The sequence below is a fragment of the Schistocerca serialis genome, chromosome 12 (assembly GCF_023864345.2).
Source record: "Schistocerca serialis cubense isolate TAMUIC-IGC-003099 chromosome 12, iqSchSeri2.2, whole genome shotgun sequence".
Lineage (NCBI taxonomy): Eukaryota > Metazoa > Arthropoda > Insecta > Orthoptera > Acrididae > Schistocerca > Schistocerca serialis.
The window spans coordinates 76,787,425-76,931,603 of record NC_064649.1 but is presented as its reverse complement, the minus strand read 5'-3'; the positions used below and the strand labels follow the sequence as shown (position 1 = coordinate 76,931,603).

The 144,179-nt window shown below is 44.6% G+C and overlaps 1 protein-coding gene and 2 pseudogenes across 1 annotated transcript; 1 reads left to right on the top strand and 2 right to left on the bottom strand.

Annotated features, from left to right (window-relative positions):
- Positions 1-23,073: 23,073 nt before the first annotated feature.
- On the bottom strand, positions 23,074-64,855 carry LOC126427945 (homeotic protein proboscipedia). Its single transcript, XM_050089836.1, has 8 exons — positions 64,777-64,855; positions 57,428-57,646; positions 43,827-43,845; positions 41,730-41,847; positions 33,319-33,576; positions 33,206-33,258; positions 24,726-24,984; positions 23,074-24,575 (listed from the first exon to the last, which is right to left on the bottom strand). The coding sequence occupies exons 1-8, from the start codon at positions 64,853-64,855 to the stop codon at positions 23,802-23,804; spliced, it is 1,779 nt and encodes a 592-aa protein (XP_049945793.1). The 3' UTR covers positions 23,074-23,801.
- LOC126428685 (5S ribosomal RNA) lies at positions 48,639-48,756 on the bottom strand (annotated as a pseudogene).
- On the top strand, positions 60,751-60,868 carry LOC126428490 (5S ribosomal RNA; annotated as a pseudogene).
- Positions 64,856-144,179: the final 79,324 nt, after the last annotated feature.

The following is a 144,179-nucleotide window of genomic DNA, read 5'->3' as shown; positions in this document are numbered from 1 at the left end:
CCCCTGTGGCACGCCAGAGGTTACTTTAACGTCTGTAGACGTCTCTCCATTGAGAACAACATGCTGTGTTCTATTTGATAAAAACTCTTCATACCAGCCACACAGCTGGTCTGAAATTCCGTAGGCTCTTACTTTATTTATCAGGCAACAGTGCGGAACTGTATCGAACGCCTGCCGGAAGTCAAGGAAAATAGCATCTACCTGAGAGCCTGTATCTCATATTTTCTGGGTGTCATGAACAAATAAAGCGAGTTGGGTCTCACACGATCGCTGTTTCCGGAATCCATTCACATTCTCACAGAGCACCATCCCGTGAAAGTCCTCCATGCTCCCTAATTTTAGGTTCCCGCTGGAGGTCGAACGTAAATGTGTATCCACCCTGGAGGTTGTGGTTTCATTACTCATCGAGACGAATCAGTTATGTATGAATACATGGTGTCTGTTCTTTCGGACACGTCAACATTGAACCTCCAGCAGCAATCCAAAATTAGCTAGCATGCAGACCATCGGCGGGGGCTACGGGTAGGTGGCGGTATGGAAATGTGAGTCAGCCAGGGAACATGCCGAGATAGCGCAGGCTTTCCGTGTGGCGCAGTGGTTAACACACCTGTCTACTAATCGGGAGATTCCGAGTTCGATTCCCGGTCAGGCACACATACACTCATGGCCGCTGATTCCACACAAAGTCCCGGTGCAGCTGGTAGCATTTGTCCCATCTACATCTACATCCACACTCCGCAAGCTACCCGACGGTGTGTGACGGAGGGTACCTTGAGTACCTCCATCGGTTCTCCCTTCTAATCCAGTCTCGTATTGTTCGTGGAAAGAAAGACTGTCGGTATGCCTCTGTGTGGGCTCTAATCTCTCTGATTTTATCCTCGTGGTCTCTTCGCGAGATATACATAGGAGGGAGCAATATACTGCTTGACTCCTTGGTGAAGGTATGTTCTCAAAACTTCAACAAAAGCCCGTACCGAGCTACTCAGCGTCTCTCCTGCTGTCTTCCACTGGAGTTTATCTATCATCTCCGTATCTGCGTAACGCTTTCGCGATCACTAAATGATCCTGTAACGAAGCGCGCTGCTCTACGTTGGATCTTCTCTATCTCTTCTATCAACCCTATATGGTACGGATCCCACACTGCTGAGCAGTATTCAAGCAGTGGGCGAACAAGTGTACTGTAGTCTACTACCTTTGTTTTCGGATTGCATTTCCTTAGGATTCTTCCAATGATTCTCCGTCTGCCATCTGCTTTACCGACGATCAACTTTATATGATTATTCCATTTTAAATCACTCCTAATGCCTACTCCCAGATAATTTCCAGTTGCTGACCTGCTATATTGTAGCTAAATGATAAAGGATCTTCCTTTCTATGTATCCGCAGCACATTACACTTGTCTACATTGAGATTCAATTGTCATTCCCTGCACCATGCGACAATTCGCTGCAGATCCTCCTGCATTTCAGTACAATTTTCCATTGATACAACCTGTCGATATACTACAGCGTCATTCGCAAAAGGCACACCTGAAATCACTCTTACTTCGGAAGACTTCTCTCCATTGAGAATGACATGCTCCGTTCTGTTATCTAGGACCTCTTCAATCCAATCACATAATTGGTCTGATTGTCCATACGCTCTTACTTTGTTCATTAAACTACTGTGTGAAACTATATGAAACGCCTTGTGGAAGTCAAGAAACACGGAATCTACCTGGGAACCCGTGTCTATGGCCCTCTGAGTATCGTGAACGAATAGCGCCAGCTGGGTTTCACACGATCGTCTTTTTCGAAACACATGCTGTTTCCTACAGAGTAGATTTGTAGTCTCCAGGGAAGTCATTATACTCAAACATAATACGTGTTCCAAAATTCTACAACTGATCGACGTTAGAGATATAGGTCTATAGTTCTGCAAATCTGTTCGACGTCCCTTCTTGAAAACGGGGATGACCTGTGCCCCTTTCCAATCTTTTGGAACGCTACGCTCTTCTAGAGACCTATGGTACACCAATGCAAGAAGGGGGGCAAGTTCCTTCGCGTATGTGTAAAATCCAACTGGTATCCCATCAGGTCCAGCGACCTTTCCTCTTTTGAGCGATTTTAATTTTTTCTATATCCGTCTGTCATCTATTTCGGCATCTACCATTTTGTCATCTGTGTGACAATCTAGAGAATGAACTACAGTGCAGTCTTCCTCTGTGAAACAGCTTTGGAAAAAGACATTTAGCATTTCGGCCTTTAGTCTATCATGCTCTGTTTCAGTACGGTTTTGGTCACGTTCCTTGCTCCCCCTCTCCCTTCAGTTTACACAAGTGGAAACACTGACTGGATTCCACATTCCTGTGAAACTCTGCAACCAGCATAAAGGCAGATACTACTAACAAGCAGATACAAGACATCGCAAAGAAAATTAATTCAGTGTTATCTCCATTTATAAGATTTAGAGATACCACAAAGGCAAATGCCAATTGCTGTGGATATTGAATGAGTGCAAAATAGGGCGGGTGTCACAGAAACTATCAACGGAAACTGAAATTCGCTTTACAAAGTACGATCGCGAAGTGCAGCATTATCTGTTTGCTGAGGAGACATCAACCAAGGATATCCGACCACTACGTTACGATTGCACTGTCTGCTACAGCTACAGCAAGGGTATACAATTCTCCAGCCTCTTGGCGAGCTCAGAATCTGACAAATTTCAAAATTAAAAAAAGAAATAAGCAGTTCGGTTTTTTTTTTTGTCATCAGTCTACTGACTGGTTTGATGCGGCCCGCCTCGAATTCCTTTCCTGTGCTAACCTCTTCATCTCACTTGCAACCTACGTCCTCAATTATTTGCTTGACGTATTCCAATCTCTGTCTTCCTCTACAGTTTTTGCCCTCTACAGCTCCCTCTAGTACCATGGAAGTCATTCCCTCATGTCTTAGCTGATGTCCTATCATCCTGTCCCTTCTCCTTATCAGCGTTTTCCACATATTCATTTCCTCTCCGATTCTGCGTAGAACCTCCTGATTCCTTACCTTATCAGTCCACCTAATTTTCAACATTCGTCTATAGTACCACATCTCAAATGCTTCGATTCTCTTCTGTTCCTTTTTTCCCACAGTCCATGTTTCACTACCATACAATGCTGTACTCCAGACGTACATCCTCAGAAATTTCTTCCTCAAATTAAGGCCGGTATTTGATATTAGTAGACTTCCCTTGGCCAGAAATGCCTTTTTTGCCATAGCGAGTCTGCTTTTGATGACCTCCTTGCCCCGTCCGTCATTGGTTATTTTACTGCCTATGTAGCAGAATTCCTTAACTTCATTGACTTCGTGACCATCAATTCTGATGTCAAGTTTCTCGCTGTTCTCATTTCTACTACTTCTCATTACCTTCGTCTTTCTCCGATTTACTCTCAAACCATACTGTGTACTCATTAGACTGTTCATTCCGTTCAGCAGATCATTTCGTCTTAGCAGCTAAAATTCTGATAGTATGTTTTTATCGGTGTATTCCTCCTGCATAAAAAATTTCAGGTGAGATGTCGGGTAGGACAGTTTCCATGAAAGAGTACATATGAATTACGACTCCTTTTCATAAAATTTGATCCATGAATGAACAAAGCAATGTGACTCGACTACTGTTAACGAAAGACATGGTAGTGAAATTTAAATGTGGTGTTGTTCTCATCATCGTCTCGCCATCATCGACGCGCAAGTCGCCCAGTATGGTCTTACCTGAAGTAAGACTTGTACCCAGCCATCAGAGCCACACCATCATTTCATTCCTCCTTTTTTCTTCTTCTATCACATTATCAGGCAAGTCCTCCTCCTCATAGAGGCCGTTACTGTACTCTCTACACCCATCTGCATTTAACGGTGGAATACCCATTGCACTCTTAATGTTACCACCCTTGTTTACTTCTGGCGTTCTTTTTAGATTTCTTCACAGTGAAATGTGGTTGTAAGGGAAGGAATAGAAGAAAGGATTGTGGGATAATATGGCCTTGGTAGTAAAATTGAGAGAGGTGGGAGACTAATTGTTATGCAACAAATTTCATCTAGTAATAGCGAATTGTTGAAGAATGACGAGAGAAGATGGTAAACTTGGTAAATTCCGGGAGATACGGAAAGAGTCCACTTACATTACATTATGATTGGGCAGAGATTCCGAAATCAGTTATTGGATTGTAAGGCGTACCCGGGGGCAGATATAGACTCAGATCACAATTTAGGAAGTTTGAGAGACTAGTCAGGAAGAATCAGTATCCGCAGAAGTGGGATACCGAAATTCTAAGGCATGAAGAGGTTCGCTTAAAGTCTCTGAGTTTATAAATACTGATATAGTGAATAGCTCAGTAGGTAGTTCAGTAGAAGACGAGCGGACATGGCTGAAACGGGCAATTACAGAAGCTGGGAAGTAAAGCGTAACTATTAGCAGGTAACTTCGAAGAAACCGTGGCAAACAAAAGAAATACTTCAGTTGATCGACGGAAGTATGAAGCTCAAAAATGTGCAGGAAATCCAGGAATACAGAACTACAAGTCATTTAGGAACGGAATAAATAGGAAGTGCAAAGAAGAAAAGGCGCAATGACTGCATGGAAAATATGAGAAAAGCAAGTACAACTATACAAAACTGAAAATCGATAAATAAGCCAATGGCAACTGGAGTGCAAACAGGTGAAATGAAAATTTATCTCCTTAGGCAGCTGTCTCTCTGTAAACAATAAAAATCTGAAGCATCATATACAGGGCTATTACAAATGATTGAAGCGATTTCATAAATTCACTGTAGCTCCATTCATTGACATATGATCACGACACACTACAGACACGTAGAAAAACTCATAAAGTTTTGTTCGGCTGAAGCCGCACTTCAGGATTCTGCCGCCAGAGCGCTCGAGAGCGCAGTGAGACAAAATGGCGACAGGAGCCGAGAAAGCGTATGTCGTGCTTGAAATGCACTCACATCAGTCAGTCATAACAGTGCAACGACACTTCAGGACGAAGTTCAACAAAGATCCACCAACTGCTAACTCCATTCGGCGATGGTATGCGCAGTTTAAAGCTTCTGGATGCCTCTGTAAGGGGAAATCAACGGGTCGGCCTGCAGTGAGCGAAGAAACGGTTGAACGCGTGCGGGCAAGTTTCACGCGTAGCCCGCAGAAGTCGACGAATAAAGCAAGCAGGAAGCTAAATGTACCACAGTCGACGGTTTGGAAAATCTTACGGAAAAGGCTAAAGCAGAAGCCTTACCGTTTACAATTGCTACAAGCCCTGACACCCGATGACAAAGTCAAACGCTTTGAATTTTCGGCGCGGTTGCAACAGCTCATGGAAGAGGATGCGTTCAGTGCGAAACTTGTTTTCAGTGATGAAGCAACATTTTTTCTTAATGGTGAAGTCAACAGACACAATGTGAAAATTTGGGCGGTAGAGAAACTTCACGCATTCACCAAAAGTTAACGTGTTTTGTGCAATCTCACGGTTTAAAGTTTACGGCCCCTTTTTCTTCTGCGAAAAAAACGTTACAGGACACGTGTATCTGGACATGCTGGAAAATTAGCTCATGCCACAACTGGAGACCGACAGCGCCGACTTCATCTTTCAACAGGATGGTGCTCCACCTCATTTCTTAAACAGGAGATTGAAAAACCGATGGATCGGTCGTAGTGGAGATCATGATCAGCAATTCATGTCATGGCCTCCACGCTCTCCCGACTTAACCCCATGCGATTTCTTTCTGTGGGGTTATGTGAAAGATTCAGTGTTTAAACCTCGTCTACCAAGTAACGTGCCAGAACTGCGAGCTCGCGTCAACGATGCTTTCGAACTCATTGATGGGGACATGCTGCGCCGAGTGTGGGAGAAACTTGATTATCGGCTTGATGTCTGCCGAATCACTAAAGGGGCACATATCGAACATTTGTGAATGCCTAAAAAAACTTTTTGAGTTTTTGTATGTGTGTGCAAAGCATTGTGAAAATATCTCAAATAATAAAGTTATTGTAGAGCTGTGAAATCGCTTCAATCATTTGTAATAACCCTGTATGTAATGTGTTATTAGAATTATTATGTGCGCCCTGGAACGGCCTGTACACAAGAGTAGTATGTTCGCTGTTCATTGATTAGAGAAAATAGCAACCATGTAAGCTGAATAGGTAAAGGTCACTTGGGATTATAGTAGGTCAGCTAAGGCAGGTACCTGGCTTGGACGATATGCTTCAGGTAGATGCGTTTTAGGATATGGGTCAGTGAAATTATTAACTGTGTCATTATACTTGCTGATAGTGTACTATGTACTGTTCAAAAGAATTACTGTACGTTTAAAAGAAGCCTACGCGTGCTCCAAAAATCTAACCAATATTGTATCGGAAAATTAGCTGAAGCACTGAGTTTCAGTTCAGTGGTTGTCAACAGTATAATTTCATTGTCACAACACATGAGAGTGAGAAGCACTAATATGGTAACCTTCGTAGTATGATAAACACAGGCGTTGTTCTGAATACTCTTAAGTACATTGTGTAATAAAGTAGACTTCAATGTGAAGTAACATGATCCAATCTTATCTGTCGATGACTGATCTCTTCAGTAACTAGCAAAATTTTTCCGTTAAAGTCAAAATTAACTTTCTTAACTTTCATTGCTACTGGATGTTTATGCTGTAATAAGCAAATAATCAATTTGTGGTCTTGTGGTAGCGTTGTCGCTTCCCACACGCGAGGTCCAGGGCTCGATTCGAGGCGGGGTCAGGGCTTTCTCTGCCTCCTGATGACTGGGTGTTGTGTGTCTTTCATCATCATTGACTCGCAAGTCGCCGAAGTGGCGTCAACTATAAGGACTTGCAACACGGCGGCCGAACTTCCCCGCATGGGGTCTCTCGGCCAACAATGCCATATGATCATTTCATTTCAATCAATTTTCAAGGCGTCTTGCCCAATTAATAACGTATTTCAGCTCACTAAGCTGTTTTTTTTCTTTCTTTTAAAAAAAAGAAGAAGTACACAAAATTTATGCTTCTGTCTAATTCTCGGACTCGCAACGGTCTATATTACAGCTCACTAGACACCATACGCAATAACAGTCCTTCATATATCCCACTTTAATGCGTTACTTTCTATCACTGTGTGCTGGTTTAGCATTATTTATCGCTGTGCATTTCAATATGCAAAATGCTATATGATCTTTTCAAACTGATACAGGAAAATATGACAACGCGTTACAACATTAGTTATTGAGCGCCTGTTAAGAGAGTGGAACTATTCAGGCTGCTAGTGTTGTGAAGGATGGTATGATGTTTCTTATAATATTTTATTATGAGTAACCAGTCAAAGTATTGCAATAAATTTTGGTAAATTCTATAGTAAAAAATAAAAATTAAAAAAAACTGAGAAATATATATTAAAGACTGAAAATGCTATAACCATAATTCGAATTTTCTCATATGCTTCATTATAATGTCGTATAGATTTAAGTATTGCAAGAGTTTGTAAGATGAATATAAATAAAAGTAAAACAACAAAAGATTGATTGTACATATTCGAAATAAATCAGATGAAGTAGTGGATGAATTTCGCCATTTCGCCCGCAAAATTGCTGACGATGGAAGAATACGTGAGGGTAACAAACGTACACTGGCAGCAGGAACAAAAGCGTTTCTGAAAAAGAGGAAGTTGCTAACATAGAACATAAATTTCATAGCGTATGTATGTACGTAGTGATTATATTCTACTGTGCATGCTCTAGTCACGTGATTTTGGGGCGATGTTGCTTCTGTGTGGTAATAGCGAAACTTGAATATCACACGAATTCGCCTTGTTTTATGTACGTTTCTGCACGTTTTGAGTTTTAATAACAGCTACGGTGCAGTATTATCTTTGCCACAGATGTAAATAGAAGTATGTTAAAGGAGGACCAGTTACTTCACATAGGTGTGTACAACAAATGGTTCAAATGGCTCTGAGCACTATGTGACTTAACATCTGAGGTCATCAGTCCCGTAGACTTAGAACTACTTAAACCTAACTAACCTAAGAACATCACACACATCCATGCCCGAGGCAGGATTCGAACCTGCGACCGTAGCGGTCACGCGGTTGCAGACTGTAGCGCCTAGAACCGCTCGGCCACCCCGGCCGGCTGTACAACAAATGCATCATTGTAAATGTCATATTGTTACGAGACACTTATGTGTTGAAAAATCTCGAAACACGTTATTACGAAGTCTGCTATTACAGATATAATTTCTGCAATTGTGTGGCCATGTGTTTACGAGACAAGTTGGGTGGTTGTTTTGACGGAGGAGACCAGACAGCGATGTCATCGGTCTCATCAGATTAGAGAAGGACGGGAAAGGAAGCCGTCCGTGCCCTTTCAAAGGAACCATCCCGGCATTTGCGTGGAGCGATTTAGGGAAATCACGGAAAACCTAAATCAGAATTACCGGACGCGGGATTGAACCGTCGTCCTCCCGAATGCGAGTTCAGTGTGCTAACCACTGCGCCACCTCGCTCGGTTTTACGAGACAAGTGCTAGATAAATTTGCCAGTACGTCTGAGTAAACTGCCGGCATTGTGTACATACTGGTTCTATGTTCATAAGCTTATAAGATTTATACATGGCAATCTGATTAACTTCTTCCATCCTATGCAGGTTCTCAAACCCTTGTGTCTACCTAAGTATTTCTATGCTGTGTCATTTAACGTAATTAATTAGAACACATTCGACAATATGATCTTTTCTTTTTTTGGAACTGAGACAAGGGTCGGGAGCAAAAAGGGCAGGGTTCGTCTTCCTAGGCCGGGCCTCAATGTCCCTTTCCCGCCCTTCTAGAGTCAAGGAAGGATAGGGGTTCGACAGGATCAAGAGAACTTTATCTTTCTTGGATCAAATGCATTTATTTATGAGTATACACACACACACACACACACACACACACACACACACACACACACACACACACACACACATATATATATATATATATATATATATATATATATATATATACAGGGTGATTCAAAAAGAATACCACAACTTTAAAAATGTGTATTTAATGAAAGAAACATAATATAACCTTCTGTTTTACATCATTACAAAGAGTATTTAAAAAGGTTTTTTTTCACTCAAAAACAAGTTCAGAGATGTTCAATATAGTCCCCTCCAGACACACGAGCAATATCAACCCGATACTCCAACTCGTTCCACACTCTCTGTAGCATATCAGGCGTAACAGTTTGGATAGCCGCTGTTATTTCTCATTTCAAATCATCAATGGTGGCTGGGAGAGGTGGCCGAAACACCATATCCTTAACATACCCCCATAAGAAAATATCGCAGGGGGTAAGATCAGGGGTTCTTGGAGGTCAGTGATGAAGTGCTCTGTCACGGGCTGCCTGGCGGCCGATCCATCGCCTCGGGTAGTTGACGTTCAGGTTTCATAACTAACCTTTTTCGTCGGACTCTCCATACAGTTGATTGGGGAATTTGCAGCTCTCTGCGAGTCGATTTTCCTGGGCTGCGAACAAATGCTTGCTGGATGCGTGCTACATTTTCATCACTCGTTCTCGGCCGTCCAGAACTTTTCCCTTTGCACAAACACCCATTCTCTGTAAACTGTTTATACCAACGTTTAATACACCACCTATCAGGAGATTTAACACCATGCTTTTGTTATATTTAACTGGATCCTACAACCGCCACCAGAAGCTTCTGAGTCGTGTTCGTGGGATGAATGTAAGGGGGACTCCCTCTAAATTGAAACTTCCTGGCAGATTAAAACTGTGTTCCCGACCGAGACCTTTGCCTTTCGCGGTCAAGTGCTCTACCATCTGAGCTACCGAAGCACGACTCACGCCCGGTACTCACAGCTTTACTTCTGCCAGTATCGTCTCCTACCTTCCAAACTATACAGAAGCTCTCCCGCGAACCTAGCAGAACTAGCACTCCTGAAAGAAAGGATACTGCGGAGACATGGCTTAGCCACAACTTGGGGGATGTTTCCAGAATGAGACTTTCACTCTGCAGCGGAGTGTGCGCTGATATGACACTTCCTGGCAGATTAAAACTGTGTGCCCGACCGAGACTCGAACTCGGGACCTTTGCCTTTCGCGGGCAAGTGCTCTACCATCTGAGCTACCGAAGCACGACTCAAGCCCGGTACTCACAGCTTTACTTCTGCCAGTATCTCGTCTCCTATCTTCCAAACTTTACAGAAGCTGTCATTTTCTAGTTTTCGGAATGGGCAGTAGGATCCTCGAGTAATGTGCCTAAATAATTCGTTAGCGTGTGCGGGACACTGTAAGCTGACGGAACGCCTGATGAGTCGTCGGCAGGAGGACCCAAAGACCAGACCGTTTTCGGGCGCGTCTTCATCATCATCATCTTGGACAGTTTCCAGCCACTGGCTGGGTCTGTCGGGAACACAAGCCTCTCCATCGTGTTCTGTCTTTCCACCATTCCCCCTCTTCCACCTTCGTCCAGTTCTCTCCTCTTCTCGCTACACATTCCTTCACTCCCTTCACCCATCTATCTCTTGGTCTTCCCCTGGGCCTCTTCCCCTCCAGTTCCAGATCAAACATCCTCTTTGGAATTCTTCCCTCATCCATTCTCTTCATGTGTCCATACCACTGCAGTCTTGATTTTTCTATCCTGTCCTGTACTGGTTCCTCCTTTAGTCTTTCCCTCACATACACATTTCGCAATCTGTCTCGTCTTGTTACACTCAACCTGCTCCTCTGGAACTTCATTTCACTAGCTTGTATTCTACTTTTGTCGCTTTTATGCATTACCCATGTCTCACTTCCGTATGCCAATATGGGGACAAAGTAGGTTCGGTATATAATTCCCTTGGATTTCTGTGGCACCTCCTTGCTCCAAATAAGCCCCCTAATGCATTTGAAGAACTGCCCTGCTTTTCTGCACCTTTCATTTACTTCCATTGCGTTTCCCCCCTTACTTTCAATCATGCTTCCCAGGTACTTGAAGTTCTCTACCACTTGTAGTTTTACCCCTCCACAAGTTATATCCACATTTGGCCTATTCTTCTTCCTTGTTGTGACAATTATTTCACTTTTCTTTGCAGAGAAATGCATTCCATATTGTGCTGCCGTTGCCTCCCATACATCTAACTGCTCTTGCACCTCCTTCTCGCAATTTCCCCATAACATCAGGTCATCGGCAAAAAGCACTGCTTTCATTTTATGATCTCCAATCGCATCTGATACTTGCTGTAGGATTTCATCCATAACAATAATAAACAATAAAGGTGAAAGTGCACTTCCCTGTCGCAGCCCATTTTCCAGCTTGAACCATGCAGTACGTTCCCTCCCCACTTTCACACAACTCTCACTTCTCTCATACATTTTTCTGACTTTTTGTGTTATCTCTTCATCTATCCCTTTTGCTTTCAGCACATCCCAGAGCTTGTCCCTATAGATACTGTCATACGCCTTCTCAATATCTAAAAAGGCCATGATTAAGTCCTTCCCGTACTCATAGTGCCTTTCCTGCAGTTGCCTTACCGCAAATATGAGGTCCGTTGTTGATCTTCCCGGTCTGAAACCATACTGCTCCTCTTGCAGTCTACTTTCAATACTGCTTCTTATTCTCTTCTCCAGGATCTTTTCATAGATTTTTCCACAGTGGCATAGCAGGGTGATTCCTCTGTAGTTCTCACATCTCCTTTTATCCCCTTTCTTGAAGATCGGGACTATAATTCCTTTCTTCCAATCCTCAGGAATTCTGTTCTCCTTCCACACCACCCTCAGCACTCTGTATAGCCACTGGGTTCCTACTTCTCCTGCTGCTCGTATCATATCCACTGTTACTTCGTCCCAACCTGGTGCCTTGCCCCCTTTCATCCTCTTTATGGCTTCTTCCACTTCATTCCAAGTTAGATCATCAATTTCCCCACTATTATAATCGTCTGCTGCCTTAGGCTCTCCATCGCTGTTAGTTACCCGCTTGGCGGCATTCAACAGATCTTGAAAGTACTCCTTCCAAATCTTTTTGAGCTCATGCATTTCCTCCACAACTCTTCCATTATTATCTATGATCCTCAGGCACTCGCTTCTGTCGTTCCTCTTATTTCTTACCATGGTGTAAAGTATTTTTTTGTTCCCTTCACTGTCTTCTTCTAACATTCTTGTCCATTTTTCCATCCACTTCTTCTTCTCCGCCCTTACTATGGTCTGTGCCGCTTTCTTGCTTTCCTTATATTTTACCATAGCTTCCTCTGTTCGGGTCTGGAACCATTCTCTGAAGGCTTTGTTCTTTCAAAGTACTGCCTCTTTACATATGTGGTTCCACCATGGGGTTTCCTTAATTCTCCTCTTTGTGCTAGTTCTTCCGCACACAGTCTCAGCTGCCTCAACTAGAGCCCTCTTAAAATCTCCCAATTCTTCTTCCACTGTTCTCTGATCTTCCTTTGGCAGCTTCTTCCTGATCAGTGTCTGGTACTGGGTCCTCCGTTCATCCTCTTTCAGCATCCATGTCTTCAACCTTTTCTCCTGTATGTCTGTTGCCCTCCTATCTTTTTTCTCTCTCAGGGTGGCTACCAACAACCGATGGTCACTGTCTAAGGCCTCAGACGGAATGACCTTAACATCTGTGAGGCTGCTCATCATCTGCCTATCGGGCGCGTCTTGCAAACTGTAATACAGCACCGTACCCTTCAGCCAGTTGACGGTATTCGTTCTGATAGTGGGAAAGAAAACGGTATCTGGGTGTAGGAGTTCGTCCGGCTGTCGTCGCAACAGGAGCGCCAGCAGACGTTGTACAAGATCCCAGCATCTGCCTGTCAAAGCACGTGTCAGGCGGTGCGCGTCCGAATCGACGACTGCATATTGCGGACATAATGGGTCGTCAGTGACACGGCGTGTGGCTGACTTGCCGTTCACCACCACATACCACAAGGGACGATCGTATGTGGGCAGGTATGAGATGTGGACGACTCACCGCTTATTCTATTACGCTAGTCTAAATTCGGACACCGATCGAGGTTTTTTTTAATTTTTTTATGCGTCGTGTATGGTTATACTTTTCTGATGAGATAGTGAAAAAGTGTTATAGGCATTTTACTTGTCTATAAAAACAGAAGGGTAAATAAAGATAAATTGAAAATAGTAGTGGATAAGCAGTTAATACACTTACCATATTTGCTGTAACAATTTCATTTTTCCAGATTCGTTCTTTTTTCGTGACACTTCAGCGTCGTCTACACTGTTATTAATTATAACAGAGGTTAGATAATATGAATAAGTACAATAGGAAGCGTAAAAAATATTGTCTGTACTTGTTACCCCTTTAACGAAAAACCTAACTGAAGTAGAATCTTAGCTGTGATATTGTGGCGAAAAAGCACGTACCATTGCTCTTAATATCTTTAAGCCAACTTGAGTTCCTGATATCTAACTGTTAAGTATGTAAGACATGTATATAATGTTTCACGGTGCTTCTGAAGGTGACATACCTGTGGAGCGAAGTAATAAACTCAAATACGCTAAGTGCTACACGGGTTAAATGCGACGTACTAAAACCACGTGACTTAAATGATAATTAATTGAAACCCTCAGCTGCGGACAGCTGTTCTCCAGCTTGGGTGCTGGGAAACCTGTAATAGCCGCAAGCCTTTCAGCGTATGCGTTCCTTGTTAATCCTGTGACCCACAAATGAAATTTCCTTATTTCCAAATTCAGATTTACTGAGTTTAGTTTCATACCTCCTCTATACATAGCTCTCAATACTTCATTCAGAATCTTACAGTGATTCAACAATTCTGCACTCACTACGAGGATATCATCTACATAGACCGTTTCAATTAATTATCATTTATTCTAGAGAAGCTGCACGGTCATCAATGGTATCTTTTCTTTCGAGAACAGTTACTATCTTCATATATACACTCCTGGAAATGGAAAAAAGAACACATTGACACCGGTGTGTCAGACCCACCATACTTGCTCCGGACACTGCGAGAGGGCTGTACAAGCAATGATCACACGCACGGCACAGCGGACACACCAGGAACCGCGGTGTTGGCCGTCGAATGGCGCTAGCTGCGCAGCATTTGTGCACCGCCGCCGTCAGTGTCAGCCAGTTTGCCGTGGCATACGGAGCTCCATCGCAGTCTTTAACACTGGTAGCATGCCGCGACAGCGTGGACGTGAACCGTATGTGCAGTTGACGGACTTTGAGCGAGGGCGTATAGTGGGCATGCGGGAGGCCGGGTGGACGTACCGCCGAATTGCTCAACACGTGGGGCGTGAGGTCTCCACAGTACATCGATGTTGTCGTCAGTGGTCGGCGGAAGGTGCACGTGCCCGTCGACCTGGGACCGGACCGCAGCAACGCACGGATGCACGCCAAGACCGTAGGATCCTACGTAGTGCCGTAGGGGACCGCACCGCCACTTCCCAGCAAATTAGGGACACTGTTGCTCCTGGGGTATCGGCGAGGACCATTCGCAACCGTCTCCATGAAGCTGGGCTACGGTCCCGCACACCGTTAGGCCGTCTTCAGCTCACGCCCCAACATCGTGCAGCCCGCCTCCAGTGGTGTCGCGACAGGCGTGAATGGAGGGACGAATGGAGACGTGTCGTCTTCAGCGATGAGAGTCGCTTCTGCCTTGGTGCCAATGATGGTCGTATGCGTGTTTGGCGCCGTGCAGGTGAGCGCCACAATCAGGACTGCGTACGACCGAGGCACACAGGGCCAACACCCGGCATCATGGTGTGGGGAGCGATCTTCTACACTGGCCGTACACCACTGGTGATCGTCGAGGGGACACTGAATAGTGCACGGTACATCCAAACCGTCATCGAACCCATCGTTCTACCATTCCTAGACCGGCAAGGGAACTTGCTGTTCCAACAGGACAATGCACGTCCGCATGTATACCGTGCCACCCAACGTGCTCTAGAAGGTGTAAGTGAACTACCCTGGCCAGCAAAATCTCCGGATCTGTCCCCCATTGAGCATGTTTGGGACTGGATGAAGCGGCGTCTCACGCGGTCTGCACGTCCAGCACGAACACTGGTCCAACTGAGGTGCCAGGTGGAAATGGCATGACAAGCCGTTCCACAGGACTACATCCAGCATCTCTACGATCGTCTCCATGGGAGAATAGCAGCCTGCATTGCTGCGAAAGGTGGATATACACTGTACTAGTGCCGACATTGTGCATGCTCTGTTGCCTGTGTCTATGTGCCTGTGGTTCTGTCAGTGTGATCATGTGATGTATCTGACCCCAGGAATGTGTCAATAAAGTTTCCCCTTCCTGGGACAATGAATTCACGGTGTTCTTATTTCAATTTCCAGGAGTGTAAAAGGCTACGCGGCCATTGACAGTCGTCTATGCGAATGCGCACAGGTTGCCCGAACTCTTAGTGTGCGCGAGTACTGAGTGAATAGTCAAATATCTATTAGGTACATTACTTATGCAGAGTGTGGACAGTTGGGAATGTGAGTCTCACGGGAAGCGTGCAAGGGATAAGTCCCAATAGTAGCGCTATTCATCTGTGTCCTCAGTGGCTCAGATGGATAGAGCGTCTGCCATGTAAGCAGGTGATCCCGGGTTCGAGTCCCGGTCGGGGCACGCATTTTCAGCTGTCCCCATCGAGGTATATCAACACCACCTGCCAGCAGCTGAGTGTTTCAATTAATAATCATTTGTTCTAGAGAAGCTACACGGTCATCAATGGTATCTGTTCTTTCGATAGCAGGTACTATCTTCATACACGTGGCTTGAGCTGCAGGAGAGGACGGAATTCTCGGTTTGCGCATCCGAATGCTCACTCCAAAGATATTTACACTCTGTGATACATTTAAGTGTCAGGAAGTAATTTATGAGGGAATTTGTATTCAGTGAAGCGTTATACTGAAGTTAAACTTGGACGATAAGAATTACACGCAAGAAGACAGAAGAAGCTTTTGAAATGTGGGGCTGCAGATGAGTGCTGAAGATTAGATGGGTAGTGCGAATAACTAATGTATTGGCACTGAACACAATTGGAAGGAAAAAGGTATTTTTGTGGCACAACTTGACTTAAAGAAGGGATCAGTTTACAGCATCCTGAGGCAGCAAGGAATCTTCGAGTCGGTAGTGGAGTGATACCGGTAGGGGGCTAAAAAATATATAGGAAGACCTAGGCTTGAATACAGTAATCAGGTTAATATAGATACAGTTTGCAGTAGAAGAGGAAGATGCATGAACAGGATAGACTAACACAGAGAGGTGCATCAGACCGCTCTTCAGACTGAAGACCACAACAACAACAACAACAACAACAACAACAGCTGTAAACCTTGCGTAGACTACCTAGTCTACCATAAGTAGGCGTGTAGATTACGGTACTAGCTTTCGTGAGTTAGGTCATACTGCATTACCTGTATGTTGGATGTGTTGCATACCTATCCGGCGTTACTTCATAACGATCATTTTCATTACACATGCGGTCCGTCTCTTCCTAGGTTCCCCTAAAAACCGAAAATGGTGATTGAGGATGTACTGTATAAAGTGCTTATGGAACATTTTTTTTTCTACATTATTACCCTCCTGTCTCTTATTTAAGAATAAACAGTATTTATAGCGAAATTGATACTATCAATGTTCAGGTTCTATTCGCAAATGATTGATATATAATGTGAAACAGAGGTGTGTCTAATAAAAATAAAGCAAACGATACTGATTTATAATATAGCGCTGGGAAACACGATTTCTTCAACAAAACGGTAAAATCAAAAAATTGATAAACGAAATGATACCAAACATGGCTTCACCACTTTGTCGGTCTTATTAAAACATATTTCTGTTATTCACCAACCAACTTTCGCATTCATCAAAAACAACGGGAAACTCTTGCTTTTGATAATGATGAATAACTTTCTGCTGAGTAGAAAATAATAATAGTAATTATATACATTTTTTATGTTGTGCATGTAAACTGTAATAGCATCAAAAGTAATTGCTCTGGTTACATAAAAGCGGAGAAATTATATGATCAGCCAGTTTTCATGTCTTACGAAACGCAAATTATACCCTGTAAGGATAAAAATACACAAATGAATAACACTGATGTGCAGTTCTAATTATATGCAAAAAAAGAAAAAGAAAGAAAAGCAAAGATAAGTCGACGGCTTCCATATCCTCTCTTACACATTCAGGTATGTTTCTTTCCCTTCCAGTTCTACCAATACTCCGGTAATCCCACCGTTTGCTACATAATTTATGTAGTGTACTAAAACAAACTCTAACAACAGCTTATTGTGTGACAATATGTTTCCTGATTTCTCGATCATCCTGTGCATTAGCATTGTAACCTGATATACTTACCCTGTCATCCTTATCACGTTGCACCTCATAACGAAATGGCTTTCATATTATCCTTAGAACAAGCAACGCAGTAAATTAAATTTAAAAAAATGTTTTGAGAAAGGATCAAAGATGAAACAATGAGTGAAGACCGTAAGCTAAAACTTTGTGTAATTTTATTTCTGTTACACCACAGAACGAGCGGCGTATTTTTCATTTATAGAGCTGTACATAATAATCATAAAGGAATAGTAATTATTGATTAGTAATAATAAAGTTCATTATTGTGGTATTTACATTAAACAACAAAGGAACAACAACATTAATATCAGCTAGTAATAAGCTATCGTGTAATATTAAAGAACAGATTTGTTCAATATTGCCCCTTCTTTCTTTTTTTTATTTCAATCTCCTTTAACAAAGTTTTGATTAACTCTTACAAAGTTTTCACTTGTTTCTCTTAGACGATTCTCTCCTACTTTCACCACAATGGACTGAAAAAAGCACTATACATCTAAAACGATAGTACGAGGAAAAGTTGTAGTCAGTTTTGTTGTAGCAATAAATTACACAAGAATCATTTGGGCAGGAATTCTGCAACAGTTCTCAAGCCCTTTTATTGCAAACTGTCGATCGCAGAATAGTTCCACGTAATAACATTTTTCGTTCTTTGATTCCCACATTTTATTTCGTTGCGTTTTCATTTTCTTGCTGCAAACGACGGCCCAAATCTGCGTTCGCTTATCACACGCCGTCACAGAAACTCATGTTTTGCTTTACACATCACATACACACGAGATTTCAGGCTCCTCGCTTATAAACTTTTGAAATGACTTCGTTTGCGTTTTGTAGTTTATCAGCACCAGGGAATTTCTTCCGCGGTGCATGACGGGATGGTGTCCATTATTTTAGCAAAGTCTTTTCCCTCCCTGGAGGACCGCATTACAAGCTGTTACCTTCATTATGAACTGGCGACAATGTGTCCGCTGCGCTGGCGGCGATGAATCTTGCCACTGTGTGGGCGACAGAAAGGACGGCAATTTGGCTGGGGAGAGGAAACAAAAGACACTCTCGCCACGATGGACACTTGAATACCGTACGCTATGAGTGCGGACGCGGCGACAGGGGAATTTGAGGGCCTTTCACCGACGTGATTCATGGGGCCTCCGCATCTGAACCCCACCTGGTCGAGCTTTCATTAAAATCTGCTCTCGATAACAATAGGCGTCCATCAGTGAATTTTCCGCCTTCGTACAAATAGTAAGTTGGTGTAAACTTAAGAGCACAGTAGGTGGAATACACAACTGCCGTCAACATGTTCAGATTAGGCATCGAACTATCAGTGTACCTAATTTAACTTAGAACCGGAAAAGCAGTAACTTTAAATGCATTTGGAAAAAATTGTAATTTTACAGGTCAGGTAATGCATGTGAAAGCTGTCGAACGAAATGACCATTAATTTTTTTTATTTACATTTATTTTTAGGGAAGGTGTTGAACAAAAACTACTTTTTTTTATTTAGGGAATCCCATATATTTTCGATCTGTTCATTGAAATAGTATCAGACGGTGCTAAAGAGCAAGTGCGTTGGTTTGACGTTGGAAAATGGTACACCGCTATGTGGCACCAGCGGGGCTGGATATGACATGGAAGAGTTGAAGAAAATCTTTGAAAGACAGAGAACAAGGGGAACAAACAATCCATTTGGGTGGACAAGTCGTAAAGAAAGCTCTGTTTGTTGACATTGTCAACATTCGAAGGGGCGGTCAAGCTATCTGTCGTAATATATCCTCGAAGTCTCACACAAAAAAAAAAAAGTATATATATATATATATATATATATATATATATATATATATATATATATATATACATAATTTTTTTGTTATCTTGACTTCGATTTATATATATATCCTCGAAGTCAAGATTACTTTATTGTGATTACTAGTTTCAGCTACAAAAGAGACATCTCCAGATCATAAACACCGCCTTCATTACTGTAACTGCCATAACGGCTTAACATATCGTCATAAAAATTCTGGGCGACTGTGTTGATACAGAATTTGTAGGTGGAATGACGGGAGACATGGCTCGTATACAACCAGCTATAACTAAGGTCATAAAATAAGGCATAAAGCTTAGGAACTGACATATTTAATCAATATTTGTGTCGTCTGTAGCATAAATACTGGTTAAATGTGTCAGTCAGTAAGCTTTAACGATGTGGTGTATTAGTTTTACGACCCTTCCCTCCATCTGACTGTATACGACCGATTTGTCACATTATTCCACCTATACAGTGTGTATGAATGTTATCACACTAATATTTATGACAATGTGTTAAGCTGTTATGGTAATTACACTAATCAAGATACTTAAGGATTGAACGTTACTCATGTATAGCTGCAACTAGTAGTCACAATGAAATTTGTTTGCGCTTTAGAATTCGATAATATAAAATCCTTAATACGTAGAAAAAATTGAAGAAAGTCGACTGCTTTGACTACTTAGGATCAACGGTATTCTCTGATAATTCAGATTTCACAATAGACCGTAGAGTGCAGATAAGTTGGATGAACAGGAAAAGGTCGTCAGGTGTATTGTGCAATAGATGAGCAAATCTGGAGACTAAAGGAATGGTGTATAGGTCAGTAGTGAGATGTGCTATGCTGGGTAGATCAGAGACATGATCACCAACTCACACACAGGGTAAGGCAGTGGAGGTGGCTGAAATGATGAAAGTGAAGAAAAATTTGTAGCGGCACCAGAGACAGTAGGATCAGAAGCGCGAGTGTAAGAGGCAGTGTTAAAGTGACGAAGATTTCGAAGAAAGTTCAAGAGAAGATGGACATGTTGTGGACGTGACGTGAGAAGTGACGTCACCTACATTGACAAGAGAATTGTGGAAATGTTAGTGGAACGTGACCCAGGAGGAGTAATAGCAAGAACAAGGTAGATTGAGTGGGTACCAGAGGACTTGTGAGAGAAAAGTCCAAGGAAAAGGGAAGTATGGTGCCGAAGAAAATGGATAAGTCTTTCCCAGAACGTCGACCCCACTAATTTTAGTACAAGATAATTTTCATATTATTTTGTGGGTTAAAGATGCAGATTACGGGTGTGAAACCTGCAAGTCCTGGCGGGCATGAAACGTGGGCCTTCGCAATTCGTGGGATATAGGTTTCCGTTCGAAGTTGTGATGGGAGGAAGCCTTTTACGTCGGTTCCTGAGACATCTTGCGGTTGATAACAAGACTGGAAATCCAGGTTCGCGTTTTGCCTCAGGACACAATTTAGAATTGTCAGTAGTGTTCACAGCATTTTCTTAAAAATATTTTTATTCATTTAACTGTGGCCTTGTGACAGATGAGCAAGTTGGGAAACGATGAGACGGTCGAAGTACGGAGCGAAGTTCGAATCAGTTGCTTTAGAATGTTCACTTATGAGCAAAGTGACCGGCTTAGATGTATACGAAGAAACGAAAGTTCAGTAAAAAAAAGTCATGCATCAGAATTTCACTGAGTACTTAAGTGTTGAGGGTTGGTTCACAATTAAATGAAAAGATTGGCTTTCATTGCATTTGTGCGAGAAATTGAAAGTGAGAGATTATCGAACAACATCACGAATAGCGTGGAGCAGTCATTTTATTGGTTCGGCATGCGCAGCGTTGACGGGAAAATTACACACGCCACGGAGGTAATTTCTCCCGCCGAGTGACGTAACGGGTAATAAGGGACGCTACAAGCGAAGCTCGACTTCAGTCTTGCAGCGAGATGATAGTTTTCCGTGAGAGGCAATAATTTATGGGAAATGGACTTGACTACATTTGGTTAATCCTGAACGTTAACTTGAAGGTGCGTTCTTAGTTATCTGGCGTCAGTAATATCTAGGAAAAGAATATAAGCGGTGGTTTCTGCTAGAAATATAGTGAATATCTAATTTATTTATGCTCAAGATATCAGTAAGCGTATTCTAAGTGTGTAACTGATGGTAATATGTATTCCGTAGCCTTCTTCAGAATTATAATAATTCTGAAAACGCCACGTACAACAGTATCGAGAAGTTACGCTCTATGGTAATTGCTAAAGCAGTTGTACGCTGAAAATAATTTTATAGATTCTGATTCTGGTGATATTTTACAGAATTAAAAAAAACGTTTAATGTCATGCTAAATACGGTAAGCAATATACTGATGGATGATTCTCGTTATTAAATGGTAACGCACATTCGCACGTTGTAAATAGTAATTATGTCTCCCTTGAGTAAATCATTGTAAAATGTGTTTCTAATTCTGTCTTTATTCCACGATAACTTCTATGTAATATTGGTCTTCTCCACTGTTAAGCAGTTTTCTGGAAAGCATTTAAAGTAGAGAACGTTCATGGAGGACTTGTAGCAACTGGTAGAAATGCAATACGTGAAATGGGCACTACATTGATTACAGCCCATCATGATTCTGTGAATGTGTAAAGGTATGTTCCAAAAAAAAAAAATTATTGATCATTTTCGTTGGACAACTTTGGTACAGGCGAGGTTTAGGAAATGTAATCCAATCCGCATCTACAATGTCCGTGTAACTGGTCACAAATTAGAAAGTATACGAGAAACTGATTAGCATATTGCGAAACCTTGCTTTGTCAACGCAGGGAATAGGCCGTTAAAGAATGCATGTGACGATTTTCTGGAAGAAAACTGTGCCCGCGATCAAAACTACGACGGCATAAGAAATCCAAGCAAACCTGCAGCTATCAGTGCTCAAAAGATTAATACGGCGACGTATATTCGGTTAAATGAATAATAGTTCCTAGTATACACTAATTACTTGCTCTATGTAGACGAAATCTGCGGAAGAGTTTAAGTGACTTGCGAAGTAGCTTATCAATACATTTCATGTCATGAATATTTCCTTCCCGGCACGTTCTAGAGTACTTCGCCGCGGTTCTTTACTATCCAGTACAAATGACGAATTAGAATAAAAGGACTAGCGCTGTAAGTTCCACACTGCGTAACATTTTGAGGAAAACGCGCTTCCGTCATGCCGCGAGTTGCTTTCTGACAGAAACGACGGAAAAAAAGAGAGATCCTGATTACGGTCTGCTATCTGGTCACGGAGTAGCGCCTCGGTGTTATGTTTAACTACCTACCGGAAGCGACCAATTTTAATTATACGGAAGCACAAGGTGTGGAAAACCGGAGAGATAGCGCACTATATGAAGATAATATGTCCACTTTAATACAGCGTCGATTATTAACTCTGGCAGGCCAACGAAGCAATTTGTGAGAATGGACTGCACGGTCGTATCTGCATAAACTCGAGGGAAAAAGTGAGCTGCTGCAAGAAAATCTGGCTAAGTTTGAGACGAAATGCAGCACATACAACGGATGTGTTTATACCATTAAAAAGTGGAGTCGAGACCAAATAATTACTTGGAACAGACTGTCAGCTTGAGATCCGCCCTCATTGCCATACAAATGAAAAATATTCGTAGCAAGTGTGACTCCTATATTCCTTCATTTAGGAATGTAGTTTGTGACGGAAGGCAGACACAGAAGATAAAAGTAATTTCATTCACGAACGAGACATAGAATAACTTTAACCAATAGATGGTGTTCTTCAAGTGAACAACATTTCAGATATACTCTCGCTCGACCAAAATTTCGAGATATTCCAAAAAAAATTAAGAAAAGAGAGAGAGACAGAGCTTGCCATGTGAAGCGGAAGTAAAATAGCTCTTTGGTTCTTCTCATACGTTTGCCATCTATGCCAGCAAATAAACAGCGTCCTACGATAAAATATAGCAAAGTAATTTGACAGCAAGACCAGGAGGAAGGAAACCGATTGACTAGGGACATTCTAGCTCAGTGATTAAAACCCTGTGTATCAAACTTTCATTTTGAAACACTGAAGTGGAATGGCAGTCCGGAGGTGTGTGTGTGTGTGTGTGTGTGTGTGTGTGTGTGTGTGTGTGTGCATCGGAATCTCGACGTTCAGTTCGAAAACGCTGGTCAATTTGAGGTCAGGTAAAGAACATTTGGGACTGTTGAACTTTTTGACACCTTCGCACTGATTTTAAAAGCATGCTTCACACACATTAATAATTCAACTTCATTTAGACCACATGTGAAATTCTGAGAAACGCGAGGAGCCCTCTAGTTTGTTAAGGCAATGGGAAAACAACTGCACGTGAGAGTTCAAAGTTTGGTAGTGTTCATCTACAAAGCGTGTCGGGTTCGTAACAATTTCTGAGTGATTAACGACTGTAGTCGCATCATCAATGCGTTATTAAAGCTATTCGTCACTGGGCAGTTGAGGCAACCACCGACATACAGCCTCGTAACTTCAGTAGAGCATAACTTTCAGCTTTGCTGGAAATACTCTGGGGCGAAGTTGGGGGAGCTGCTGGATCAGCTGCCGTTTTCCTGTTATTGAAGCTGTCCGCCGCACGGCAGCTGGAGAAATGTTCGGCACACGGTGTCTTCAGTCCACAGAGCGTAGGCTTCAGCTCAGTTGGTAGTATTCGGGGGCAAAGTCATTGGCGAGGTTGCTCAGGAAGTTGAAATCGGCCGAGCTGTTGCTGCTCTCTGGCGGCGGTTCGCTGTAGAAATGGTGGAAGCCGCCCCCGCCGCCCCCAGTGCCGAAGCCGCCGCTCTCTCCGGAGCCCTCCGAGGGGTGGACGCTGGTGGGCGGCGTCATGATCGTCGCGGAAGACGCCGACGCCGGCGTCGGGGGCGCGCCGTTGGGCGTCGTCTGGTTGCTGCCGCCGTTGTTGCTGTTGTTGTTGGGCGTGCCGGGGTTGTTATTGTTGTTGTTGGCGCCGTTGGCAGTGCCGTTGGAGTTGGCGTTGGTCAAGGGGAAGGGGTCGGGCGACGAGACGAAATTGGACGGGATGGTGGAAGCGTCGCCCCCCTGGTGCACGAGGTGGTGCCCTTGGTGCTGGTGGTGCTCGTAGTAGTGGTGGTGCTGCTGCTGGTGCTTGGCGTACTCGAGCTGCTGCTGCCCGTGGTTCAGCTGGTGGTGCTGGTGGTGGGGATGCTGCACAAAGGATTGGTGCTGCGCCACGATGGGGCCGGCCTGGTGCTGCTGTTGCTGTTGCTGCGGCTGGTGGTGCTGGTGCGGGTGGGCGTGGTGGTGGTGATGGTGGTGGTGCATGCCGTCGTGGTAGTACTCCGGCCCAGTCTGGTGGTGCACCAGGTGCTGGTGGTGAACGCTCTCCGGGTTGTAGGCCCCGCCCCCGTCTGCGTAGACCCCGGCGGCGTACGCGGCCGCCGTGTACTGGTCGTGGTGGGGGTAGTTGTGGTGGTGCTGCTGGTAGCCAGCGGCCACCATCTGCTGTGGCTGGTGCTGCTGGTGGTGCGCAGGTGGCTGCTGGTGCTGTTGGTGCTGGTGCTGGTGCTGGCGGTAGCCCCCGTAGCCGGCAGCGGCCTCCGGCTGGTAGCCGTTGTAGCTGGTGTAGCCGCCGCCGGACTGGTGTGCAGGCAGAGCGTGGTACTGGTGGTGAGGCAGGCCCTGCTGCGGCTGCATCGGCGGGGGAGCCTGTTGTTGTGGGGGCGGCTGTGGGGGTGGCTGGGGGGCCTGGTAGGCTGGGTTCACCACCACGCCCCCACCACTGCCTACCGCCCTCACGCCCCCAGACGTGGTTCCCCGTGGCGACGGATGCATGCCGTTTGGTCGAGGGTATTGCCTGCAGAAAGACGTACAAGGTGACTGATAACTGATCAAATGTGCACTTTATTGTGGTCATATCTATGCGAGATGCTTTTAAGGGGGGTAGGACGTCAAACGGGCCGACTTGGAGCTGGAGAGGCACCACATGACATTTTAATTTCCACTGTCTACAAAAATGGCTCTGAGAAAAAAAAAAAAAAAAAAATGGTTCAAATGGCTCTGAGCACTATGGGAGTCAACTTCATTGTCCCCTAGAACTTAGAACCAGTTAAACATAACTAACCTAAGGACATCACACACATCCATGCCCGAGGCAGGATTCGAACCTGCGACCGTAGCGGTCTCGCGGTTCCAGACTGCAGCGCCTAGAACCGCACGGCCACTTCGGCCGGCGGTTCTGAGCACTATGCGACTTAACTTCTGAGGTCATCAGTCGCCTAGAACTTAGAACTAATTAAACCTAACTATCCTAAGGACATCACACACATCCACGCCCGAGGCAGGATTCGAACGTGCGACTGTAGCGGTCGCTCGGTTCCAGAATGTAGCGCCTAGAACCGCACGGCCGCCACTGTCTATACTTTTACAAATAAATTCATAAAACTTTGTCAGCATGACCAGGAAGGATTCAGGATTCACACTCGTAGCAGCTGAAGTTCAAAAATGTAACAAAATAATTCTTTTTACTTGTGAAATTTCATAATTTTTTCAGTTACTATTGGCTGCATTTGTTGCTACAGGTACACTTTTCTTCATAAATAAGAGAGACTGTTCGATGAGCGGACAAAGATTCTGGTCACTCTCTTGTCCTAGGGTTGGAAAACTGCTACTAAAGGCAGAAGAATTCATAACGATAAACGGCATAAGGATGCAGAAGGCAATGAAAACCACTGCATTAAAGATACATAATGAGTATCCTCAGGACATACGGCCCGCGACTGAAAAAGTGTAATGATGGTCTCTTTATTGGCAAAAGATTCCGGAATACTCCCTCATTCTGATGTCCGGGAGGTGACTGCCAAGGGGGAGGTGACCATGAGGAAAATACTGAATAACCCACGAAACGATAACGTTCTAGGATGGGGGGGGGGGGCATGGAATGTCAGAAGTATGAATGTCGTAGGGATGCCAGAATATCTGTAAAGCGAAATGCTAAGTCTCAATCTAGATAGAATGGCAGTCAGTGATGTGAAATGGAAAGAGGCCAAGGATTTCTGGTCAGACGAGTATAGGATAGTATCAACAATTGCAGAAAATGGTTTAACGGGCGTGAGATTCATTACGAATAGCAAGGAAGGGCACAGAGTGTGTTACTGTGAATAGTTCAGTGATAGGGTTGTTATCAGCAAACCTAACCGACGACGATTGTTCAGATATACGTGCCCACTTCGCGTTCAGAAGATGAAGGGATAGAGAAAGTATATGAGTAGATTGAATGGGTAATTCAGTATGTAAGGGGAGATAAAAATCTAATAGCCATAATTGGAATGCGGGTATAGGGACAGGAGAAGAAGAAAGGGTTACGGGAGTATGTAAGCTTGGTAGTACGAATGAGAGAGGAGAATGACTGAGTTCTGAAATAAATTTCAGCTAACGGATATTCTGTTCCAGAATCATAAGAGGAGGAGCTATACTTGGAAAAGACCGGGAGATACAGGAAGATTTCAGATAGATCACATGATGGTCAGACAGAAATTCTGAAATCAGATTCAGAATTGTATGGCGTACACGGGAGAAGATATAGACTCAGATGATAATTTAGTATTGATTAAGCGTAGGCTCAAGTTTAAGAGACTAGTAATAGTGAATCAATGCCAAGGAAGTGGGAGACATAAGTACTAGGCAATGAAGAGAAACGCTTCTGTAAAGTTATAAAAACTGTAATAAGGAACAGCTCAGATGGCAGTGCATTTGGGGAGGAATAAACATCTGTAAAATGGGTAATCACGGAATTTGCGAAGAAAAACATAGGTATAAAGAAGGGAGCTGCTAAGAAACCATGGGTCACAGAAGAAATAGCAAGTACAAAAAAGTTCAGGGAAATTAGGGAATACAGAAATACAAGTAGCTGAAGAAAGAAAGAAATAGGAAACAAAGGGAAGCTGACGAAATGGCTGCATGAAAAATTGTAGAAATCGAAAAAGAAATGATTGTCCGAAGGACTCACTCAGGATACAGAAAAGTCAAAACAACCTTCAGCGAAATTAAAAAAGCAAGGATAGTACCATAAAGAGTGCAATGGAAATCCCAGTGTTAGAGCGAATAGGTGGGAAAAGTCCAATGAAGGCCTCTATGAGTGAGAAAATTCGTCTGATGTTAGAAACAGTAGTCGATGTAGAAGAGATAGGGCATCCAGAATTAGAATCAGACTTTATTAGGGTTTTGGAAGACTTAAGATCAAATAAGGCCGAAGGGCTTGATAACATTTTATCAGAATTTGTAAAATGATTGGAGGAAGTGCCAATAAACGACTATTCACGATGGTGTGCAGAATCTACGACTCTGGCGATAAACCAACTGACCGGAAAAATATCATCCACACAATTCCGAAAACTACAAGAGTTGACAAGTGAGAGAATTATCGCACAATCAACAACATATCATACATCCAAGTTGCTGACAATAGTAATGTACAGAAGAATGCAAAAGAAAAGTGAGTATATGTTAGATGACGACCAGTTTGGCTTTAGGAAAAGTAAGGCACCAGAGAGCCAGTTCTGACGTGGCGGTTAATAATAGAAGGAAGACTAAAGAAAAATCAAGACACGTTCTGGGGATTTGTTGACCTGGAAAAAGCGTTCGGCAGTGTAAAATGGTGCAAGATGTTGGAAATTCTAATGAAAATAGGGATTAGCTAAAGGGAGAGACGGCTAATACACTATATGAACAAGAGCCAAGAGGGAATATTAAGAGTGGAAGACCAAGAGCAAAATTCTCGAATTAAAAACAATGTAAAACAGTCTTTCGCTCCTACTGTTCAGTCTCTATGTCGAAGAAGTAATGACGGAAATAAAAGGAAGGTTTGAGAGTTTGATTAAAATTCAAGGTGAAAGGATATCAGTGATAAGATTCGCTGATGACAAAGCTATCCAGAATGAAAGAGAAGAAGTATTACAGGACCTGCTGAAAGTAATGAACAGTCTAATGAGTACGGAATATGGACCGAGAGTAAATCACAGAAAGATGAAAGTAATGAGAAGTAGAGGAAATGAGAACAGCGAGGAACTGAACATCACGATTGGTAAGTTAAGGAATTTTATTAACTAGGCAGCAAAATACCAATGACGGACGGAGCAAGGAGGACATCAAAAGCAGCTTAGCACTGGCAGAACAGGTATACCTGGGCAAGAGAAGTCTACACGTATCAAACATAGGCGTTATTCTGAGGAAGAAATTTCTTAAAACGTAACTTGTGAACATAGCTTTGCATGGTAGTGAAACATGTACTGTGGGAAAACAGGAAAATGATAGAATCGAGGCATCTTAGATGTGGTGTTACAGAGGAATTTTGAAAATTAGGTGGTCTGATAAGGTAAGGAATGAAGAGGTTCTCCGCAGACTGGGCAATGAAAGGAGTACATGGAAAAAACTGACAAACAGGAGGGACAGGATGATAGGGCAACTGTTAAGACATCAGGGAATGCCTTCCATGGTGCTACAAGGAGCTGTAGTGGGCAAAAACTGTAGAGGAAGAGAGAGATTGAAATACGTTCAGCGAACAAATGCGGACATAGGTAGCATCTGGTACTCTGAGATGAAGAGGTTGGCGTCGGAGAGGAATTCGTGGCGTACCGCGTCAAACCAGCCAGAACATGGCGAGGGGTAAATGTATGAATCTGAGGTAAGAGACTCTGGTCCGGAAAACGACAGAGTCGAAAGTATATTTACAAATTTGAAAACCATCACTAGTGATTATTATTATTATTATTATTATTTCTACGTCCGCGCCGATAGCTGAGTGGTCAGCGCGGCGGTCTGTCACGCCAAGGGGCGTGCTGGGTCAGAGATTTTCTCCGCTCAGGGACTGGCTGTTATCATTTCATCGTCATCAGTGGAAGGCAACGGGAAACCACCACTGGAATCACCTCCCTAGACGCTCATGCGGTGGACCTCTCTGACGAGGCTTCCCCAATGACAAGAACTGCCGTAAGGCGGGAAACAAAGTCTATTATTTCTACAGTTTCTATGAACATTTAAAAATTATTACGTAAATTATCAAAAACACTAGCTACACATAGATTTGTTTACTCTTCTGTAGCTCAATGTTACACAACATTTGTGTATAGCGAAATACATCACTGATCTCTTAGTCTTTTTAGCGTTTTTTCAGAAGTTCTTGTTGAGAATGGGTTGACGTTGAATTCCAGTGTCTTAAGACACACATTCTTATGGCAGAGTATTGTTATCCAATATTTCGTGGAATATGATGTGTTGCTCAAAACAAGGTTATGAATTACGATAATATTCGAGAGAAAGCTTCGCAACTTGAGAGGTGGCAGGAGCCCCCTCTCAATTCCTATCTTACTCTGAGTAATTCGATTTTCGTCTCTAATTGCATGCGGTGTAAAGTCGCTGCTCCTTCACACGCGGACTTCCCACGCAGCGTCTCTCGTCACCCGGGTGGTCCGGTGACAGGCGGGTTCTGCTGAGCTTGTAAGGGTTAAGCCGACGGGTGTGAGGGAGTCGAGTGGATGCTTTCCAGAAGCCGGCACTGTCGTAAGAGCCGGAAGGGGCGGCTGGGCTAGAGATTCCGTTACTTCGCAGAAGCTTAGTGAAAACACTTTCTGGCGGGCTACCAGCGAGGAGTGGGAATGACTTGTGTTCCCAGGCAGCCTTGGCGGGCAAATTACAGCGTTTTCTGCGAATTCGTAACTGTGATTGGCTTGCTCAGGGCATAGCTCCGTGACGTAGCAAAATCGGCGCAGACATTGGCGCCAAGAATCTCCATTGGTGGAATGGTAGTGCTTCGGCAATAGAGTGGAATTTTCCGCCGGTTTCCGAGTTGCTGATTGGAACGTTTAACCTCGGCCACTGTCGTGGGGGCGGGAATGTTCTGTGTTCAGATTGTACGGGTGCTCTTGAGAGGTAGTCGGCTCTCGCCTTTCGGTCGGAGTAGGTTACAAGACTGAGCTCTCACTGCTCTGGACAGTCTGCCTTCCGTTGGCTGTCTAATACACTTTTATTTGATTGTAACTGTTTGTCAAAGTTGCTGAAGTTTCGACTTCAACGTAAGTTTCCGAGTACAGTTGGCAATTGAGCGTTCTGCGTACAAGCGGCCTATGTTGTCTGCCTTGAGCGGTTTTGGGTAAAGTTGACTGTATCAGAGTTACTGTTTGAATTCGCTTGTTAAAATCAATCACTGTACCGTCAGTGATTGTGTGGCGAGCTTTCTTCGTCTCCCTCAGAGGCGCATTTGGATTGCTAGGAAGTCTTTAGTCTGGAACAGCCAGACCAGGATAATTGGTTTCGGGCTATACTCGCGATATTATCATCACCACGACGGGATGTCGAAGCAACCAGCCATCGCTTCGGGTACGCCAGATCGTGTCCTTGCAGCTAAGAAGACAGCTTGGTAATGTATGTCCGCAGCATTGGCAGATTAGGGAATTTGTTCTGTGATAATCAGAGCTCAGCAGAGCGAGCCCGTTCCCATCTTTTCTTACAGTGTTTCTGTCTTGAATGTTTATTGTTCTCACTACTGTAGCAGCAATTAATGTTGGGTTGGCTGGGTGTTTCTCTTAAGATTTGAGTTGCAAGGGATTGGCTCCACATACCACTTCGTCATAAATGTCACAATCTGGTTTATGGACAACTTCACCTTCACAGCATTTATTTGAGTATCCAATTTGATCCAATTTGATGTATTGTAAATGTTTCATGTGTTTTGTTTATGATTTTGAGTTTTGTCATAATAAATCAAATTGTTATTTTCGACAGAACTTTCATTCTGTTAATCGGTAGAGCAACCTTTTCATTTCTAACTACGTTACTGAAACTTTCCTTTATTTAATTAATGTCTATCAAATTAAATCATTGCAGGTGCCAAACTCTTTTCTACTCCACTTGCAGGGTCGATTACAGTCAGTTCGCATTTCTTCTTAATCCATGTGCAACAGCAAAAGTAGGAGTTAGAAAGAAGATTCGAGAAGAATTTAGTGTCAAATACACTGCTAGCCCCGGCACCTCGCAAACTTATTATTTTACAGTTGATGCATACTAAAAAATTTAAAATCCTAGATCTTTGAAAACATGGTGTGCCAATGAAAAACATTGAGAAAACTACAAAGAGAAGAAAAAGTTAAGAATCATAGAAGTGTTTTTAAAGTTATTGCACCACGATCATTTACCTCTCTTTTGTATGATCTCGAGGAATGGGAATTACGCAAACGACACCATTGTTTACCTCTGAATAATTTTGAACATTGCTTTTAACCTATCACAAAAGGATAGATTAGATCTTCAGAAATATTCCAAGGATTGGAAAAAACGCTGGGTTAAGTGCGTTATATCCAATACGGACTATTGCCAAGGGTATAGCACTGACGTGATGGGCGATTGGAGTCCACTAGTATCAAACATAGGCCTTAAAAAAAGGAAATTTCCGGAATTTGCTTTTGGAGCACCGCATTGTATGGTTGTGACTGTTGGAAAACCGGAACAGAAGAGAATCTAAGCATTTGAGATGTGGTGCTACAGAATAATGTTGAAAATTAGGTGGATTGATAAGTTAAGGAATAAGGAGGTTCTGCGCAGAATCAGAGATGAAAGGAATATGTGAAAAATACTCACAAGGAGAACAGACAGGATGGTAGGAAACCAGGGAATAACTTTCATGGTACTAGAGGGAGCGCGAAAACTGTAGAGGAAGACAGAGACTGGAATAAATCCAGCAAATAATTGAGCTACTGTGAGGTGAAGAGGTTGGCATAGGTGAAGAATTCGTGGCGAGTCACATCAAATCGTTCAGAAGACTTATCACTCAAAAAGGAAAAAAAATAAACAAATAAAGTAACATAAAATAAAAAATAAAGCTGGCCAAGTTACAAGTGAAAAAAAAACTTGTGTAGCCGAATAAATTAAATTCTTACCATGCAATAAAAATTCCCATTATTATTTACATTGAGGTGACAAACGTCATAAGATATGTTCGAATATCGTGCCTTTTGCCCGGCGCAGTGCAGCAATCGACGGGACATGGACTCAACAACTCGTTGGAAGTCTCCTGCGGAAAAATTGAGATATGCTGCCTCTATAGCCGTCCACAGTCGCGAAAGTGTCGCTGGTGCAGGACTTTGTGCGCGAACTGACCTCTCGATTATGTCCCATAAATGTTGGACGGTATTAATGTTGGGCGACCTCGGTGGTCAAATCATTCGCTGTAACTAATCATTCGCTTTAACTGTGCAGAACATTCTCCAAGCCGGTCGCGAACGATTGTGGCCGGATGACATTATACATCGTCATCCATCAAAATTCCACGGTTGTTCGGGAATATGAATGACACGAGTGACTGCAAGTGAGCTCCAAGTAGCCGGACAAAACTATTTGCAAACAATGATCGCTTTAGTTGGTCCAGAAGATTCATGTAAACACAGCCCACACCATTATGGAGTCACCACCAGCTTGCACAATGCCTTGATGACAACTTGGATCCATGGCTTCGTGGGTCTGCGCCACACTCCAAACCCTACCATTAGCTATTACCAGCTGAAATCGGGACTCAGCTGTCCAGGCCACGAAGACCAGTCTAAGACCTAGCCGATACGGTCACGAGTCCCGGAGTGGCGTGGCAGGAAATTTGGTGCTGTTAGCATGGGTAGTTGCGGTTATTTTACTCAATGTTGCTTGTCTATTAGCACTGACAACTTTAGCAAACCCCGCTGCTCTCGGTCGTTAAGTGAAAGCCGTCGGCCACTGTCCGTGGTGAGAGATACTGTCTGAAATTTTGGTATTCTTTGCACACTCTTGACACTGTAGATAGCGGAATATTGACCTAGCTAACGATTTACGAAATGAGATGTCCTATGCAGGTAACTGTAACTACTATGTCGCGTTGTCTGTTAATTCACGTCGTGTGGGTATAACATCGTCAGAGAGCTTTTCACGTGCGACTACAAATGACAGCTCCAGTTATGCACAACCCTTTTGTACGTTCTGTAGGCCATATGAGTATGTACAAAGCGCTATCCCATTACTTCTGTCACCTCAGTGTACTTTACCTAGGTATTTTTTCGTACCTGAGGAAGGGGGTGTTGTCCTGGTAGAGCCTCTGGGGGCTGAAGCACGGCTGCTGCACGGCGACGGGAGCGGCACCGCGTCTGCCCCCAGCGGCGGAGGCGGGGGCGGCGACGGCAGCGGCGGCGGCGGCCACGGCGCCTCTCAGCACGCCGGGGGGCGGCACCCCGCTCTGCGGCCGGCCGTAGGCTCCACCCCCGGGCACCCCTCCCCCGGCTCCGCCCCCGCCGCCCCCGGGGCTGGGCGTGGAGGCGGGCGTGAGCGCCGCGGAGTCCAGCACGGAGACCGTCTCCCGCTTGGTGGACACCAGCAGCGACGTGGGCGGCGGGGGTGTCTTGCCCGCGGCGGCCGCCGACTCCTGCTTCACCGCCGCCTGCACAGTGCGGACGCGAACGTCAAAACATCGGGCCATCTCTTTGTAGAAATAACAATACTAAAAAAGTTGTACTGCGATGCAGCACTTCTGTTTTTGAGCCCCTACATCACATCAAGTGAGACCAACACCCCATCTGCACGTCAATTCACAACAATGCACAGCACGAAGGGTACAAAAAGTCGTACAGTGATTAGCAGTTATCAATGACGGTGCAATATTTACGAGTGTATTGATGAACAGATTATCACAAACTGTGAATTTGTCTTTCCGAGCAATGCAAGCAAATTTAATCCTCTCAGATTCACAATATTGCCTGCTCTTTATATTCCACATTCCTCAGGACCTTGCCGAGGAACGATATATCTATGAGAAACCTCTGAAAGAAAAGACGAGAACATTCTGGGAAGGAGGAGGGAAGAAACTGATGGAAAAAGCCACAAGAGAGGCACACATTGCACTAATCCCCAGAAAACAAGCCGAAACATATAGATTTTAATGTTACTAAACAACGGTCACACAGTGTCAAAAAGATACGAACACACCGCCATTTGACTGTTTTATTGTTTATTTAAGAACAACCTTGGTTTTGCACATTTATGTCATATTCAAATATTTTTATTTTACATCTTTAACATACATTACAGGATACTTATTATCCTGTCAGGCTCAAAGATTGCCATAAATTAAGAAAGATGTTGCCCCCCTCCCTCCCCCACGAAATCACCATGGTGATTTTACATCCATCTGACATTTCGTGGGAAGGCAATATTTTTCTTAATTTATGGTCAGCTTTGAGCCTGACACCATGTTAAGTGTGTGTATGTTGAAGATATAAAATCATATTTTTGAATATGGCATAAAAGCCCGAAACCTGCGTTGTACTCAAATAAACAATAAAACAGTCAAAGCACGGTATTTCGTTTTTTATCATCATCATCATTTAAGACTGATTATGCCTTTCAGCGTTCAGTCTGGAGCATAGCCCCCCTTATACAGTTCCTCCATGATCCCCTATTCAGTGCTAACATTGGTGCCTCTTCTGATGTTAAACCTATTACTTCAAAATCATTCTTAACCGAATCCAGGTACCTTCTCCTCGGTCTGCCCCGACTCCTCCTACCCTCTACTGCTGAATCCATGAGTCTCTTGGGTAACCTTGCTTCTCCCATGCGTGTAACATGACCCCACCATCTAAGCCTGTTCGCCCTGACTGCTACATCTATACAGTTCATTCCCAGTTTTTCTTTGATTTCCTCATTGTGGACACCCTCCTGCCATTGTTCCCATCTACTAGTACCTGCAATCATCCTAGCTACTTTCATATCCGTAACCTCAACCTTGTTGATAAGGTAACCTGAATCCACCCAGCTTTCGCTCCCATACAACAAAGTTGGTCGAAAGATTGAACGGTGCACAGATAACTTAGTCTTGGTACTGACTTCCTTCTTGCAGAAGAGAGTAGATCGTAGCTGAGCGCTCACTGCATTTGCTTTGCTACACCTCGCTTCCAGTTCTTTCACTATGTTGCCATCCTGTGAGAATATGCATCCTAAGTACTTCCACCTGTTCTAACTTTGTTCCTCCTATTTGGCACTCAATCCGTTTATATTTCTTTCCCACTGACATTACTTTCGTTTTGGAGATGCTAATCTTCATACCATAGTCCTTACATTTCTGATCTAGCTCTGAAATATTACTTTGCAAACTTTCAATCGAATCTGCCATCACAAATAAGTCATCCGCGTATGCAAGACTGTTTATTTTGTGTTCACATATCTTAATCTCACCCAGCCAGTCTATTGTTTTCAACATATGATCCATAAATAATATGAACAACAGTGGAGACAGGTTGCAGCCTTGTCTTACCCCTGAAACTACTCTGAACCATGAACTCAATTTACCGTCAACTCTGCCTGTATCTATGTAAAGACCTTTAATTGCTTGCAAAAGTTTGCCTCCTATTCCATAATCTTGTAGAACAGACAATAACTTCCTCCTAGGAACCCGGTCATATGCCTTTTCTAGATCTATAAAGCATAGATACAATTCCCTGTTCCATTCATAACACTTCTCCATTATTTGCCGTAAGCTAAAGATCTGGTTCTGACAACCTCTAAGAGGCCTAAACCCACCCTGATTTTCATCCAATTGGTCATCAACTAATACTTGCACTTTCCTTTCAACAATACCTGAGAAAATTTTACCCACAACGCTGATTAAAGAGATACCTCTATAGTTGTTACAATCTTTTCTGTTTCCATGTTCAAAGATTGGTGTGATTACTGCTTTTGTCCAGTCTGATGGAACCTGTCCCGACTCCCAGGCCATTTCAATTATCCTGTGTAGCCATTTAAGACCTGACATTCCACTGTATTTGATGAGTTCCGACTTAATTTCATCCACCCCAGCCGCTTTATTGCACTGCAATCTACTGACCATTTTTTCCACTTCCTCAAATGTGATCCTATTTCCATCATCATTCCTATCCCATTCTACCTCGAAATCTGAAACATTACTGATCGCATTTTCACCTACATTGAGCAACTCTTCAAAATATTCCCTCCATCTGCCCAAGGCATCCACAGGATTCACCAGCAGTTTTCCTGACCTGTCCAAAATACTTGTCATTTCCTTCTTACCTCCCTTTCGAAGACTGCTAATTACACTCCACAATGGTTTTCCAGCAGCTTGACCCATAGTCTCCAACCTGTTTCCAAAGTCTTCCCACGATTTCTTCTTGGATGCTGCAATTATCTGTTTGGCATTGTTTCTTTCTTCAACATAACTTTCTCTGTGTACCTGGGTTCTGGTTTGTAGCCATTTTTGATACGCCTTCTTTTCCTTTTACAAGCTGCCTTGACTGTATCATTCCACCAAGCTGTTTGCTTCATCCTACTTTTACACACTACTGTTCCAAGACATTCTTTAGCCACTTCTAGTACTGTGTCCCTGTACCTTGTCCATTCCTTTTCCAATGACTGTAATTGACTACATTCAACTAACTGGTACCTTTCTGAGATCGGTGTTATGTACTTGTGCCTGATTTCCTTATCCTGAAGTTTCTCCACTCTTATCCTCCTACAAATGGACCTGACCTCCTGCACTTTCGGCCTCACAATCCCAATTTCACTGCAAATTAAATAATGATCAGTGTCATCAAAGAATCCCCTGAATACACGTGTGTCCCTCACAGCCTTCCTGAATTCCTGATCTGTTATTATATAGTCAATGACAGATCTGGTTCACCTGCCTTCCCAAGTATACCGGTGAATGTTCTTATGTTTAAAAAAGGAGTTTGTGATTACTAAGCCCATACTGGCACAGAAATCCAAGAGTTGTTTCCCGTTCCTGTTGGCCTCCATATCCTCTCCAAATTTACCCATAACCTTTTCATACCCTTCTGTTCGATTTCCAATCCTGGCGTTAAAATCACCCATGAGCAGAACACTGTCCTTGTCCTTTACTCTAACAACTACATTACTGAGTGCCTCATAAAAACTATCCATATTATCTTGATCTGTCCCTTCACAATGCGAATATACTGACACAATCCTAATTTTCTTGCTAGACACTGTCAAATCTATCCACATCAGTCGTTCGTTTACATACCTTATTGCAACTACGCTGGGTTCCATTTCTTTCCTGATGTAAAGCCCTACACCCCATTGTGCTATTCCTGCTTTGACTCCTGACAGGTAGACCTTGTATTCTCCCACTTCCTCTTCTTTCTCACCCCTTACCCAAATGTCACTAACAGCTAAAACGTCCAGCCCCATCTTACTTGCAGCCTCTGCCAGCTCTACCTTCATCCCAGAGTAGCCCCCATTGATATTAATAGCTCCCCATCTCATTACCATTTGTTTGCCAAGTCGTATCTTTGGAGTCCCTGGTTTGTCAGTTAGAGGTGGGACTCCGTCACCTCCAAAGGTCCGAGGCATTTTGCTCTGATTGTTGCCAGCACCATATTTAAAGTACCAGGGAAGCAGGTTGCTAGCCTTAGTTGCCCCGAGTCCCATTGGGTTTTACCCCTAACGGCTGAGGGACTAACCGGTGGATTTGGTAGTCTTTGCCGTATGAGCACAAAGGTGACCACGACTCAGAATATGTCCGAGATGCCCAGCCTTATCCAAAGTAACTGGTATCCCGACTGTCGGGACCACTTACTTGGCCACTCATACGTTGCCCGTGGTTCATGAACTAGGACATGACTACAGGAACCCACACCATGAACCACCTTTTTTAAAAAAGAAAAAAAAAGAAACAGATCAGTACGACATAATGTGAGTCGCACTTCAACTGCATACTCATCAAGGCATCAAGGAAGGACTAAATAGCATACCAGAGCCCAAACAGGAGACATTGCCACAAACAACTGCGGAATGGGTTTCGTTGGCTATAGAAGAGGTCAAAGATGCCGTTAACATCAACAACAACAACAGAAAATCTGCACGTGCTGACAGATTGTATAGTGAATATTTAAAAAGACGCCGACCATATACTAACGCCACTGCGGAGAAAACTCTACAAGAATCGCATAGAAACAGCTTCCATTCCAGAAGAGTGGAGACAGTGAATAGCACAAGTGCTGTATTAGAGGGGTCCCAAGGACCCTAGCAAACAGAGAGGCATAGCACCAGGAAACTTACGTTTCAAAATATTAACGGAAATAATGAATCAAACAATAGATGAACACCTCCCCGTAAACCAGATGGGATTCAGGAAAGGAAGATCAGCTCTGAGCGCAACATAACTCGTACTAAAGCGCGTACGGAAAGCTCTAAAGTGCGTACGGAAAGTCCTTAAAAAAAGAGAAAAGTTTTATGTAGTAGTTGTAGACTGCACTAAAGCCTTTGGCTTTAAAAACGGGAAGCTAGTGAAAGCAAACTAGAGGAAGCCCCAAGTGAAGACAATGTTTGGAAACGTATCATATGCGCAGAACTGCAACAGAACGAAATAAAGGTCTCAGAAAACCTACCCATCCGAGGCGATACCCCAGTCAAACGGATTACTTCAGAGGCACCCTCTGTGTGCTCTGTTATTTATCCTTGGCAGACGAAGAAATCGTAAGAATACCGCAATGGTTAGCCTGTAATCTCAAACGCTTGTTCAGACGATATTGAAATAGGCTGAAATGACGTTGCAAAACTGTAAGAATAAACGATGTGGAAGATTGGTATGTCGAACACGGCTCCGAAATAGATGTGGCAAAAACAGAAATGACGGTGCTCAGAAATAACAGGAAGAACACCTGTATCAGCTGAGACCTTCATACGGGAGAGAAAACTGAAAATCTTACCATAAGTACCTAGACGTCGCGGTACAAGCAACTGCAAAATGTTTCACAAAATATGTAACAGAGAAAGCAATTCAAGCAGTAGTGGCTACCCATAAAATAGAACACATTAGATTCCTAGCCTAGAGACAGCAACGGCACTATTCAGAGCCAAACCCTCGCCAATACTGACTTTGTCCACAGAAATCACCGGATCACACTCGCAGTGAAAAACCTAACGACACTAGAGAGAGTAAAGGCGCCTATATAAACAAAGGTATCAGAGGGTCCGAAACAACATGATCCAGACTCGCATACCTGCTGGCCAGGGAACCCTTCCTCTTCGAAGGCCTCCGGATAAACCTGATGTTACCCAACACCGTCACTTCGGGAAGTCTGCTGAAAACATTTAAGGAAAAAAAGGGAAGAATTTTACAGCATAGGCACCACGATTGACCGGACATGGACAAAGGAAAACTTCGTGATGAGACTCGTCATCACCAAAATCGCAGGCCATGGTTTCCACCACCTTACCTGCAAGACGTCGTATCATGAACCAAACGCAATGTGTAACCTGTGTCACCGAAAACGCAGACCTCACCATATAGGGCTCTGTACCAAAAGCACAAGGTCAATAAGTGACTATGCAAAAATCACAATACGTAAAATTTCTAATTTAGAGTATTATTACAATAGTAATTTGAACTCGTGTGGCCATTTGTATGGAATCAACGTGTTATTATCATCACCTGCATCCATTCTGCGTTCCGACAGACTTGGAAATTCCAGCAGGACCATGCGACACCACACACGTTCATGATTCCTACAGATTGGCTCTAGGAACTCCCTCCTAAGTTTAAACACTTCCGCTGACCACTGAACTCCACACACATGAACATTATTGAGCATATCTGGGATGTCTTGCAACGTGCGTTTGAAAAGAGGTTTCCACCCTTCACTCTGTTACGGATTTATGGACAGCCGTGCAGGATTCATGTTATCAGTTCCCTCCAGCACTACTTCAGACATTAGTCGAGCCCATGCCACGTCGCGTTGTGGCAATTCTTCATGCTCACGGGGGCCCTACACCATATTAGGAAGGCGTACCAGTTTCTTTGGCTCTTCAGTGTATAAGCATTTGTTTGCTCGTACATGTACATCAAGTGCACGTATTTCCGCCTTGAGCCGTGGCGCTCGTTAATTATCGATCCTTCGATGTTTCTTATCTTTGCTTGCTTTGTTGTTTTCGCATTCACGGGGCGAGTGGCAGTTGACGTTTGCTCGGGCTACCTGCTGAGACGCCGCGAGGTACGAGGTGGGAAGCTACCACGTATATGTGGAGTTGGTTGTACGCGGTCTGCCTGTTCAGCATGGGGGATATGTGTTGGCTGCCTGCCTGTCTGCTCTCCTGATTTTGCTCGCCGTGCCTTGCGAGCGCCTAGCTTGGGTTGCTGCCTGGTGTATCCTACACGAGCCATACCGGACGTCCAGCAGAAGTTAAGCAGCCTTGTGTTGCTTTTAAAGAAAAGGAGCAAATGTATAAGACCTTTTGTAACCAATTTTGGTGGCCTCTTAAGTGTGGCCTTAGCGTTTACACTGCCTTTGGGGAGAGTAAATTCTTTTAAATTTAAATAGTTGGGGTTCCCTGTCCTTTACAATCTTTTGCGGGGTTTTATTTGAATTTTCTCTTTGGGGTTCCTTCCTTGTGCTTGGTTAAATGTTTACTTGTATAGCGGGAAGTGACTCCTGGTTAAAACTCGGAGAAGGTGTTTGATGTTACTGCCGCTTCCGGCATTCGTCTTTTCAATTAAGTGTTGTCATCCCTTCGAGCGACCTGGTGTCACTCCTCGTTAATTAATGCTGGTTTATGTGTACTTAATTTTGAATTGGCCATTTGAATTAATATTTTGGAGCGCAGTATAGTATTAAGGCAACCTCATTGTATACCATCTTGTGCTCCGGTCTTGTACCTTAATTCTCAGCGGCACGAGTTAGCTCCACTACCGGTTTTACTGATGTGCTCCCTTCAAAATCTTGTCTTGTATAAGTTTGCCCCATGTGTGTCTGGGAACACAGAGATGAGCTTTAGTGCGACTTCAATGCTAGTCAGTTAATGGAATCTTCATTTTGGCTTGGCTTCCACTGAAGAGTTTGAGTGGAGCGTAGTATGTTTGATTTGTTGTTCATTTAATTACTGTAAGTTTGTTTATTTAATGGGGAGCAAGACATTTAAAAGCTGTTGGTATTAACTCCCCTAGTTGCTGGGTGTTGCTAATTCGTTCCAAATGGCCTACTACGTATTCAGTGGCAAGACTGTTGATTGGTTGGTTACTGTGAGTACAAATTCACGCTATTTATTTGTTGCCGAAATTGTCTGTGTCGCGATTCAATCACTAGCTACGTGTTTGAGCTGAATTGATATAAACCTTACATTGCCTCCTTAAAATTTGATTCCAGCAGAAACCCTTACGAGAACTAAGTTTTGTCACTGCTTATGTTAACCTTTACTGGGAGCAATATTTAATGTAGTTAAATTTTGTCTTAAAATGCGTATTTTTCTGATGTAATAAACGAGTGATAAAAGAAAAAAGCAAAGGGGCTTGGTCCTTCCTATTGTGTCCGGGTTGTAACACGTATCACGCCCCATTCGGACAATTCCTTCGTGCGCGTCTTCTATTTTTATCGTAGAGTGTAGATCCTAGGGAATTGTAATCTATGAGACGTGTCTGGCATTTATGTGATGATGAACCACTGTACACCACAGGGTAGGCTGAAGTGGAGAGAAATGGGGTGAAGTGTCTCCTCTCCACCTGCTATGTGGACGACCAATCCTGCAGTACTGTTGCTGGGTGAGAAGACTGACCATTCTGGTACGTACGTGCTGTTGGTGCGGCCCGCCAGGTGGCGACCCGGTGGAGCGCGAGTCGTCCTCGGTGGCCATCTTGTCGAAGGCGCTGCTGATGGAGCTGGACACGCTGCTCGCCCCCGAGCTGGCAGTGCCCGTGCCGCCCCCGGAGGCGGCGGTGACGGGGGGCGGCGGCGCCGCGCCCGGGGCGGAGGCGGACGTCGGGGGCGGCGGCTGCGCGCCGGGTGCCGCGATGTCACAGTTCTGGCAGCTGCCGGCACCGCCTGCAGAAGCGGAGGACAAGGCCTCAGACCACACCAAACAACTGCCGCAGTGCACGGCACAAACCTCATGTCTGGTGACCCTGCCGCTGAAATGCAATATGGTGTTTCTGCTGGAGGAGTGGAGAACTGTGTGCTACAAACCCAACATCTGGTGATTCTGCCACTGAAGTGTGGATGGAGGACAACATGCTACAAACTCAGCACCTAGTGATCTTACACGAATGGAAAAACTGGCAGAAGCCGACCTCGGTGAAGATCAGTTTGGATTCCGTAGAAATATTGGAACACGTGAAGCAATACTGACCTTACGACGTATCTTAGAAGAAAGATTAAGGAAAGGGAAACCTACGTTTCTAGAAAACTTTTGACAATGTTGACTGGAATACTCTCTTTCAAATTCTAAAGGTGGCAGGGGTAAAATACAGGGAGCGAAAGGCTATTTACAATTTGTACAGAGACCAGGTGGCAGTTATAAGAGTCGAGGGGCATGAAAGGGAAGCAGTGGTTGGGAAGGGAGTGAGACAGTGTTGTAGCCTCTCCCCGATGTTATTCAATCTCTATATTGAGCAAGCAGTAAAGGAAACAAAAGAAATTACATGGAGAAGAAATAAAAACTTTGAGGTTCGCCGATGACATTGTAATTCTGTCAGAGACAGCTAAGGACCTGGAAGAGCAGTTGAACGGAGTGGACAGTGTCTTGAAAGGAGGATATAAGATGAAAATAAACAAAAGCAAAACGAGGATAATGGAATGTAGTCGAATTAAGTCGGGTGATGCTGAGGGAATTAGATTAGGAAATGAGACACTTAAAGTAGTAAAGGAGTTTTGCTATTTGGGGAGCAAAATAACTGATGATGGTCGAAGTAGAGAAGATATAAAATGTAGACTGGCAATGGCAAGGAAAGCGTTTCTGATGAAGAGAAATTTGTTAACATCGAGTATGGATTTAAGTGTCAGGAAGTCGTTTCTGAAAGTATTTGTATGGAGCGTAGCGATGTATGGAAGTGAAACATGGACGATAAATAGTTTGGACAAGAAGAGAATAGAAGCTTTCGAATTGTGGTGCTACAGAAGAATGCTGAAGATTAGATGGGTAGATCACATAACTATTGAGAAGGTATTGAATAGAATTGGGGAGAAGAGGAGTTTGTGGCGCAGCTTGACATGAAGAAGGGATAGGTTGGTAGGACATGTTCTGAGGCATCAAGGGCAGTGTGGAGACCAATAGATGAATACACTAAGCAGATTCAGAAGGATGTAGGTTGCAGTAAGTACTGGGAGATGAAGAAGCTTGCACAGGATAGAGTAGCATGGAGAGCTGCATCAAACCAGTCTCAGGACTGAAGGCCACAACAGCAACAGTGATCTTACCACTGAAGTCCAAGTGGAGAGCTGTACACAACAGAGCTAATATCTGAAACGATAATTAAATCAAGGCCCTAAGCTGTCGACAGGGGTTGATATACATCAACGGGAAGAGTTGAAAATGTGTGCCCCGACTGGGACTCGAACCCGGGATCTCCTGCTTAAATGCAGGTGCTCCATCGATCTGAGCCACAGAGGGCACAGAGGATAGTGCGACTGCAGGGATTTATCCCTTGAACGCTCCCTGTGAGACCCACATTCCCAACTTAATGTCCACAGAGCGTTTGCCATGTAAGCAGGAGATCCCAGGTTCGAGACCCAGTCGGAGCACACATTTTCAACTGTCGCCGTCGATATATATCAACGTCTGTCGACCGCTTAGGGTCTTGATTTAATTATCTTTTGATGTGATTCTTCAATTTCTCCAGGCGTATTTTATGACGAAATAAATCTCGGGTGAACAGCCTGGTATGAGTGTGCATTGTTGTTGTTGTTGTGGTCTTCAGTCCTGAGACTGGTTTGATGCAGCTCTCCATGCTACTCTATCCTGTGCAAGCTTTTTCATCTCCCAGTATCTACTGCAACCTACATCCTTCTGAATCTGCTTAGTGTATTCATCTCTTGGTCTCCCTCTACGATTTTTACCCTCCACGCTGCCCTCCAATACTAAATTGGTGATCCCTTGATGCCTCAGAACATGTCCTACCAACCGATCCCTTCTTCTGGTCAAGTTGTGCCACAAACCTCTCTTCTCCCCAATCCTATTCAATACTTCCTCATTAGTTATGTGATCTACCCATCTAATCTTCAGCATTCTTCTGTAGCACCACATTTCGAAAGCTTCTATTCTCTTCTTGTCCAAACTATTTATCGTCCATGTTTCACTTCCATACATGGCTACACTCCATACAAATACTTTCAGAAATGACTTCCTGACACTTAAATCAATACTGGATGTTAACAAATTTCTCTTCTTCAGAAACGCTTTCCTTGCCATTGCCAGCCTACATTTTATATCCTCTCTACTTCGACCGTCATCAGTTATTTTGCTCCCCAAATAGCAAAACTCCTTTACTACTTTAAGTGCCTCATTTCCTAATCTAATTCCCTCAGCATCACCCGACTTAATTAGACTACATTCCATTATTCTTGTTTTATGAGTGTGCATAGGACACAATATTTCGGCAATCGACCGCCTTGCCATCATCAGGTGCGCTGAGGTACAGTACAGTACAGTACAGTACATGTCTGAAAGAACAGATACCATCTTCATATAGAACTAGTATTTTGTGATTCTCTACTGAAGTGTGGATGGAGGACTGCATTTCACAAATCCTAAGTCTGGTGATTCTGTCTCTGAAACACGGTTGCACGACTGCGTGTGACAAACTCAATATTTGGTGATCCTGATCGGGTAGTGCGTGTGAAAGGCTGCATGCAACAAACCCAGTATCTGGTGATTCTGTCACTGAAGTGCACACAGAGGCTGCGTGCAACAAACCCAATACCTAGTGATGTTACTAATGAAACCAGAGTAGAGAACTGCATACAGCAGAGACCATATCTTGTGATTCTCGTGCTGAAATGTAAATGCTGGACTACATTTCACGGATACAATGTCTGGTGATTTTTGCCCTGAAATACGGCTGCAGGACTTCAGGCGACAAACCCAATATCTGGTGATATTGCCACTGAATTGCAGGTAGAGGACTGTGTGCAACAAATCTTATATCTGGTGATTCAGCCACTGAAGTGTGGGGTAAGGACAGTGATCAACGAGTCCAGTATCTAGTGATTGTACCACTGAAGAAGTGGAAATCTGCATGCAACTCAACCACTAACTTGTGATTCTCTAGATGAAAGTGGGTGGAGCATGGCGTTTCACAAATCCAAATGTTTGGTGATTCTGCCACTGAAATATGGTCGTTCGACTGTGTGTGACAAACTCAGTTTCTTGTGATTATATCGCTATAGTGTGAGCGGAACTGCGTGCAATAAACTCAGCATTTGGTGATTGTGTCACTTAAGTGTGGGTGGTGGACTGCATGGAACAAACGCAATACGTAGTGATCTTACTACTTCAGTCCACGTGGAGAACTATATACAACGGAAACAGTATCATGTGATTGTCTTGCTTAGGTGCGGATGTAGGAATACATTTCACAAATTAAATGTCTGGCGATTCCACCACTGAAATACACTCCTGGAAATGGAAAAAAGAACACATTGACACCGGTATGTCAGACCCACCATACTTGCTCCGGACACTGCGAGAGGGCTGTACAAGCAATGATCACACGCACGGCACAGCGGACACACCAGGAACCGCTGTGTTGGCCGTCGAATGGCGCTAGCTGCGCAGCATTTGTGCACCGCTGCCGTCAGTGTCAGCCAGTTTGCCGTGGCATACGGAGCTCCATCGCAGTCTTTAACACTGGTAGCATGCCGCGACAGCGTGGACGTGAACCGTATGTGCAGTTGACGGACTTTGAGCGAGGGCGTATAGTGGGCATGCGGGAGGCCGGGTGGACGTACCGCCGAATTGCTCAACACGTCGGGCGTGAGGTCTCCACAGTACATCGATGTTGTCGCCAGTGGTCGGCGGAAGGTGCACGTGCCCGTCGACCAGGGACCGGACCGCAGCGACGCACGGATGCACGCCAAGACCGTAGGATCCTACGCAGTGCCGTAGGGGACCGCACCGCCACTTCCCAGCAAATTAGGGACACTGTTGCTCCTGGGGTATCGGCGAGGACCATTCGCAACCGTCTCCATGAAGCTGGGCTACGGTCCCGCACACCGTTAGGCCGTCTTCCGCTCACGCCCCAACATCGTGCAGCCCGCCTCCAGTGGTGTCGCGACAGGCGTGAATGGAGGGACGAATGGAGACGTGTCGTCTTCAGCGATGAGAGTCGCTTCTGCCTTGGTGCCAATGATGGTCGTATGCGTGTTTGGCGCCGTGCAGGTGAGCGCCACAATCAGGACTGCATACGACCGAGGCACACAGGGCCAACACCCGGCATCATGGTGTGGGGAGCGATCTGCTACACTGGCCGTACACCACTGGTGATCGTCGAGGGGACACTGAATAGTGCACGGTACATCCAAACCGTCATCGAACCCATCGTTCTACCATTCCTAGACCGGCAAGGGAACTTGCTGTTCCAACAGGACAATGCACGTCCGCATGTATCCCGTGCCACCCAACGTGCTCTAGAAGGTGTAAGTCAACTACCCTGGCCAGCAAGATCTCCGGATCTGTCCCCCATTGAGCATGTTTGGGACTGGATGAAGCGTCGTCTCACGCGGTCTGCACGTCCAGCACGAACGCTGGTCCAACTGAGGCGCCAGGTGGAAATGGCATGGCAAGCCGTTCCACAGGACTACATCCAGCATCTCTACGATCGTCTCCATGGGAGAATAGCAGCCTGCATTGCTGCGAAAGGTGGATATACACTGTACTAGTGCCGACATTGTGCATGCTCTGTTGCCTGTGTCTATGTGCCTGTGGTTCTGTCAGTGTGATCATGTGATGTATCTGACCCCAGGAATGTGTCAATAAAGTTTCCCCTTCCTGGGACAATGAATTCACGGTGTTCTTATTTCAATTTCCAGGAGTGTATGATTTCAGGACTGCATGCAGCACACTCAATGTCTGGTGATTCAGCTACTGCAGTGCCAATGGAGGACTGTGTGCAACAAATCCAATATCTAGTATTCTTACCACTGAAATCCAAGTAGCGAACTGTATACAAAAGAACCAACAGCTTGTGAATACCTTGCTGAAGTGTGGATGAGGATTGATTTTCACAAGTTCATTGTTGGTGATTCTGTCACTGTAATACGGTTACAGGACCGAATGTGACAAACTCAATATCTGATGGTTCTGCTGCTGTAGTGGAGGCGTATGTGAGAGAAACACGATGTGTAGTGAGTCTGCCACTGAAGTGTGTGTAGAGGTCTGCTTGTGGCAAGTCAGTTGTTTGGTAATTATCGTAATGGCTTGGGGACTACATACAACGAGTGTGATGTCTTATTCTATCACTGTGATGCAACTGGAATATCGTCTGCGACAGACCTAATGTCTGATGATACTGCTTTTCATGTTCAAGGGTGGAGGACTGTGTTTGATAAACCAGATATTTGGTGATCATGTCGCTGATGTGTGGACGTTGTCTCACTGTCCAACACCGAGACATACTGAATAGTTGTTGGGAATAAATGACGCAGCATGATAATTTGACCAAATCTTGCTCAAAGAATTGTAGCCCAGAAGGATGTGATCAGTACATTATAAGTATAAATTACTATACATGAGTTACCTGATTTGGGAATAGATCCCATGAAATCCAGGTACCAGTTGCATATGTGGGGCCATAAACGCATTGCAATTATAACAGTACAATATGATCACATGAAGTAGTTACTGGCTGCCATAAATGACTTTGAAGTTGATCCCTGTGAAGGTAAAGATACGAGGCAGAAAAGGGAAAAGATGGATGTAGGGCTTCAAAGTTGCTATTTATTTGGAATCCACGGAAAATAGGCGTACTCTAGAGGGAAAGAAGAATAATGACAAGCAAAAGCAACAATAAAAATAGAAGACTAGGTGAAATGAACTCGAAGCGCCTATGGCTTTGATGTATTCCGCTACTGTTCAAGCCGTATATTCAAGAAGTAATGGATGAAATACAAGAAATGTTTAGAAGTAAGGTTAAAGCTCAGAGTAAGAGCATGTCAATGATAAGTTCGCTAATGAGCTTACTGTGCTCTGTGAAAGTAAGGAATAATTGAAGGTCATTGTTAACTGAATAAAAAGCATAATAAGCTGGACTGAGAGTAAACTGGAAAACTGGGGAGCATCAGATATGAGGTTAGAAGGAAACGTAACATCGGAATTAACCGCAGAGCAGATGAAATGAGGGAATTCTGCTACCTTGCAAGCAAAATAATGCATGTTGGAAGGACGAAGGAGGAGACAAGAAGTAGAATAGCGGAGCTGAAGAGTTCCTTGTCAAGGAATACTAGTATCTAGTATAGGCCTAATATCTGCTAACGCAGCACAGTACAGTAGTCAATGATAAAAAACTAAACTAAATTCCTCCCGAACAGGCTATGAAGGACCAAAGGTACAGACCGGCCGCCGTGTCATCCTCATCCCACAGGCGTCACTAGATGCGGATATGGAGGGGCATGTGGTCAGTACGCCGCTCTCCCGGCCGTATGTCAGTTTCCAGGACCGGAGCCGCTACTTCTCGATCAAGTAGCTCCTCAGACCTGAGTGGACCCCACTTGCCAACAGCGCTCGGCAGACCGGATGGTCACCCATCCAACTGGTAGCCCAGCCCGACAGCGCTTAACTTCGGTGATCTGACGGGAACCGGTGTTACCACTGTGGCAAGGCTGTTGGGATGGTAGTCAATGATGGGGTGTGAGAAAACTAGAAAACAAGGCAATCGAAACGGCTGACATGTGGTATTGCAGGAGGATACGGAAAAATTAAGGATAGTATAAGTCCGGGAGAGCTGCATCACTGAGTGAGACGGTCCCTGTGACGTATTTCAGAAAGTCTCCACTAGAGAGCAGGTCCATCTCCTTGCGAGGAAGATTGTCAACAGACGTGTTGCTGTCGTTTTCGTGTTAATTCTGGAGATAAATCACATTCTCTAGTCTGACAAGCTGAAAAATTCTCTCGTACAGTTAAATAATTTTTGTATTAAGGCTTATTTTCCACAATAATGATGTTGGCAAAGGCGTAGGGATGGAACCAACATGAAATGACCACCGTCTTACCTACCTGCAGACAGAAATCAGGATCCATCTCCCGATTGGGAGAAATGGACCAATATCATTCGGTATAGACAGACCACTTGTTTTAATCGTGAAGAGAAAAACATAATTAAATTTAGTTTCAAAGCACGTGGTATAATCCCGATGAAGAAGGTCCCAGTTCCTGACTATGCTGATTTGTTGGAAGATACGTCTCTACCAAAAAATAGCGGAATCTCACACACATGTCAACCAACCATTTCAGAGCTCATCAAAAAAGATAATGATACCAAAGACATCAAAAGAGCAGCCTTATTTGGTATTCACGGATGCAACATCGGACTCCACTCCTACTAAAGTAGAAACTACCAAAATTACCACTTTAAAACTGACTGCTCCTAAGCCAACTCAGATAAAACATGGAAGAAATATCGCCCATTACTTCCTTTGACAACACCATGTATTTTACGAGGAGAGCAGCAACTGTATCGAAAAGGCTCAACACTGTAGAAGATAGTGAAGCTGTAAGAAAGTAGAGGAATAACAAAAGAAAGGAAACTGAAAAAGACACAAAAAGATTACCAAAACGAAATACTAGTAAAGAGAAAAATAGAATAAAGAAGGTAAAAAATAAGAATCCTGCAAGTAGCTCACTGTTTTCATCAGATGCGGACTCAGTAGAAGATCACGAAAATACACACAGGCTAATGCTTGAACAAAACCAACAACTCATTAGAGAATTCAATCAAGATTTATAATAAAATGATGAAATATTTAACAGTATAATTCTGTATTCATTAAAACATATTTCGTATAAAAATACATAATTTTAATTGACTCTTTTCTTTATGTGTAGCCATTTTTTTATGGTCTATCTCTCCCAGTTCACTAATCCATCTCTCCCATACACCTGTGCGCAAGATGGACCACTCATGGTTATTTTCATTTTTATTATATCTATTGTGTGTTAAGCGGAGATACCTCAGCAATACACTCTATACGATCATGCTGCTGGAAGTCAAAAGAGGTTGAAGAACACACAAATTTTAAAATTCTAGACAGCATTCTGGAGCACAGCGATCGGTATAAAATTCTAAAAATAAAATGAAAACAGTCTCGATCGCGTTTTCAGATTTTTTATTTGTTAGCGACAGGTTTCGGTTCTTTTCTCAGACCATCTTCAGGCTTTTGACCGCAATTGTGAATGCTGGTGGCGCCAGACGGAGCGAGATACTTAGAAGTAGTAGCGACAACCTTACTTCATAATGACGGTCGAAACCTGAAGATGGTCTGAGAAAAGGGTCGAAACCTGTTGCTAATAAATAAAAAAAATCTGTAAACGAAATAGAGACTGTTTTTATTTTGTTTTTAAAACACGAATTTTATACTGAAGAAAAGTGGTCCAGCTCTTCTGAACTTACCCTGCTGATAAGAAATGAGGAGGTCCTATGTAGAATCGACACTAGAAGAAAGAAGGGGTAGAGTAATAAAACATCAAGATATCAAGGAAAGAGTCCCCAGCTAGTGGCCTAGTGGGTTGCTACCTCTGGATCACATGGTCCTGGGTTCGATTCCCTGCCGAGTTGGGGATTTTCTCTGCCAGGCGACTGTCCTCATCATTCCATCATCATTCGTGAAAGTGGATGGACTGGACTGTGTACAGATTGGGGATTTGTACGGGCGCTGATGACCAACCACCATCACCATCATCAAGGAAGGACATCGACAATACCAAAGGGAACCAGAGAGGGAGAAAACTATAGCGGGAAACGGTGATAGGTATACGTAAAACAAACGGCTGAGGACGTTCGGTGTAAGTGCTACTCTGAGATGAAGAGATTACTACAGAAGAATCGTGACTAGGCGACTCAAACCTATCAGAAATCTTACGACAAAAATTAGGGGTCCATGTCAGCGCACTAGGGGTGATGATTAACCCCCTCTCATTGTACGACGTCAGCGAACTTTCAAGAGCCAATTGACGTGTGTTTTACCTCGAAATATGGACTGAAATGGAACGTCCTCAGAAGTTATCTGAGTTTACAGCTACAGGTCCTTACAAATCTAGAAGCACCTCCACGCAAACACTTCTCCATTTCGATGTTAGCTTTCAGAGCAACATCTTCCAGCTGGAAAAAAGCAATCAGAAGCGTTCAGGACATTATGGCGCCTACCGTACGGCGGATAGCCTTCGACGCTGCAAAGTCGTCTTACGTGGCTTCACATAAACATTTGTGACTGTGATGATGATGATGATGATGATGATGATGATGTTGGAGAGGGTTGTATGGGCGCACGACGGCAAGGTCTTCAGCGCCCGGGTGTCAAGGAAATACTCAGAACAATAAGATAAAACAGAACGTAAAGCACAGGTAACAAAGTTGGAAAAATATGGGCCTACCCGCACCGAAGCGTGGGACGAAGCATGCCGTCAGCAGTAAAACACGGACAATACAAGAAGAAAGTGGTAGAGGGAGCTAAAACAATGTAGTAGATGGAAGTGGCTGGCTGACCGCAAGGAAAAATGGGAGGAGCCAGCCACTTTGCAATACACCAAAACCTCCAGCCTAAAAGTTTAGGCCGGAGTCCAGACAAAGCACAAAACTTTAAAACCCTAGACACACACGTCTTATCATTGGCTAAAACACAGGGCAGATCCCCATCAACTTGTGCTTCTGCCCTTGCATCACGGTATGTAATGCAGTCTGTTAAAATGTGCCGGACAGAGATGTGCGCGCCACAAGCATCATAAATCGAGGGATCCTTCCGCAGTAATAGAAAGCTATGTGTGACCAATCCGAAGACGGGTGAGGGTCACTTCTCCCGCCTGAGCAACCGGCAGCAGGAACGCCACGTCCGAGTTGTTGACTTCACCAGCCGCAGTTTATTGGCCGTCACCGCCAGCCATTCTTCCTCCCACCACTCCATGCACTTTTTGTGGAGTGTAGAAATGACAGACTGCAAGGGAATAGGACACTGGACCACATCCTGCTCTCTGCAGGCCTCCTTGGCAGCCCGATCGGCCTGTTCATTGCCCCATATTCCTACATGTCCAGGCGCCCAGCAGAAGGACACCTCCTTACCCCGCAGTTGGAGCAAGTACAGCTGGTCATATATCAGCTGGACCATCTCCTCAGTTGGATACAGATTCTGCAGTGATTGTAAGGTACTAAGAGAATCGGAGCGGGGTGATCAAAAAGTCAGTATAAATTTGAAAACTGAATAAATCACGGAATAATGTAGATAGCGAGGTACAAATAGACACACATGCTTGGAATGACATGGGGTTTTATTGGAACAAAAAAAATACCAAAGTTCGAAAAATGTCCGACATATGGCGCTTCATCTGATCAGAATAGCAATAATTAGCATCACAAAGTAAGACAAAGCAAAGATGTTCTTTACAGGAAATGCTCGATATGACCACCATCATTCCTCAACAATAGTTGTAGTCGAGGAATAATGTTGTGAACAGCACTGTAAAGCATGCCCGGAGTTATTTATGGTGAGGCATTGGTGTCGGATGTCTTTCAGCATCCCTACAAATTTCGGTCGATCACGATAACCCCAAAGCCAATAATCGCACGGACTGAGGTCTGGGGACTTGGGAGGCCAAGCATGACGAAAGTGGCGGTTGTGCACACGATCATCACCAAACGACGCTCGCAATAGATCTTCCACGCGTCTAGCAATATGTGGTGGAGCGCCATCCTGCATAAACGTCGTACGTTACAGCAGGTGTTTATCAGCCAGGATGGGGATGATGCGATTCTGTAACATATCGGCGTACCTCTCACCCGTCACGGTAGCAGTTACAAAACCAGAATCACGCATTTCCTCGAAGAAAAAAGGCCCGATAAAGGTAGATGTGGTACATGCAACCCATACCGTGACTTTCTCGTCATGCAATGGAGTTTCCACGACAGCTCTAGGATTTTCGGTAGCCCAGTTGTGGGCGTTGACAGACCCACGGAGCGTGAAATGAGCTTCGTCGGTCCACAACACGTTACTCAACCAATCGTCATCTTCTGCCATCTTTTGAAACGCCCACACCGCAAATGCCCTCCGCTTCATTAAATCGCCGGGTAACAGTTCATGATGCCGATGGATTTTGTACGGATAGCATTGGAGGGTACGCCTGCCAACCAAACAGTAGTGTATGGAATGCCGGTGCGACGTGCGACTGCACGAGCGCTGACTTCCCCGTGCATAGACGAACCCGCTACATTCTCCATTTCTTCCTGAACTGCCTCAGCAGCATTACGCCTTGTGCTCGGTGGGCCACTACGGGGTCTATCGTCTAAACAACTCGTGGCTTCGAACTTCGAAATCATTCTCGCCACAGCTGCAATTGTCAACCCGTTCGAATCCCCTTCCTATGGTGATTGGATCGTAACGCTGAACTAACACATTCCCCATTCTGATAATACAGCTTCACTAAAAGCGCCTTTTCAGATAACGTCGCCGGCCGGTGTGGCCGAGCGATTCTAGGCGCTTCAGTCTGGAGCCGCGTGACCGCTACGGTCGCAGGTTCGAATCCTGCCTCGGGCATGGATGTGTGTGATGTCCTTAGGTTAGTTAGGTTTAAGTAGTTCTAAGTTCTAGGGGACTGATGACCTCCAATGTTAAGTCACATAGTACTCTGAGCCATTTGAACCATTTTTCAGATAACGTCAACATGCTGCGACTGCTGGCGCATCTGATTCTCTCTCTCATTACAGCTCCTTTTATACACGATTGTCATGCGCAGTCACTGACGTTTTGCTGTCCAGCGCCATCTGTCGGATATTTTGTGAACTTTTTTTTTATTCTAATAAAATCCCATGTCATTCCAAGCATGTGTGTCAATTTTTACCTCTCTATCTACTGGTTTATTAAGTTTTCAAATTTGTACTGGTTTTTTGATCACCTGGTAGATTGCCCCGAACACGATTCATCTGCTCCAGTACCTTCAGGATCGCGCGGAGCTCCGCTGCGAAAACGGTATATTCATCAGGGAGGCGAATCTGGGAGTGTCACCCTTGACCGTATCCTCTCCTGGACCTCCCACCTCCGGATGATCCAAGCCAAGGCACGCTCCCGACTCTGCCTCCTCAAGCTCCTTTCCGGCTGTACTTGGGGTCTGGAACCCTCCACCATACTTCATACCTATAAATCCTTCACTCGCCCTATCCTTTGCTACCCCCACCCTGCCTGGATCTCCGCTGCCCCTACCTTTTACAAATCTTTTCAGATCCAAGAACGCCATGCTCTTCACCTCGCCTATCGCATCCGTCTCCCCTCCCCCACGTGGATCCCGTACGACCTTATTCCCTTTCCCCACCTCTTTCTTTTCCTCGAACGGATACAGATCCTCTACACCTCCCGTAAACTGGATCCTCCTCACCCACTGGTCTCTCCCATTCTCTCCCGCCCCCGTCCGCTGCCGCGCCTTAATTTCCACGTCCCACCTGCTCTCCATCTCTCCACTCTCCATGCCCTCTCCCAAGGTGGCTTCCGCCAGCTCCCCCTCCCTGATGATGCCCTCCTCCCCTCCATCTACCCCTCCTACCAACTTTGATCCTCCCTCCCTGTGTTTGCTCCTACGGGCACACTCTCTCCCTTCTCTCCCCTTCCCTCCTCCCTTTCTCCCCACTCCTCCCCCGGACTTCCCCTACCCCCATACCTCCATTCCTCCTCCCATCTCCTCTGCCATTGGCATCTTTGTTCTCCCCTCTCCCTCCCCCTCCCCCTTCTTCCCCTCTTGGCAGGTCCCCAGACTCGCACACGCTACGTGGACATTCGCGCACTGGAGATCATCTCCACCACTTTCTCGTGTGTGTGCCATCGTGTTTGTGTTTAGTGTTCACTGTCACGCTCCTCCATTCACCTGTTCCGTCGAAGTCGTCAGGTGTTTTGCGTCGATCCGACAGTTTTTAGTGTGGTTTTCGTCGAGTGTGAACGGCTTCGTGTTTTTTGTATTCTGCCTCTACTGTTTTTGTCCACCATTTTGTTCAGTCTATGTGTCTTCTTAAGGGGAGCTGGCGGTGGTTAAATCCAAAAAATTACGATTTATTTTTCTTACCGAAAATTAATTGGAACATTCCTCTTTAATTTAAACTTTGAATTATTGTTCTACTCGCCCTAGAAGTGGAGTTATCACCATTTTCCCCCACGCCTGCAGAGGAAATGGGCGGCCACTGAATGCATCTAACACCCTCTCGTGACTTCCTGGCGAACTGCTTGGGATTTTCTCGGCCTGTTACGCATACAGCGCCTTATGTTACGCATACAGCGAGTGTGCAAGGGTTGGCTACATTGTTTTCTGTGACAAATATTACCCGTATTTCCTTACAGCTTACTCCTATTTTCCTCAGAATTTCGAACATCTTGCTCCATTTAATATTGTCGTACACTTTTGTTCTGGTTAAGATACCACGTTTTAGAAACCGTGTATATAAGAAGAGGAAGAACGTAGGGAAAAGAAAATTAACACGAATACGAAGTTGCAATACTACAATGAATAAGAGCGCGGAACATCGTCTCTTTGCTGTTTACCGTTTCGAATTAGTTCAGTGTTGCGCCTGTTGTTGGTAGTATTATATTTCTTGTGTAAAGCGGGTAATATGCAGTATGTACAAGAATCAGGAGGGAACAATAAAACCAATTTTTCATGAATTAGCACAGCCAGAATTGTTACACAAATGTCTACATAGAAAGACGCAGAATCCTAATGAGAGCGTAAACAATTTGATTTGGAAAGTGATTCCTAAAAGGGTGTTTGAAAGCATAAAAACACTGCACTTTGGCATTTATGATGCAATAGCAACCTACAACCAAGGGAACAGCGCGAAGTGTGAAGTTCTGAAGGCATTAGGATTTACAGCTGGGGTGAACACTGTACGAGCACTAAGAAATATTGACAGAGAAAAGATAAGAGGAGCAGAAAGAAGAGAAAGGCATATGAAGTACGATGGAACAACAGGCGAGAAAAGAAGACACAAGAGGAAGCTTTTGGAGGATGAAGAAGAAGACCCTGATAATCCATCCTATAGTGCAGGAATGTATTGAGAAACTTTGATAACCATTTCCCGTAACTTAGAATTTTTCGAATATAAGGAACATTTTCTCAAAATCCACTCAAGCTAGAGAGATGAAATTTTTATACAGCACTCCTACTGGTCAAACTTACGTTGTAACACAGCCATTTGGCAATATGTTCAGTAGTTTCATTTCAGTTTAATTATAAAGCAATTATTTGTAAAAAAATTTGGGTCATTAATAAAAAAAATAATTGGAAGGAAACTAGAAAAGATACTCAAAAATCCCTCTGTCATAACTGCAATACTAAACCACTCTATATGTAAAAAAATTCAAATTTTTCTATTTGGTAGTTTATTCATAAATGTTCCTCAAACTTAGTGATTTTAACATGGGCAGCATAAGCACCTCCGGTTCCCCTTAATAGTTTTCGTTGTCAATCCTGAGGCTGAAGAGCAGCGTAGGATGCTGCTGGAAGCCCGCCTGATGTACAGGTGTTTAAAATAACAATAAAGGAAAAAAAAAAAGAATCCGGGTAACATGATCGGGGAACACTACAGAATAGCCAAGGAAATTCTCTTGTTTGGAGCCACCAGTGTAAATGACGGTAAAACCGCGATGCACATCTAAAATGTTAAAAAAAACCTGACTAACCTAAGGACATGACACACATCCATGCCCGAGGCAGGATTCGAACCTGCGACCGTAGCGGTCGCGCGGTTCCAGACTGAAGCGCCTAGAGCCGCTCGGCCACACCGGCCGGCACGCACACACACACACACACACACACACACACACACACACACACACACACACATACACACACATGCCCGAGGGATGATTCGAACATCCGGCGGGAGCGGCCACGCAATCCGTGACATGGCGCCTCAAACCGCGCAGCCACTCCGCGCGGCCCCTTCTGTCCAAAACAGACCACAAAGGCTGAATGATATTGAGACCTGATAACTGCGGTGGCCACGGTACATGCGACGATTCGTCAGCTTGCTCACAAAACCAGTCCTGAACGATGCGAGATTTGTGAACAGGGGGCCTGCCTGTCATATTGTAATCTGGTGTACATTTGTGACTATTAATACTGAGGACCCCCATATGGAAGTATCAGAGCCAGGTCGACCTCAGCTTTGCGCCGCTCCCACTGACCTTTGCCCCCGGCATCGTCGAGCAGCGTTGCGGCCAGCGCCTTCTCGGCCTTCTTGTCGCCCCTGCCGCCGCCCCCGCCGCCCCCGCCGCCGCCCCCGGAGGCGGAGTCTTTGCTGTCGGCGTCGCTGTCGCCTCCGGCGCCGCCGCCCGCCTTGCTGAGCGTCTGCCGCTTGTGTTTCATGCGGCGGTTCTGGAACCACACCTTCACCTGCCGCTCCGTGAGGTCCAGCGAGGCGGCTATCTCGATGCGCCGCGGCCGGCACAGGTACTTGTTGAAGTGGAACTCCTTCTCCAGCTCCAGCAGCTGCGTGTTGGTGTAGGCGGTGCGCAGCCGCCGCGGCAGCCCGTTCTCTGTAACCACAAACCGGCACCACCCCGGTCAGGAATCCGTGCTTCCAATCTCGGCTACAGCGAGACAAATGACACTACACGTTGTAATGGTACTTTGATTACGTAACCATTACGGCAGCTCACCAGCAATATTCTACAGTGTTTCTGTGAAGTAGTTGACATATTTCTGAGACAACATTCAAATTTGATTTCATTAATGTAGAGACACTTTGATACATCGATATGTTTGTGTCGCAATGATATTATTCTTATGTGTATTCTTTCTTTTGTCACTATGATCTTTGTCGTACTTGTAACATCGATTTTTGGGCGCGTAAGCGATTATTAGTTAGTTAGAGAGTCGGACCTTGAGAAGGTCAAGTCTTGGACGTCATGTTGGAAAGACGTGTATTGTAGTCAGCTTATAAAATGTGAACTTTAACAGCGAGGCTTTCGAAATGTGGTGCTACAGAAGAATGCTGAAGATTAGATGGGTAGATCACATAACTAATGAGGAGGTATTGAATAGAATTGGGGAGAAGAGGAGTTTGTGGCACAACTTGACCAGAAGAAGGGACCGGTTGATAGGACATGTTCTGAGGCATCAAGGGACCACAAATTTAGCATTGGAGGGCAGCGTGGAGGGTAAAAATCGCAGAGGGAGACCAAGATGGTTCAAATGGCTCTGAGCACTATGGGACTTAACAGCTGTGGTCATCAGTCCCCTAGAACTTAGAACTACTTAAACCTAACTAACCTAAGGACATCACACACATCCATGCCCGAGGCAGGATTCGAACCTGCGACCGTAGCAGTCGCACAGGGAGACCAAGAGATGAATACACTGAACAGATTCAGAAGGATGTAGGTTGCAGTAGGTACTGGGAGATGAAGAAACTTGCACAGGATAGGGTAGCATGGAGAGCTGCATCAAACCAGTCTCGGGACTGAAGACCACAACAACAACAACAACAACAGTGAGGAAGATGTTTTCAAGTATGTTTTGTATTGTGAAGTGATGTTTTGTGTGTTACGCGATATTGCAACAAAAGCAATAAAAAAGAAGTGTAACTTAAATTCGAAGTGCTGATTATTTTTTACATCACCATTGTGCTAACTTTCAAAAGTTTAATCTCCAAGAATGGCTTGTGAAACACATCTATAAAACTTTTGAATATAACAGAATAAAACCTAGGCCTCTTTGCATCCGAGCTCCGAATCATCTCCACCTAGATTTTCGACGATTGAGCCATAATTTTACAACGAGACCAGCGTGGGAAACACGAAAAGATGAGTGCCTAGTTTATTCGTTATTACATGAAATGACTTTATTAACTGTGCTCTAATGACACCTGCCACATAATAACTTTGTTGTTGCCCGAAAATGCAGTATTTAGCAGCGTGAGCAACACCACAATCGTTATTAAATTTTGACCTTTGTTGTGGTAGGGTTGTTAGAACGTGGACCTAACATAGATCCAAAAGACATTTGAAAATGTTGGTGATTCCTCCTTGAGAGGATCCATACGTTCTGTCTGTAGTCCCTCATCTTGGGTCAATCGAATATATGCCAGGTACGAAACTTACACATTACGGATAAACATTTCGGCAAGGATTATCAGTAACTGCTCATAATCAACACCACTCGTGTCAAGTCAACACGCCGGCCGTGGTGGCCGTGCGGTTCTGGCGCTGCAGTCTGGAACCGCGGGGCTGCTACGGTCGCAGGTTCGAATCCTGCCTCGGGCATGGGTGTGTGTGATGTCCTTAGGTTACTTAGGTTTAAGTAGTTCTAAGTTCTAGGGGACTTATGACCTAAGATGTTGAGTCCCATAGTGCTCAGAGCCATTTGAACCATTTGACCAAAGTCAACACACTGTCGATTTGGGATGTGTAAAGGAAAGAAACACCAGACGTGTATCCTATCTCAATGGAACGTATATGAGCCGTGGCTGGCTCATACTTGTCTTGGGTTAAAACCTTGGTTGCAGTCCTGGTGTTTTATTTCTCCCACCTGGGCTACAGCGAGACAAAGAAAACTACATGTGGACCCAACATCGATCCAAAAGACATTTTATTTGAAAATGTTGGTGATCCTTCCTTCAGAGGAATCCATACTTTCTGTCTGTAGTCCCCTATATGGGGTCAATCGAAACAAGAAAAGCCAGATATGAACCTTACAAATAACCAATAAACATTTTGGCAAGTATTACCACTGACTGCTCATAATCAGCACCAATCGTATCAAGTGAACACACTGTATTTGGACACAAGAAACATCAGATGTGTATCCTGCCTCAATCGAACGTATATGTGGGCGGAAAGAGTTACTGATTCCATGCTGTTACCTTAGGTTTCCTGCAGGTCACTATCAATGGACCACCCTATATATATAACCCGGCACTACTTGAGTATTTATTATATCACTTTTCTATGAGAAACCAAAACAAAAAAGTAACTGTTTGTACTGAAATGGTTCTATAGGCGCAACTGTTTTCGCCTACAGCCGTTTGTGCTTCGCAGTTTAAAGCTCTCAAAAGCGCTGCCAGGTACCCACTATTTCCGCAAGTTGATTCGACTGTAGCAGTGTGTCAGTAATAAAGAGTCAGTAATAGAGAATAACTATGCTAAAAACCCGTACACGATGCAGCAGTTTTCCACGCATCTCATTGTTTATGACGTCATATAAACTGAAATATGATCCGTAGGTTGTTCATACGTCCACAGCGATTGTTGAATGGCAGTATGGTATATATGTATTCAAATTTGGTTGTAATGGGTTCAGTGATTTAGGAGGAGAGATGGAATACACACACACACACACACACACACACACACACGCGCGCACACACGCACAAACACACTCACTCATACACATAAACAAGCTTACCCATTTTTATAATATGTATGGATGTCGTCCGCGCGCGCGCTTTTGTGTATGTGTGTGCGTGTGTGTGAGTGTGTCTGTGTGCGTCTGTCTCAGACATTGCTTCCTTTCAAAACTTCCAATTGCACATGTTTCGTATGAGAATTGCTGCTACTCCTGTATAATGATTAAGAAGGTCAGATACCATATAGCGCAGTCTATAATAAAGAAAAACAATACACCTAGACCCGGAATATATGGCAACGGCCTTGTCACAGTGGATACACCGGTTCCCGTCAGATCACCGCCGTTAAGCGCTGTCGGGCGTGGCTGGCACTTGGATGGGTGACCATCCGGGCCGTCATGCGCTGTTGCCATTTTCCAGGGTGCACTCAGCCTCGTGATGCCAACTGAGGTGCTACTTGACCGAATAGTAGCGGCTCCGGTCACAGAAAACCATCGTAACGACCGGGAGTGCACTGTGCTGACCACACGCCCCTCCTATCCGCATCCCCAGCTTAGGATGACACGGCGGTCGGATGGTCCCGATGGGCTACTTGTGGCCTGGAGACGGAGTGCTTGGTTACTGAAGCATCCGCCATACGAGCTCAAACAATCTGCTCACTTTCGAAGTCACTTTGCTCGCTCATAATGCACTCCCATCTGCACAGATCTCTTTTCTGATCACGGCTGACAGTTGCAACGCACTGTCGTTTCACAGACGCCGTCCGTGGTCAGATCCGAAGGCGCAACCCGCTGGCTCGGCTAGCAACCGCATTTATGTTCAAGCACACAATTCTCGCGTTGTTTTTAGCCCTCTCTCCCTCTCGTTGCGTGCCAACTATTGCGTACAAAGGCCAACAGACATATAATCAGGCAGATGATTTTACCAACAGACCAGAGTGTCATACTGAAGTTAAAATCTTCTGGGTTATTAGGCCGCGTCATGTTTCTTCTAAAATGATCGACGCTTCGACCCCTCTGCTGGGATCTTCCTCAGGATCTTCTGGTGTCCACTAACGCTAGCAGTAGTGGATCTTCTGGTGTGCCCTACTGCTGGAAGTAGTGCACACCAGAAGATCCTGAGGAAGATCCCAGCAGAGGGGTCGAAGCGTCGATCATTTTAGAAGATTTTAACTTCAGTGACAATGCCACGAAAGCCTTGACACTTACATAGTGTCATACTCTTCGGAATGCACTGCGATGATCCCCAATGAGCATTCGTGTGGTTGGTTTGATAGAGCATTGCAGTTGCGGCGGGGTAGGTTGCTCTCCCACTATCCTTTAAACAATCAGTCCTCCTAGCTGGATAGGCTTCAGGTTGTCTGCCCCTTCACTCTGCAATGGTAGATACGGGATTAGCCGACAAAAGCAGCGTTTACGACAATTCGACCAAATACCTACCACGCAAAAGCCACACAACACGTCCGTGGGCAGTAGCTGAAAGATAGTTAAACTATGGAGCGTTCGGGATCCTTGCACGGGTCGTTTGAAAAAAAATGTTAAAATTTTCTGTAAGTTGGTTTACTGTCTTCAAAACACGGGAAATGCGTATCAAGTCCGTATTTAATAACGCGACGTTATACAGTATTACTGACTGTCTCTGTAACAAGTTCACCCCCAAAAGCAGCCAGAAGATATTTAGTCCGACCTGATGTTCTGAGTGTCCTAAACAGTCACTGTCTCGCGACCATTTGCGAGTTGACAGAATCAGTCGGTCAGTAGGCTTCTTGTAAAGAAGTTCTCGCCGTAATGTTAGCTGCACGAAACCCGCCACGCAGAGTTTATATACGACTTGAAATGTTCACACGCTAATATCTCCTAAAATACACCACCCACAACGCTCAAACTCTCATAAAATACTAAACACTGTAGTCGTTTTTGTATGTCCATTCTTTTAGCAGGAGGTCTCTGGGACGACGGCCGTTTACTATCGTGACAAGTAAATAAAAACACCTACAGCCACTGCCAACTGATTCGAGAATCAGTTCGCAGTTGATGGTTGGAGTGCTGACACATTATCTGCGTATCTAGTAATGCAGGTAGAGATGTGGTATGCACGGGGATCATATTAACCTATATCGCATCAACACAGCCTGAAGATGACGCACTGAAGCGTTGAAACTGGTAGCGACAAAATAAAATAAAATCATAAGGACGGCTGTAGGTGTTTTTATTTACTTGTCGTGGGTTTTCGTCAGCGACACGAGAACCAAGCAAACTCGCTAATTTCTTCATTTTGGTACAAATTCGATCACCACAGTTTAACACAGGTGTTTACCAGAAGACAGCTACCGAGCGACTACATCCATTCATAGGTCTGAGGCACAAGACCCTGCTCAAACGCGCAGAAAATGGTGAATTCCTATTGGCTAGCATGTTAAGCAACCAATCAGATCACCTCGAGCACCTCTACATTGCGGTATTTCTGATGTCAGTCAATCAGATTACCATAAGCAAATTAGACTAGAAAACTCGTAATCCGGAAATTAAATAAAATTTAATGAAAACAAAATACTACTCCTCTCCACAAAACAAATCACTAATAAATTTAATACTCAACGCCCCTTCTGGCTACCTTTTGCGAAATCAAGCTCACTCGAACATACGTCACAATTCCCTTACTGCACAACAACTTTCTGACATATACATTTACATGCTTTTAATAAAATACCATATTCTCACTTTACGTATGTCCACCATTCACTCTCTCAGTCACTCCACAACACTCACACAACCAAAACAATATTAAATAATTATTATGCAAAGTACTACTAATGACGTCGGAAATCTTTGGTAACGAAACTAAAGAAAATCCCAGAAAATTGGACTATATGAAGCTATCATCTTGTCGTAGTTTCAGTTGATACTATAGAATACCTTACAGTCGCTAACTCGGTTTCACAATGCCAACACGATATTTATGTGTTTCAGGTAAAAATTTATAACTCCGAAGGTATCGATGCTATTGATTTCAAATTTTAACAGTGCGGTTGTGTTACCCATTTAACAGTACTTCTTCAGATTCATAGAGAGTGTATATAACAGGGTTGGAACTTTAATAGTGGCAACTATTTATTTACAGCTCGTACAAAATAGATACGTGTTTCAAAGTTTTACTGACCTTCAGAGTAGTCACCAGCATTGTGTGTAACCAGTTGCCAGCGATGTGGAAGTCGTGTTGACAGTTCGAGCTGCGCGGTCTATTGCCCGACGAATTTGTAGCAGTTCTGAAGCGAATGCCGTGAAGTGTTTCCTTCAGTTTAGAAATCGAGTTGAACTCATGAGGGCTTCAGCCAGGGGAGTGCAGTAGGTGGTATAGCACTTTGCAGTCCCATCAGTCAAACAAAATGATGGTCAGGTCCTGCAGAAAGTGTCATCACTTCTGTCTCTATGCTGTTCATTTTTGGAACACAACCTACGATTAGCTTAGAGACAGAAGTGATGACACTTTCTGCAGTACCTGACCATCATTTTTCAGGACAATGCTCAAGCAGTTACTTAATTGTTTGACTGATGGGGCTGCTAAGTGCTATACCACCTACTGCAATCTCCTGACTTAAGCCCTCGTGAGTACAACTCGATTCCTAAACTGAAGGAAACACTTCACGGCACTCGCTTCAGTACTGCTACAAATTCTTCAGGCAATAGACAGAGCCGCTCGAACTGTCAACAAAACTGGCACTGCTAAGAGTATCCTACGGCTTCCACATCGCTGGCAACGGGTTATACACAACGCTGGTGACTACTCTGAAGATCAGTAAAACTTTGAAAGACGTGTCTATTTTGTACGAGCTGGCCGGCCGGTGTGGCCAAGTGGTTCTAGGCGCTTCAGTCTGGAACCGCGCGGCCGCTACGGTCGCAGGTTCGAATCCTGCTTCGGGTGTGAATGTGTGTGATGTCCTTAGGTTAGTTAGGTTTAAGTAGTTCTAGGGGACTGATGACCTCAGATGTTAAGTCCTATAGTGCTCAGAGCCATTCGAACCATTTTGTACGAGCTGTAAATAAATAGTTGCCACTTTTAAAGTTCCAACCCTCGTAATACGTGATGCACGGAGCGTTAGACATGTATACTGCTCGTCCGGCACAGTAGCCAGCGTCATTTGTGACGGCGTGAGAACCTAAAATCTGCTAACCTGCCGGCTCCACAGCAAGTAACGCTTTAAGTGCAAGATGACAACTCGTAATAATTCGCTACGTCGCACAGTGGAAGGGAAGCGTGGGGAATGTGGTCACCGCCCCCGCCGCCCCTGCGAGGAGACGTGAGGTGAGGTTAGCGGCTGACCTGTTGAGCTGCGGTCCGCTGACTGGCTGACCCCGGGGTCAGGCGCTCCATCACTCAGACGTGGGACCGGGCGCCGCATCCACTCTTCCGGTTCCGCGAACAGCGGCGTGAGAATCAACCTCCCGCCATCGCGCAGCTACGTAAATACTCGGCCAGCCATTGTACAGCCTTATCAACACGCTGCCTGTAACCGCAGATGGCTGCACCCGTTCCTATTCCACTAGCGTATGAAAAGCAGTTCTCTACGTAAATCACCGCAATAAAATTTAAGCAGATCGGTAGGTATGCCACACCATGGGTACCTACAATGAAGAGCCAAAGAAAGTGGTACACCTGTCTAATATCGTGTAGGGCCTCGCGAGCACGCAGAAGTGCCGCAACACGACGTGGCGTGGACTAGACAACTGTCTGAAGTAGCGTCCATTAATCCGCAAGAGTGCGAGGGGACGGAGATCTCTTTGGATCAGCACATGAAAAGGTATCCCAGATATTGAGAGGTAACAACAGAAAATTGTACTGAAATGCAGGAGGATCTGCAACGAATTGACGCATGTTGCGGGGAATGGCAACTGAATCTCAATGCAGACAAGTGTAATGTGCTGCGAATACATAGAAAGAAAGACCCTTTATCATTTAGCTACAATATAGCAGGTCAGCAACTGGAAGCAGTTAATTCCATAAATTATCTGGGAGTAGACATTAGGAGGGGTTTAAAATGGAATGACCAAATAAAACTAATCGTCGGTAAAGCAGGTGCCAGACAGATTCATTGGAAGAATCCTAAGGAAATGCAGTCCAAAAACAAAGGAAGTAGGTTACAGTATGCTTGTTCGCCCACTGCTTGAATACTGCTCACCAGTGAGGGATCCGTACCAGATAGGGTCGATAGAAGATCCAACGGAAAGCAGCGCGCTTCTTTACAGGATTATAATTAGTAATCGCGAAAGCGTTACGGAGATGATAGATAAACTCCAGTGGAAGACTCTGCAATAGAGACGCTCAGTAGCTCGGTACGGGCTTTTGTTGAAGTTTCGAGAACATACCTTCACGGAGGAGTCAAGAAGTATATTGCTCCCTCCTACGTATATCTCACGAACAGACCGTCAGCATAAAATCAGAGAGACCACACAAAGGTATACCGACAATCTTTCTTTCCACGAACTATACGAGACTGCAATAGAAGGGAGAAAATATAGAGGTACTCAAGGTACCCTCCGCTACACACCGTCAGGTGCCTTGCGGAGTATGGATGTGGATGTAGATGTAGATATGCTCAATAATCTTCATGTCTGGGGAGCTTGGTGGCCAGCGGATGTGTTTAAACTCAGAAAAGTATTCCGGGAGCGACTCTGTAGCAATTCTGGTCGTGTGGGGTGTCGCATTGTCCTGCTGGAACTGCCTGAGTCCGTCGGAATGCGCAATGGACATGAATGGATGCGGGTGATCAGACAGGATACTTACGTGCGTGTCACCTGTCAGAGTGGTATCTAGACCTATCAGGTGTCCCACATCACTACAAATGTACACGCCGCATACCATCACAGAGCCTCCACGAGCTTGAACAATTCCCTGCTGACACGCAGGGTCTATGGATTCATGAGTTTCCCTCCATACCCGTCCACGTGCATCCACCCGATACAATTTGAAACGAGTCTTGTCCGACCACGCAACAGATTTCCAGTCATCAACAGTCCAATGTCGGCGTTGAAGGGCCCAGGTGAGGTGTAAAGTTTTGTCTCGTGCAGTAACAGATCTAAGAACTACCTACGGATTATGGCTCGGAGGAACCTTGACAGCAATGAAACCATGTTGAATAATGATTTTTGTGCAGCCTCAGGGCTTCGTGTTACGACTCAATCTGTGTGCAATAGGCTGCATGATGCGGAACTTCACTCCCGATATCCATGGCGAGGTCCATCTTCGCAACCACGACACCATGCAACGCGATACACATGGGCCCAACAACATGCCGAATGAACCGCTCAGGATTGGCATCATGTTCTCTTCACCGATGAGTGTCGCATATGCCTTCAAGCAGACAATCGTCGATAGTATTTCGACACAACCCGGTTAGGCTGAACGCCTAAGACACACTTTCCAATGAGTGCATCAAGGTGGAGGTTCACTGATGTTTTGGGGTGGCATTATGTGGGGCCGACGTACGCCGCTGGTGGTCATGGAAGGCGCCGTAACGGCTGTACGATACGTGAATGCCATCCTCCGACCGATAGTGCAACCATATTGACCGCATATAGGTGAGGCATTCGTCTCCATGGATGACAATTCGCGCCACCATCGTGCACATCTTGTGAATGACTTCCTTCAGGATAACGACATCGCTCGACTAGAGTTGGCAGCATTTTCTCCAGACGTGAACCATATCGAGCATGCCTGGGATATATTGAAAACGGCTGTTTATGGACGACGTGACTCACCAACACTCTGTGGGGTCTACGACGAATCGGCGTTGAGGAGTGGAACAATCTAGACCAACAGTGCATTGATGAACCTGTGGATAGTATGCTACGACGAATAGTCGCATGTATCAATCCAAGGGGACTTAAGAATGGTTATTAGAGGTACCGGTGTGTGCAACAACCTGGACCAGGACCTCTGAAGGTCTCGCTGTATGGTGGTACAACATGCAATGTGTGGTTGTCATGAGCAATAAAAAGTGAAGAAATGATATTTATTCTCTATTCCAATGTTGTTCCGGAACTCTCGAAACCGAAATGATGCAAAATATACGAGGGCAGTTCAATAAGTAATGCAACACATTTTTTTTTCTCGGCCAATTTTGGTTGAAAAAACCGGAAATTTCTTGTGGAATATTTTCAAACATTCCCGCTTCGTCTCGTATAGTTTCATTGACTTCCGACAGGTGGCAGCGCTGTACGGAGCTGTTAAAATGGCGTCTGTAACGGATGTGCGTTGCAAACAACGGGCAGTAATCGAGTTTCTTTTGGCGGAAAACCAGGGCATCTCAGATATTCATAGGCGCTTGCAGAATGTCTACGGTGATCTGGCAGTGGACAAAAGCACGGTGACTCGTTGGGCAAAGCGTGTGTCATCATCGCCGCAAGGTCAAGCAAGACTGTCTGATCTCCCGCGTGCGGGCCGGCCGTGCACAGCTGTGACTCCTGCAATGGCGGAGCGTGCGAACACACTCGTTCGAGATGATCGACGGATCACCATCAAACAACCCAGTGCTCAACCTGACATCTCTGTTGGTAGTGCTGTCACAATTGTTCACCAGTTGGGATATTCAAAGGTTTGTTCCCGCTGGGTCCCTCATTGTATAACCGAACACCATAAAGAGCAAAGGAGAACCATCTGTGCGGAATTGCTTGCTCGTCATGTGGCTGAGGGTGACAATTTCTTGTCAAAGATTGTTACAGGCGATGAAACATGGGTTCATCACTTCGAACCTGAAACAAAACGGCAATCAATGGAGTGGCGCCTCACCCACTCCCCTACCAAGAAAAAGTTTAAAGCCATACCCTCAGCCGGTAAAGTCATGGTTACAGTCTTCTGGGAACCTGAAGGGGTTATTCTGTTCGATGTCCTTCCCCATGGTCAAACGATCAACTCTGAAGTGTATTGTGCTACTCTTCATAAACTGAAGAAACGACTTCAGCGTGTTCGTAGGCACAAAAATCTGAACGAACTTCTCCTTCTTCATGACAACGCAAGACATCACACAAGTCTTCGCACCCGAGAGGAGCTCACAAAACTTCAATGGATTGTTCTTCCTCATGCACCCTACAGCCCCGATCTCGCACCGTCGGATTTCCATATGTTTGGCCCAATGAAGGACGCAATCCGTGGGAGGCACTACGCGGATGATGAAGAAGTTATTGATGCAGTACGACGTTGGCTCCGACATTGACCAGTGGAATGGTACCGTGCAGGCATACAGGCCCTCATTTCAAGGTGGCGTAAGGCCGTAGCATTGAATGGAGATTACGTTGAAAAATAGTGTTGTGTAGCTAAAAGATTGGGGAATAACCTGGTGTATTTCAATGCTGAATAAAACAACCCCTGTTTCAGAAAAAAAATTTGTGTTGCATTACTTATTGAACTGCCCTCGTACATATATCCGGCCGGGGTGACCGAGCGGCTCTAGGCGCTACAGTCTGGAACCGTGTGACCGCTACGGTCGCAGGTTCGAATCCTGCCTGGGGCATGGATATGTGTGAAGTCCTTGGGTTAGTTAGGTTTAAGTAGTTCAGTAGTTCTCTATCTCTCTCTCTCTCTCTCTCATATATATATATATATATATATATATATATATATATATATATATATGTATATATATATTCCCACTGTTTCTGTGGTACCTAAGACGACTGTCTCTGGAGTGTTTCGCCTGTGCATTGTCCCATGCCACGCATACCCTCTCAACGCACCGAGCGACTAGTCTTTCTTCGGCAGCCAACGTCGTCAGATCGGAAGCTTTCGGCAGGTGCGCACCTCTCCGTGGGCTAACGTCACGCGTTGTTTACAAGACCTATTCCCCCCCCCCCTCCCCCCACTCTCTCTCTCTCTCTCTCTTGCTCTCTCGTTTCTCCCAACTCCGCCGCCGCCTCCGCACAAGAACTTTTCAATTAAGTCCGCTCGCCGGAGCACGGCGCGTTCTTGCTTCCCGTGGACGGGGAGGGGCAGCCTAAGCGTGGAGCTGCGGAACACAGCGCAGCATCAGAGGCCAGCCGCGTATAACTGGCGACTGGCTAAAAAAAAAATAACATAAAACTGGAAGAGAGAGAGAGAGGCGGTGAGCAGCCAGGCATGGAAACGAGGAGGGAGGGAGAGGGGAGAGGGGGAGGAAAAAATAAGAGCGAGAGCAGAGAGAGGCAGCAACTTGGCGTAAACAGCTGCTCCGGACCGCCTCAGCCCGGAGCGAACACGGAGCGGTAAACACGGATTATCTGCTAGCGGGCGATATTGCGCCCTTCTTAAATTCCGCCGCTCTGCTAACGCAGGCTAACAGCTCTGCGTCTCCAGTCTGCAACGGAGGTGGAGCTTGTGAAACCTGGTATTCATCCGCCAACAAAGTTGCAAACAGCTGTTTTCAGCGACATACACTACTGGCCATTAAAATTGCTACACCACGAAGATGACGTGCTACAGACGCAAAATTTAACCGACAGGTAGAAAATCTTGTAATATGCAAATGATTATCTTTTCAGAGCATTCACACAAGGTTGGCGCCGGTGGCGACACCTACAATGTGCTGCCATGAGGAACGTTTACAACCGATTTCTCATACACAAGCAGCAGTTCACCGGCGCTGCCTGGTGAAACGTTGTTGTGATGCCTCCTGTAAGGAGGAGAAATGCGTACCATCACGTTTACGACTTTGATAAAGGTCGGATTGTAGCCTACCGCGATTGTGGTTTATCGTACCGCGACATCGCTGCTCGCGTTGGTCGAGATCCAATAACTGTTAGCAGAATACGGAATCGATGGGTTCAGGAGGGTCCCAACGGCGTCGCACATCAGTAGCAGTCGAGATGACAGGCATCTTATCCGTATGGCTGTAACGAATCGTGCAGCCACGTCTCGATCCCTCGGTCAACAGATGGCGACGTTTGCAAGCCAGCAACCATCTGCACGAACAGTTCGACGACGTTTGCAGCAGCACGGACTATCAGCTCGGAGACCATGGCTGCGCTTACCCTTGACGCTGCATCACAAACAGGAGCGCCTGCGATGGTGTACTCAACGACGAACCTGGGTGCACGAATGGCATAACGTCATTTTTTCGGATGAATCCAGGTTCTGTTTACAGCATCATGATGGTCGCATCCGTGTTTGGCGACATCGCGGTGAACGCACATTGGAAGCGTGCATTCGTCATTGCTATACTGGCGTATCACCCGGCGTGACGGTACGGGTTGCCATTGGTTACACGTCTCGGTCACCTCTTGTTTGCATTGACGGCACTTTGGACGTTACATTTCATATGTGTTACGACCCGTGGCTCTACCCTTCATTCCATCCCTGCAAATCCCTACATTTCAGCAGGATAATGCACGACCGCATGCTGCAGGTCGTGTACGGGCCTATCTGGATACAGAAAATGTTCGACTGCTGCCCTGGCCACCACATTCTCCAGATCTCTCACCAACTGGAACCGTCTGGTCAATGGTGGCCGAGCAACTGGCTCGTCACAATACGCCAGTCACTACTCTTGATGAACTGTGGTATCGTGTTGAAGCTGCATGGGCAGCTGTACCTGTACACGTCATCCAAGCTCTGTTTGACTCAATGAGCAGGCGTATCAAGGCCGTTATTACGGCCAGAGGTGGTTGTGATTTCTCAGGATCTATGCACCAAAATTGCGTGAAAATGTAATCACACATCGGTTCAAGTATAATATATTTGTCCAATGAATACCCGTTTATCATCTCCATTTCTTCTTGGTATAGCAGTTTTAATGGCCAGTAGTGTATATGGAATTCTTCTGAATAAGCGTCGTGTGCTATGTTTCTCAAGGTGCAGGAGTTCGTTTCATCGAGTATCAGTCCATTTTGTGACAGGGTGCGGTATCGATTAGTCCAATTTATCATTTTCGGGCGTGAAATTCGAGCAAATGATTTGGATTTACTTTCAAAGTATTAAATATTTGTGTAAACTGGTTTTACGTGCAACTGAACTTCGTTTTTACTTATTCTAATCACAATAAAACATTAAAAATTTCAAATAAGTTTTTCATTTTATAAAATTAAATCCCATGAATTCAAATTATTCTAACAAGCACACAAATACACTTAAGCCACAAATTACGAGGGTGAGTCAAATAAAAACCTTAAATTTGTAATAACAACTCGAAATTTCGCGCCGTTATCCTGTAAGTTGGTAAGTGTGCTACAAACAGTGTGCAGAATGTCCTGTAGGTGGCAGCATAGTGCAGATGCACACATACCGTCGCAGTATCAGTATAAAGATGGCCGCCCCATTTGCGACTTGCATCAGGGGAGAACAGCGTTCTGTTGTTCGGTTTTTGCGTAGTGAAACCTATTGAAATTCGTCGACGAATGAAGGTTCGGTACGGCGATGCATGTTTGTCACAGCAGTAAGTCTAAGAATGGAGTAGGAAGTTCACAAATGGTGTGACTTAAGTGGAAGATGCTCCTTGTCCAGGTCACGCACTACGAGTTGTCACTCCACAGAACATTGCAGCAGTTGAAGCCATAGTGAAGGAAAACCGCCGAGTGACACTGAATGACACTGCAGCATGTTTACAGATTAGTCATGGGTCAGCACACCACATTGTGCATGATGTGCTCCAGTTTCACAAAGTGTCTGCAAGATGGGTGCCACGGCAGCTGACTCCTGAAATGAGACTACTTGTTGATGCTTGAGAAGAACTTCCTCGGCGCTTTGAACGAGAAAGTGATGGCTTCCTTGCAAGAATCGTTACTGGGGACGAACCCTGGGTTCACTTCCACCAACCGGAAACGAAGAGAGCGAGCAAGAAATGGCGCCATTCCTCATCACCAAGTGATTTCCATATGTTTGGAGCACTCAAAGACGCAATGGGAGGAAAGAAGTTCCGTTGTGATGAAGAGGTACGCCACGCGGTGCATGAGTGGTTGCGCGGACTACCACAAGAATTTTTTTCTAAAGGAATTTATGCACTTTGTAAGCGCTGGAGGACTTGCATTGAGCGTGAGGGAGATTATGTTGAAAAGTGATACAGCTTTGTACCACATCTGCACAATAAATAATATTTTTTAAAAATATTTAAGGTTTTTATTTGACTCACTCTCGTAGTTGTATTTGTGAATTCACCTAATCGTTTCTGCCATTGCCTGCTTTCCTGTATCTTTAAACTGTGTCGACGGTTTTCGCGGAAGTTGTATCACGGCAAAAAGTACGAGGAAACGTGTGATATTTGTGTTCGATGTTCTGTGCTGGGAAATAAGAAATTGAAACTGAACTAACACATCGATCAGAAATAGAACTTCAAATTACTTCATAAAATCACCAGTTGCACATGCGGTATACAAAAGGAAAGAAATATCCGGGCCTCTAATGGAGTGATTACTATCAACTTTCATCGAGAGCTATGATCCCAAGAAGGTAAGGAAAAATTTTGTTTCGCTTCCTGGTCTTGCATAATTTTTTAAAACATTGCAATAAACTCATTACTTTGAAGTAAATTCTGGTTATTGTCGAAGATGAAATAAACTTCGACGTCGAGGACAACGATGTGTTACGTCCTGTAACGGACATCCTTCTCTAGTATTACTTTTCCTCAACACTACTTGTCGAAATCGGTATTATTTTTCGAATTTTGGACAGGTCAATATTATCTCAGTTGCTTCTCTGAAAGCCTTAATGTAATTTTATACACAGTATGTTATATTTGAAGCTTCTACTGCACTATAGTACAGAAGATAACTCAAAGAAACATGCAATGCTATGAAAATAAATTACGCTTATATTCAAAGACAATAATTATTCTGAAGTCCCATGGAGTCGACCGCTGTGTCCGAGCGCTTCTAGGCTCCTCAGTCCGGACCCGAGCTGCTGCTACGGTCGCAGGTTCGAATCCTGCCTCGGGCATGGATGTGTGTGATGTCCTTAGGTTAGTTAGGTCTAAGTAGTTCTAACTTCTAGGGGACTGATGACGTCAGTTGTTAAGTCCCATACTGCTTAGAGCCATTTGAACCATTTTAACATACTGCAGCACGTCCGCACACCCAATGGCCATCCACCTGGTGGAGGAATGAAGAGCCCTACCACGAGGACTCCTTATCAACCTTGTACCCAGCCTGGGAGCACGCTGCAGAATATGCACGGCAATCCACGTGACCACTCAGACTCTTAAGATCCATGTTCCGAACATTTTATAATGTTCAGGAGACCATCATATATCGAGGCGACAAATATACTGTAGCGCCAAAGAAACTGGTATAGGCATGCGTATTCAAATACAGAGATATGTAGACAGACAGAATACGTCGCCTGTATAACGCAACTGTCTTACGCAGTTGTTAGATCGGTTACTGCCGCTACAATGGCAGGTTATCAACATTTAAGTGAGTTTGAACGTGGAAATATAGTCGGCGCACGAGCTAAGGGACACAGCATCTCCGAGGTAGTGATAAAGTGGGGATTTTCCCGTAAGAATATTTCCCGAATGTACTGTGAATATCAGGAATCCGGTAAAACGTCGAATCTCAGACATCGCTGCGCCCAGAAAAAGATCCTGCAAGAACGAGACCAACGACGACTGAAGAGAATCGTTCAACGTAACAGCAGTGCAACACTTCCGCAAATTGCTGCAGATTTCGATGCTGGGCTATCAACAAGTGTCAGCCTGCGAATCATTCAAAGAAACATCATCGATATGGGCTTTCGGAGCCGAAGGCCCACTAGTGTACCACTGATGACAGCACGACACAAAGTTTTACGCCTCGCCTGGGCCCGTCAACACCGACTTAGACTGTTGATGACTGGAAACATGTTGCTTGGGCGGACGAATCTCGTTTCAAATTGTATCGAGCGGGTGGGCGTGTAAGGGTATGGAGACAACCTCATGAGTCCATGGACCTTGCGTGTCAACTGGGAACTGTTGAAGCTAGTGGAGGCGCTGCATTGTGTGCGGCGTGTCCAGTTGGAGTGATATGGGACCCCTGATAAGTCCAGATACGACTCAGACAGGTGCGTAAGCATCCTGTCTGATCACCTGCATGCATTGATGCCCATTGTGCGTTCCGACGGACTTGGGCAACTCCAGCAGGACAATGCGACAACCTACAAGCCCAGAATCGCTAGAGAGTGGCTCCAGGAACACTCTTCTGAGTTTAAACACTTCCGCTTGCGACCAGACTCCCCAGACACGAACATTATTGAGCAGAAGTAAAGCTCTGATTACGGGGCGAGAGTCGTGCTTGGGTGGCTCAGATGGTAGAGCACTTGCCCGCGAAAGGCAAAGGTCCCGAGTTCGAGTCTCAGTCCGGTACACAGTTTTAATCTGCCAGGAAATTTCATATCAGCGCACACTCCACTTTGGAGTTAAAATCTTATTCTGGAATTAACGATCAACTTGAACGGATGTCTTGTGACGTCCGACCAGACCAAACGCAACGAACTATATCGAACAAAAAGAAAAAAAAAAAGACAGCTGAGTTGTGATATCATCATTTCATCCCCATCCGGCGCGCAGGTCGCCCAATGTGGCGTCGAATGTAATGAGAGACCTGCACCAAGGCGGCCGGACCTGCCCCGGAAGGGGCCTCCCGGCCAATGACGCCAAACGCTTATTTGATCTCCCTGAGAAACATCGTCTTTTTGCAGCTCCTAGGTGTGCCTTTATCTGACAAAAAAAAATGTGGTCTCTTAGCATCTGACGACTACTCTGTGCCTTGAGGACAGTTTGTTGTACGGGTTGGCCCTTCTACAGTGCAAGCTCCTGAAGCTACCATGAGAACAGCACGAGGCCTGTTCCCAACTAATAAGCAAGCTAATTAGGGCCGCTATCTGCTGTTTTGACGGGCAGACATCACGCCGTTTTGTGTGATTAACTGTGGCATTTATCCGTCACAGAGGCTCTAGGCTCTGTCTGATGGAATCAGTCCCACACATTATCAGCTCCATACAAACACGTCCGCCGTAGCCGAGGTTGCTAATGCACGCCTGTGGCACTCGACTCGGAGGTAAGCCAGTTCGAATCCTGCTGGAGGAAAATTATCACAACCAGTATTTGGTTGACAAGGAGAGAAGAGATGGTGGTGTAACGTTCCTGATCATCAGTTTTCGCATCAGTTACCTGGATTACATTTTAAACGTCTCCACAATGTCTCTTGAATAGTTTTAAGCAGCACTGTTGATGATGATCCATCCGTCGGATGTGGGAGGGGGAGATGAAGGGGTAAGCTCGATGGTCCCTTCGGTGCTACATGAAAGGAGTAGATTATCTGAAGCGCCCTTTCCCTTCCCTTCATCCAAAATGACACAAACCCAACATCACACTGTCCAAGCTCTCATCTCATTCACACGACACTGATGCACACTTGACACTTCATAACATGTTTGAGGAAGGCAAAGGCGAAGCACTTCCACAGGGACGTTACCGAGGATGGCGATACAGGATTCCTGCATCTTCTCCCCTATGCCCATTCCCAGAGGATCAGACTGTAACTTCTTTCGGTGTCTTAAAAACGAGTACACATCAAACGGCAAGCAGCAATATGCAGAATTAAATATGTTTTTTGTACACTACTGGCCATTAAAATTGATACACCACGAAGATGACGTGCTACAGACGCGAAATTTAACCGACAGGAAGAAGATGCTGTGATGAGCAAATCATTAGCTTTCCAGAGCATTCAGACAAGGTTGGCGCCGGTGGCGACACCTACAACGTGCTGACATCAGGAAAGTTTCCAACCGATTTCTCATACTCAAACAGCAGTTGACCGGCGTTGCCTGGTGAAATGTTGTTGTGATGCCTCGTGTAAGGAGGAGAAATGCGTACCATCACGTTTCCGACATTGATAATGGTCGCATTGTAGCCTATCACGATTGCGGTTTATCGTATCGCGACATTGCTGCTGTCGTTCGTCGAGATCCAAGGACTGTTAGCAGAATATGGAATCGGTGGCTTCAGGAGGGTAATACGGAACTCCGTGCTGGATCCCAACGGCCTCGTGTCACTAGCAGTCGAGATGACAGGCATCTTATCCGCATGGCTGTAACGGATCGTCCAGCCACGTCTCGATCCCTGAGTCAACAGATGGGGACGTTTGCAAGACAACAACCATCTGCACGAACAGTTAGACGACGTTTGCAGCAGCGTGGACTAACAGTTCGGAGACCGTGGCTGCGGTCACCCTTGACGCTGCATCACAGCGCCTGCGATGGTGAACTCAACGACGAATCTGGGTGCACGAATGGCAAAACGTCATTTTTTCGGATGAATCCAGGTTCTGTTTACAGCATCACGATGGTCGGATCCGCGTTATGCGCCATCGCGGTGAACGCACATTGGAAGCGTGTATTCGTCATCGCCATAGTGGCGTATCACCCTGCGTGATGGTATGGAGGGCCATTGGTTACATGTCTCGGTCACCTCTTGTTCGCACTGACGGCACTTTGAACAGTGGACGTTACATTTCAGATGTGTCACGACCCGTGGCTTTACCCTTCATTCGATCCCTGCGAAACCCTGCATTTCAGCAGGATAATGCACGACCGATTGTTGCAGGTCGTGTACGGGCCTTTCTGGTTACAGGAAATGTTCGACCGCTGCCCTGGCCAGCACATTCACCAGATCTCTCACCAACTGAAAACGTCTGGTCAATGGTGGCCGAGAAACTGGCTCGTCACAATACGCCAGTCTTTACTCTTGATGAACTGTGGTATCGTGTGAAGCTGCATAGGCAGCTGTACCTATACACGCCATCCAAGCTCTGCTTGACTTAATGCCCAGGCGTATTAAGGTCGTTATTACGGCCAGAAGTTGTTGTTCTGGGTACTGAATTCTTAGGATCTATGCACCCAAACTGCGTGAAAATGTAATCACACGTCAGTTCTAGTATAATATTTGTGTCCAATGAATAGCCGTTTATCATCTGCATTTCTTCTTGGGGTAACAATTTTGATGGCCAGTAGTGTAATATGAGGCGCAGTCAAATGAAACTTGAACACCAACCATAACGGAACGATGGAATAGTTCCATTCAAAAGTACTAACAACACGCATTAAGACGTTTATCCCACAGGGAGACGAGAGGGTCAATGCCTCTTTTGTAGAAAGTGGTCAGCCACTGACAGATCCACAACCGCACCCACTCTGGCACTTCCCCCTCCGACTGAAACCGACGTGCACGCATGTAGTTCTGCCTGTGCCAAAGATGTGAAAATCACACGGTGAAAAATTCGGGCTGTACGGAGGACGTTGCGGTGTTTACCAACCAATCCGATGAAGCGTAGCCTTCTAATTGGCAGTGTGGGGGCTAGAGTCGCAGTGCAACAGCATGATCACGACCGAAAGCATTCCTGGGCGTTGCGACTTTATGGCGTGTTGCAGTCTCCGCAAGGTGTCTTCATAGCACTGGAGATTGATAACTCGATGAACAGAGGGCCACTGTAGTCGAAGAAGAAGGTCAACAAGACCTTACGTGGTGCCACCATTTCGAGCCAAAGGACAACGTGAAAGACAACAGTGGAAACTTTCCACATTTCTCCCACCAGAGAAGTCAAAGCTGTTCACACAAGCTCGCCCCCATATGCGAAGGACGTCTTCATAGGATGGGTGGGAGTAGCAGGTGTTAATTGTATGAAAGTCTGATTTTTTTACCAAATAGCTCGTTAATGAATATGTCCTCTGCTGATAGTGACGTAACACTGGGCTACTCAAAAACTTTCAGCCACGGAATAATCTCCTCAGTCCTTATACGCCGGCCGCTGTGGCCAAGCGGTTCTAGATGCTACAGTCTGGAACAGCGCGACCGCTACGGTCGCAGGTTCGAATCGTGCCTCTGGCATGGATGTGTTTGATGTCCTTAGTTAGTTACGTTTAAGTAGTTCTAAGTTCTAGGGGACTGATGACCTCAGATGTTAAGTCTCATAGTGCTCAGAGCCATTTGAACCATTTGAGTCCTTATACAGTGTGAAATGGAGATTGAGAAGAGTGTCCTGAACAACATTACATCAGAATTTACGTGATTTTCATACCACCATACCAATAATTATAGCTATTATAAGTCGTGTGTTTTTAGATTGGGTAGTACCTCCAAGTAAGTGTGGTAAGAGCACGTCATTCATGTTTATTTTTTCCTGGCCAGCATGTCAGGTCTTGAAGTGCGGATAGTCGCAAAATGGTTAGTCTATACCGACAAGCGTAGTCTGCTTAGTAGTGCAGTTATGACCGTACAGAAAACATCAGGTTATTACGCTGTAACGTGTCTGCGGGAAGATTATTCGACACAGAGAGGAAACATCCAACACGCTGATGTGTGTAAATGTTAAGGTAGCACATATAGAAATAGCTGCACTTAAACCCCTTACTTCTTTTATAACATCGTATGTATATAATTTTTTTTTCTAGTTCAGACAACAGACTATGGTCGCTTTGCCTGATTGTAGGCTATACTTTACACCATGTGCTTTCAGAGTCTTCGTTTCTGCATGTTGCCAGCAGGCTGCAACACCTGCTTAGAAGAGCTGTTTGTCTTCGAAATGCCGGCCGGGGTGGCCGAGCGGTTCTAGGCGCTGCAGTCTGGAACCGCGCGACCGCTACGATCGCAGGTTCGAATCCTGCCTCGGCCATGGGTGTGTGTGATGTCCTTGGGTTAGTTAGATTTAAGTAGTTCTAAGTTCTAGGGGATTGATGACCTAAGAAGTTAAGTCCCATAGTGCTCAGAGCCATTTGAACCATTTTTTGTCTTCGAAAAATAAAATTAATTTTTGTTTGTTTTTAGTTGGCTGGTTCAAAAGGCTCTGAGCACTATGGGACTCAACTGCTGTGGTCATCAGTCCCCTAGAACTTAGAACTAATTAAACCTAACTAACCTAAGGACATCACACACATCGATGCCCGAGGCAGGATTCGAACCTGCGACCGTAGCAGCAGCGCGGCTCCGGACTGGAGCGCCTAGAATCGCACGGCCACCGCGGCCGGCTTGTTTTTAGTGATGTTGGATTAGAATGTATTTAGAATGTGCTGTAATATACTGATTTACCCAGCACTATTAATAAACGGTTCTTTATTTTATCACAACAATAGACTGATACATTATTTCCATTAGCACTGGGACAAAATTCGACTACGACCTCTACCTTCATATTCCTTTGGCATTCTTTTCCTCATTTATAGGTGTTAAATATTAAGTCTTCCTAGTATTGCACGTATTTCAGTTATTAGTATTCGCTTTGGACTTGCTCTACCCTTTTGACGAATCATACTAATTTTCTTAGATGGATAGAGTTTTATCTATGACCAGCAGTGTTTTCCCGACCGTCCTATCTCTGAAGTACGCGCATTTTACTTCAGACTCTTTTTGTAGGAATCACGAATTTTAACTTCACCTTCACACTATATGTATTCGCTCATGTAATACGCCATAAAAAATCCATCACAGGTTGAGAAGAATGCTAATGTCTATACCTACAACACTAGAAGAATAAAACACTCCTTTTTACTTGCCGGCCGGGGTGTCCGAGCGGTTCTAGGCGCTACAGTCTGGAACCGCGCGACCGCTAAGGTCGCAGGTTCGAATCCTGCCTCGGGCACGGATGTGTGTGATGTCCTTAGGTTAGTTAGGTTTAAGTAGTTCTAAGTTCTAGGGGACTGATGACCTTAGAAGTTAAGTCCCATAGTGCTCAGAGCCATTTTTGAACCTTATTACTTCTTATGAAAGCTGTCAGACGCTCGTAAAGGAGTTCAGTATGCATCAACAAAAACTTTTGATTATCTACTCAGAAGAATAGTATTTCTGACAGGCAAGATAGCAGATTTCAAATGTAACATAAATTCGTTTCTTCTGGGCTACTGCGGTACTGAGGTCTGTTGGCCAGTTTTTGCACTCTATTTGAGTTTCTATAAAATTCATGTCATTTCTAGTATATGTGTCTATCTATATTATTCCTTGAATTAATGCATTTACTATTTGTTTTTTGGGTCACCCTGAACGCCAAAAACAGTTTTAAATCAAGTATTACAATAGTGAAATGTTGAAGAATAGCTCCGTCCTTGCACCAATGACGCAGATGAAGCTTTGGGACGTCGAAACCGTAAGTGTAAAATATATATATACAGGGTGTTACAAAAAGGTACGGCCAAACTTTCAGGAAACATTCCTCACACACAAATAAAGAAAAGATGTTATGCGGACATGTGTCCGGAAACGCTTAATTTCCATGTTAGAGCTCATTTTAGTTTCGTCAGTATGTACTGTACTTCCTCGATTCACCGCCAGTTGGCCCAATTGGAGGAAGGTAATGTTGACTTCGGTGCTTGTGTTGACATGCGACTCATTGCTCTACAGTACTAGCATCAAGCACATCAGTACGTAGCATCAACAGGTTAGTGTTCATCACGAACGTGGTTTTGCAGTCAGTGCAATGTTTACAAATGCGGAGTTGGCAGATGCCCATTTGATGTATGGATTAGCACGGGGCAATAGCCGTGGCGCGGTACTTTTGTATCGAGACAGATTTCCAGAACGAAGGTGTCCCGACAGTAAGACGTTCGAAGCAATTGATCGGCGTCTTAGGGAGCACGGAACATTCCAGCCTATGACTCGCGACTGGGGAAGACCTAGAACGACGAGGACACCTGCAATGGACGAGGCAATTCTTCGTGCAGTTGACGATAACCCTAATGTCAGCGCCAGAGAAGTTGCTGCTGTACAAGGTAACGTTGACCACGTCACTGTATGGAGAGTGCTACGGGAGAACCAGTTGTTTCCGTACCGTGTACAGCGTGTGCAGGCACTATCAGCAGCTGATTGGCTTCCACGGGTACACTTCTGCGAATGGTTCATCCAAAAAAGTATCAATCCTCATTTCAGTGCAAATGTTCTCTTTACGAATGAGGCTTCATTCCAACGTCATCAAATTGTTAATTTTCACAATCAACATGTGTGGGATGACGAGAATCCCCACATAGAAAGATAGATCCCTTATCATTTAGCTACAAAATAGCAGGTCAGCAACTGGAAGCAGTTAATTCCATAAATTACCTGGGAGTACGCATTAGGAGTGATTTAAAATGGAATGATCATATAAAGTTGATCGTCGGTAAAGCAGATGCCAGACTGAGATTCATTGGAAGAAGCCTAAGGAAATGCAATCCGAAAACAAAGGAAGTAGGTTACAGTACGCTTGTTCGCCCACTGCTTGAATACTGCTCAGCAGTGTGGGATCCGTACCAGATAGGGTTGATAGAAGAGATAGAGAAGATCCAACGGAGAGCAGCGCGCTTCGTTACAGGATCATTTAGTAATCGCGAAAGCGTTACGGAGATGATAGATAAACTCCATTGGAAGACTCTGCAGGAGATACGCTCAGTAGCTCGGTACGGGCTTTTGTTAAAGTTTCGAGAACATACCTTCACCGAAGAGTCATGCAGTATATTGCTCCCTCCTACGTATATCTCGCAAAGAGACCATGAGGATAAAATCAGAGAGATTAGAGCCCACACAGAAGCATACCGACAATCCTTCTTGCCACGAACATTACGAGACTGGAATAGAAGGGAGAACCGATAGAGGTACTCAGGGTACCCTCCGCCACACACCGTCAGGTGGCTTGCGGAGTATGGGTGTAGATGTAGATGTAGAATTGTGCAATCACGTCATCAACACAGAGTCATTTGAACCATTTGAATTTGCACTGAATGTTTACTAACATTCTGATGCCTCACGTGGCTGGTCCCTGCAATATGAGACTAGTCTAGATCGGCAAGTACAGTAAAGACAGTTGGTTTCGTCTCGCAGGCCGCGGTCGTTTCCGAGATATCGCTGGATTCCTCCAGCAACCGCGCCGCCGTAAGAAACGAGGGGAGATTTGTTTCCGCGGGAACTGGGATGGTGGGGGGGGGGGGGGGGGAAGAAGGGGTGGAGTACAGTAGGGCAGGGCAGGGTGACGTTAATTGCCTTCCACTCCATCTCTCCCACGCAGCGCTCTGTATCGAGCAGGGGGCGAGCTCGCGACGGCCGAAGGGAAGAAACGGAGGAGTCCAGCTGAGTCCCCCATCCGTAGACACACGCTGGTCACCGCAGACCGAAAGGCCGCACCTGACCACACAACACACTCTGTCTGCTCCTGACAGCGTCAGCTTATCGAGCGTCGTAGCTCGATACAAAAGTGGAAAATAAGAGTGCGGGATTTTTGACCAACGTGATTGTGGAGATGAAGAGCGATTACTATGATTAATCAATTTTTCAAAGATAGTCTTAATGGCATTTATTATTATTATACCGCCGACCGGTTTCAACTCGACGTAGGGGTCATCTCCTGGGCGTTTACACCATTGGTCAACTGCTGGTGGTGTCACTCATGTCTACATAACGGTCGTTATGTAGACAGGAGTGACACGAACAGCAGTCGACCAATGGAAGATGACCCATACGTCGGGTTGAAACCGGTTGGCGGTACACTACTGGCCATTAAAGTTGGTACACCAAGAAGAAATGCAGATGATAAACGGGTATTCATTGGACAAATATATTATACTAGAACTGACATGTGATTACATTTTCACGCAATTTGCGTGGATAGATCCTGAGAAATCAGTACCCAGAACAACAACCTCTGGCCGTAATAACGGCCATGATACGCCTGGGCATTGAGTCAAACAGAGCTTGGATGGCGTGTACAGGTACAGCTGCCCATGCAGCTTCAACACGATACCACAGTTCATCAAGAGTAGTGACTGGCGTATTGTGACGAGCCAGTTGCTCGGCCACCATTGACCAGATGTTTTCCATTGCTGAGAGATCTGGAGAATGTGCTGGCCAGGGCAGCAGTCGAACATTTTCTGTATCCAGAAAGACCCGTACAGGACCTCCAACATATAGTCGTGCATTATCCGGCTGAAATGTTCCGCTTCGCAGGGATCCAATGAATGGCAGAGCCACGGGCCGTAACGTATCTGAAATATAACGTCCACTGTTCAAAGTGCCGCCAATGCGAACAAGAGGTGACCGAGACGTGTAACCAATGGCACCCCATACCATCACTCCGGGTGATACGCCAGTATGCCGATGACGAATACACGCTTCCAATGTACGTTCACCGCCATGTCGCCAAACACGAATGCGACCATCATGATCCTGTAAGCAGAACCTGGATTCGTCCGAAAAAATGACGTTTTGCCATTCATGAACCCAGGTTCGTCATTGAGTGCACCATCGCAGACGCTCCTGTCTGTGTTGCAGCGACAAGGGTAACCGCAGCCGTGCTCTCCGAGCCGATAGTCCGTGCTGCTGGAAACGTCGTCGGTCTGTTCGTGCAGATGGTTGTTGTCTTGCAAACGTCCCCATCTGTTGACTCAGGGATGGAGACGTGGCTGCACGATCCGCTACAGCTATGCGGATAATATGCCTGTCATCTCGACTGCTGGTGATACGAGGCCGTTGGGATCCAGCACGGCGTTCCGTATCACCCTCCTGAACCCACCGATTCCATATTCCGCTAACAGTCATTGGATCTCGACCAACGCGAGCAGCAATGTCGCCATACTATAAACCGTAATCGCGATAGGCTACAATGCGACCTTTATCAAAGTCGGAAACGTGATGGTACGCATTTCTCCTCCTTACACGAGGCATCACAACAACGTTTCATCAGGCGACGCCAGTCAACTGCTGTTTCTGTATGAGAAATCGATTGGAAACTTTCCTCATGTCAGTACGTTGTAGGTGTCGCCACCGAAGCCAACCTTGTGTGAATGCTCTGAAAAGCTAATCATTTGCATATCACAGCATCTTCTTCCTGTCTGTTAAATTTCCCGTCTGTAGCACGTCATCTTCGTGGTGTAGAAATTTCAATGGCCAGTAATGTAAATGCGGTTAAGACTGTTTTTGAATAATTGATTAAGAGTGCGGGAACCGAGATCGTTTCTTCAAAACACATTTTTTCTCTGCCAATTTCGGTTCAAAAATAGCGGAATACCGGGCTTCAGCGTCTTTAGTTCCACGAAGTTCCGACAGGTGGCGGTGCTGTACGTAGCCTTCACAATCAAGTCTGTAACGGAGGTGCGTCCCAAGCACAGAGTTGTCAGTCAGTTTCCCCTGGCGGAAAACCGAATCTACTGCGACCTGGCAGTGAACAAAAGCACGGTGAGTCGTTCGTCGAGTCGTCTGTCATCGTGGCAACAAGGTCGCCCAAAACTGTCAGATCTCGCGCGTGCCGGTCGGCCCCACGTAGCTGTTGAGTTTTGCAATGTTGGAACGTGCGGACACTCTCATTCGAGGTGAGAGACTGCTCGCCATCAGACACCTCGCAGTACATCTACATCTACATCTACATGGATACTCTGCATATCACACTCAAGTGCCGGGCCGAGGGTTCATCGAACCACCTTCACAATTCTCTATTATTCCAATCTCGTATAGCGCACGGAAAGAATGAACAACTATATGTTTCCGTACGAGCTCTGATTTCCCTTATTTTATCGTGGTGATCGTTCCGCCCTATGTAGGTTGGTGTCAACAAAATATTTTCGCATTCGGAGGAGAAAGTTGGTGATTGGAATTTCGTGAGAAGATTCCGTCGCAACGAAAGCACCTTTTTCTTTAGCGATTTTCACCCCACATCCTGTATCATTTCTGTGACACTCTCTCCCATATTTCGCGATAATACAAAACGTGCTGCCTTTCTTTGAACTTTTTCGATGTACTCCCTCAGTCCTACCTGGTAAGGATCCCACACCGCGCAGCTTAGTGTAGAGCAGGTAGAAGTGCCGCACCACGACGTCACGTGGACTCGAATAATGTCTGAAGTAGTTCTGGACGGAATTGGCACCATGAATAATGCAGGGCTGTCCACAAATCCGTAAAAGTACGAGCGGGTGGAGATCTCTTCTGAACAGCACGTTGCAAAGCATCCGAAATATGCTCAATAATGTTCATGTCTGGGGAGTTTGCTGGCCAGCGAAAGTGTTTAAACTCAGAAGAGTGTTCCGGGAGTCATTCTGTAGTAATTCTGGACGTGTGGGGTGTCGCATTGTCCTACTGTAATTGGTAAAGTCCGTCGGAATGCACAATGAATGTGAATGGATGCAGGTCCTCAGACAGGTTGCTTACGTTGAGAGGCAACCACATGCCTTGCTCATACTGTGGCATCAAGCAGTCAGGCCTGCAAGATGAGTGGTCTGCCAAGCGAGTGTATTCATTCTTATTTATCGAGTAACATGAACTCTCGTACTCACAATTAAGTTACAAATTATCCTCCTGTATGAATAATACGCAACGGAAACGCATATCTATCAGTGATTTACAGAACTCTGACTGTACGCTACGCACTGGCAATACCACATTTTCTTTTTGTCTTCTATTTAACGTCTTTTATCAACACGTGGCCACCGCACTGAATATGAATGGCGCACACATTATAAATTCGGGACATCATGACAACATACAATTCGAAGGAAAAGTCCACCAATCTTTTTCTTTTCACTATCTTATTTATTCCGATAAATTCTATAACCTAAACACACAAATTCTATAACCTACAACAATAACACATGGGAAATTCCGCCCAGTGGGCATGGCTTTACATTGGTGAATCTCTATATTATGGTCTCGTAATTATTTAACGCTACAGTGCACTTTCTCGATAGGATGGTGGATCTTTTATTATTTCTCACACTTCGACTCTCACAATCATCAACACGAAACTTTCTATCAGACCGAGCGGTACAGAAGGAACAAGCATAACCCACTAATCTTTTGAAACTACCTCGCTACTCTCCCATGCAATCCACACATACCCAAGTTACATGACTTACACCACACTACAATATGAAATACTACGCAGGGAATAGTCACAACATCATCACTTTCAGCTTTACCACTTCAATTAATATTTATCCCAGTTTCACACGACACTGCCCCACTTTGTAATTCTACTTTCCTACTATGAACTCTGGAGATATATGCACGTCTTCCTGTGCAATGCAAGCCAAGTGGTGTTGCTGGATAGACGGCCGACTCACCTTGCTTCTCTCTCAGAGTTTGAATCTAGCGTCACACGGAATCATATCACGCAAAGTAATATTAAGAATATATTCATCACACACGCGAGTCCTCAACTGATACCATGGACGAGTACTTCTCTTTATCTTTTGTCTCATGCACAGTTTGAGACTCACACAGTACTCACCACGTGGAAGTACTCATCTCTAATTTCAAGTCCTGCACACACCATTTCTTAAATATTTCAACTTATGGTACATACGCTATTTCTTAAATATTTCAACTTATTGTACACACGCTAGTAAATCAGTTTAACTTAAGCACACGGAAGTATTTCAACATATTGCTACACGTGTTTTCATTGTGACCGTTGGACACTTCCGAAGATTACTAAAATCCCATTAATATTACCTGCCTGACATTTAATTCTCCCCACCAAAGTTCCTGAAATAGAGAAATTATTATTTCAAACTACTCTTAAATACTCCACATGCATACCATGTCTCCACTCTTTTGTGTTTACGGAGCACAACTAAAACAGGTCTTGACAGCACAAGATCCAGCGGCAGAGTGCTGAATCATGGCCGTTCTTTAGGTCCTGTCGCACCTCTGCTGAAGTGGGGGAGCACCTTGCTACCATATTGGTCAGCCACATTTCAGGCGCTCAAAGCTCAGGTAAAATTTCATCTCTTTGGTCCCACCAAAGGTGGCCAAAGGATCGTCTCAAAGATGATCATATATTCACATTCACTATCTGCGGTTAGCAGACGACCATACATTCATTCATTTCATAGATCTCACCAAACTGGATGTAGGGATTTATTTTGAGGGAGTGCACATGTGATCAATTAAATAAATAAATTGTCATTCTTTCCCACACTGGTATACGGCTTCGCTGTATTAATTGAAATTGAGTTATTTTACAAAAAAATGTGTTGTTCTGACAAAAATAATGAAGTATGTTGTACCTATTTTCAATGTCGGGCGGTACTGTACCCTTTCAACGTACGTGTCATCTGTCAGAGTAGCATCTAGATGTACAAGGGGTCCCATATCACTCCAACTGCACACGCCCCACACCAATAGAGTGCCTCCACCAGCTTGAACAATCCCGTGCTGACATGCAGGGTCCATGGATTCATGAGGTTATCTCTATACCCGTACACGTCCATCCACTCGATGCAATTTGAAACGACACTCGCCCGACAGGCAGCATGTTTCCAGTCATCAACAGTCCAATCTCGATGTTGACGGGCACAGGCGAGGTGTGCAGTCATCAAGGGTACACGAGTGGGCCTTCATCTCCGAAAGCCCATATGGATGACGTTTCGTTGAATGGTTCACACACTGACACTTGTTAACGACCCTGTAATGAAATCTGTAGTAATTTGCGGAAGGGTTGCACTTCTGTCACGTTGAACGATTCTCTTCACTCGCCGTTGGTCCCGATCTTGCAGGATCTTTTTCCGGCCGCAGCGATATCTCAGATTTGATGTTTTACATAATTCCTGATATCCACGGTACACTCGTGAAATGGTTGTACGGGAGAATCCCAAATCAATCGCTGCTTCGAGGATGCTATGTCCCATTGCTCGTACGCCGACTGTGAAACCACGATCAAATTCACTTAAATCTTGATAATCTGTCATTTTAGCAGCAGTAGCCGATGTAACAACAACTGCGCTAGACTCTTGTCTTATATAGCCGTTGACAAGCGTAGTGCCGTATTCTGTCTGTCTACATATCTTTGTATTTGAATATGGATGCCTCTAGCAGTTTCCTCGGCTCTTCACTGTATATACACTATTGGCCATTAATTGCTACACCACGAAGATGACGTGCTACAGACGCGAAATTTAATCGGCAGGAATAAGATGCTGTGATATGCAAATGATTAGCTTCTCAGAGCATTCACACAAGTTTGGCACCGGTGGCGACACCTACAACGTGCTGACATGAGAAAAGTTGCCCACCGATTTCTCATTCACAAACAGAAGTTGACCAGCGTTGCCTGGTCAAACGTTGTTGTGATGCTTCGTGTAAGGAGGAGAAATGCGTACCATCACGTTTCCGACTTTGATAATGGTCGGATTGTAGCCTATCACGATTGCGGTTTTTCGTATCGCGACATTGCTGCTCGCGTTGGTCGAGATCCAATGACTGTTAGCAGAATATGGAATCGGTGGGTTCAGGAGGGTAATACGGAACGCCGTGTTGGATCCCAAAGGCCTCGTATCACTAACAGTCGAAGTGACAGGCATCTTATCCGCATGGCTGTAACGGATCGTGCAGCCATGTTTCGATCCCTGAGTCAACAGATCGGGATGTGTGCAAGACAACATCCATCTGCACGAACTGTTGGACGACGTTTGCAGCAGCATGGACTATTAACTCCGAGACCATGCCTGCGGTTACTCTTGACGCTGCGTCACGCACAGGAGCGCCTGCGATGGTGTACTCGACGACGAACCTGGGTGCACGAATGGCAAAACGTCATTTTTTCGGATGAATCCAGGTTCTGTTTACAGCATCATGATGGTCGCATCCGTGTTTGGCGATATAGCGGTGAACGCACATTGGAAGCGTGTATTCGTCATCGCCATAATGGCGTATCATCCGGCATGATGGTATGGGGTGCCACTGGTTACACGTCTCGGTCACCTTTTGTTCGCATTGACGGCACTTTGAACAGTGGACGTTACGTTTCAGATGTGTTACGACCCGTGGCTCTACCCTTCATTCGATCCCTGCGAAACCCTACATTCCAGCAGGATAATGCACGACCGCATGTTGCCGCTCCTGTACGGGCCTTTCTGGATACAGAAAATGTTCGACTGTTGCCCTGGCCAGATCTCTCACCAATTGAAAACGTCTGGTCAATGGTGGCCGTGCAACTAGCTCGTCACAATACGCCAGTCACTACTCTTGATGAACTGTGGTATCGTGTTGAAGCTGCATGAGCAGGTGTACCTGTACACGCCATCCAAGCTCTGTTTGACTCAATGCCCAGGCGTATCAAGGCGGTTATACGGCCAGAGGTGGTTGTTCTGGGTACTGATTTCTCGGGATCTATGGACCCAAATTGGGTGAAAATGTAATCACATGTCATTTCTAGTATAATATATTTGTCCAATAAATACTCGTTTATCATCTGCATTTCTTCTTGGTGTGGCAATTTTAATGGCCAGTAGTGTAGCTAGTTCTTCATATGAGATCAACAAAGTGCTTGGGAGCAGTTATCTTGAAATGCCGCAGACGTTTTGTCTACACTGTCCGTAGTACTTGGACGCTGCATATATCACGATTGGAGCGGATTTCGCTTCGGCACGCGCTGTTTCCAACAGCGAATCGACCTCGCGCAGATCGATATCGGCATCGTCAATCGTCCTCGCGCGCGGCGCTATCGAACTTCACGCCGACTGGCGCAGATGTCAGATAGCGTCATTGCTGTGTGCGCGCGCACATGAAAACAGCGCCAGTAAACACGGAGCGGAGTGTAAGCACAGAGGGCGTTACGGCTGACAGCCAGGTAAGTAAACACGGCGGGTGTCGATGTGCTGGCCAGATACGCCGGACGCGTAGCCAGCGCAGCTCCGCGTAATGTACTACGGCCCGCAGATACGCATCGCCAGTTTGTACGTCAGACCTCAGCCCGGCTCGACGTGTGGAAAAGTAGCTAAGCCAAGCAGCACCAGTGACCAGTGCGTAGTGCCTTGGAAGTAAATGATTTCCGGGAAGGGATCCAAACTGAAGGACTGTCCCCAGATGTTTTCTCTTCACCAATATTTACCGCTCAATAAAAATACAAATTGTCTGTATTACATAAATAACAAGTGCCAGCAATTAACATGAGAAACAGATTGTAGTATATCGAGAGGTTGTAACAATGGAAAATTGTACTGAAATGCAGGAGGATCTGCAACGAATTGACGCATGGTGCAGGGAATGACAATTGTATCTCAATGTAGACAAGTGTAATGTGCTGCGAATACATAGAAAGAAAGATCCTTTATCATTTAGCTACAATATAGCATGTCAGCAACTGGAAGCAGTTAATTCCATAAATTATCTGGGAGTACGCATTAGGAGTGATTTAAAATGGAATGATCATATAAAGTTGATCGTCGGTAAAGCAGATGCCAGACTGAGATTCATTGGAAGAATCCTAAGGAAATGCAATCCGAAAACAAAGGAAGTAGGTTATAGTACACTTGTTCGCCCACTGCTTGAATACTGCTCACCAGTGGGGGTTCCGTACCAGATAGGGTCGATAGAAGATCCGACGGAGAGCAGCGCGCTTCTTTACAGGATTATAATTAGTAATCGCGAAAGCGTTATGGAGATGATAGATAAACTCCAGTGGAAGACTGCAATAGAGACGCTCAGTAGCTCGGTACGGGCTTTTGTTGAAGTTTCGAGAACATACCTTCACCGAGGATTCAAGCAGTATATTGCGCCCTCCTACGTATATCTCGCGAAGAGACCATGAGGATAAAATCAGAGAGATTAGAGCCCACACAGAGGCATACCGACAATCTTTCTTTCCACGAACAATACGAGACTGGAATAGAAGGGAGAACCGATAGAGGTACTCAAGGTACCCTCTGCCACACACCGTCAGATGGCTTGCGAAGTATGGATGTAGATTTAGAAGATTAATAAGAAAACTGAAAGGCTCTCTATAATTATTAACTGACGCAGATCTGACAACAAGGAAAAAATACACTGAAGAAACTGGTACAGGCACGTGTATTCAAATAAAGACATATGTAAACAGGCAGACTACGCCACTCCGGTCGGCAACGCCTATATAAGATAACAAGTGTATGGTGCAATTGTCAGATCGGTTACTGGTGCTACAGTGGCAGGTTATCAAGACATAAGTGAGTTTCAACATGATGTATACTCGGCGGACGAGCGATGTGACACAGCATCTCCGAGGTAGCGATGAAGTGGGAATTTTCCCGTATGACGATTTCATGAGTATACCGTGAATATCAGGAATCCGGTAAGACATCAGATCTCAGACATCGCTGCGGCCGGAAAAAGATCCTGCATGAATGAGACCAACGACGACTGAAGAGAATCGTTCAACGTGACAGAAGTGCAAACCTTCCGCTAATTGCTGCAGATCTCAATGCTGGACCATCAACGTGAGCGTGTGAACCATTCAACGAAACATCATTGATATGGGCTTTCCGAGCCAAAGGAACGCTTGTGTACCCTTGATGACTGCACGACACAAAGCTTTACGCCTCGCCTGAGCCCGTCAACACCGACATTGGTCTGCTGAAAACTGGAGACATGTTTCCTGGTCAGACGAGTCTTGTTTCAGATTGTATCGAGCGGATGGACTTGAACGTATATGGAGACAAGCTCATGAATCCATGGACCCTGCATGTCAGCAGAGTACTGTGCAAGCTGGTGGAGGCTCTGTAATGGTGTGGGGCATTTGCAGTTGGAGTGATATGGGACCCTCGATAAGTCTAGATACGCCTCTGACAGGCGAAGCATACGTAAATATCGTGTCTGATCGCCTGCATTCGTTCATGTCCATTGTGCATTCCGACGGACTTGGGACATTCCAGCAGGACAATGTGACACCCCACACGTCCAGAATTGCTACAGGGTCGCTCCAGAAACTCTCTTTCGTGTTTCATCACTTCCGCTGGCCACCAAACGCGCCAGACATGAACATTATTGAGCATACCAGGTATGCCTTGCAACATGCTCTTCGGAAGAGACCTCCACCCCCTCGTACTCTTACGGATTCACGGACAGCCGTGCAGGGTTAATAGAGTGAGTTCCCTCCAGCACTACTTCAGACGTTATTCGAGCCGTGTTGCGGTACTTCTACGTGATCGCGGGGGTGCTACACCGTATTACGCAAGTGTACCGATTTCTTTGGCTCTTCAGTGTATAATGCCACACAATATTGTTCCACAAAACTAACAAGAAGCAAGAAAAATTATCTTCTAATTATGGGACAACACCTTTCCAAAGAGGTTAAAACCAATAAGTAAAGCAACACTCGTGAAATTGTTGCACTCACATGAAAAGCACCTACTCCCCTAAAGTACGCTGTGTAAAGCGTAAAACATGAGTAGTTCTGCAAATCAGCGAAAAATTAGAACACAAGTATCAGTATCTAATGAAAAAACAAACCAAAGGCGTGCAACAAGACGGCATTTTCTGGTGTAGACGAAAAACCAAGCAGAACTTACAGCAAGTAAAAATCAGAAAAAATTGTTAACGAACTGTTTTGCAACACATTCTTATTTGAAAGCAGGTTTTATATGAGGTTTTAAAATAAGGATATTATGCACCATGCAATGGTACCGTACACTACAAGTGCATTTATAATACTACATGTTATCTGAAGATGGTACTTAAGCTACCGAAACTGGTCATCACTTTGTAAAAATATTCTAATGGTAAACGCGTTTGTGTCAATACATAGAAAATTTTTGAATACTTTTAAAAGATTTACTGAATGTTTGTAAAATTTTTATAATTTTATATTTGATTATCTGCGTTCGATCACTTTCTTCCGTTATGAGAATGTTTCACGTATTACTCGTACAGCGATGGATGAGGTATCGTTAGAAAGGTATTTTAACCGGCTTCTTACACTGCATACCGATGTTGGACTAAAAGTTACTATTTGTGGAAATGTTAACTTAAAAGAGACCTTTAACTGAGATACGTGAAAGTGCATCATGAATGCCAAGCCCGATACGTATGTTTTACGAAGCTAACGTATTAACTACTCTTCTCGTATTATCTTATGACAAACAACATTTTATTTTTTACAGTACTTATTAACTGGGTAATTCGTATACAGCACGGTCATAGATGATAACATGACTACTGCGTTAGTTAATTATCTCTGCCCGTCGTAAAAATATATACTTTCTGGAACGACAAACATATTTATCATTGACGCCTTCAGTTGTGATACACCTATTGCTTCTACGGCCTAACGTGCTTACATGAAGTACGGAGTACAATTAAAATCCCAAAACAAAGTTAGATTTTATGTCGGCCTTAGTGATAACAGGTAGGAAGCGAACACTACATTCTAATGTATGTTTCGTATTTATTTACTTCTTTGTATTTTACATTCGTATTTCTCGTTAAATTTCTCTTCAATCACGGGCAAATGTAAATAGGAGAATTTTTAACGTAGCAACGTAGTTGCCGCTGCCAATCGACCGCGTGGTGAAGAGATGCCGGGGCTGGACTTAAGTAGTTTTAATTCGACGTGGTACCACGGTACTATAGGTTTTAATTTTAATTTTGACTGTGCCTAAGACTGGCATGTTATAGAAATTTTATGCTTCTGAAGAAGGCTAGATTAATTTATCCTAAACCTGGTAAAGACCAGAAAATTTGGCCAATTGAGGCTTATATACTCGTATATATTGATTATAAGTAGGGTCCTAAGAGTCAAAATATTGAGTATGACATGCATTGTGAGAAGTCGCGTCTCCTTAAGATTCTTCGGGTTAAGTTTAACAGAAAAATTTAAGACCTTTATGGAATCTGGTAGAAGGCTCTGAGCACTATGGGACTTCACATCTGAGGTCATCAGTCCCCTAGAACTTAGAAATACTTAAACCTAACTAACTTAAGAACATCACACACATCCATGCCCGAGGCAGGATTCGAACCTGCGACCGTAGCGGTCGCGCGGCTCCAGACTGAAGCGCTTAGAACCGTTCGGCCACCACGGCCGGCTCTGGTAGAAGACTTCATTGAAAACAATATTTTTTTCTATTTTCTAAAATATAAAGTACATATATATATATATATATATATATATATATATATATATATATATATATATATATATATATATGTAAATATTACGGTCGAAAATTAAAAATTATAAGCAATACTGCTATCTCATTAATTAAAACTATAAAAAATGCGAAAATTTGTCACGAAACCCCTGTTGATAGTAAGTAATTAAACACGTGACCTCATCCACATGAATAATCAAATGACTCCATTCCTATTTTCCATTACTTGTATTGCCCAAGGGGAAGGGGGAGGGGTACTTTATGCGCACCCTAAAAAAATTAAAAATTAGCAAATTTCTTTAATTATTGACTTTTACTCACAACATAATTTGTTAAAGAGATATTGATTATAAGTAGGGTCCTAAGAGTCAAAATATTGAATATGACATGCATTGTGAGAAGTCGCGTCTCCTTAAGATTCTTCGGGTTAAGTTTAACAGAAAAATTTAAGACCTTTATGGAATCTGGTAGAATTCTCTGAGCACTATGGGACTTCACATCTGAGGTCATCAGTCCCCTAGAACTTAGAAATACTTAAACCTAACTAACCTAAGAACATCACACACATCCATGCCCGAGGCAGGATTCGAACCTGCGACCGTAGCGGTCGCGCGGCTCCAGACTGAAGCACTTAGAACCGTTCGGCCACCACGGCCGGCTCTGGTAGAAGACTTCATTGAAAACAATATTTTTTTTCTATTTTCTAAAATATAAAGTACATGGCTAAACTTACAAAAGGTGAGCAAAAAGAATCCACCGCCCCCTTGGCATTTCGTGGGCTAAATATAGGTTACGCGTCAAATGACACAAATCTAAAGGCCTTGAATTCAAATAAATAAGTAGGGATTTCAAGTACGATCAATTTAAATTGTAACGATTTTGGTAAACATTTTTGGAATACAGTGATCAATTGTTATATTTAGATTAAAGTTCAGTCTTGATCACGTCTGTTTTAATGGGTAACCGGTTTCGGTTTTTTCTATAAAACCATCATCAGACCCATTGGCTCCCTTGGTTTGGTAGGTGGAGCTCTCCTTGCTGCTGTGCAGTCAACTGCACAGCAGCAAGGAGAGCTCCACCTACCAACCCAAGGGAGCCAATGGGTCTGATGATGGTTTTATAGAAAAAACCGAAACCGGTTACCCATTAAAACAGACGTGATCAAGACTGAACTTTAATCTAAATAAATTGTAACGATCATGTAGAAAATGTTGTGGGAAAGGCTAAGCAAGGACTACGTTTTACTGGCAGAGCACTTAGAAGCTGCAACAGGTCTACGAAAGAGACTGCCTGTAACACGCCTGTCCGTCCCCTTGTGGAATAGCCCACTATTGCGCGGTATATGGGATCCTTACCATACGGGATTCAAGGAGGACAATGTAAAAGTACAGAGAAGGGCAGCTGGTTTTGCATAGTCGTGGAATAGGGAAGGGAGTGTCATGGATATGATACACAAGTTAGGATAGCAATCATTAAGACAAAGGCGTGTTTCGTTGAGACGAGATCTTTTCACGAAAATTCAACCATTAGCTTTCTCCTCCAAATGCGGAAGTATTTTCTTGACTGCCAGCTACAAACGGAGAAATAATCATGTTAGTACATCTACGTCTACATGTACTCTGCAATTCACAGTTAAGTGCCTGGCAGAGGGTTCTTCGAACCGCCTTCAGACTATTTCTCTGCCGTTCAAACACGTGGGAAAAATGAACACACAAATCCTTCTGTACGAGATCTGATTTCTCTTATTTTATTATGATGATCATGTATCACTATGTACAATTGAAAGAATACAGCCCTCGGTCACTATTTTTAACGAATTAACCGGTTGCAACCTGTAACCGCGTAAGTAACGAGCAGCCCTTAGTGGCTCGCCATCACAATTTTTATCTTAAATATCTTTGTGACTAATGCTCTTTCGGCATATTTATTATTTTATTAATGACATATAAGTACTGCCAGTCTTTCACGATGATTCTGTACTTATACTCTGTATCATGCGTTTTTTGTTATAATTCTGTGAACATGTTATACACCATTCTTTGATTTAAATTCTGAGGAAGATACTCCTAGCAACGTTGAAACCCGGTTAATTCGTTAAAAATAGTGACCGAGGGTTGTTTTCTTTCAATTGTAACGATTCACGGCCTCTGAACGTGCAGCCATGTACAAAATATCCCTATGTAGGTCGGTAACAATGAAATATTTTCACATTCGGAAGAGAAAGTTGGTGACTGAAATTTCGTGGAAAGCTCTCACCGCAACGGAAAATACCTTTGTTTCAATGGTTGCTATCCCGAATTTCTTATCATGTCTGTGACAGTCTCTCGGTATTTTGCTATAATACAAAACGACCAGCCCTTCTTTGAACTTTTTCCATGTCCTCCGTCAGTCCTATCTGGTAAGGATCCCATACAGCACAGTAACATAGCTTACTCTAGCAGAGAGCGAACAAGCGCTGTGTGGGCAGTCTCTTTAGTATTCCTGTTGCATCTTGTAAGTGCTCTGACAATAAAACGTGGTCTTTGGTTTGGCTTCCCCAGAACGTTATCTACCTCATGGTTCCAACTTGTTCGTAATTGCAATACGTACTTAGTCGAAAATTAACGGATTTCTTTTTGTACTCTTGTGGATGACCTCGTACTGTTCCTTATTGAGAGACAATTTCCACTTTTCCACCTCAGAGATACGTTGTCTAAATCATTTTGCAATTGGTTTCTGTCTTCTGATGACTTTTGCTCGACGGTAAATGACAGCATCACCTGCAAACAATATAAGATGACCGCCGACATTATCTTTTAAATCGTTTATGTAGTATCACGACCAGCAGAGGTCCAGGAACACTTCCTTGGGGAACGCCGGTAATCACATCTGTTTTACTCGATGAGTTTTCGTCGATTACCACGAACTGTGACCTTTCTGAGAGCAACTCACGAATCCAGTCGCACAGCTGAAGCTATACTGCAAAGGCACGCAGCTTGATTAGAAGGCTCTTATGGGGAACGCTGTCCAAAGCCGTCGGAATTTTGAAATATGGAATGAATATGAGTTCCCGTGTCATTAGCATTCAATACTTCGTGGGAATAAAGAGCTAGTTGTGTTTCACAAAAACGATTTCTTCTGAATCCTTTTCGCTACTTGTCAATAAATCGTTTTCTTCGAGGTAATACGTAGCGTTCGACCACAGTATATGATCCAAAATCCTGCTGCAAATTCACGTAAGGGTCTGTAATTTGGCGGATTATTGATATGACCTGTGCAACTGCCGGCCGGAGTGGCCGTGCGGTTCTAGGCGCTACAGTCTGGAGCCGGGCGACCGCTACGGTCGCAGGTTCGAATCCTGCCTCGGGCGTGGTTGTGTGTGATGTCCTTAGGTTAGTTAGGTTTAATTAGTTCTAAGTTCTAGGCGACTGATGACCTCAGAAGTTAAGTCGCATAGTGCTCAGAGCCATTTGAACCTGTGCAACTTTCCAGTTGTATGGTATGGATCTGGCGTCAATTGGCGGTTGCGTATGTCTGCTAACTATGGGACTATTGTATGAGCATGCATTGGAAGGAACCTTATTGGTGTTTTATCTGGACCGGAAGGCTTGCCGTTATTAAGTGCCTTGAGCTGGTTCGCTAGACTGAGGATATCTTCTTCTAAGTTACTCATGTTGGCAACCGTTCTTGATTCGAATACCGGAATATTTACTTCGTCTTCTTTGGTGAAGAAATTTTGGAAATGTGATAAATAACTGCGCTCTCATTGGTTATATTAACGCTGATACCGCGCAGAGAAGGTACTGATTGTGTATTGTCGCTGGTGTGCTTTACATACGATCACAATCTCTTTCGATTCCAGAATGCTTTTGACACATACCACACAAGCTTCTTGTAGTGAAATTGTGTGCTTACGGAGTATCGTCTCAGTTATGTGACTCGATTCGTGAATCACTGTCGGAGAGGTCGCAGTTCGTAGTAACTGATGGAAAGTCATCGAGTAAAACAGAAGTGATTTCCGATGTTCCCCAAGGTAGTATTATAGGCCTTCTGCTCTTACTGATGTATATAAACAATTTAGGAGACAATCTGAGCAGCGATCTTAGGTTGTTTGCAGATGGGCTCTGAGCACTATGGGACTTAACATCTGAGGTCATCAGTCCCCTAGAACTTAGAACTACTTAAACCTGACCAACCTAAGGACATCACACACATCCATGCGACCGTAGCGGTCACTTGGTTCCAGACTGTAGCGGCTAGAACCTCTCGTGTTTGCAGATGATACTGTCGCTTATAGTCTAGTAAAGTCATCAGAAGATCAAACCAAAGAAGCAAAACGATTTAGAAAAGCTATCTGTATGGTGTGAAAATTGGCAACTGACCCTATGTAATGAAAAGTGTGAGGTCATCCACATGAGTGCTAAAAGAAATCCGTTAAACTTAGATTAAATGATAAATCAGTCAAATCTAATGACTGTAAATTCAAGTTAATACCTGCGAATTACAATAACGAACAACTTGAACTGGAAGGAACACGGAGAAAGTGTTGTGGTGTAGGCGACCCTAGGATTGCGCTGTTTTGGTAGAAGATAGAAGATGCAACAGATCTGCTAAAGAGATTGCCTGCACTACGTTTTTCCGTCCTCTTTTGGAGTGCTGCTGAACGGTATGGGATCCTTACCAAATAGGATTACCGGAGTACATCGAGAAAGTTCAAAGAAGAGCAGCACGTTTTGCACTATCGCAAAATAGGGGAGAAAGTGTCACTGACGTGATACACGATTTGGGTGGGTATCATTAAAACAAAGGTGTTCCTCGTTGCGGCGGGATCTTCTGAAGAAATTTCAATCATCAAATTTCTCCTCCGAATGCGAAAATATTTTGTTGATGCGAACCTACGAAACGATAATTGTAATGAAATAAGGGAAATCAGAGTTCGCACGGAAAGAGATGCATGTTCGGTTTTTCCGCACGCTGTTCGAAAGTGAAACAACGGGGAATTATTGTGAGGGTTGTTCGATGAACCCTCTGCCACGCACTTCGGTGTGATTTGCAGAGTATCCCTGTAGCTGTAGATGTAGATTCTCTGTCGGGATAGGTGAGTGAGAGAGAGCGTGGATGAGAGAGAGAGATTTATGGCTCTTAGCACTATGGGACTTAACATCTATGGTCATCAATCCCCAAGGGCGTGGAGGTGGGAAGTTTGTGGAGGTGTATACCAAGGACTAACTATAGTGAACAGGTTGAAATGGACGTAAGTTGGAGGAATGAAGAGGAGGAGGAGGAGGAGATAAGTGTTTAACGTCCCGTCGACAACGAGGTCATTAGAGACGGAGCACAAGCTCGGGTTAGGGAAGGATGTGGAAGGAAATCGGCCGTGCCCTTTCAAAGGAACCATCCCGGCATTTATCTGAAACGATTTAGGGAAATCACGGAAAACCTAAATCAGGATGGCCGGAGACGGGATTGAACCGTCGTCCTCCCGAAAGCGAGTCCAGTGTGCTAACCACTGCTCCACCTCGCTCGGTAGGAATGAAGAGGCTTGCGCAGGATAGAATAGCAAGATGAGCCGCATCAGACCAGTCTTCAGTCTTAAGACCATAACAACAACGAGGATCAGTGTGGCTATGCGGGCACTGTTTTCTCTGCGCTCGCGAAATTGCACAGTGTTTCCGTAACGCAGGGAAACGCATGTGGAGCGAGGAACAGCTGCCGCTAGTTAGTGGCGTGGTCCGTTTGGCTTGGAATGGGTGGGGGGGGGGGGAGGGTGGTAGGAGGAGAGACGCAGTTGACTGACAGGCGGTTAGGCTGGCACGGCGGGAGGGAGGGGCGGTTGTGTGCCGGCCGCAGTAGAGGGGAGTGGGGTGATTGACAGCTGCGGCGACCAATGACGTGCGCCGCATGCTGATGAACCCGCCTCCCCCTATCCTGTCCCGTCCTCTCTCTCTCTCTCTCTCTCTCTCTCTCTTTCTCCCTCTCTCTTTCTCTCTCTCTGTCTCTGTCCTTCTCCTTTCCCTTCGCCGCTCAACCTAGCTTGCCGTCGCTACGCACCGTGGCAGCCAGCTTACGCACCGGTGCCCGAGACAACGTACGCCTCGAAGCTACGAGGGAACCCCGCAGCGCCCGTCCTTAGCGCAGGGGCGTCGCAGATTCGGGAAGAATCTCTCGCGTGACAAACATCTCGCTCTGGTCACACACAACATCTCGTAAACAGTAGATGCCGGTGAACAGGTAGAGTGCGTCTTCCTCAATTTCAGAAAAGCGTTCGACACTCCACAACACGTCGTCCATGCTCGTAGGGTGGGTCAAAAGTCACTACCCATGGTAACTTGATCGAAAAAAAAAATCGGAATTCTGACTTAAATGAACACTGAAATGAACGTATGACATTGTTAGCCGGGAGGCCCTATGCGGGGAAGTTCGGTCGCCGTATTGCAAGTCCTTTTTAGTTGACGCCACTTCGGCGACTTGCGAGTCAATGATGATGAAATACACACCTCATCCAGTCATCACGAAGTAGAGAAAATCCCTGACCCCGCCGGGAAACGAACCCGGCACCCCGTGCGCGGGAAGCGAGAACGCTACTGCAAGACCACGAGCTGCGGACTTAAATGAACACTTTATTGAAGCTACAGGATTATTTACAACATTCTTTCTCGAATTGTTTTCCATCTTTGTCCATAAATTTCTTCACAGGACCTGGGACGCTTAAGCATACATACAGAACCACTGTCTAAAAAAGCGCTGTAGATTCCTTCTTTCAAGTCCTCAATTGTTTGCGGTTTTGTAGCGTACACCATACCTTTAACAGAGCCCCAAAATAAGAAATTCTTCGGCGTAAGGTCAGGACATGTGTTGGCATTTCCATTGACCCTCAACATCTAATAGTTTCCCACCAAATAATTTGTCAACTGCAATGAGCCTAGCCTCTCGAAACTCTCGCATGTTAACAAAAATGTTCCATTCTATGTTTATAGTGGCCGAACCTGGGTTAATTTTGTTATTTAAATTATACGTATCTGATCTGAAGATATCTCGGAACGCGTTTGATTGCAAAAAAACTATTTTTCTGTTAATAGGTTTTATTCATGTTGATCCATTTCGTGACATTAAAAACCACAATCGTCAACTTATCTATAAACAAACTTACTGTAAAAATAATATTGTTACGCTTCAGTTTTCATTTAAACAAAATTTCTACCTTCATTTATAATTTTCCTGATTTTGCTATCGATAGTGAAATCGATTTTATAAAATAGCAAGAAGTTACTGTGTTTCATATTGTCAAAATTCGCAGCCTGTGTTATTCACCATTAGGCTTATAAATCTAATCTTCACATAAATAATTGCTTTCTGAAAACATTAGACCATAAATTAAACTTGAAAAACTATTTCAGTTAAGACAGTCGTATTAATACTAATTTGGAGCACATGCTGTTCTAGAACGTGCTGGAAGCTGGATTCTACTTTCTTTTTTTTTTTTCTTTGCGCGAAGTGCGACAGAGTAGTTTCAGACGAATTGCACTAAGATGGCAAGAGATTGGTTTTAGCATCTACCGAGTATGTTACATGTTGTTCTCTCATCGCTTATGTTCTTTGCATGGCTTAAGCAAGTTGTACAATGTATATCTGAAAAGCACCAATTATGTAATGGGGTAAACTGTGTTTCAAGAACGTGCAAATAATAGAAGAAAATCGCTAAAAGCAGCGTAATGTTCCAGCGACTTGTCATTTAAACTATCTTTTCATTTAGTTATATAGAAACAAAGGAGCCAACCATAAAACTGGGAATAATTTTGCAGTGTAAGTACTATTTATTTGCAGATATAATGCGTTGGCTCTTACTGTATATTTTAACTTTGTTTAAACATGGGAGAGTTATTACAACATAATAATTGTTCTACATGATGTACGGACATTGAGCTAGAAGGAATTTGCACTATACAACGTAATTTCACACAGTTGTTGCGTAATGGAGTGGGGCTCCAATATGTTGAAAGTCGCCGTAGGTTATTTGCTGTCCAGCATTGGCAGAGGTTGTCAACATTTTCATGTTGTTCTCCCCAATTATGTTTCAACAAACAAGGAAGGCCCATCATGAGACACTACCTCAAACGCTAACACTAGGTTGATTTAACTGCCAGTCAAAAACAGTTCTATGGTTCTTTGTACACCAATGGGTACATTAGTGTCTGTCGACGTGACCTGATAACTTGGAAGTGCCTCCTCACTCCGAATTAGAAAACAATTCATTATCATCTTTTCGTAATTCATTTAACATTGTCGGACAATATTGGAACCTACAATCAGGATCGTTTTGCAATAGCACACGTATTACACGAGGTAAGTAACCTTTAAATTTGGCCTTATATAAACTTCACAGCACAGAAATTCCAGAAATATCTTGTTCGTGCGTTAGCCTAGGAGAAGCTTTTTTAGATCCCTGGATAACATCTTGCAACCTTATGCTTAGTTTCATCACTTACTGACGGCCTATCTGACTTGTGGCGATTCACCACAGATTGTCTTTTCTCAGAATGTTTCCGTAAATTGTAAACACTTTTTTTTACAGATGGAACAGCGTTGAAATTATTATTTCACTCTTTTATTATTAAATTATAACCACCTTTATACAACGTTTTTAAAAGCAAAAACTCTTTCTTCGTTAGAAGACACTCTCAGAATAGGCTAGAATCAACAGTGAACCAAGTCAGAGATGTTTGGTTTACAGCAGTGCACTGTGGTGTTTGTATCAACAACCATCTGAAAAAAAAACTATAGCAGTGCGCTCTAGTGTTTGCATCTATTATTGTAACAAACAAATAAGGTTACGTCAATGTTTTCAGTGCATTACAGTGGGTTGCGACTTTTGACCCACCCCGTATGTGACTCGACCGAAGATATTTCAGTAATAAACACGCATACTTTATAACTGATGGCGAAGGTTCCACAGAAAGGAAAGAACACCCGGGTGTGTCTTAGCCCTTTAAGACTCTCTGGCTACAGTCGTGTGCATTAACATTTACTGTGTGTTAGCTGCAGCAGAAGTATTTTTTCCCAACGGAAACTTCATATACACATCTGTAAATATTGAATCTTTTCCTCATGTACAAGTGCTGCCAACTGTGGGAAATCACTATACAAATATATCAACAAGTCAATGTAGCAGTGCGCAGCATCTTTTGACTGCCAGAATATATCGAAGAGGTTGGTTAGTTATAGTCCACTGTACAGTTGAATATTATTATTATTGTTATTTTGCGTGATAGTGAATGATGAGTTAATTTATTACAACAGTGATCGTTTGAAAATTAGCTATTTTGGTTCGTGAAAAGAAGCCAAGGATAAAAATGACAAATTTGAAAACGGGTGCATATTTTTGTATAAATAATTCGTTTGAAATTATTAAAAAATCTCCTAAGAACAATACACCATAAAGAAAAAAATTTCTTCCCCCCGAAAATATTCAGGTCTGGCAGGGATACGGAAGCGTGGCCCATATAAACCATTTATCAGACAGCAGATGATGATGGCTACGGGAAAGCAGCGTCGTTACACGGTCGGAAAAAATTACAGAAATACTACAGTTAATAACAGTTCTCTTTAAATGTGGCCAAGGGCTACATTTGGGTTTCTAAACTCCGCCTTCTGTAAAGCACGATGTATTTAATTTTTTTGTACTCCAGACACGTTACTACACCTAGGAGTGATCTAGGATTCATTTCTGCAAAAAATATTACTCAAGACTCATGGTTGTGTTTCCATATTACACCTAAAAACTGTAACATAAGTGATTTTGTTTTGTTCCAATTGCTCGCGTGGAATTGCATTAATCGTGAAAGTCGATTTGTACAGGTTGTCTTGCATATACACTTTTTTATAATTTTGCAGCCTCTCAACCGCCCAGTAATCGAAAGAATTGGCTTAGAACGTTATTAATTTTGACAGCTCGGAGAGTAGTAGTTTTGTGCCTCCTGCACTTATTTTTCGATCCTATATTTTCATGGTTCGTCGGCTATGGGAGAAGCTTACTTCTTGTTTTCATGGTTCGTCCGCTAGGGGAGAAACTTACTTCAATCGTGTGTGTGTGTGTGTGTGTGTGTGTGTGTGTGTGTGTGTGTCTCGATGATTATGCTGACACGAGTTTAAGCTCAGATCAGTTTTCTGTATGAAAACTTGTGAGAGGGCTAGAGGTGAAAGTAAAGCGTAAAAGACGTGAAAAAAAGTGTATGTAAATAGAATGAGAGAAGAGACACATCAACGATGCACAACAGAATGGAAAATCCATAAGCACATAAGATGCGCCACTACAACTCTCGGAAAAGTATTTCGAAAATAAACACCTCTTTAAGCAAATTCTTCACACTCTTTTCCTGATGGCATGCTATAAAACCTATAATGGGCGTAAATGTAAGCCGAACTGTACAAATCCACTGTCGTAATCAATGTAATTCCACGTGAGCAACCGAAATAAAAGTGCACATGTTATAGTTTTCAGCTAAAAAGAAAAAAAAACTATGAACTTTGTATAATGCTTTTACATAGGCCTAAATAAATCAAGATCAACAAAAGATGATACACAGGCACCGAAACGTGTTTTGCAGAAAGCGAAGTTTAAAGGCATAAATTTAATTCGTAAATACTGAGAACACTTGAACAGGAGCTTCCAACGCTAACAAGATCATTAAGAAAAATGGTTCAAATGGTTCTCAGCACTATGGGACTTAACTTCTGAGGTCATCAGTCCCCTAGAACTTAGAACTACTTAAACTTAACTAATCTAAGGACATCACACACATCCAAGCCGGAGGCAGGATTCGAACCTGCGACCGTAGCTGTCGCGCGGTTCCAAACCGAAGCGCCTAGAACCGCTCGGCCACAGTGGCCGGCTGATCATTAAGACAATGCCTATTAAAAACAGGAAGATCAGTATAGTATATGATTACAGGATCAGTGGTGAATTTCGTAGGGGAGACGAGCGTTTACGCAGAGCCCTTTTTTGAGAAGCATTCTTGCTAGAGCGCTACCGCCAGCTGAAGATTAGTAACGCCACAAACTTCGCAGCAGCTTTAGCACGAAGAATGTTTCTGAGTTTTTGAGCAAGGTGAGTAAATTATTGTTCGCCACCGGTAGCAGGGTGGTCAGCGCGACAGAGATTTTCTTCGCTCAGGGACTGGGTGTTGTGTTGTTCTAATCATCACCACTTCATCTCCATCGAGGCGCAAGTCGCCAAAGTGGCGTCAAATCGAAAGACTTACACCCGGCGAACGGTCACAACGTATTTATATTTTAGCAAATTATTTTACTGAAATATCGAAGCCCATAGGGAGCATATCTTTTCGGGTCGAGACTAGATTGAAAGGGTACAGTACCGCCCGACATTGAAAATAGGTACAACATACTTCATTATTATTGTCAGAACAACACATTTTTTTGTAAAATAACTCAATTTCAATTAATACAGCGAAGCCGGATACCAGTGTGGGAAAGAATGACAATTTATTTATTTAATTGATCACATGTGCACTCCCACAAAGTAAATCCCTACATCCAGTTTGGTGAGATCTGTGAAATGAATGAATGTATGGTCGTCTGCTAACCGCAGATAGTGAATGTGAATATATGATCATCTTTGAGTCGATCCTTTGGCCACCTTTGTTGGGACCAAAGAGATGAAATTTACCTGAGCTTTGAGCGCCTGAAATGTGGCTGACCAAAACGGTAGCAAGGTGCTGCCCCACTTCGACAGAGGTGTGAGAGGACCTGGAGAACGGCCATGTTTCAGCACTCTGCCGCTGGATCTTGTGCTGTTAAGACCTGTTTTAGTTGTGCTCCGTAATGACGAAAGAGTGGAGACATGGTATGCATGTGGAATAAGAGTAGTTTGAAATAATAATTTCTCTATTTCAGGAACTTTTGTGGGGAGAATTAAATGTCAGGCAAGTAATATTAATGGGATTGTACTAATCTTCGGAAGTGACCAACGGTCACAATGAAACCACGTGTAGCAATAAGTTGAAATACTTCCGTGTGCTTAAGTTAAGCTGAATTACTAGCGTATGTACAATAAGTTGAAATATTTAAGAAATAGCGTGTGTACCATAAGTTGAAATATTTAAGAAATAGCGTGTGCAGGACTTGAAATTAGAGACGAGTACTTCCACGTGGTGAGTACTGTGTGAGTCTCAAACTGTGTATGAGACAAAAGATAAAGAGAAGTACTCGTCCGTGGTATCAGTTGAGGACTCGCGTGTGTGATGAATATGTTCTTAATATTACTTTGCGTGATATGATTCCGTGTGACGCTAGATTCAAACTCTGAGATAGAAGCAAGGTGAGTCAGCCGTCTATCCAGCAACGCCACTTGGCTTGCATTGCACAGGAAGACGTTCATATATCTCCAGAGTTCATAGTAGGAAAGTAGAATTACAAAGTGGGGCAGTGTCGTGTGAAACTGGGATGAATACTAATTGAAGTGGGAAAGCTGAAAGTGATAGTGTTGTGACTATTTAGTGTTTGTATTCCATGTCGTAGTGTGGTGTATGTCATGTAATTTGGGTATGTGTGGTTTGCATGGGAGAGTAGCAAGGTAGTTTCAAAAGATTAGTGGGTTATGCGTGTTCCTTTTGTACTGTTCGATCTGGAGGAAAGTTTCGTGATGATGATTGTGAGAGTCGAAGTGTGAAAAATAATAAAAGATCCACCATCCTATCCAGAAAGTGCACTGTAGCGTTAAATAATTACGAGACGATAAGATAGAGAATCACCAATGTAAAGCCATGCCCACTGGGCGGAATTTCTCATGTGTTATTGTTGTAGGTTATAGAATTTGTGTGTTTAGGTTAGAGAATTTATCGGAATAAATAAGATAGTGAAAAGAAAAAGATTGGTGGGCTTTTCCTTCGAATTGTATGTTGTCATGATGTCCCGAATTTATAATGTGTGCGCCATTCATATTCAGTGTGGTAGCCACGTGTTGATAGAAGCCGTTAAATAAAAGACAAAATGTGGTATTGCCAGTGCGTAGTGAACAGTCCGAGTTCTGTAAATCACTGATAGTCAGATGTGCGTTTCCGTTGCGTATTATTCATACAGGAGGATAATTTGTAACTAAATTGTGAGTACGAGAGTTCATGTTGCTCGATAAATAAGAATGAATCCACTCGCTTGGCAGACCACTCATCTTGCAGGCCTGACTGCTTGATGCCACAGTATGAGCAATGCACGTGGGTGCCTCTCAAGATAAACAGTTAACGAGTGATTTATCTACTGTATAGGGAACGTCTGTAGAATTTTAAAAACTGAAAGTTATTACTGTACATTCGAAACTAACTCAGACACGACGTTGGGACACGTTCACGCAGATCTGTTGGTGCACGTTTCTCACTATTTTGCATTGCCTTTCTAACTGATACGCCAGTCAAGGAAACAGCATTTTGAAGCGCAGTCTAAAAAAAATACAGGAGAGTATAAGATAGAAGTATCTAAATAAGCTATTTGAACTAATGAATCTCAAGCAGGAAGAACTTCATCGAGGTGACAAAATTCATGGGATTCTTCCTAACATCGTGGCGGACCCTCTTCTGCCCGGCGCAGTGCAGCAACTCGACGTGGAGTAGAGTCAACACGTCGTTGGAAGTCCCCTACAGAAATATTAAGCCATGCTGCCTCTATAACCGTCCATAAATGCGAAAGCAAATCGCTGTCCCATGACTTTGTCACCTCAATAGAATTCTGTGAGAACAAGGACTAATAAGGGCAAGAAACTGCTGAAAGCAAGAATGAGGAAGAATTCGGGTAAGTCTACTTGTGATGTCATTGTCCTCCTCAAAAGGGAGATTTTCACGTTGTAACTCTCCATGCTCTCCTGTCTCCAGCCATACTCTTCAGATCCGCGAGATTTCCACATCCCTGTACGTCGTCTATCATACTATATGTCCTCCTCCCTCTCCGTATCATCCTACAAACTAAACTTTCCAAAGCCACTGTTACCAAGCAGTCCCCTCTCTTAGAATGTCCCGGCCACTTCTTCATTCTTTTTCTGGTAACCTGCAAGAGTGTGATAAAGATGGACATTGCCGTTGTATTTGCAACCACTCAAAAAGAAATCAAGGACTGATCCCTTGCCTTAGACGTGGCCTTGACCTTGGAGCTGCTACACCCAACCCAGGTAACTACAGCTGGCAACACCCCGTCCCAGTCCGCACATCAAGGAAAAATTCCTGGCACTACCGGGAATCGAACCAGGGTCCTTCGCGTATCCGATGGACATGCTCACCTTTGGGCTACAGAGGCGGATAAAGTATTCGCCAATAGGAGCTAAATTGCTCCGGTAAACAAGAGATCGCCACCGAGCCGGCTGGAGTGGCTGGGCGGTTCTAGGCGCTTCAGCCTGGAACCGCGCGACCGCTACAGTCGCAGGTTCGAATCCTGCCTCGGGCAGGGATGTGTGTGATGTCCTTAGGTTAGTTAGGTTTAAGTAGTTCTAAGTTCTAGGGGACTGATGACCTCAGAAGTTTCATAGTGCTCAGAGCCATTTGAACCATTTTTTTCGCCACCGAGCTGTTTGCAATATACACTCCTGGAAATGGAAAAAAGAACACATTGACACCGGTGTGTCAGACCCACCATACTTGCTCCGGACACTGCGAGAGGGCTGTACAAGCAATGATCACACGCACGGCACAGCGGACACACCAGGAACCGCGGTGTTGGCCGTCGAATGGCGCTAGCTGCGCAGCATTTGTGCACCGCTGCCGTCAGTGTCAGCCAGTTTGCCGTGGCATACGGAGCTTCATCGCAGTCTTTAACACTGGTAGCATGCCGCGACAGCGTGGACGTGAACCGTATGTGCAGTTGACGGACTTTGAGCGAGGGCGTATAGTGGGCATGCGGGAGGCCGGGTGGACGTACCGCCGAATTGCTCAACACGTGGGGCGTGAGGTCTCCACAGTACATCGATGTTGTCGCCAGTGGTCGGCGGAAGGTGCACGTGCCCGTCGACCTGGGACCGGACCGCAGCGACGCACGGATGCACGCCAAGACCGTAGGATCCTACGCAGTGCCGTAGGGGACCGCACCGCCACTTCCCAGCAAATTAGGGACACTGTTGCTCCTGGGGTATCGGCGAGGACCATTCGCAACCGTCTCCATGAAGCTGGGCTACGGTCCCGCACACCGTTAGGCCGTCTTCCGCTCACGCCCCAACATCGTGCAGCCCGCCTCCAGTGGTGTCGCGACAGGCGTGAATGGAGGGACGAATGGAGACGTGTCGTCTTCAGCGATGAGAGTCGCTTCTGCCTTGGTGCCAATGATGGTCGTATGCGTGTTTGGCGCCGTGCAGGTGAGCGCCACAATCAGGACTGCATACGACCGAGGCACACAGGGCCAACACCCGGCATCATGGTGTGGGGAGCGATCTCCTACACTGGCTGTACACCACTGGTGATCGTCGAGGGGACACTGAATAGTGCACGGTACATCCAAACCGTCATCGAACCCATCGTTCTACCATTCCTAGACCGGCAAGGGAACTTGCTGTTCCAACTGGACAATGCACGTCCGCATGTATCCCGTGCCACCCAACGTGCTCTAGAAGGTGTAAGTCAACTACCCTGGCCAGCAAGATCTCCGGATCTGTCCCCCATTGAGCATGTTTGGGACTGGATGAAGCGTCGTCTCACGCGGTCTGCACGTCCAGCACGAACGCTGGTCCAACTGAGGCGCCAGGTGGAAATGGCATGGCAAGCCGTTCCACAGGACTACATCCAGCATCTCTACGATCGTCTCCATGGGAGAATAGCAGCCTGCATTGCTGCGAAAGGTGGATATACACTGTACTAGTGCCGACATTGTGCATGCTCTGTTGCCTGTGTCTATGTGCCTGTGGTTCTGTCAGTGTGATCATGTGATGTATCTGACCCCAGGAATGTGTCAATAAAGTTTCCCCTTCCTGGGACAATGAATTCACGGTGTTCTTATTTCAATTTCCTGGAGTGTAATTTCGGCTGTGTTTTTACGAAGCGCTCCTAACTGCAGTATGAAATACTGTCCTTGTTAGTGGAAATGTATCTTAAATATAACTTCTTCCATTAATTCTGCATCTAATTCCAGGATTTCGTCGAAACGTACCAGACTTCCCAGTCCAATGCCGTATGTCTTTTTCGCAATCGCGCTACTAGGCAGGTTGGAACGCTGGAGTGTCGAGTTTTCATCCCTGCACGTACTTTCATAGTGACTGGCAGCAGCTGGTAACTATTACTTAAATGCATCATGTGGATATATACGGCAATACTAGCGTTTTTCAAGGCCGTCAGTCAGCGTCACTGTACACACGAAATAATCTCTTATTCCCCCTCCCCCCCCCCCCAACTCCCACCTCACCGTATCCATGTTTTCGTTGCGTGTAGTGCTGCCAGCGGTCGGGACCTCGTGTGTATCTCTCTTCCGGACGAGTTGGCTTCTCCCACGCCTGACGGAGATGGAAGGGGGCGGGGGGAGGGATTTTTGTCGTCCGCCGGGAAGGTCGAAACACGAAAAAACTCCAGGCCCGCCACGGATGTGGCGCTGCTACGACCACCAGAGCGTGACAATCTACAGGAACACAAGCACGCACACATAAGCGGACACATAATAACATACGTACACACATCACAAACAAAGATCAAACTACATACAGATACCACATCGCAAACAAGAGACACAGATAACGAGGGATGGCAACACTGTATACAGTAAACAGACACAACCAACACACAGAGGAAGTAAAGTCTTCAGTTGACTTGTGTTCCAAAACGTCGAAGATCGGACATCCTGGTGTACACATTCCAGGTAGATCGATCTCTAAGATGACACATTTGCGTTAGTTCAAAAATGGTTCTGAGCACTATGGGACTTAACATCTATGGTCATCAGTCCCCTAGGACTTAGAACTACTTAAACCCAACTAACCTAAGGACATCACACAACACCCAGTCATCACGAGGCAGAGAAAATCCCTGACCCCGCCGGGAATCGAACCCGGGAACCCGGGCGTGGGAAGCATTTGTGTTAGTAAAGTCACATAACGGTAAGCAGAGCCAAGTACTTAACCTTACGAAACTTGTGCACCAAAATGTTGTTTCCTACTTTAAAAAAAATACTGTAATAAAGCAACATCCCAGGTGTGTTCGACCGGATTCAGATCTGGCGAGTTGGTTGTAATGGTACTTGAATTACGCAGCCATTACGGCACCTCAACTCAACCTCTCGATACCAGCAATATTCTACTGTGTTTCTGTAAAGTAGTTAACATATTTCTGAGACAACATTCAGATTTGATTTGATTAATGTAGAGGTACTTTGATACATCGATATGTTTATATTGCAATGATATTATTCTGATGTGTATTCTATCATTTGTCACTATGATCTTTGACGTACTTTAAACTCTGATTTTTGGGCGCGTAAGCGATTATTAGTTGTTAGAGTCGGACATTGATAAAGTCAAGTCTTGTGTGTTACGTGATATTGCAATAAAAGCAATTAAAAGGAAGTGTAACTTAAATTCGGAGTGCTGATTGTTTTTTTTTACATCACTATTGTGCTAACTTTGAAAGGTTTAATCTTCAAGAATGGTTTGTGAAACACATCTTTAAATCTTTTGAATATAGCAGAATAAAACCTAGGCCTCTTTGCATCCGAGCTTGGAATCGTCACCACCTAGATTTTCAACGATTGAGCCATGATTTTACAACGAGACCAGCGTGGGAAACACGAAAAGATGAGTGCCTAGTTTATTCATTATTACATTAAATGACTTTATTAACTGTGCTCTAATGACACCTGCCACATAATAACTTTGTTGTTGCCCAAAAATGCAGTATTTAGCAGCGTGAGCGACACCACAATCATTATTAAATTTGAACTTTCGTTGTGGTAGGGTTGTTAGATGGTGGACCAGTACTTCAACTGCAACTGGCCGCTGTGTTCCCTGACCAACTCCACCACACTCTTGGCCTTCTGACACGGCGCATTATCTTGCTGAAAAATGCCACTGACGTAGGGAAACGTGATCGTCATGAAAAAGCATACATGGTCTGCAACCACAGTACGATACTTCTTGGGCGTTATTGCGCTTTGCACGAGCTCCACTCAGGAATCATTATACACTGTCCAGTCACGATAATGTGACCACCGCCTATGTTCTACGTCAACGTGCAATGACCACTCACAGACGGAAGGTGGCAGCATATGCATTGGAGGTCATATACGAGGGGCTTTTGAAACGTCGGTGCAAAAATAAAAGCTACTTACGTGTTTCGGGTAAACCTTTTTTATTTTTCTACATAGTCAACTTTTAGACTTATACACTTCGTCCAACGCTGTTCTAATTTCTTGATCCCTTCCGAATAATAGGAATTGTCCAAGTCTGCAAAATACCTATTAGTTGCTGCAATCACCTCCTCGTTTGAATAACATCTTTGTCCCGCCAGCCATTTCTTCAAATTGGGGAACAAATAGTAGTCCGAAGGAGCCAAGTCTGTAGAATGGGGGGGATGTGAAACGAGTTGAAATCCTATTTCCACTGATTATGCGACCACAACTGCTGAGGTGTGTGCTGGATGGAAAAGGACTTTTTTGCGATCCAATCGCCGGCGTTTTCCTTGCAGCTCGATTTTCAAACGATGAATAATATGCATCTGTAATAGTTTTACCCTTTTCTAGATAGTCCATGAGGATTATCCGTTGCGAATCCCAAAAGACAGTCGCAATAACCTTTCCGGACGAAGGACTGGTCTCCGCCTTTTTTGGTGCAGATTCTCCCATTGTTTCGATTGTTGTTTGGTCTCAGGAGTATAGTAATGTATCCATGTTTCATCCACAGTGACGAATCGACGCTTAAAGTCCTGCGGAATCTTCCTGAACAGCTGCAACTTCATACGATTCTGTTTTTGGTCAAGCGTGAGCAATCGTGGAACCCATCTTGCGGATAGCTTTCTCATGTCCAAATGTTTATGCAAAATATTATGTACCCATTCATTCGAGATTCCCACAGCACTAGCAATCTCACGTACCTTAACTCTTCTGTCACCCATCACCACATCATGGATCTTATCAATGATTTCTGGAGTCGTAACCTCCACAAGGCGTCCAGAACGTTCACCATCACTTGTGTCCATATGGCCACTCCGAAAATTTTGAAACCACTTATAAACTGTTCTAATCTAAGGTGCACAGGTACGGTAATGTTTATCAAGCTTCTCTTTAGTCTCCAGAGGCGTTTTGCTTTTCATAAAGTAATGTTTAATCACCATATGAAATTCTTCTTCGTCCATTTTTTGACAATCACTCGACTTCCTTGATTCACCCGAATGCCAAACACAGTGAAATAGACCAATATGGCTGAAACTTGGTGTGCGTTCTTTCCAAAGATGCTACTAACTAAACATGACAACGATACGTGCCGGTGGACTCTCGGGCAAAGAGTTCTAGATTAATCTAATTTAAGGTTGTTTATTTTTAAGTAACATTTCTCGGTACGTATGTACGTATAAACGGCTGAAGATGAACGGAAAATGGTCTAAACGCGTTGTATTATGTTAGATTAAACATAAAATAAAAGAGTGACTGATAGCAGAAATTAGAAATAAATAATTATCCCACATTATTTTCACAGATAATCTTCGATCAGATCGTACGAGTTCACGCATCCTGGCCAAGTTGACATCCATCCATGAGGTTGGTGTTCATCCACTGTGGTCTTCATCTTCAATATTAATTTGATGCCGCCCGCTGTGGCCGAGCAGTACTAGGCACTTCAGTCCGGAGCCGCGCGACCGCTACGGTCGCAGGTTCGAATCCTGCCTCGGGCATCGATGTGTGTGATGTCCTTAGGTTAGTTAGGTTTAAGTAGTTCTAAGTTCCAGGTGACTGATGTACTCAGATGTTAAGTCCCATAGTGCTCAGAGCCGTTCAAACCATTCATTCATTTGATGCCAACGAAATACTTGAACTCTTGACATAACCTCCTCTCCAAAAGCCTTCTGAATCTTATCGTGTCGTCGTGTTTTCACCTAATTTAACGCAAAAAGAAATGGCATCCCGCTGCGCAACATTATGCGGTTCCATTTTCGTGACGAGAGACACAAACACGTGTTAACTTATTACAGCATAACTCCTGACTGTTGCATCAACGTGCCGCTTAGACTAGAAGCAGCTTATAAATGGTTCAAATGGCTCTGAGCACTATGGGACTTAACTGCTGAGGTTATCAGGCCCCTAGAACTTAGAACTACTTAAACCTGACTAACCTAAGGACAACACACAAGCAGCTTATAGACCAAGGTCAAATACACTCCTGGAAATTGAAATAAGAACACCGTGAATTCATTGTCCCAGGAAGGGGAAACTTTATTGACACATTCCTGGGGTCAGATACATCACATGATCACACTGACAGAACCACAGGCACATAGACACAGGCAACAGAGCATGCACAATGTCGGCACTAGTACAGTGTATATCCACCTTTCGCAGCAATGCAGGCTGCTATTCTCCCATGGAGACGATCGTAGAGATGCTGGATGTAGTCCTGTGGAACGGCTTGCCATGCCATTTCCACCTGGCGCCTCAGTTGGACCAGCGTTCGTGCTGGACGTGCAGACCGCGTGAGACGACGCTTCATCCAGTCCCAAACATGCTCAATGGGGGACAGATCCGGAGATCTTGCTGGCCAGGGTAGTTGACGTACACCCTCTAGAGCACGTTGGGTGGCACGGGATACATGCGGACGTGCATTGTCCTGTTGGAACAGCAAGTTCCCTTGCCGGTCTAGGAAAGGTAGAACGATGGGTTCGATGACGGTTTGGATGTACCGTGCACTATTCAGTGTCCCCTCGACGATCACCAGTGGTGTACGGCCAGTGTAGGAGATCGCTCCCCACACCATGATGCCGGGTGTTGGCCCTGTGTGCCTCGGTCGTATGCAGTCCTGATTGTGGCGCTCACCTGCACGGCGCCAAACACGCATACGACCATCATTGGCACCAAGGCAGAAGCGACTCTCATCGCTGAAGACGACACGTCTCCATTCGTCCCTCCATTCACGCCTGTCGCGACACCACTGGAGGCGGGCTGCACGATGTTGGGGCGTGAGCGGAAGACGGCCTAACGGTGTGCGGGTCCGTAGCCCAGCTTCATGGAGACGGTTGCGAATGGTCCTCGCCGATACCCCAGGAGCAACAGTGTCCCTAATTTGCTGGGAAGTGGCGGTGCGGTCCCCTACGGCACTGCGTAGGATCCTACGGTCTTGGCGTGCATCCGTGCGTCGCTGCGGTCCGGTCCCAGGTCGACGGGCACGTGCACCTTCCGCCGACCACTGGCGACAACATCGATGTACTGTGGAGACCTCACGCCCCACGTGTTGAGCAATTCGGCGGTACGTCCACCCGGCCTCCCGCATGCCCACTATACGCCCTCGCTCAAAGTCCGTCAACTGCACATACGGTTCACGTCCACGCTGTCGCGGCATGCTACCAGTGTTAAAGACTGCGATGGAGCTCCGTATGCCACGGCAAACTGGCTGACACTGACGGCGGCGGTGCACAAATGCTGCGCAGCTAGCGCCATTCGACGGCCCTCACCGCGGTTCCTGGCGTTTCCGCTGTGCCGTGCGTGTGATCATTGCTTGTACAGCCGTCTCGCAGTGTCCGGAGCAAGTATGGTGGGTCTGACACACCGGTGTCAATGTGTTCTTTCTTCCATTTCCAGGAGTGTATATCGTGCCTACGCAAAAGCCTGCAGGGATGCCACATCCTGCAAAGAAAATCAGTCTCATCACTTTATTGTCGCACCTCCTATTTCCTCGTGAGGTTTAATCCGGAGCCACGTTCCTCGTGGATAACAATGTTGGGAGTGCGAAGCCGGCGATGTGTCTGCGTGGCGTGCCACCCTCTCCCCGTCACCATCTCGTCTTTGTGTCAGGTGCCAGCGGCTCTGTCCTGGGAAGTTTGTGGGCGAGTTGCCAAGCCCAATATTTAGCGGCGACTTTCTGGCGCTCCGGTTGCGTCCTGACAGTCGGACGTCTCTCGCCACAGCCGATCTGTCAGCTCCGACGCGGCCGGCCCACCGTCTCGTCCCACATCCCAGGAAATACCACTCGCGTGGGCTCACAGCTTGCTCCATTCACACACGGCGCCTTGCACATTGTGGATACAGACGAACACGACTGCTTGTTAAGTAGGCTGGTTAGGTTTCTACGAGGGTTATTCCAAAAGTAAGGTCCTATTCGCCGTAACTATTGAAATTTGGCGCCAATGACAAAACACGCATGCGCGCCGACTCCCGGCAAGCCTTGCGCGTCAAACGCCGCCATTCGCTTTGTTACTGTTGCTGAGTGTAGTTCACAGTGTCACTTTACAATGTTTAAGACAATTGATCAGCCCGCCGATTGTGAAGTAAGGGCAGTGATACGGTTTTTGTCTGCAAGAAACAATTCAGCGGCGGAAATCCATCGGCAGATTACTGAAGTGTACGGTCCTAACATAATGAGCGACAGTAAAGTGCGCAAGTGGGTGCGAGCTTTTAATGAAGGACGGGATAATGTGCACGATGAACCACGGTGTGGCCGACCATCAGTGATTTCAGACGATTTGGTCAATGCGGTTGACAAAAAAATTCGTGAAGATCGCCGATTCACTATTACAGACGTAGACATGCATTTTCCGAATGTGAGTAGAACAACTTTGTACAGAATTGTGCCTGAACATTTGAAGTTTCACAAATTGTGTGCCCGTTGGGTTCCCAGGCTGCTTACTGAGCCCCAACGAATGAAAAGAATGGCTTTTGCTCTTGATTTTTTGGAGCGATATCATAAGGAAGGTGACAGTCTTTTAGACAATGTTGTCACAGGGGATGAGACATGGGTTTCTCACATCACTCCAGAGTCTAAACGTCAGTCAATGCAATGGCGTCACACGTCATCGCCAGTCAAGGTCAAGGCAAAGCAGACAATCTCAACACGTAAGGTTATGGCGACTGTGTTCTGGGATAGACGTGGAGTATTGTTAGTCGACTTTATGGAGAGAGGAACAACGATTAATAAAGCCGCCTACTGCGCTACCCTGACTAAACTTCGACGTGCAATCCAGAATAAGCGACGTCGTCTTTTGTCGTCTGGAATCTTGTTGTTGCATGACAATGCCAGACCCCACACTGCAAATGAAACGCAAGCTCTGATCAAGAAATTTGGATGGGAACAGATGGACCATCCTCCTTACAGTCCGGACCTGGCGCCAAGTGATTTCCACCTGTTCCGTTACTTAAAGGAAGCGCTTCGACACAGATGATGAAGTGAAAGAAGCAGTTAAGGACTGGTTATCGTCACAGGCGGCCGATTTCTATAACATGGGCATTCAAAAGCTTGTTGAACGATGTGACAAATGTTTAAATGAGTATGGAAGTTATGTAGAAAAATAGATAAAGATGTAAGGAATGTAAATAAAACAATTGTTTTGAAAAAACATTTTAGTTTTGATTTTTTTTTTATAACCGGACCTTACTTTTGGAATAACCCTCGTATATTGGTAACGCCACCGCCACGTAGCGCTCTGTATGAAAATCACTGGCTGTGCTGTGTGCAGTCTGTGGCTGGGTGGCATTGTTGGAGTTTGCTATTGTAGTGTTGGGCAGTTGGCTGTTAACAGCGCGTAGCGTTGCGCAGTTGGAGGTGAGCCGCCAGCAGTGGTGGATGTGGGGAGAGAGATGGCGGAGTTTTGAGAGCGGATGATCTGGACGTGTGTCCGTCAGAAAAACGAAATTTGTAAGACTGGATGTCATAAACTGATTTTATATATATATATATATAATAACTTTTGAACATTATTAAGGTAAATACATTGTTCTCCATCAAAATCTTTCATTTGCTAACTATGCCTATCAGTAGTTAGGGCCTTCAGTAGTTAGAATCTTTTATTTAGCTGGCAGTAGTGGCGCTCGCTGTATTGCAGTAGTTTGAGTAACGAAGATTTTTGTCAGGTGAGTGAGTCATGAAAGGTATAGGTTATTGTTAGTCAGGGCCATTCTTTTGTAGGGATTATTGAAAGTCAGATTGCGTTGCGCTAAAAATATTGTGTGTCAGTTTAAGCACAGTCATTTACAATTTTTCTAAGGAGACGTTTCAAAACAAGTGTCTGGCGCAGTTGTTAAATCGGTTACTGCTGCTACAATGGCATGTTAGCAATATTTAAGTCAGTTTGAACGTGGTATTATAGTCGGCGCACCAGCGATGGGACACACCATGTCAGGTTTAGCGATGAAGTGGGGATTTTCCCGTACGACCATTTCACGAGTGTACCGAGAATATCAGTATTCCGGTAAAACATCAAACCTCCGACATTGGTGCTGCCGGAAAAAGATCCTGCAAGAACAGGACCAACGACGACTGACGAGAATCGTTCAACGTGACAGAAGTGCAACCCTTCCTCAAATTGCTGCAGATTTCAATGCTGCGCCACCAACAAGTGTCAGTGTGCAAACCATTTAACGAAACATCACCGATATGAACTTTCGGAGCCGAACGCCCACTCGACACAAAGCTTTATGCCTCGCTTGGGCCCGTCAACACCGACATTGGACTGTTGATGACTCGAAACGTGTTGCTGGTCGGACGAGTCTCGTTTCAAATTGTATCGGGCGGATGGACATGTACGGGTATGGAGACAACCTCACGAATCCATGGACCCTGCATGTCAATAGGGGACTGTTCAAGCTGTTGGATGCTCTGTAATGGTGTGGGCCGTGTGCAGTTGTAGTGATATGGAACCCCTGATATGTCTAGATACGACTCTGACAGTTGACACGTACGTAAGCATCCTGTCTGATCACCTGCATCCGTTCGTGTCCATTGTGCATTCAGACGGACTTGGGGAATTCCAGCAGGACAGTGCGACACCCCACACGTCCAGAAATGCTACAGAGTGGTTTCAGGAACACTCTTCTTTTAACCACTTCCGTTAGCCACCAAACTCCCCAGACATGAACATTATTAAGGATATCTGAGATGCCTTGCAGTGTGCTGTTCAGGAGAGATCTTCAACCCCCTCGTAATATCACTGATTTATGGACAGCCCTGCAGGATTCATGGTGTCATTTCCCTTCAGCACTACTTTAGTCGAGTCCATGCCACGTCGTGTTGCAGCACTTCTGGGTGCTAGCGGGGGCCCTACGCGATCTTAGGCAGGTTGTAAGTAGGCTGTTTAGGTTTTTATGTTGGTAGCGCAATGTAGCGCTCTATATGAAAATCACTGGCTGTGCTGTGTGCAGTCTGTGGCTGGTTGGCATTATTGAAATATTGGCTATTGTAGTGTTGGGCAGTTGGCTGTTAACAGCGCATAGCGTTGCGCAGTTGGAGGTGAGCCGCCAGCAGTGGTGGATGTGGGGAGAGAGATGGCGGAGTTTTGAGAGCGGATGATCTGGAATTGTGTCCATCAAAAAGAGTAAATTTGTAATATTGGATATCATGGACTGATATATATATAGTATGACTTTTGAACACTATTAAGGCAAATACATTGTTTCTTCTCTACCAAAATCTTTCATTTGCTAACAGTGCCTATCAGTAGTTAGTGCCTTCAGTAGTTTGAATCTTTTATATAGGTGGCAGTAGTGGCGCTCGCTGTATTGCAGTAGTTTGAGTAACGATTTTTGTGAGGTAAGTGATTCATGAAAGGTATAGGTTATTGTTAGTCAGGGCCATTCTTTTGTAGGGATTATTGAAAGATTGCGTTGCGCTAAAATAATTGTGTGTCAGTTTAAGCACAGTCACGAATAATTTTTCTAAGGGGACGTTACATACTGACGAAGACACGACTGTACAGAGTGTCATTGCCGATATATGACTGGTTCGATGCATATTTGACTGATTTTAGGGTTTCATGCCTCAATCGGTAAAAACAGATCGCTTATAAGATCACTTGGTTGTTTATCTGTCTGCCTCTCTCTCTGTCTGTCTGACTGTTAAAATCTCTTTTCCTCAGGAACAAGTAGACACATCGAGTTGAAATTTATGTCACATACTAAGGTGTACGGTCCCTTGGCGGTGAAAAAATGTTAAGCTCACCGCTACCAAAAGACCGTGCCATTTATGTCGCATGTTTTGGTACTCTCAAACTCACTCGCCGGCGGCGGTGGCCGAGCGGTTCTAGGCGCTTCAGTCCGGGACCACGTAACTGCTAGGGTCGCAGGTTCGAATCCTGCCTCTGGCATCAATGTGTGTGATGTCAGGTTTAAGTAGTTCAGATTTCTAGGGGACTGATCAGACGTTAAGTCCCATAGTCCTCAGAGCCACTTTAATCATTTTCAAACTCACTCATCAAATGCTAAAAATCGAATAAAAACAGTCTCGACGAGATCTTACACATCCTAGGCCTCACCCACCAGATTCATCCTCTCATGGCATCTCCGCCTCTACCAGGCAACCATTCTCCCGGCTCTCCTCTAGGGATGTTCCACATGGAGAACGGCGAGTATATCAAACGTCAAACTTTTCCAAGTATCATCTTGAAACCACCACGATGGGTCCTCGGTCTCCACCTGGAACTCGACATGCCAACCATCCACTACCAGATTGTTGAGAGAGCGAGAAAAATATTCGACCATGTCGACGCCCTCAAACCGGCTACACGGCACCTCGACCACACAGGGACTGTCGCACCAGCAAGGCAGCACGGTGTCACAGTTCCCCGACTAATAATTGAAGCATTAACCAACACCCTAGAAAGGTGTAACGACACACAGAGCCCACAACACTCCTCAAGTCCAATAAAGAGAAAGGTGCCCTTTCACAACCCACCTACAAGAACGTCCAGCTACAAGGATTGTAGTACTTCAGTACACTACACAAAAAATAAAAGCACTCCGTATTCAGGCCATGGGTGGCCTACCGGAAACATCCGACAGCCGTGTCATCCTCAGTGGAGGATGCGGATAGGAGGGGCGCGGGGTCAGCACACCGCTCTCCCGATCGTTATGATGGTATTCTTGACCGAAGCCGCTACTATTCGGTCGAGTAGCTCCTCAATTGGCATCACGAGGCTGAGAGCACCCCGAAAAATGGCAACAGTGCATGGCGGCCTGGATGGTCACCCATCCAAGTGCCGACCACGCCCGACAGCGCTTAACGTCGGTGATCTCACGGGAACCGGTGTCTGTACACTATGCGCCTCTTTTTTTTTTTTTTTTTTTTTTTTTTTTTTTAAACAAGACGAGCATCCTCATACATCTACAATATAAAGACGAGACAATGTCTTTCTCTACATTTTTATCCTATACAGTTCCCTCTAGTACCATTGTCCCAGCACGTGCCCTACATCCTGTCTCTTCTCCCGTGTTTTCCATATGTTCCTTTTATTGCCGATTTTGCGGGGAATGTTGTCATTCCTTATCTCATCCGTCCAACTACATTTCTCTATCTTGATTTAGTACCACATGTGCATAATACGAAGGCGATTTGGTTGGGAAACACTGCAACATCATCCATACAGCCCGGGTCTTTCATCGTGTTATTTTCACATCTTAGGCATCCTGTAGAAAGATGTGTATACATCTGTCTCAGTCTGACAAGGAAATGCAAGAGTAGGCATGGTTGTTGATCCGTCAGCAGCCAATCGCATTCTACGAAATAGAAATTGGCTCGCGTTTAGACTCTGTCTCAACTGATTTTCCTTTGCTGTCGAGAATGCCAATTAGTGTGAATTGTCGCACAGTGTACGTCAGTGTTCGAATAAATGCCGTCGTTGTTGCCGAGCGGTTCTAGGCGCTTCAGTCTGGAACGGCGCGACCGCTACGGTCGTAGGTGCGAATCCTGCCTCGGGCATGGATGTCCTTAGGTTAGTTCGGTTTAAGTAGTTCTAAGTTCTAGGGGACTGAAGACCTCAGATGTTAAGTCCCATAGTGCTCAGAGCCATTTTTGTTCGAATAATTAAAGTGAAAGAGTCAACTATATCCCGATTATTCCCTCAACATTACCGAACGAGTACGCGCGGTGACAAGCACACTGGTCTCGCAATCGGGAGAACGACGGTTCAAATCCGCGTCCGGCCATCCTGATTTAGGTTTTCCGTGATTTTCCTAAATCTCTTCGGGAAAATGCCGGGATGGTTGCTTTGAAAGGGTACGGCCGACTTCCTCCCCCATCCTTCCCTAATCCGATGGGACCGGTGACCTAGCTGTTTGTCCCCTCCCCCAAATCGACCAACCCTTGACATTACCTTTCCATTTTATCAAAGAGAAAAGTTCATAATATAAGGAAACGCTAAATAGTTAAATAGGGTAGCGCTTCATTTGGTATAAGAAATAATTTCGACTGTCAAGATCGGCGATATTATCGTCGAAGAAGAAGCTTAGTAGCATAGTCCCCGTGGTGTAGTGGTTATGATACTAGACTGTTGCATGGAGGATCGTGAGTTCAAAACTCACCTGAACTGTATTCTGTTCGAGTACATTCTAGAAGTATCCACAAATGTCAAGAATCATTCTACTGGAATGTTCTGTAACTGTATATACACCAAATGTGTACTGGCTGGAAGCAGTTCGCTACGCGCTCTTGTATGTGCAAGTACTGAATATAAACCTTTGTTAAGTGAATTTAGTGTTCTTCATTCATCTAATTACACCTCCTTCTACGTGACATTATTTTAGTCATGAATTACTATACACTCTGCAGCCACTTTCCTTTGTTCCGAAGTCTGATCGCCTTTTCGAACTTCAAGGTTCACAGATTTAAAGTCAATATTACGCGATCAGAGAATTAAAACAAACGAACTGTTTCCAAGTAAACTGCGGGCCGTTGCTATTCTGAAAAAACTGTAAAGAAAGGCCTTGAGATTTTCAGTAATTCTATATTTTTATTAAAGGCACAATTTAACAATTAAGCCAAAAATAAATTGCGGTCCCAATTACTACGTTTATCGTTGCCACAACAAAAGTGAACAGCACGAAATAATGTTTTGCTTGCCAACTGATAACTGAAGTTATTAAACCACTAATAATGCAAGAAAGTAAAACCTCAATTTCCGTGTGGTGGCGGAAAATCAGTTTTTCACAAAATCCACGATTCACTGTCATACAACGCTGTGCTCTAAACGCACATTCTCATTAGTTTTTTCCTGAAATTAAGGACTATATTTGGTACTAGCAGACTTCTCCTGGCCCGGAGCGCCCTTTAACCATATACGAATGTGCTCTTCGTGTCCTTCTTGGTCGGCCGAGGTGGCCGAGCGGTTCTAGGCGCTACAGTCTGGAACCGCGCGACCACTACGGTCGCAGGTTCGAATCCTGCCTCGGGCATGGATGTGTGTGATGTCCTTAGGTTAGTTAGGTTTAAGTAGTTCTAAGTTCTATTGGACTGATGATCTCAGAAGTTCAGTCCCATAGTGCTCAGAGCCATTTGAGCCATTTTGTCCTTCTTGCATCGTCCACCATATGTTACTTTCCCTTCAATGTAGCGGGGTTCTTTCCACTCGTCTACTTAGTGACAACCAACTATGATATTAATTTTAAGTTCACTTCTGCTCCTCCTCAAGACTTTCGTATTTCTTCAGTTTCCTATCAACCCATATTCTGTGTTCAGTAGACCTTTCATTTCTTTCATTATGTCCTCCAATTCTCACTCCTTGGCTTGAGGATAGCAATGTATCAGCTAATATCATCACTGATATTCTTTCACCACGAATTTTAATGCTACTCCTGAACGTATCTTCGATTTTGGTAATTGGTCTTACATCTAGGCATTGAACAACAGGGGAGAAAACCTGCATCCCTATTTTCCACCCTGTTAACTCCGAGCACTTCGTTGTTAGTTTTTGATTTCTATTGTACCTATACACATTATAAAATACCCATCATTCCATGTCGCTTTACACTATTTTCTTAGAATTTTGAACATCTTGCACAATTTTACTAAGTCGAACGCTTTTGCTATGTCGATAAGCCCTACAAACGTGTCTTGGTTTTTTAAAAGTCACGCTTTCATTTTCAAGTGTATCTCCAGAACTGCCTGTCCGGTGCCTTTACCTTTCCTGAAATGAAAATAATCGTTGTCCGACAGAGCTTTAGTTTTATTTTTCATTTTTCTGTATATTCTTCTTCACAGAAACTGAGATGTATGAGCTTTTAAGCTCGTTGTATGATAGTTTTTGCGTTTGTATCTCATTGTTATCTTCGGGACTGTGTGGCTGAGAACTTTCCGAAAGTTAGCTTGTATGTAGACTACACACCTACTTGAATAGTATGAACCTGGTATCTGTACAAGTATCATTAGTGATCTTGCAGCTCTAGTACATTATAGTGAAGTCTAGACCTTTAGCAGCTTACAGGCGTTGATAAATATCAACGGGGACAGTTTAAAATTGTGTGCCCCGACCGTGACTCGAACCCGGGACCTCCTGCTCACACGGGAGACGCTCTATCCGATTTTTTTCGGTATTGTTCGTTGCATTTGGCCTGGGCGGACGTCACAAGACACCCGTTCAAGTTGATCGTTGATTCCTTTACTCAGTTTTATATTACAGAGAGCGAGCAGTCCTCTGAGCGAACACACTGAGCTACAGTGCCGGCAGAATTTTTTCCATCACCAGGATTCGAACCAGGTTATCCACAGGTCGAGCACCACTGCACAAGCGTGCGTGAGTGACCTCAGCCACGTAGACTAGTATCCGATTGAGCCACCGAGGACACAAGACAAGATATTGTGACTGCAGGGACTTATCTCTGGCACGTTCCCGTAAGACCCACACTTTCATCTTTCTGTCAACACACTACATTTGTAGTGCCCCTGCCCACCATACTATTTACTCAGCGAAACGTCTAGCTTTCATTATAAATACATGCTTGAACAGTCGTTTGGTCGCCAATTTCCTCGACACTTTTAGAAATTCTAAAGTAATGTTATGTATCTGTTTGACTAATAGAACCCAGTATGTTATACCGGACCGCGAATATTCGACAGACTCGAAAATAACATATGATATTTCACAAAAATGGTTCAAATGGCTCTGAGCACTATGAGACTTAACTTCTGAGGTCATCAGTCCCCTAGAACTTAGAACTACTTAAACCTAACTAACGTAAGGACATCACACACATCCATGCCAGAGGCAGGATTCGAAACTGCGACCGTAGCGGTCGCGCAGTTCCAGACTGTAGCGCCTAGAACCGCTCGGCCACTCCGGCCAGCGATATTTCACAAGCTGCGACATAGTCGCAAATAAAACAGTGACCCGTATATACAATAAGTTTCCTTTAATTTATGTCTATGGTCACAAACTTTTTTTCGGTCTATACTGATCATCATCAGATCTGCAGCAAAAAATGGGAAAAAAACATAAATACACTCGCAGATTATCTACATCTTAAAAACAATAAATATACCATAATGAAAAGTACTACTGTCGTCATAGTGACTGAAAGGTGGCTGCACTGTGCCACTGCGCCAGAGATTGCGTCAAAGAGTACTATTAAGCCGCCTCCACAGTGCTTGTTGGGAGTTCGTAGCGGACAGTGCGTGTTAGGAGCTCATGGCAGAGTGTGTGGGCAGAGCTCGTAGAGGACAGTGGTTGTTGAGAGTTCATAGCAGTCAGTGCTAGTAGAGAGCTCGTAGAGGACAGTATGTGTTAAGAGTTCGTACCGAGATGTGCTAGTGGGCACTGTTTGTCGTGAAGTCGGAGTGAGATGTGGTAGTAAAGAGTGTTGTTCCATGTTTTATGCAGTTATTTGATGGGAGAGATAGCAGATGTTATTGTAATGAGTGCATTTCGTCAATATATATGAAGGTAAAAATTACAATGTTCTTTTATTATTTGTGTATCTGAAATAATGCGTCACTACAGGTTCAGTCAACAAAGCATCTGGCTTGTATTCTTGTATTAGAGTGAATTCTGGTTTTCTTGCGTAATTATAGTTTTTCTAAATTTCTTTTGTCACGTCAGTATAGCTAGTATTTAAAAATTCTTGTCTTGTTGGAAAAGAACCGTGCCAGACGTGGACGTTGAGTCACACTCCCACATACAGAACAGTGACTCTTGTGCTTATTGGTTTTGTTGGTTTTATAGTTGCTGGGGACTTAATTAATTAACTGTGTTTACGAAAATTTTCTTACATTGTTCTTTGCAGTCAGATAGCGTAATAATACTAGTCAGGGCCAACCAACCATTTTCAATAAATATTTAATTAAGCCCCCATGCACGTGGCGACCGCTGCTTCGGATCGTCCCTTGGATTCTTCTGATTGTGAAAATTGTAGACTGTAGTATTGTTGTAGTAATTTGTAGTTTAGTAATTGTAGGTTATATTGCATGTGTAGATTTGGTAATTGGCATTCTTCTAATGATATTTTTTTCTCAGAATTTAAATTGTTGTCTTGTCAACGGGTTTGACAATTTAGTGCAATTATTGCAATTGTTCGATTGATCGTGTTTGAGGGAGTCATTGCATTAGAATGGTATTGTTGAGATAAAGAGTCACGGTGTGTAATTTTCGTACAGTGACGAATTTTTTTTGTATGTTTTGCAAATGATTACGCGATCGATGAAAAAGGGAAAAATGATGAATAGTGAGAATGACGAAATTGTTGACATGGCGAATTCGCCAACAGAGGAAAACAGTATGGTGGATAATGAGGTGGAAAACAGTGTAATAAGTCGGGAAAATAGTCCGGAACCATTTCAAAATTTTTCGCAATCAGATAATCCACAGAATCCGAGATTAACGATAGAAGATTCTGGAATAGTATCGAACACTGATAGCTTTACAGCTATGACGAAGGAAAATGGTTTTGCGGGAAATGTTAGGGGCGAAAAGAATTTAGAACAAGTTAATATGGAGCAGTTGATGGGTGCAATATTAAATCTGGGATCACAAATGGGAACAATGGTAACACGAATGGAAACAATGGAAACACGGTTTGGATCTGAATTAAAAACAGAAATAGGAACAATTAGAACTGAGATGGGAACTTTAAGATCTGAATTAAAAACTGATATAGGAACAATGGAAACACGGATGGGAACAATGGAAACTCGGTTAGGATCTGAATTTAAAACAGAGATGGGAACTTTGGAAACACGGATAGATTCACGAATAGGGACATGTTTCAAAAATATGAAAGATGAATTAAAGAAAGAAATCAGGGAAGAAGTACAACCGATTCTGAATTCTCACAATAATAGATTAATTGCAGTAGAAATCAGACAAAGGGAACAGGATAGAGAACAGGAAGAAAGAGATCGCGTGATAGTACAAAAATTTTCAGACTTAAATTTACAACGTGCAAACGATAAGAAAGAAATATTTGAAAGAATCGAGGAATCCGTACCAAATGACAGAATAAATAATCTAACACGACAATATGAACAGTTAACTACCAAATGTGACAATACTGAAACCCGAGTCGCGACACTTACGGAAGACGTAAATAAACAGAAAGAACCGTTTACGAGACACTGCGTAATCGGATATACAGCTACTAAAATCATTTTCAATAAATATTTAATTAAGCCCCCATGCATGACGTCGTCAAATGTTAAATGCAGAATCAGCACCAGCATCGTCAAATATACACTCCTGGAAATGGAAAAATGAACACATTGACACCGGTGTGTCAGACCCACCATACTTGCTCCGGACGCTGCGAGAGGGCTGTACAAGCAATGATCACACGCACGGCACAGCGGACACACCAGGAACCGTGGTGTTGGCCGTCGAATGGCGCTAGCTGCGCAGCATTTGTGCACCGCCGCCGTCAGTGTCAGCCAGTTTGCCGTGGCATACGGAGCTCCATCGCAGTCTTTAACACTGGTAGCATGCCGCGACAGCGTGGACGTGAACCGTATGTGCAGTTGACGGACTTTGAGCGAGGGCGTATAGTGGGCATGCTGGAGGCCGGGTGGACCTACCGCCGAATTGCTCAACACGTGGGGCTTGAGGTCTTCACAGTACATCGATGTTGTCGCCAGTGGTCGGCGGAAGGTGCACGTGCCCGTCGACCTGGGACCGGACTGCAGCGACGCACGGATGCACGCCAAGACCGTAGGATCCGACGCAGTGCCGTAGGGGACCACACCGCCACTTTCCAGCAAATTAGGGACACTGTTGCTCCTGGGGTATCGGCGAGGACCATTCGCAAAGGTCTCCATGAAGCTGGGCTACGGTCCCGCACACCGTTAGGCCGTCTTCCGCTCACGCCCCAATATCGTGCAGCCCGCCTCCAGTGGTGTCGCGACAGGCGTGAATGGAGGGACGAATGGAGACGTGTCGTCTTCAGCGATGAGAGTCGCTTCTGCCTTGGTGCCAGTGATGGTCGTATGCGTGTTTGGCGCCGTGCAGGTGAGCGCCACAATCAGGACTGCATACGACCGAGGCACACAGGGCCAACACCCGGCATCATGGTGTGGGGAGCGATCTCCTACACTGGCCGTACACCACTGGTGATCGTCGAGGGGACACTGAATAGTGCACGGTACATCCAAACCGTCATCGAACCCATCGTTCTACCATTCCTAGACCGGTAAAGGGAACTTGCTGTTCCAACAGGACAATGCACGTCCGCATGTATCCCGTGCCACCCAACGTGCTCTAGAAGGTGTAAGTCAACTACCCTGGCCAGCAAGATCTCCGGATCTGTCCCCCATTGAGCATGTTTGGGACTGGATGAAGCGTCGTCTCACGCGGTCTGCACGTCCAGCACGAACGCTGGTCCAACTGAGGCGCCAGGTGGAAATGGCATGGCAAGCCGTTCCACAGGACTACATCCAGCATCTCTACCATCGTCCCCATGGGAGAATAGCAGCCTGCATTGCTGCGAAAGGTGGATATACACTGTACTAGTGCCGACATTGTGCATGCTCTGTTGCCTGTGTCTATGTGCCTGTGGTTCTGTCAGTGTGATCATGTGATGTATGTGACCCCAGGAATGTGTCAATAAAGTTTCCCCTTCCTGGGACAATGAATTCGCGGTGTTCTTATTTCAATTTCCAGGAGTGTATATAAATATCATAATAAGCACGAGTCATGTTTTCTGTAGCACTACTGTTCTAAACAAGCTCCCGTACAGTAGCCATAAGATGTTTGTGTTGTAAGTTCACCAGATGTCGCTAATGTAGGCATACACTTGTTTTCAATGTTTGCTTGAACAGCGTGAAATAAAGCGGGATACAATAGTTGAAGTCTGTAATGGGCTTATAATGTATAAAAGGCATTACAGTAATAAGAAGCGATGAAACAGAACACGATAAAAGTGAGATTGTTAAAAAGAGGAAGAGTTAAGAAACAGTAGTTGACATATACTCAAGTTCCAATATTCTAGATATTGACATAAGTAATAAACATCTTTGATAGTGGCTGCTGTAAGGCAGCTTGTTTTGAACAGTAGTTCTACTGACAACATGACTCGTGCATGTGATGTAATTTATATATATTTGATGATGCTGGTGTTGATTTTGCATTTAACATTTGACATTTGACGATAAAATTCATGGAGAAGAAGTAAAAACTTTAAGGTTCGCCGATGACATTGTAATTCTGTCAGAGACAGCAAATGACTTGGAAGAGCAGTTGAACGGAATGGACAGTGTCTTGAAAGGAGGATATAAGATGAACATCAACAAAAGCAAAACGAGGATAATGGAATGTAGTCAAATTAAATCGGGTGATGCTGAGGGGATTAGATTAGGAAATGAGACACTTAAAGTAGTAAAGGAGTTTTGCTATTTAGGGAGTAAAATAACTGATGATGGTCGAAGTAGAGAGGATATATAATGTAGACTGGCAATGGCAAGGAAAGCGTTTCTGAAGAAGAGAAATTTGTTAACATCGAGTATAGATTTAAGTGTCAGGAAGTCGTTTCTGAAAGTATTTGTATGGAGTGTAGCCATGTATGGAAGTGAAACATGGACGATAACCAGTTTGGACAAGAAGAGAATAGAAGCTTTCGAAATGTGGTGCTACAGAAGAATGCTGAAGATAAGGTGGGTAGATCACGTAACTAATGAGGAGGTATTGAATAGGATTGGGGAGAAGAGAAGTTTGTGGCACAACTTTACTAGAAGAAGGGATCGGTTGGTAGGACATGTTTTGAGGCATCAAGGGATCACAAATTTAGCATTGGAGGGCCAGCGTGGAGGGTAAAAATCGTAGAAGGAGACCAAGAGATCAATACACTAAGCAGATTCAGAAGGATGTAGGTTGCAGTAGGTACTGGGAGATGAAGAAGTTTGCGCAGGATAGAGTAGCATGGAGAGCTGCATCAAACCAGTCTCAGGACTGAAGACCACAACAACAACAACAACAGCATTTGACGATGCCACTATGGCTGCAGTAGATTAGGACTTTGTTTTTATACAACAGAGATGCCTCTTCATACTTAAAGCGCACACATGCATTTATATGTCAGTAGTACTTTTCATTATGGTCTATTTATTGTTTTTAAGCTGTAGACAATCTGCGAGTGTACTTATGTTTTTTCCCATTTTTTGCTGCATATCTGATGATGATCATTATAGATCGAAATCTGTTAACAAAAAGTTTGTGAGCATAGAGGTAAATTGAAGGAAACTTATAACATATGATATATCCTGGGGATGCTTAATTATACCTTTTCTCACTCTATATAAACGATTTATCAGACGAGATCAGCAGTATGCAATATTGTTCACCGACAATGCTGTACCGTCACTGGACGCTCACAAGGTAATGTAGGAACACAAAATTACCTTTTCACATAAAACATGGTTCAAATGGCTCTGAGCACTATGGGACTTAACTTCCGAGGTCATCAGTCCCCTAGGACTTAGAACTACTGAAACCTAATTAACCTAAGGACATCACACACATTCAGGCCCGAGGTAGGATTTGAACCTGCGACCGTAGCGGTCGCGCGGTTCCAGACTGTAGCGCCTTGAACCGCTCGGCCACTCCGGCCGGCCATAAAGCATGGCAGCTCTCTCTAAATCTGGATAAATATTACACAATGCCTGCAACAGAGAGGTAAAAACCTGATAGTGTCAGATCACCCCATGTTGTGAACATTGTGTGTACATTACATCATGTAAGTCTTTAAGGGTGATACTGAGAAGGAATATGCAGTGCAACGATTAAGTAAATTCAGTATTAGGGATGAAGAGTTGAGCGTTTTTGAGAAGGTTTCTGGTGAAGTGCAGCGCATTTCTAGATCAAATTTCGTAGATGACGCTAGTGCGACTAATTTTAGGGTTTGGCCTGTTGTTTCAGAACAACACAAGTGACCTGACACCGTCTAATGCTCGACTAATGCTAATATACCATATTTCTAAAAGACTGAAAATCTAAACAGTTGTTTATGTTACTTCCTCTGCTTATCACATTCACTTTATACTACTCGTTTCGAGCTTTCACCTTCCTACTTACACTGCTGGCCACCGTAAAAGCAACACCAAGAAAGACAAGATGTAGCACAACAAGATTTGTTTTGTAGATAACATGTTGACCAAGTATCAAATGATTACGTTTACAGACGTCTGTGACATGTGGTTCCTGCCAGAATCAGTAGCCAGAGTAGCCGCCATTGTTGGAAATCACCGCTGCCACACGTCTCGGCATTGAGTCAAAGAGACGTTGGATGTGTTCCTGGGGTACAGCAGCCCAAGCAGCTTCCACACGTTGCCAAAGATCATCTGATGTGGCAGCTGGGGTTGTAATCTGGGTCACTCGTTGAGCAACCATGGACCACATGTTTTCTATCGGCGAAAGATCGGAGAGCGAGCCGGCCAGGGAAGCAATTCAATCTGGTTATTGACGAAGAGCCTTTGGACAATGCGTGCCACGTGTGGTCGCGCATTATCCTGTTGAAATATGGCTGTGGCCGAGCCCTGAAGGTAAGGAAGGACAACTGGCTCCAGCACCTCGGATATGTAGCGCCGGCTATTTAAAGTACCGGCAATGCGTACTAGAGGCGTGCGAGAGTAATATCCAATACCGCCCCATACCATAATACCCGGTGCATGACCAGTGTGGCGGTGCATAATGCAGCTGTCCAGCATCCTCTCTCCACGGTGTCTCCACACTCGAATCCGACCATCGTGGTGCTGCAGACAGAAGCGTGCCTCGTTAGTAAAGACAACGTCATTCCATTCTGCCGTCCACATCCGTCTGTCATCACACCATTGGCGACGGAGACGTCTGTGGTTCTGCGTCAATGGTAGACGAAGCAATGGACGTCTTGCGGACAGACCACTCTGCTGTAAACGGCGTCGAATGGTACGCGCAGACACTGGATGATGCGTTACAGACGCAATGTGCTGTGCTATGGTTCGGGATGTCACTGAACGATCCGTCACTGCCACGCGCGCAATTTGCCTATCAGCACGTGCAGTGGTGCACCGAGGTGAATGCGATCGACCACGTCGGTCCGTCGTACCCTCCTGCATCCAACGGTCACATATCCGCGTTACAGTTGTTTGGTTTCGTCCAACACGACAAGCGATTTCTCTGTATGATAATCCACAATCTCGGTAAGCCACTATCCTTCCTCTGTCGAACTCGGATACTTGATCAAACGATGTTCGCTGTTGTCTACGAGGCATAACTGATCGTCTTGTGAAACAACCACAAGGTAAACACACGTGCCGAACGTACACTCGTCGAAATCGCCAAGCCTTAAATGGCGCTATGAGGTGGCGCCACAGGCGCGCGTGATGTGCGTCTGCGCTGAAATTCTAGTCAGTTGCATATCTCATCGCTGCAAACCCATGGTGTAAAATTCACTTGAATCCTTCAGGGTGTTGCATTTACGGTGGCCAGCAGTGTATTATGTGTCAGATCATTAGTTTCATTGTGCATTCTTCTGTATACTATTCTTCCAAGAAACTTGGATGCAAGAGCTTTTAAGCATGCAGAAGACATTCTATAAACTGTAAATTAAATTCCGCCCAAACTGTACTACTGTACCTGTCCGCACAGAGCGTTGCTACGTACCCGCTGTTTCTCAGCAGCTATACAGGCTCACCCCACGCTGGGAATACCGATTTACGTCATTACAGTCGTATTATACTGGACACATGTCTTACTGCCAGAAAAACAATGTAATTCCCCGCAGTTGGTGGAAAAAAAAAGAAACAAAAAATGACGGTACCTGATGCCGTGTGAATGCGTTACGATTTACTAGTGCAATTCAGCCGAGAAGTGAAAGTGCTATGTATCAAGTTTTACAGACGCTTCCTCTTTCGCTTGTTGACACTTCGCAAACGACATCGTTTATTTTCAGCTCACAGATTCCGTCACACGCAAACAGCTGAGAGGGCAGCGGCCAAACAGGGGGAATCCCCCGCGTACCCGGTGCCGGGCGGAACAGTCGGAGCACAGCAGGGGTGCCAACACCACGCTGCGATCGCCACGGGCGGCTAAACGCCGACTATCATTCACGTCGCACGCCTTCGGTGTGGGCGTCTCGCGAATAGTCTGAGCAGCTCCCATAAATCCACTCTACGTCATCATTAGCGCCCTGATGCGCCCTGTTTACGAGTCCCATGCCAACCGTCGTGTTTGGGAACACGCTAAATTTGAGTCTTTAAGAACCAGAGGTTGTACAGAATTTCAGGGAGAGCATAAGGGAACAATTGACAGGAATGGGGGAAAGAAATACAGTAGAAGAAGAATGGGTAGCTTTGAGGGATGAAGTAGCGAAGGCAGCAGAGGATCAAGTAGGTAAAAAGACGAGGGCTAATAGAAATCCTTGGGTAACAGAAGAAATATTGAATTTAATTGATGAAAGGAGAAAATATAAAAATGCAGTAAATGAAGCAGGCAAAAAGGAGTACAAACGTCTCAAAAATGAGATCAACAGGAAGTGCAAAATGGCTAAGCAGCGATGGCTAGAGGACTAATGTAAGGATGTAGAGGTTTATCTCACTAGGGGTAAGACAGATACTGCCTACAGGAAAATTAAAGAGACCTTTGGAGATAAGAGAACCACTTGTATGAACATCAAGAGCTCAGATGGAAACCCAGTTCTAAGCAAAGAAGGGAAAGCAGAAAGGTGGAAGGATTATATAGAGGGTCTATACAAGGGCGATGCACTTGAGGACAATATTATGGAAATGGAAGAGGATGTAGATGAAGATGAAATGGGAGATACGATACTGCGTGAAGAGTTTGACAGAGCACTGAAAGACCTGAGTCGAAACGAGGCCGCAGGAGTAGACATCATTCCATTGGAACTACTGACGGCCTTGGGAGAGCCAGTCCTGACAAAACTCTACCATCTGGTGAGCAAGATGTATGAAACAGGCGAAATACCTTCACACTTCAAGAAGAATATAATAATTCCAATCCCAAAGAAAGCAGGTGTTGACAGATGTGAAAATTACCGAACAATCAGTTTAATAAGTCACAGCTGCAAAATACTAACTCGAATTCTTTACAGACGAATGGAAAAACTAGTAGAAGCCGACCTTGGGGAAGATCAGTTTGGATTCCGTAGAAATACAGGAACATGTGAGGCAATACTGACCTTACGACTTATCTTAGAAGAAAGATTAAGGAAAGGCAAACCTATGTTTCTAGCATTTGTAGACTTAGAGAAAGCTTTTGACAATGTTGACTGGAATACTCTCTTTCAAATTCTAAAGGTGGCAGGGGTAAAATACAGGGAGCGAAAGGCTATTTACAATTTGTACAGAAACCAGATGGCAGTTATAAGAGTCGAGGGACAAGAAAGGGAAGCAGTGGTTGGGAAGGGAGTAAGACAGGGTTGTAGCCTCTCCCCGATGTTATTCAATCTGTATATTGAGCAAGCAGTAAAGGAAACAAAAGAAAGATTCGGAGTAGGTATTAAAATCCATGGAGAAGAAATAAAAATGTTGAGGTTCGCCGATGACATCGTAATTCTGTCAGAGACAGCAAAGGACTTGGAAGAGCAGTTGAACGGAATGGATGGTGTCTTGAAGGGAGGATATAAGATGAACATCAACAAAAGCAAAACGAAGATAATGGAATGTAGTCGAATTAAGTCGGGTGATGTTGAGGGTATTAGATTAGGAAATGAGACACTTAAAGTAGTAAAGGAGTTTTGCTATTTGGGGAGTAAAATAACTGATGATGGTCGAAGTAGAGAGGATATCAAATGTAGACTGGCAATGGCAAGGAAAGCGTTTCTGAAGAAGAAAAATTTGTTAACATCGAGTATAGATTTAAGTGTCAGGAAGTCATTTCTGAAAGTATTTGTATGGAGTGTAGCCATGTATGGAAGTGAAACATGGACGGTAAATAGTTTGGACAAGAAGAGAATAGAAGATTTCGAAATGTGGTGCTACAGAAGAATGCTGTAGATGGGTAGATCACATAACTAATGAGGAAGTATTGAATAGGATTGGGGAGAAGAGAAGTTTGTGGCACAACTTGACCAGAAGAAGGGATCGGTTGGTAGGACATGTTCTGAGACATCAAGGGATCACCAATTTTGTATTGGAGGGCAGCGTGGAGGGTAAAAATCGTAGGGGGAGACCAAGAGATGAATACACTAAGCAGATTCAGAAGGATGTAGGTTGCAGTAGGTACTGGGAGATGAAGAAGCTTGCACATGATAGAGTAGCATGGAGAGCTGCATCAAACCAGTCTCAGGACTGAAGACCAGATCAACAACAAGAGCTCACTGTGGCATATACATTAGTTGACAGCTGCGATTTCGTGCAGGTACTAGGCGATAACATTTCCCCTTTAGTATCTCAGTTTGGCTTTAGGAAACGTAAAGGGATCAGGGAGGCAGTTCGAAAGTTGCTCTCGATAATGGACGAAATGCTTTAGAAAAATCATGACTGTCTCATACGGTTTGAAAAAAAAGTATTCGACGACGTAAAATGGTAGGTAAAACTCTCGGATGATTGGTATCAGGATCACAGTCTTTCTCCCATACTACTCAACCTCGGCATTTAAGAAACAACGTCCGAAATTTAAAAAAATTAAAAATAAATCTGCATGAAAGGATATCAACGATAAGATTCGGCGTTTACATTGCTATTCTCGGTGAAAGAGAGGGCCTGTCGAATGAAATGAACAGTCTAAAGAGCGCGAGGTAAACTGATCAAAGGCGAATGTAATGAGGTGCAGCAGAAATGACATTAGCGATCAATTTAACATCAAAACTGGATGCTCACCCAAGATCGTGCCGAAGTCTTTTACTGCTTCTTTAAAGTTAACTGGACACCATTAAGAAGTATTGGAGGCACTTTTAGCACGTACCACCACACCAGTTCCTTTTCGCCATCAAGGAAACAATTATGGACGTATTACATAGCTTCGTTCTGTACGGCTTTGTAGAAGCCCAAACTGAGCAGCTATTATTTCAGGGCTCGTAGTCGCAGCTTTGTGGAAATTGTGTAAAGGATTTAATTACATTAAATAAAAATTTGGTCATATATAATTACGCCACATCGTAGCATAAAAAGCATTCACAGATATGTCTATTCCTAACGCATCTTATGATATCTCTAACCCTAGCGGCCACCACACCTAGCTCCAAGATAATTCCTCAGAGCAGCAGAGGTTGCAGCATTATTCATATGATGTACAGAGCCGGAGGATAGAGGGAGCGACCTGGCAGAAGAACAGGATCCGTAACAGATTCAAACGAAATTAGTTGACAGCTACTTTCACGTTTGCATTGTTAGTATGGATGTAGATATAAATCTCTCAAGTAGTACTCCGACATGTATTAATTTCTGATTCAAATTTCAAGTATACTGCTTGATACATGGGAAAGAGTATTGTACTACCCGATATACAGCATCATTCAGTATTGTAGTATCCGATACACCACCTGCACTGAAGCACCAAAGAAACTGGTATAGGCATACGTACTCAAATACAGAGATATGTAAACAAGCAAAATACGGTGTTGCGGTCGGCAAGGCCTATATGAGACAACAAGTGTCTGGTGCAGTTGTTAGGTCGGTTGCTGTTGCTTCAGTGACAGGTTATCAAGATTTAAGTAAGTTTGAACGTAGTATTACAGTCGGCGCACGAATGATGGGAGACAGCATCTCCGAGTAAGCGATGGTGGGGATTTTCCCGTTAGACTATGTCACGAATGTACCGCGAATATCAGGAATCCGGTAAAAAATCAAATATTCGACATGGCTGCGGCCGGAAAAATATCCTGCAAGAACGGAACCAACAACGACTGAAGACAATCGGTGCGCATATTGGTGCAGATTTCAGTGCTGTGCCATCAACTAGTGTCAGCGTGCGAACCATTCATCAAAACATCAATATGGGCTTTCGGAGCCGAAGGCCCCCTCGTTTACCCTTGATGATTGCACGACACAAAGCTTTACGCCTCCATTGGGCATGATAACACCGACATTGGAATGTTGATGACTGGAAACATGTTGCCTGGTCAGACGAGTCTCGTTTCAAATTGCATCGAGCGGATGGACGTGTATAGGTATGGAGAGAACCTCATGAATCCATGGACCCTGCATCTCAGCAGGGGAGAGTTCAAGCTGGTGGAGGCTGTGTAATGGTGTTGGGCCTGCGCAGTTGGAGTGATATGGGACGCCGGTACGTCTAGATACGACTCTGATAGCTGACACGTACGTGCGCATCCTGTCTGATCACATGCTTCCATTCATGTCAACTGTGTATCCCCGATGGCTTGGGCTATTCCAGCAGGACAATTCGAGACTCCACACCTCCAGAATTGCTACAGAGTGGCTACAGGGACACTCTTCTGAGTTTAAACACTTACGCTGGCCACCAAACTCGCCAGAAATCAACATTATTGGGGATATCTGGGATGCCTTTACAGCGTACTGTTCAGAAGAGATCACCACTCTCTTGTACTCTTACGGATTTATGGACAGCCCTCCAGCGTTGGCGGTGATAACTGCGCAGTTGAGTGCCCCACAAACCATATGATTCAAGGTGCAAATTCCCTGCAGCATAACTTCAGACATTAGTCGAGTCCATAGCACATCATGTTGCAGCCCTTCTGCATACATGCGGGGACCCTACACAATATTAGGCAGGTGTACCAGTTTCTTGGACTGTTCAGTGTAGATATAAATGTCTAAGATAGTATTCAGATGTGTGTTAATTCCTGATATTGCTTGCAAAGTTGAAGTATACTACCTGATACACGGCAAAGAGTATTGCACCATCCTATACTGTTGTGTACATAGTTCCGCGTAGTGAGCGCGTACACAACTTTACCACTAGGGCGCGCCCCGCTAAGCACAACAGCGCAGGCGCAGCCCTCGTCCGCCTCCGCACTACGAGATGGCGCTGCCTTAGAGATGGACCAAATTCTGCTTGCGACGATCCGCGTATTAATATGTAACGCAGCCAGTGAGATTGCTGCTAACGTAGAACCTTTTCTCCTCGCGGATCACACTCGCGCAGTGATACATGAATGCATGAGGTATTATAACGAGTGTACAGACCTCCGATTAGTCAGTCTGCATTTGTCAGCACCAGTCTGCACCAGTCTGCACTAGTCCATACCAGTCTATAGTCAAGTTTCAGTCTGCGCCTAATAAGATTACCATATTCCTGTGCATAGCCATGAAGATAAATGTATAGACACTTTTGGCAAGTATCAGAGATATATGTGAGAATAAGATTAACGTACCAATACCAAATGAACTTCAGATTATCAATTGTAAATAGCATCCAGAACCAAGTTAAGTAATTTTTAATGCTTGTTATTATTTTAATAAATGTGTGTGAAAATTAATCAAGTTCAGTTTAAAGTTGGTCACCGTCAATCTGCTACTCTATGCGTGCAAGTGGCATTTCTATCGTCTGACCTAAAGACAGAAGATAAACACGCCACGGTAAGACCACGAGACATATTGCTGACACTCGCCTACTTCATTAGAGCGACAAGTCAAATAATCTAATGGTGTGTGTACTGAAGGTCTTACAGTACGCACACCACATATACATTACTACATTCACTGTTGTACTATCCATTAGATCACCTATACCGTTACGCCAGTTTATTTTAAGTTTCAACGGTGGAGTGGCGTATTAAACCAGATTATCCTTTTAGTCTGGCACACTTAACTCTACAAGAATTCGACATGGAAACTACCTCTCCTGCAGTTTTTCACGTCCGCACGTCTCGAGTGCGGCGGCTGTTACTGAGCTGGAGAACAGAGCGAGCGGCAGCCACGTGCGTCTCGCCCGAACAGATGGCGGGATGGGGCGGGATGGCTCCTGGGGGGGGAAGCTAATTTCTTGATAATTCCGAGGGTGAACTCGGCGCCGCCGACCTCGTAACAGATTGGCGCCGGCTGCGGAACGGCTTCTGCGTGGGTGGGAGTGGGAGGGGGTAGCGGAGCGGGGGTGGCTGCGACTTAGCGCATCGTGCCGGCGGCCCGCGGAAATGTTTGCCGCCGCCAGGAAATACGACGGCGGGGGTAAAATAAAGACGAAGAATGAGTCTGCTAGGAGGGCGCACGAGGAATAAGAAAAAAAAAAAAAGGACTGTCCCGCCAGAAGGAACGCCGGCCAGCAACTTTGCTTTAATCTCGTGGTACTAATCTGCCACTGCAACCCCAGCCCACAAACCTCCCGATTCAACCCCCACCCCGCGCCGCGGAAAAGTAAAGGAGCTGCGGTACGACCCTGGAGCAGAGCTTTATCTCCCGGCGAAAACTACTTGCTCCGAGGAGCGGCCGGAATCGTGCCTGGAGCTCAGGAAGCGGATGCAAATCTCTCGGGAACGGCGCTGAGTGGTGTGCGTGAGTACGTGTGTGTGTGTGTGTGTGTGTGTGTGTGTGTGTGTGTGTGAGGGAGAGTTAGCATATGTATGTTCTTTAAAAATAAGAAAAGGGAGAAAAATTAGGGAGAGCAAAATGTGGGGGAGAGAGAGGGACAGTCAGGGGTATTAGGTGTGAGGAGCAGAGAAGCGAAAGAAGGAATAGAGAGATAAAGTTGTGAGGGAGACACCACGGAACTTTTAGCGGCGCTGTAGTCGCAATTCCTAATGCTGTTTTCTGGCTGATAGAGCGCGTAATGAGAGCTGAATTCGGCAGGAAGAAATTGCAACAAAATGCAGGTGTGCTTGTTTTGTAAATAAAACCGCATTTTCTTGCTGCAACTTAATTTATTTTTTCCAGCCTTTTTCTGGGAAAGGTAAGTTAAGTTTCAGAAAGAACAGGCGGTTTTATTTACAAAACACGTATTTCTGTGCTTGTTGTGGAGGATGGCGGCGCAAAAAAACTTGCAGGTATGCTGTTTAATGAGTTCCCGAAATGGTTCAAATGGCCCTGAGCACTGAGGGACTTAACATCTCAGGTCATCAGTCCCCTAGAACGTAGAACTACTCAAACCTAACTAACCTAAGGACATCACACACATCCATGCCCGAAGCAGGATTCGAATCTGCGACCGTAGCAGTCCCGCGGTTCCGGACTGCAGCTCCTAGAACCGCTCGGCCACCGCGGCCGGCTGAGTTCTCGACGCAGCAGTGGTATATGTCCTATTGTAACGGGACATCCTGCTCTAGTATTATTTCTATCGACAGTAGTTGTCGATACCAGTATAATTTTTCTAATTTTGGGCAGGTCAGTATTATCTCAGCTGCTTTTCTGAAAACTTTCATATAATTCTATGTCATATTTCAAGCTAAAATTTATGAAACGGAATTACTTTATTTTGGATGCTATAATAAGTATTAGTTCTGAATACTTTGTGTTCTGCCTTCCGGCAGGTCTTGTCATAGGGGTAAGCCTCGTCAGAGAGGTCCACCGCATGAGCGTCTAGGGAAGTCATTCCAGTGGTGGTTTCCCGTCGCCTTCCACTGGTGACAATGAAATGGTAATGAGGACAACGCAACACACAGTCTCTGAGCGGAGAAAATCTCCTACCCAGCCGGGAATCGAACTCGGGTCCCTTGGCGTGACAGACCGCCGCTCTGACCACTGAGCTTTCGGGGTGGACTTTCAGCTATCGGGGTTGAATGTATAGTTAATACCAAATTTTTTAGAAACATTTGAAATTACGAATTATTTGGCACGCTTAAAATTTCCACTATTAATTGCGGAATCTAGTACTGTTTACCATGTTTATTTACGGATTCATTGATGAAATAATAATCGAAACTCAGAGAATTTCATTTGTCAAGAAAAATTGTAACCCCTCTGGAATGCTGTTATTTCCTCTGACTGAGACAGTAGTAAGCACGTCTCTGATCTGATCGGATGTATTTTTGTATTTTGTGCTTTGTTAATATGAAAAATCAAAAGAGTATATGATATGCTAAAATGTGACAAAATGTATTAACGTAATAACAAAATTTCTGCAACAGCAATCTTCCAATTTATTTATATCAGTTGAATCAAGAGGACCTAAAATGTGAGAATCTCAGCTTCAAGAATCAGACCCCCAGACAAGAAGAACTGGAGCCAACTCAACGTGAAAAGGCAAGTAAACTAGAAAGTTTATTGTAATCTTCGCTCCCCTCAAATCTTCATAAAAGATTAATGTGGACAGTGGCTGCAAGTAGGAAGGAGGGGGTAGATTACACTATACTCAACAAAAGATTAATCTCACCATGGGAAAATTATAGCGGACTAACTGTATTGTGTACAGCCTGGACGTATTTTCAGTTATTCTGAACTAAATGTGAAAAAAAAGTGCGCTAAAAATATCCTTGTAAAACACTAATGCGGTGTGCGGCCAAACAAATGCAGTTCCGACAAGTTGTTTGTTATTATGCAAACAACTGAAAATGGTTACAGATATGACATAGTTTTCGACTTTCTCTTTGCTGATTTTAAGTAAGCTTCTGACAGCATTAACAGGCCAGTGATATTTAACGCAATTACAGTGCTGGACATATGTGACAAGCTAGGAAGGTTACTTGTGTCAACAGTAAAAGACACAAAGACGAAAGTAAAGGTGAACAACAAAATGACCAAGAGCCTTTACTCCAGGGCCAGTCAAAGCCTGGAGGTCTTTATTTGTTATTGTAGAGGCCCCACCGCACATAAACAGCCTGCTGCCACCACGGTAAATTCAGTATTGAGCGAGACCTAGTAGAGGATGGACGTTCGATGTTGTGACACATTGTTGGTTAGTTAAATTAAAATAAACAATTTCTGAAGCATCACTGTGACAGTGGACTACACATTCCGAAATGTTCTGTCGATGGATGTGAAGTGTAGTCACGTGAAAATGGCTGTGAGATATTTAGCGAGTCACTGGGAAGACAGAGACCATAGGAGGGAGAGGTGTTCACTACAGTTGACAAAAGCATTGCCTCTATTGAGGTCGAAGTTGAGTGTGACAGTGAAGTTATACGGTCGCGTATAGCAGCTGTAGGCGAAATTAAGTTAACTAATGGATTTTTTTTTATAGGTCACCCCATTCTGCTGCGACAGTTCTAGTCGTTCAAAAAAGTCTATAGCGCGTAAATACAGAGACCATGCAGTACTAAAGTGCGCGTCATATATCTTGGCGGCCGAGTTTAGGTTCGTTCTGCGCATCTGACGTCACAAAACACAGTCAGCCAATGAACAGAGAACGACGTTGCCACATCTCGACTGCAGTGCAGAGCACGGACGAGTGTCTTCAGTTTTAGAAACGTTCAGTCATAAATACAGAAATAGAACAAAAGCAATGTCTTGATAGCAGACTTTCTTTTACAGAAAGTTTGGAAAAAGCATTCTTTATACCAATTGCTTCATATTCTATTAATTAATTAAACCAAACAAGCAATAAGTCTCCTAATTCAGACGATAGCAAGGAAAGGTGTTTGTTTCAATCTCACGAACTGCTTTTTCGCAATAAACAACAGCGGTAATTGTTTATTTCCTATCGTACTTCGACGAAGCGTGAGTAATTCATACTCATACCAACAGTGTTTATAAGTAGTTGCATGAGGTGTTAGAGTCCTTATGGAGTTACACTGTCTGATGAGGTGAGATATTGTTATACAGTAAATATTATATGAAATTTAGGTATCTTGTCCACATTTCATTCTCAACATTGTGGCAACTAAAATCGACCATCCAGAAAGTATACTCTATGGACTTTTACCTCTGCAAACTCTTCAAAATTTCGTGCAATGGTTTACTATATTTAATGCTGCGTAATAACTGCGTTGAACATCGAAACAAAATTAAGTCATTTATGGGGGGAAGGTATCAGTCAAGAAGATAGGTAAAAATCTAATTTTTGAGCCAAATAGTTTTTGTGGAATCGAATGATAAAGAGTGTCAAAGCAGTCGGAACACAATGTGTCTGCACAGGCGAGCAGTGCAGTGACAAAATCGCTCACAGCGCGGAATGCAGGGAGCACGTCTTTGTAGCAGCGAAAGGGTTAATGCGGCCGTGGTGACTTTACTTCACGAACTGCGCTCTCCCCCCCTAAACGTAAGCTTGCCAACTATGCTATACTATGGCGCTGCTTCTATTGGCGTGTGCGTCGTGTGCAACTGGCAACGCAGCAATCTCCCGCGTCTAGGCGGGCATGCGCGAGCCGCCAAGATAAAAGAATTGACCTATAGTTGGAGGCGATTTTAAGCTACCGAGTATAACTCGGATACATGCGGATTCATTGCTGAGGGTACAAAATGGTTCAAATGGCTCTAAGCACTATGGGACTTAACTTCTGAGGTCATCAGTCCTCTAGAACTTAGAACTACTTAAACCTAACTAACCTAAGGACATCACACACGTCAATGCCCGAGGCAGGATTCGAACCTGCGACCATAGCGGTCGCGCGGTTCCAGACTGTAGCGCCTAGAACCGCTCGGCCACCTCGGCCGGCCGCTGAGGGTACAGGCATAAAGTCGAACGAAGTACTTTTGCACATGTTTTCAGGAAACAGTCTTGAGCAGCTACATCGGCAGACCACACGCAGTGGAAGTATCTTAGACCTGAAATTTGTAACTGGGCTGAAGATTTCTCAGCTGGGAGTGTTCTTATTGTCTCGGATGGAGAGTCATG

Bases quoted from the DNA above. Each gene is read 5' to 3' on its own strand.
- LOC126427945 (XM_050089836.1), bottom strand. From the start codon at position 64,855: ATGCGGCGCCCGGTCCCACGTCTGAGTGATGGAGCGCCTGACCCCGGG. The intron at 57,647-64,776 runs GTCAGCCGCTAA...TTGTGGTTACAG, and splicing joins AGCGGACCGCAGCTCAACAG to AGAACGGGCTGCCGCGGCGG. The intron at 33,259-33,318 runs GTCGCCGCCCCC...GTCGCCGTGCAG, and splicing joins TGGCCGCCGCCGCCGCTGCC to CAGCCGTGCTTCAGCCCCCA.